We start from the raw sequence: 102,432 nt of genomic DNA on the forward strand, positions 1-102,432 counted from the left end.
GCACGGGGCAGGGGAACTCACCCAGGCTGCAGATGCTAACAGTTCAGGTTCAAGGTCTTAGTGTGGACTCAGGTGCAGTCATAGTGGGAACAGATGCAACTTGGGCAACCATCAGCCTAAAGGCAAGGGGAGGAGTGGGGCATTTTGGGAAGCAAGAGTTCCGGGCATCCTGGTGACCAGTCCTGGCCCAAGGATTGATGTATGAATTAAAGTAGAAATACCAGAAACAAAGAAAGTTGGCAGAAACTAGGAGAAGCAGTCAGAGTCTCAGCCAACTGGACTGAACTCAGCCTTGGCTCCTGGCCCAGCAGAGGATAGAAAAGAAAACCAGGAACCTGAGCTGAGGCCCAGCAGTCCGGCTGCCCACACACCATGGGGTCTGCAGCATAGTAATTAAAGAGGTACCCTGAAGGCAAAATCCATCCCAAACAAGGAAAGGGGGCTCTGGAATATTTCTGAATCTCACTCACTGATAAGGAAGAACCTCCCAAAGCACTTAACGGTGCATTTATCTGCTTCCCAATTGGCTCAAACTCTGGAGAAGGAGAGGGTCAAGGGTGGAGAGTAGGATGGACAGAACAAGCCTAAACTGGCATGAAAGGTTGGGAAGAACTAAAAATGTAATTTTTGTAGGGCTATCAAAACTGGTCCCAATAAAGAAGAATCGGGAAACATATCAAAGAAACCCATGGGATGTGTAGGAACCTCATGGAAGAGCTCTTGCTTTCTGCTGATCTATGTGACATGAAAAGTAGACCATAGGGTTAAGGGTGAAATTGTATGACAGTATCAAGGTTGTACCAATAAATTATTAAGAAAGCTAATGCCCCAAATAAGCAGAGGACATTAAAGGGAATTTTTCCGCATAAGGATATCTTAGTTACATTTAAAATAAGAAGATACAGGAAGGCATAGGTCCAACTCTTGAGATTGTTTCAGGTGGGTTTCATGGGAAGCAGACTCTGAGTCTGAGATTTGTATGCAAGAATTAATTCGAGTGTGGTTTTCGGATCACCCGGGTGGAGGGGGGAAGAAACCAGGCCTGGGTGGAGATAGAAGCTGGGCTAGGACCAAGTTACAACAAAGACCTCAGCTGATTCCATGGGGAGCTCTGGAGCTAGGATGGCTGGCTGCAAGGAGATGCCCTAAATTGGGACAAGGAAGTTGGGCTTTTAAAACTTCTCACAGACTGTCACTGGGTATGAGCTGTCCCCAGGAAGCGGGGGATGACTTTCAGCAAGGTGGCCCTCTTTGGCAATCACGGGGAGGGTGAACCCAGCTACAAAGGGCCAGGTGTCCACACTCCCAGCACCTGGGGGCGTGAGTGCTTTGGTTCTCAAGTGCAGGGCCAGGAGGCAGGGGTGTGGGTAGTGGAATCTGAGCAGTGCCCATAGCTTCCGCTACAGTCCACCTCTTGTACCACTTGGATCCACTGGCTTTGTATAAGCTCTGGGAGAAGCTAATGCAGGATTCTAATGAACCTCTCTCTCTTCCTGAGGGAAGCTTTTGAAAGGAAAGTTAGAGGGACAAACTACAGCCCCTGCCACAGCAACTGGTCTCTGGGACACAAACGGTGCTCATCCTCTCCCACAACTATCTGATCTAGATTCCCCTTCACCCTCAGCTGGCACCTCTGCTGATACTGGCAGCTTACCAGGTGGATGACCCTGAGCCCCAGGCACCCTACCCTCTCAGGCTGCTGCTGGTGCACTTGTTCCCTTTACCCTCAAAATTGAATGAAGGTGTACCAGAGACACTCAAGTGTATTACCTGGGTGCCAAACATGCTCTTCCCATGCCCTGCCTGCAGCTCCACCCCTCCTGATTTTGGGTGTAATCGTGGGCGGTGCTTCCTTTCCTTAACTGTTGCTCTCTCGGGCATAAGAAACCTATTGGCCGGGCGTGGTGGCTCACGCCTGTAATCCTAGCACTCTGAGAGGCCGAGGTGGGTGGATCACTCAAGGTCAGGAGTTAGACGCCAGCCTGAGCAAGAGTGAGACCCCCCGTCTCTACTAAAAATAGAAAGAAATGATTTGGACAGCTAAAAATCTATATAGAAAAAATTAGCCGGGCATGGTGGCTCATGCCTATAGTCCCAGCTACTCGGGAGGCTGAGGCAGGAGGATTGCTTGAGCCCAGGAGTTTGAGGTTGCTGTGAGCTAGGCTTATGCCACGGCACTCTAGCCCAGGCAACAGAGCGAGACTCTGTCTCAAATAAATAAATAAATAAATAAACCTATTAATATCATGATTGGGTGGGACACAGTTTGAAATTTAATTAGAATCTTCTTGTGCCCACTGGTGGGAATATTCTCACGCTGGGGCCAAGATCTCTAAATGCATGGAGTCCAAAGTTGTGGGCATGGAAAGCCCAAATTAAAGGGTAAATGACTGGGAGTTATGGTAAGAACCATTTCCACCCCTGGTTTGCTGGACTCATGTGTTCTACCTAAGAGATCTCACACCATGTAACAGTCATTGATTTAGAGTATATGCTACATCCTGGAGTATTGTCACCACGTGCTCACTGGTTGTCATGTCAAACCTGGCGCCTCGGGGGTGTGTTCAACAGGCTTTTCCATTGCTCCATTGCTCTAACGTGGTGTGGGATCAGTGGATTTCATGGTCGTATGCCCATGTGAAGTGCTGCATACTTTACACTTTCCTGTAAAGTGGGTCCTTTGGGCCAATGCAAAGTTATATTGGAGCTTTTGTCAATAGAATAAATACTCAGATAAGGTGCTGGCTGAAGCTCTGCAAGCAGAAAAGGCAAGCCTGTGACTGCAATAAGTGTCAAGTTCAGTCAAGATGAGTCACTGCCCTTTCCTGGATAGAAGGGATCCAGTGAGGACCACTGGGCACTAAGAGGCCAGTTGGTCTCCTCGAGGGACATACTGTTCTGCATTCATCGTCCTTGGTGAATAAGAGCCCCTGCTGTTGGGCTCACACTCAGCCTTGGTCTCTGCCACAATGGCTACTCCATTCATGTGCCTATTGTGTCCATGCTAGGGTGGCCATAACCACTGAATACATTGTTGCTATTACTATTTTGAATAATCTAGTAGCTATTAGAGCAATTAAAATTAAGAAAAAATAAAAGATTTTATTTTACTTTTATTCCATCTCTAATGCTATTCTTTAGGTAGATCTGAGTTTCTGACATATATTAATATAATTTGCCTTCTCTCTTGAAGAATTTCTTTTAACATTTCTTGCAAGGCAGGAAATTCCCCTAGTTTTTGCTTGTCTGAGAAAGTCTTTGTTTCTTTTTCACTTGGAAGGATAATTTCATTGGATACACAATCCTAGGTTAGCGTTTTTCCTCTTTCAACACTTTAAATATTTCACTCTACTTTCTTCTTGCTTATGTGGTTTCTGAAGAGAAGTCCGATGTAAATCTCACCCTTGTCTCCCTACAGGTAAGGTGTTTTCACACCTCTGGCTTCCTTCTAGAATTTCTCTTTGTCTTGATCTTCTACAGTTTGAATATGACATAACTATGTGGAGATTTTTGGGTATTAATCCTGTCGGGTGTTGCCTAAGCTTCCTGGATCTGTGGTTTGTGTCTGTCATTAATTTGGGAAAATTCTCAGCCATTATTACTTCAACTATTTCTTCCATTCCTTTTTCTTTTTTGTATTGTACCAACTTTTCTATTGATACATAATAGTTGTGCATATTTATGGGGTATGTGTGATATTTTGTTACATGTATACAATGTGTAATGATTAAGTCAGGATATTTAGTACATCCATCTCCTCAAGTGTCTATCATTTCTATGTGTCGGGAACATTTCGAGTCCTCTCTTCTAGGTATTTTGAAATATACAACACATCGTTGTTAACTATAGTCACCCTACTCTGCTGTCAAACATTAGAACTTATTCCCTCTATCTAACTGTATGTTTGCACCCATTACCTACCTCTCTTCATCCCTCCCCCACCCACCCACCCTTCCCAGCCTCTGGTATCTATGATTCTACTCTCTACCTTAATGAGATCAACTTTTTCATCTCCCACGTGAGTGAGAACTTGCAATACTTGTCTTTCCGTACCTGGCTTATTTCTCGTCACATAATGACTTTCACTTCCATCCATGTTGCTGCAAATGGCATGATTCCATTCCTTTTATGGCTGAATAGTATTCCATTGTGTATATATACCACATTCTCTTTATTCATCTGTTGATGGACACAGGTGGATTCTGCATCTGTTATTGTGAATAGTGCTGCAGTAAACATGGAGGTGCAGGTATCTCCCTTTGACAGACTGAGTTCCTTTCCTTTGAATAAACATCCAGTAGTGGAATTGCTTGATTATATGGTGATTCTATTTTTAGCTTTTTGAGAAAGCGCCATACTGTTTTCCATAGTGGCTATACTAATTTACATTGCCACCAACAATGTACAGGGGTTTCCTTTCCTCCATATTGTTACCAACATTGTTATCTTTTTGTCTTTTTAGTAATGGCCCTTCTAACTGGGGTAACATCATATCTGAGTGTGGTTGTGATTTGCATTTCTCTGATGATTAGTGATGTTGAGTATTTTTTCATATACCTGTCGGCCATTTATGTATCTTCTTTTGAGAACTGTCTGTCCATATCCTTTGCCCACTTTTTATGTTCCTTTGTCTTTTTCTTCTCCCTCTGGTCTTCCCCTCACAAATATGTTACAACTTTTGTAATTGTTCCACAGTTCTTGCACATTCTGTTCTTTTTCATTCTTTCTTCTCTTTGCATTCAGTTTTGGAAATTTCTGTTGACATATGTTCAGGCTTATTGATTCTTCCTCTGGCTACGTTCGTCTATTAATGATCCCATCAAAGGCAGTCTTCATTCTGTTGCAGTGGTTTTTATTTCTAGTATTTCCTTTTAATTCTTTCCTAGAGTTTCCATCTTTGCTTTTGTACGCATCTGTTCCTTCATGTTGTCCACTTTTTCCATTACAGCCCTCAGCATATTAATCAGTTAATTTAAATTCCTGGCCTGCTAATTCCAAAACCTCTGTCATATCTGAGTCTGGTTCTGTGCTTGGTTTGTCTCCTCAGACTGTGTTTTTGTCTGTTAATAGGCCTTATAATTTTTTGTTGAAAGCCAGACATGATGTATCAGATAAAAGTAACTGAGGGAAAGAGGCCTTTAATACGAGGGTTTATGTTTATCTGGCTTGCACTTAGGCTGTGATTACTGTTTACTGTAGCTCTGGTGTCAGAGGTTAACTTTCCTCTGGTGTCCTTGTTTTTCTCTCCCCTGTTATATTTAGGTTTTCCTAGGGTTTCCTTAAATAGAGTGCCAGGCTTGCAGTTCTCTTAGCTGCAATTACACAGGAGCCCTTGTGATGCGGTGGGAAGGTGGGGGGACGGGAGTAAGTATTCAATAGTCCCTTAATTAAATATCAGTCTTTTAGTGAGTGTGAATTGGATACTTCCCTTTTCCTTTCCCCACAGTAGAGCAGCCTGGAGTTGAGTGTATCCATTTGCCCAGGTTGACCAGGCTTTGGTAAAACCCAGTCTAATGAGCACTGGTAAAATGGTTTCCCTGGGGTCAGGCCTTGTGAAGGAGAACAGGGAGCTTTGGGAGTATTTAAAAATGGCTGTTTTTCCCTCTCTCTATTGGAAGCACAGGAGAATTTTTTTTTGATCTTCACCCTAAGAATCAGGTGAAGTTCCTGAAGGTAAAACTCAGCAAAGTGTGAGGGCATCCCCCACACACGGTCTCCTGGATTTTTTTTAACTCTCAAGCTAGTGCACACTGAGCCTTTAAAAATTTGTCAGTTAAACTAGTTTAAAGTGTTTCTACCTATGCAGGCTGTGGCCACAGGTTTCTCCTCCTGGGCTTCTGCTCCCAGTAAGCTGTGATCCCCCCATGTGCCTTGTCTATATCATTATATTGAAGTGATATTCTTGTAGACAGCATGTGGTAGGTCATATTTTTAATCCACTCTGTCAATCTCAGTCTTTTAATTGGTGTCCTTAGACCATATATATTTAATGTAAATATTGATAGGTAAGGGCTTAAATCTGCTATTTTATTTTTTTCTTTCTCTTTGTTCTCTCCATTTTTCATTTCTCTATTTTCTTTTTCCTGCTTTCATATTGGCTACATGAACACTTTTTATCATTCTTTTATTATTTCTCTATAGTGTTTTTGAGTTATTTGTATAGCTTTTTTAGTAATTACTCTAAGTGCTTCATTATATATATCTAATTTACACAGTACACTGGTGTCGTCATTTTACCAGGTCACGTGAAATATGGAAATCTTTCTTCCCTTTACATCCCTTTACATCATTTATAATATGATTGTCTTAAATATTTCTTCTACATAAATTTAGAACCAGATTAGTGTTATAATTTTTGCTTTATCCATAAAATAATTTAGAAAATTCAAAAGGAGAAGGAAAGCTTATTGTATTTACCTATATTTTTGCCTACCAAGTTATTTCTTCCTTCTTAATGTCCATAGTTCCTTCTTTTATCATTTTATTTTGGTTTAGAGAACTTCCCTTACCATTCTTTTAGGGCGGATATGCTAGTGACAAATTCTCTTAGTTTTCTTTCCTCTGAGACTGTTTTCATTTCCCCTTTTATTCTTGAAATTCACTGGATATAGGATTCTGGCCTAATATTTCTTTCCTTTTGTCACTTTTGTAAGTGTGCAATATGCTATCAAAATAAAAACTCTGCCAGGCGTGGTGGCTCAAGCCTGTAATCCTACCACTCTGGGAGGCTGAAGCTGGATTGCTTGAGCTCAGGAGTTCGAAACCAGCCTGAGTAAGAGTGAGAGCCTGTCTCTACTAAAAAGAAAAAAAATCAGCGGGCGTTGCAGTACATGCCTGTAGTCCCAGCTACTCGGGAAGCTGAGGCAGGAGGATCACTTGAGCCCAGGAGTTGGAGGTTGCTGTGAGCTATGATGATGACACTGCATTCTATTCAGGACAACAGAGTATGACTCTCTCAACAACAACAATAACAACAACAACAACAACATAAATGGACTGTGTTTCATAGGATTATGTTCCCATCATTAAGGGGGCAGAGGCATGGGTTAGATTAATATTTTGCCAAAATGCCACAAGTACTTCAGGCATTGATGTTGTGATGCCATGCCAGGCAACTCCATTTCAACCTGGGTTTCTAAGGATGTAAAATGAAAGAGAATGTATTTAGATAAAGAGGCTTTAGAGCCAGATTTCATTTTGATGTTAACAACCACACAAAATTACTTTTCCTACATAAGAACATTTTATTACTACAGTTCATGATGGCTACTTATAGGAAATGTGTCTGCCTTATTAGTTTCTTGCCTGATAGATCTATAATTCAAAGTGGTAATATAAGGTGATATATGTGATTTTAACAATAGCACTTATAATAGCAATTATTTCGCCATACCATGCACTGTCTAGGAGCTTCTACATATTCTATTATCTCCATTTTACAAAAGGAGAAACTGACGCATGGTTAAATTAAGTAATTTGTGCAAGGTCACATAACTAGTGTGTGTAAAGGAAGAGTTTGAACCTGGTCTGTCTGCTGCAGGGTCCAGGCTCAAAACCAATATTCTGAGCCGAGCGAGGTGGCTCATGCCTGTATCCTAGCACTTTGGGAGGCCGAGGCAGGAGGATCTCTTGAGACCAGAAGTTCAAGACCAGCCTGAGCTAGAGTGAGATCCCTGTCTCTACAAAAAATAGAAAAACTAAGCTGGGCATGGTGATGCATGCTTGTAGTCCCAGCTACTCAGGAGGCTGAGGAAGGAGGATCCCTTGAGCCCAGGAGTCTGAGGTTGCAGTGAGCTGTGATGATGCCACTGCACTCTAACACTACCAGCAGAGTGAGATTTGACTCAAAAAAAAAAAAAAGAAAGCAACCAAAAAAACCAACAAACAAAAAAACAACCACTACCCTAATTCTTTATTTAACTTAACCAACTTGTTAGACCCATCTAGTTCAATAAATATCCCCTTCAAAGTTCACACACTTAACCAATGGTGTTGCTGGTCTCAGAACATTTTTGGAAGTCTTCTTTTGGAGACAACCTGAAAACCTCCAGTAAATTCTTCTGAACATTCTCAAGAGGCAAATCTTTCTCCATTGAGACTGGACTTAGTTTTTTGAAATAGCTTCAAGTTGTTTGTAGTCAAATCTGATAAAGTGCCTGGAAAAGTTAGGTATTGTCATTTGTGGTTTAAAACAGTAAATGCCACCTAAATGATGAACCTAATTTCTTTTAATAGTTTGTAAACTGACTTTGAAGGCACTTCCAAAATAGAAGTACCAGAAAGGTGGTGGCTGGGAACAGCATCATTGGAATAAGTCTCTAAACACCAAAGCTACCCAGTATTTTGAAGGAACCACATTCACTTGATGTGTGCATCTGGTGATGTTATTTTCAAAGTTATATACCACACGGATGCATTATTTGCTGTAAGAGAACTGTTCTGACATTTATTAAGACATAAAAAGGGGAGAGAAAAGGCACCAAATAGAGATTCTCATGCATCAAGGGCTCAAATAGCATAGATCTTCATTAGGTGACATTAGAGAGAAATGACACAGACTTTGCCATCGCAGGTAAAAGTAACAAAGTCATCAGCTTCCTAGTGAGACAGACCTGGGTTTGAGACTCCGCACAACCATTTCCTGGCTGGTCTTGGGAAAAATGACTTCTTTAAGCCTCAGTGTCTTCATCTGTGAAATAGGAGGAATTATATTACCTTGTCAGGATGTTGTCAGAATTAGAAATAATTTATATAAAGTAATCCAACACACAGAAGGTCGATAAAGGGAAGATATTAAAAATAATAATAGGTGAAGTGAACCAAAAAAAGATAAAGCAGATAAATAAATGCATCTTTCTCACATGTAAAGTATAATAATCTCAGAAAAGCATTGCCTAAAATAAACATGCCGGCTGATCCAACATCCACCATCCAGGACTACTGGATAGGAGGTTGGGGACCCAGCAGTGGAAAAATATTTAAAAATTGTATGGCCCCTTAGCGAGGGTAGACTTGCAATTCGTACTGGCTTCCTGCTGTCTAGCTGCCTCTTCCATCATCCAGCGTTTATAAACCTGTGGCCCAGGACCAGAATCTGGCATGTACAATTACCCTGATGTGATTAATTCACATTGTATGCCTGTATCAAAACATCACATGTATCCTAGAAATATATACAACCACTAAGTGCCCATGATAATTTTTAAAAAAGAACCTGGCACGTACAGATGCGCTTGGCGGCTCCATCACAGCACCACACAAAGGGCCGGGAAGCCGGCACGTGGGGCTGAAATTCGGCCACTGCCCCTGCGTTAAGCCCAGCGCCAGGCACAGGGAGCAACTGCTCGGAGGTACCTTTTACTTGGCACATAGACACCAACTGCTTTTTTTCCCTCTTGCTTCATCTAATGTGCACAAGTCGTTGTATATATTACCTGTTGTCCTGCCATAGCAATGTGTTTTTGCTTGTTTTTATTTTTTAAGTGCGTTAGGTGGGCAAGTTCGAAAAATAAGGAATTTCATGTAAGCATCTATATTTCTGGCTTCTTTTGAAAAAACCGGATGTTCTTTCCACAGTAAGTTCACATTCCTTCCTGACAACCATCAACATTTAGCTGAAGTGGGGGGGGGGGGCCTCTGCTCACTTCAGAGGGCGACAGTGCAGGTTCTCCGCAGGCCCTCGCCACTCTGTCACCTGCTGGGACCTGACCACGAATTGGGTTTCCCAACCTGGGTGTTGCTAACACGCAGAGCAATGGGCTTTGACTTCCAGCCGGTGGCATCGATGCCTCCAGGGGGCAGCACTCGAGCGCATCTTACGAATGACAGGTGGGGGACAACATCCTTCTGGACACAGAGATTTCCCCTTACCATTGCGGGCGATTTCTCCAGAAAGCCAGAGAACCCCACCCTCAAGGCAGGCAGGCCACGCTCCATATGCCCGGCCTCCCCGGCGTGGGCAGGAGAGTGTCACCCCCCGTTCTTGCCGGAGAGAGTGGAAATACCGTTGGCAGCTTCAGAGGCTGCCAGCAAAACTCAGGCAATCTCCTGGGCTATTTCAATCCATTTCTTCTCTTTTTCTAAACAGCCAGGAGGAGGAGGCAGAGGCAGGGAGACATACTATCCCTACTGAACCACTGGCAAAAAAACAAACCCAAAAAGAATTACTCTGACATCCAAGTATCAATGCTCGGGAAGTTCACGGAATTCTCAGCCCAACTTGATAAACTCAACATTCACAGAAGCCGTGAGGGCCCCCTGATTTCTTTCCACGTCCTGCTGGGTCCCGGTTAACCCGGGTTAATGGAGTGAAGAGCTGCATACGCTATTCACGGCTACGTTGAGCCGATTACTCTAGCTTGGCCTACTTTTAACACACAGATCTCTCCAGTGGACAACGTGATGCTGTTATCTGTTTTTCTCTCCCTGGAACTTTTCTCTGGACACCGAAAACAGAAATACTAATAAAGCCACTTTTACCTGTCTCATGCAAGGACAGGATTTTCAAACTCAACACTGATGCAACCCCTCAGTCCTGACAGCGAAGGGTGGGGGAGTCTCTAAAAATATGCGGCAGCACAATTATCAAGAAGAGAGGAGATGTTGTTACCTAATAAAAATGCCATAAATATAGAATGATGAACTACCATGGGACATGAATCCATAGAAAAGGACACATTGGAATGTGGGATAGTAAAAATCACTTAAACTTTGTGTGACCTTGAAGAAAGTCACGATGATCTGTTTTTCCAGGTCCCTCAAATAGTGCATGAGACATGGCTGTTTCCTAAGTCTTACTATCTGGTGAACTGAATTTAGACACTTGCCGAGTCTTCCTTTCTTGGACAGCCTAGAGCCTCTCGAGTCCAAAGGTTGCCCGAGTTCCTTTACACTCAACATCCTTTAGGCAGTATCAGCTAATGAAACAATTAATTCCATGGAGGCATCTTGCTTGTGGCAGTGGTACAGACGTACCTCTCTCTTTGATAATTTAGAACAGTGGTGAGCAGAGGGTCAGATCACCCTGGGGCGGTGTCACAGCTGAAAATGTGGCTGTGGCACTGAGTTCTTGGATGGCTTTCTACAGCTGGTCCAGATTTTCCATGGGCTCACCTTTAAATTAAAAGAATTTCTGTACTTTCAAGAATTTGAAAACAAAGCCATGTGTGAGAATTATGAGATCCACTCATATGCCCTTGCAAGAAATAGGTTGCATTCCTTCTTTTGCACTTAAAAAAAAAGCACCTCCTTTTTTTTCCAGAACGCCATATATGTAAATGATCCCAAATTAATCTTCAGCATGTGCCCATGTTGTTCCGATTTACTAAACTTTAAAAATATGTCCACTGTTCTCTTTTCAACAGCTTTTGGAAACTTTTTCAGAAATTGAAATATATGAGCAAATTAGCAAAATGAGTACAATGATTAGCACGTACCATTCAACAAGCACTAATAGTTCAACTACTTCTACAACACACAAAAAGCATGATTATAATAGATTTTATAATGCTACATAAAGTTTCTTATTTAACTTCACTTTTAGTTAGCAAAACACAATGGAATTACATAGAGAGAAACAGACTAATACAGTTGCCAGAATAGTATTTTTACAGGTCTTTGAGTGTTTTGCTTTTAAGGTAATTACATGATATAGTAGAAAGAATAAAGAGACTTGGATTAGATAGAATTCTGGGTTTCTAATAGCTTTGTGATATAGGGAAAATTACTTAACATCTCTGATCCTTGTTTTATTTACCTATAAAATAGGGTTGGTAATGCTTATATTACAGGGCTGAAAGGATTAACTGAGGTTCTAAGTAAAACGTCTAATATGGTACCTGACATAGTATAAGGTGCTCAATAAAGGTAGCTCTCCTTATTAGTAGTTTTTTTTCAGGTGATGGTGATTTAGAATGTTTAGGTAATTTTTTAAATTTTAGAAATAGTTGATTTTCAAATTATTAAAATGAGCTGGGCAAGGTGGCATGTGCCTGTAGTTCCAGCTACTTGGGAGGCTGAGGTGGGAGGATTGCTTGAGCCCAGGAGTTGAAGACCAGCCCGGGCAACATAGCAAGACCCCATCTCAAAAATAAAAAATGGTCAAATGATTTATTTTAATGATGTATTTTTATCATCAAATTTATTTTTATCATCAAAAATATCAGTGACTACCATAAACATAAAACATATAATGATTTAAATCATAAGTATTTACTAAATTATTTCCCTTAATATCACATCACATAAGCGACTCTTAATTTGGGGGGCTAGTTTGTCTATTCTTCTTCAGCACAAACTGTTATTTGGTGGATTATCATTTGCCTGTTGTCACTGAACTCAGTAGTTGGATTTTATTTTTTAATTTTCTTCAGTAGCATTAGCCTTTCCTACCAAGCATCAAGGAATCCGTTTGTCCATTTGTTTTCTAGAATCTCTCATTAATTATAAATACTATATACTGCTAAATATTTCCTGGACTTACTTAAAAGAATACATAAATCAGTCTCTATATGATGTTTCTTGCTGTAAAAGGAGTTTATCTGGTTCAAGAACCAGGCAGTTGTATTGCATATCAAATTTCCATAGTTCAGCTGCAAAAAGTCTTATGTTCTTCCCAACCATTTTCTTGCTTAACATATGCAAGATTTAAAATGGTCAGTGGTGCAATACTTGTGTCTGTATATTTCTCTTGTAGATTATGAGAACGAGGGACTTGGAGTTTACAGAGGAGAAGGCTGACAAGGTATTTCGAACTACATCCAGAAACCTGAGGAAATTAGTGGAAAGACAGGTTTGTTATTTCTAGAAATAAGCTAAAGTACATTTTGATTTTACACCTGAGGAACTAATTAGATTAAGTATTTTTTATAAGGATTGGGATTAAGAGAAAACTGACAGTGAAGGGTTTGTCTTAGGACTTCTTCATTGGTTCATCAGTGGTTACCAGATCCCAGTTAGAAAAGGTTTCAAGTTTTACAAAACTCAAGATAACTGTCAAAGAGCTATAATAGCTTAATCATCTTGGAATAATATCTCTCAGTGAGGCTATATCATAAAGAATCAAAATCTACATTTTTCAATTAACACTAATCATAGGGTGACCAACTGTCCCAGTTTACCTGGGACTGAGCGTTTCTCTGGCTGAGGGGTTATCAGTGCTAAAATCAGGACAGTCCTAGGCAAACCAGGGCAGTTGGTCACCCTACTCAATGGCCTCATCTATCTCATTAAAGTTACTTCACGCCTCAAAAAAACTGGCTGGCTTGCCTGACTCCAGACAGTCAATGAGCTTTTATTAATTGCCTACTGTGTGCCAGGATCTGGAGATGATGTTGTTCAACTGTTAGACAAGCATCACTAATTGAAATATTTTATGGTTCTCATGCTTTGTGTCTGGTGCTGATAGCCCCACATGGATACTTTTATTTCCAGGTTTCTGTTGCTTCTGGACCTATTAGCCTGAACTCAGCAAGACAGGATGATTGGAATTAATCTTTTCAGTTAATTCTGTCCTGGTTGTGCTATTGTCATCTACATTAGATATACCAAGAAACATATAAAAACAATTGTGGGCTTGGCACAGTGGCTCACACCTGTAATCTGAACGCTTTGGGAGGCCAAGACAGGGTGATCACTTGAGCCCAGGAGTTCAAGACAGGCCTGGGCAACATAGTAAGACCCCCATCTCTAAAAAAAAAAAAAAAAATTAGCCAGGTATGGTGGCATATGCCTGTAGTTCTAGCTACTGGAGAGGCTAAGGCAGGAGGATTGCTTAAGCCCAGGAGGTCTAAACTGAAGTGAGCTATGATTATGCAACTGCACTCCAGAGGGAGACCTTGTACCACAAAAAAAATTGCGCATGAACATGAATGAAAATAGGCCAAAGATAGATGATAAACAGCTTACCTGCCTGCCTGTCTTCTCTCAAATAATAAGTTAAATGTAGTTTTTCCCCTAAGGTTGTAGTTCACTTCCACAGAGATTTATTGAATGCTTACTCTGGGCCAAACCCTGTGCTAGGTGCTGGGGCTACAAGGATGAGTGAGAAATGGTCCTGCCCTCAGGAACATTCCATTTAGGAGGGAGAGAAACATTTGTGCTAGCTGATCTCTGTTTGCCACCCTCTCCCCCAGATCTAGTCTCCACCTTTCTCTGCCCTGCTCTGTGCCCCAAGGATTGGATCTCTGTGAGCTGCATCCCTGAACTCCACGCTCCTTGGCTGCCGATCAAGTTCAGCCAACGGGATGTATCGGTTTGGCATGGCAGCTCTGGCAGTCCCTCTGCAATTGCAATTTCCTTCTCCAAGGCTCCAGCACTCACTGGGCTCTGGTATCTAACAATTGATTTCCTTAATTCTGCCCATTTCTGAAAACAGTCCCTTCACATTATAAAGTTATTTTCATAATTTTCTCTGAGTATCCTTCTGTTTCCTGTGCAGACCCCACCTGATTCAACAGAAAACAAACTATTGAAAGTAAAAAGTTGAGTGCAATAATAGAGGTATACACAAGTATTAATAGAACGGTGCAATTAATGGTGCCTAGAGAATGGAGAGAAGGAAATGCTTTTTGGGCTGAACACTGAGGGATAAGTAACAAGTAGGAGAAAGACCTGGAAGGGACAATGTAGGGCATGGAGAGAAAATAAACCATGGTGCAGTCATGCAACAAGCACAAGTGTGTGGAAGGAAGTCGTGGGAGATCGTGTAGAGAGATAGGCCAGGGTCAGGCTGTGTCAGTATGGTCAGCAACTTTGTTCATCACACACACATAAAACAATAATTTAATATGCGAACTATGAACTTAAAATCTAAAGTAAAACTTGACAACATGAATAAAGATGCTTGTTCTCAGTCCAATCATTTGAAATATTTAAGTTAACTTAGAATGATCTTTGTTTTGGCTTTTAAAAAGTATTGATGTTTCACAAATTCTGTTATATTAGTTGCTTGGGCTCCGATTTTGTAATGTGTTATTATTATTAAGCGTTATTATATCACAGCATTCCTCAAATAGTTTCTATAAATGAGTTTTAATTTGAAGAAAGAACATTCTAGGCAGTCACGGAAAGTGTCAAAAATGAGAATGACAGAAGACACATATCAGGAAAATGTGCATGGTATTCCCCCCACCCCACCCGCCGCCCGTGCAGGGCATTTACATCGTATACTTTAGAATAATAATTCCAGGGTATTGTCCTTTTATTTTCTTTCTTATTCTGTGTTTTAATGAATTTCAACGGAACCCAAATGTCCCCTAGTTTTTTTTTGCCTTCCAGGATCACACTGCCCTTTAATATTCAAGTAAGAACAATTCAAGTCCTTGCCCTGCGGATCACTGGAAGGACAGTCCCCTTGCCCAGCTGGTATTTGGCACCTCGGTGAACTGCTTCCCGGATGCTCCGGGATCAGGGTGCTGCCTTGGAATGTGCTGGCACCAAGGTACAGACCCAGGGGCCAGGAGGAAGGCCACAGTCCCCCACTCCCCCGTCCCCAGGGCGTGCTCAGCCTGACTCCCCACCACAGGGCTCGGCTCTAGCGGGAAAATAGCAGGAACCGGGAAGCGACGCACGTGGACACCCTTTCTCCGAGGGACCCTGCGGGCCACCCCGCTCCGAGGCCCCAGAGCACCGCGCACAGCTCGGGAATCCGGCTTCTCCTCAAGTCAGAGTCCTGTCTTCACCACGTTTCTCCCCCAAGTCCCCGGGCCCCCAGCTCTGAGACTCCGGTGGCCCCGCTCCAACCGCTCATCCCCGCTCAGCTTCCTCACCCGCAGCCCCGTCAGAAGAAGCCGACACCTCGGTCACCTCCCCGGGAATCCGCGTCTTCGGCTTTCTCCCTTGGGCTCACTCCAGACTAACCACTGGCCTTCGTTTTGGGCAGGCTTTTCTCAAATGAAAGAGATTTTATCAAAGATTTAGAGATGAAAAAATATATATAATAAAAAATAAAACAACACGCACACACATAAACAAAAATAAATTAACACGAAGTGTGATTGTTCCCAGAGTGTTTAGAGCAGGAATGTTCTCGGGCCTCTCTTTAGCCTTCCCCCCATTCGACCCCCCACCATGGCAAGGCCAGTTCACCTTCAGTTCCCGCCACTTTGTCGTGTTAGTAGACTATTCGTAATCATTTAAATAGGTCTTCCTAAAACCTCTTTTGTACCATTTGTGCACTTTACCCAATTGCCCCTTCATGTGTGGAAGATAACTAGGTGTAAGGAAAAAAGAAAGCACGTCTACAGTTATACCCAGTCCTCGAAGTGTCGTGTGCACCTGAGTAGTTTGTCAACTGCGCGGTGCAGAACGAGGACCCGCAGCCCCCGCACCTAGAAAACACTGGGACCCGCTGCATGGGTGCCAGCCCAAAGCACAGTGAGGTATTCTGTTTGCGGCTGTGCCTTGCCCCTGTGCCTTGCCCTGTGCCTTGGGGAGGTTGACCCCTGAGTCACCTGGGCCTGCTGGCTTCCTGGTGTCCCCCCAGAGTCCTGGCTCTGGTGCTCCCTGGGCTCCCGAATCACCATTTCCTTCCCTTGCCCTCTCATGGCTAGTAAGCCCCACCCTTAATGTTAGTCTCTTCATTTGAGCCATAGGAGATGAATTCTGTTTTATTCTGGGACCCCAACAAATGCACAGGCCAAAGTAGATGATGCAAAAATCCCCTAGGGATTATCTGATCTTGGTGATCCGGGAGCTGTTTTTTTGTTGGTTTTGTTTTTTAATGTAGACACGTAATTTTAAAAATTATTCACTTTCGCCTACTATAAGAAAGTCATATTAATTCAAAATTCTGATTAAAAAAAAAAAAAAACTTCCATGACATTCTGGCTCCCAAGCTGCCCAGTACTAACGCTTTGTCCAGGAGGGTGAGCTATCTGTCCCCGTTAACCTGAGCAAGTCTCTCGCCTCCTTTCAGATAAAAATCTGGCAATGATCAAAGAGCTTTCATTAAGGCCTCTTGATCTGCTTATAAGATATGCATATAATTTCTTTGGCCAATATAATAATCTAAGTCTGTTGTCCTCATCTTCCAAAAATCTACAGGCAGTACACAAGAAGAATTTTTTTTCCAGATATAGGTTGGTATCCCTTATCTGAAATGCTTGAAACCAGAAGTATTTTGGATTATAGATTTTTTTCAGATTTTGGAATATTTGCATAAACATAATGAGATGTCTTGGTGATGGGACCCAAGACTAAACATGAAGTTCATTTGTGTTTCATAGATACCTTTATATATGTAGTATGAAGGTAACTTTATACCATTTTTAATAATTTTGTGCATGAAACAAAGTTTGTGTGCATTGAACCATCAGAAAGCAAAGTGTCACTATCTCAGCCACCCATGTGAACAATCTAGGGTTGTTTAGCATCACCATCATTTCTGATTTTACATGGTATCAATAAGCAATTGTTTTATTACATTTATTCACACATAAGCAGTTAACAGTAAAAAATACAACATATATATCCAGCACGCGTGAAAAAGTTATATTGTAGCTGAAGGGGCCTGGGAGGGTTTTTTCCTCTTGGGGATGCAAATAAACTGTGTGTTATGTGCCTGTATTTTGACTGTGACCCATCACATGCAGTCAGATGTGGGATTTTCCACTTTGTGGTGTCCTGTTAGCACTCAAAAAGTTTTGGATTTTAGGCCAGGCATGGTGGCTCACAGCTGTAATCCTAGCACTGTGGGAGGCTGAGACAGGAGGATTGCTTAAGCTCAGGAGTTTGAGACTAGCCTGAGAGAGAGCGAGACCCTGTCTCTACTAAATATAAAAAAATTAGCTTGGTGTCGTGGTGCACACTGGTAGTCCCAGCTACTCGGGAGGCTGAGGCAGGAGGATTGCTTGAGCCCAGGAGTTTGAGGTTGTAGTGAGCTATGATGACACCACTGCACTCTACCCAGGGTGACAGAGCAAGACTCTGTCTCCAAAAATAAGGTTTTGGAAAAAAAGATTTCAGATTTTGGAGCATTTCAGATTTCAGATTTTTGTATTAGGGATGCTCAACCTGAGAAGAAAATCCAATTTGCTCAGAGTAAATTTCACAAGTCAAGTGATATGTTCTGACATTATTTATATGCTCCTGTTTGTATTTTCTTCATTAACTTGATTTGCAACTACTTAGCCGATTATGGATCAGAAGATGCAACTTAAATGATACTGTACAACTGATAGTATGATTCCTCCCTCCATCGGTCACTGGGATGGGCTACAGTTATCATCAGATGCTTACGGTATTTTACTCACCCTGTTGTCATGGAGATCAAAACCCAAATTAAAACGCATTTGCCAGAGTCATAATAATGTAGCCAGAATTTAAAGAAAAATTTGATTTTTAATTATGTATCATTCCACTTGTTTAATCTACCGATTTCTACATACTGTAGCTTGCTCAATAACAAAGCTCAGCACTCCTGAAGCTACTGACTCACATGGGCCTGTATATTGCACAGGCCCAGATGCAACACATCTGGCGGTCGGCTTGGGTTGGCCACTGGATTGAAGATAGAAGTCTGGGATGATTCCCAAATGTCTAGATCTGGTGACAGGGAGATAGGGCAGGGTGAGCTTGAGGAGAAAAAGCTGGATTAGGAGCTGTTGAACCTGGAATCCCTGCGGGTCACGCCAACAGAGAGCCAGCCAGTAGAAGGTTGGCCCTGTCTGTCTGTGGCTCTGGGTAACATCATCCAAAGAGGGTGAGAGGCAGTGAAAAGAGGCTCAAGGCTGATCCCATCTCACTTTCAAATAAAAAAATCCTGACTTCTTACCCTGCCTCCTACACGGTCTGTGCTTCTCCGCCTCTTCGCCTAACATAGCACTTCTCCCCTCCCTGCACTCCGCCGCACTGGCCTCTTTTCTGAACCTTAAACTTGCCGAGTTGGTTCCCGCCCTTGCACTTGCTCTTCTGTCTGCGAGGAACGCTCTTCCTCAGATCCTGGGAGAGGTGCAGCTCATCTTTCGGGCAGGGCCAGCTCCATGCCTGTGCCGCCTGCGTCCCTCACTCAGAGGGCTCTGTACTTGGTTTGAGGCTCTGCTGTTGCCATCTTGAAATTCTTAATAATTTTTGAACACCGGGCCTGCATTTTCAGGCCCTGCATTTGTGCTGGGCCCTGCAAATTCCGTAGGTAGTTCTGCTTTCAGGGACCATATTGGAAGTCCTCTCCTCAGGGGGGCCTCTCTTGGCCACCTACTCTAAAGACCCCGCCCCAAGTTGCTCGCTAGCACATTGCTCCCATTTAATTTTCTTTATAACAGTTTTCATTCTTTCATACATTCTCACTTACGTATTCATTTGTGTATTGTCTAGTCCCCTCTCGTTGGAGTGCAACCTGAGCACTCAGAGAGCAGAGACCACTGTGTCCTCAGCATGTGACACATCATAGGCGCCCGATACGTTTGCTGACTATTCCGAGAGCGAAAATTGTTGGAAGCAGGACGGTCACTCTGCTGGCTATAATGGAAGTTTAGAATGTATTTGATATTGATATACCTCCTGATCAATAATTAAATTTGTGTGGTGCTGATTTAAACAGATAAATTCTGGCTTCACAATGAGGTTAAGTGGAATATAATTTCCTCATATTATATTCAAACTTTGATCTTTTCCATGAAAGATTTTGAAGTCTGGATTCAACGCCTACTTTTGCTACCTATGTTATATGAGCCTAAAATAATAATTTTAGTTTAGTCTGAATTTTTTAAAGAAGTTATTGGTCTACCTTCCAACTACATTGTACTCTATGGCTCCATGAAACATTTTCATTTGTATGAACCAGTTTGACCTGCTCAGCAGCTCTAGCCCAGAGATGCCGTAGCTGCAATTTCTCATTTTACAAATCCCTTCAACTCAGTGCGCTCCAGCTATCTGGAAGCTTGGCGAGAATAAGCGAATGATAATCACAGAACTTCAGAGCTGAGAGTTACAGTGGAGATTATTTCTTTCAACACTCTCATTTTTAGATGAGGACACTGAGGTCTGAGTACACAGGGCAATGAGACGACAGTGTGGTAGGGATTTTGCTGGAACTTGATCCCTTAGATCAGTGATCTTTCTACTCTGCCATGGGACCTTTCTAGCAAGTGAGTTATCCAACTTTTTTTTTGCAAAGGGGGCCATTTTTAAGTGAGGATTTACACTCTACTTCTGAAATTTTGCTTATTATTGTAAGTCATCTCCTTTATTAAATGAATTGCTGAATGAGTGAGGATAAGGAAAGAAGGAATAAAAAAAGGAAGAGAGGAAAGGAGGTGGAAAGGAAGGAAGGGAGGGAGGGAGGAAAGAAGGAATGGAGGCAGGGAAGGAGGGAGGGAGAGAGGGAATATCTGATGAAATGAATTATTATTATAATCAACATGAATAATTTATTTAGATCTTTATGTGTTTGTGTTTCATTTTGCTTCTCATATGCACATCCTCCTCGGCTTCCCCCACCATGGGCTGGGGGAGGAGGACTGCCTCTTGCTACGGTGGAGGGACTTCCACCAGCGTAACACTCCTGGCCTCTCGCCCTTCCATTTCTCACCCTACAAAGCAGAAGTATCATTTGATTCATATTATTAGTCCGTGGATCTCAGTTATGCAGAACTCATTAGGGATTTGCTCTCTTTCCCTACCTTTCTTTTCTTTTTTTTTTTTTTTAATTTATTTTTTCTTTTTTCAAGTGAAGCAGTGGGAGTGGAGAAGGAACAAAGGAACCTGTAACTGGTTGTGATCAATTAGCTGTAAACACCACTGCGCTCGGACCAACCTTTCCCTCTCTGACCTTACTGGTGCAAGATAGCAAAACCTAACTTGTCTACAGGTCACATGCAGGACTCCTGGGTTGCACGACTGCAGGGACCATTGACATGGAGTTGGCCCCACATAGGACACAACATGAGCAGGTTCCTGGTCTGCTCCCAGCCACGTGCCCAGTGGGAACCCTAGACGTTGTCTGGCTATGCCAGTGGCAGGGTGGGGAAATCTAACTCAGAGGTGACATACTAGTGCGTCTGTTATGGCCACACATCTAAGACACTCTGTCCAAGCCTGAGCTTAGCAACAATAAACTTGACATTTTGAAGTCCATCCGTCTGACTGCTCTGTTTCTCAGCTGATACCACAGGCATCCTCTTGCCATCTTTCTTAAGATGTCCTTGCTTCTAGGTCTCCCTAATTACCAACCAGCTATCTATAATATTTTATAACCCACTTAAATCTTGAGCATAATGATGTCATAATTATGGAAGTGACCGGATTTGCATGAAGTATTGCTTATTCTTAAGAACAAAACGGCAACTGTGAAAACAGATGAAGTAATCAGAGGAAGAAACTTTTTGGAAACTTTAAGACGTTTTAAAAGCAATTAGGACTAGTTAGCAATGAAGTTCTATTCTCAGAAATTGCACTTAAAGGAGGAACATGTATTAAATAAAAAATCTGCTACTAGAGGGTGAGCCACTGGACTTCTAAAAACTGGTTCTATTTTCAATGAAATTTGGGTGTGTTGGAAATGAATGTGCAGATGGCAACCATGACTTCAAACAGACCCCAACTTGGACAGCAGCGCACTAATGAGCAAGGATGCGTGGAGTCAGAGTAGAGCTGGACGATTTGTTATGACTAACTTTTCCAGAACTCTGCTCTTCTCTTCGTGAGAAAAATACCCAAAATGCTGCTTCCTCTACTGACCAACCAGGCATCTTGCAGGATAGGACACATCTGTTTAGAGGTGTGGATTGTAGTTGCTCAAAAGCGACATTAGGCTATTTAAAATAATAATAGTTCAAGTTTTGCTTTGAGCTGGTCTGTTTTCCAACACAGCTAAGAGGTTTCCAACCAAAACAGAGAAGTCGTGGGTAATGAAGACAGCTGAAATGGGGTGTGGGCTGGACCTTTAGTGTGTGTCCTGTAATTGCTCTCTGTGCCCGACCGGCACAGAGAGACACTCGAGACTGCATGTTGCCCAGGGACAAGGACCAACTTCTAAGGGCCCAGAAAGGCAGGTGGATCAGTTCAGAATTGTCAAGGTCGGACTCACTTAGAAAAGTACTGAGCACATAATAAGTATTGATTGGCTAATCTCTCAAAGCTTTCAAACAGGGCCCAGGATGATCTCGAAACTTCAGTGACTGGAAAGACACCATCACTGTAGATTCTAGAGCTGACTTAATGACTAACAGCTCTCCAAGTTGTTTTTATTTTTTATTTACTTTTTAATTTTTTAATTTTTGGAGCAAGTGGGGAATTACAAAATAAGTTTTTACAAAATAATTTTTTACAAAATAATTCCTTACAAAATAATTTTTTCAACATAATTTTTTACAAAATAATTTCTTTACAAAATAATTGTGAAATTTTGTAATGAATATTTTGTAAATAAAATTATGTTTGCTACAATTTTCCATTTCCCCTGTGACTTTTGGGACGCCCTGTATATCTTAAATGGAAACATTTTTTTTTTTAATTTTAAGGCTTTAATGAGTCTTTTCTTTTCTTTTTTTTTATTTTGATACCAGTAACATGATAATCTATATTATTGTTTTCCCACACTAACTATATATTTTTATTAAATACCAGCTAAATATGTGGTTTTAAAAAAGACATAGTTTAAAAAAAGACTTTCATTTTTAGCCAATCTTGGCAAAGTATTTTTAAATAAACAATTACCTTTGATGTCAGTGTCATTTTTATTATTTATGTACTTAATATTATCATAAGCATTAGTTATTTGTAAATAATGTAAACTTTATCTCTGGAAAAATACTTGAAAATATTAAACTCTCTTGGAATTGCTAGGTAAGACTTAAACTGAAAATGAATCACTGGGAAATTTTAAGTGTTGATTCCTAAATAAAATAAAAATACCCTTTTCTAATTATATCTTATGATACCTTTATTGTATCTTACAACATTTAAAATATATTACTTTTTTATTTCGAAATACTAGAGGGGTAATGAGTCCTTTCAAAACACGTTTGTGTAAAATAAGGAAGCCCAAGGTCATTGTTCCTGATCATGTATACAGCCTGCCCTCTAGTGTTTCTTTCTGAAACCCTAACAAATTGTAGACCATACTCTTAATCTCAAAATGTTGGGTTAATAGGATTAGGAACTGTGTCATCAAATTAATAGAACAAGGCTAAATCCCTGACACGGATGAAAATTAAAGCAGAGAAAAGTGAAGGTTCTTCCAGAAGCTGGTGGCAACTTCTCTGGGGATATATTGCAAAGTTAGTGGTAAATACACTGTATTAAAAAGTTTAATTTGATAAGTAGGATATTAATAGAGAGGGAAGTTGAAATGATGTATGTAAAATGTGATAACTATGTAACTATTAGTACCATTGTTATTTTATTATAGTATTAGAAAGATGTTCTAAGTATTGATTAAATAATGGAGATTTTTGGTTTTTTAAAAATAGCAAATATACATAAAGCAAATAAATATCCCCTTTGGGGGAAATTAAGATCATTTCACTTATGTTATAGATTTAACTTTATTAAAGTACACAGTTGTTCTCATTTATTTAACTTTTCTTTGTAAAGTTTTAAACTTTTGTATCAGGAATATTTTAAACTAATATATATCACATTAAACTTAGAAGGAAATTTATCTGAGAAGAAAAACATGCGTACACTATATAGTGTGATGGGTTTTACAAGAAGTATGAGAAAAATGTGTGAAGCTGTTTCTGCTCTTATAAAAAAATAAGTAGTGAATCACCCTAGGTAAAAACTCACTTGAGGTCTAAGCATTTTGGAGGAAAAATAATCCCTCTAACATATTCTAATTAATTCTGTGTTTAGAGATGTTTACTGTTGGTGGGGAAATAAAATGCGGTTTGGGCTCTATGGGGCTGGGATGCACGCTCTCCGTTGCCTTGAATTTCAAGTACTTCAGATGGTGACCTTAGTTAACTGTCAAGAAGAATGTAAACTAATAGGGACTCGGGTTTGTTTGTTTGTTTTTAACTTATATTTCAAGCTTCCTTATGTCTCAGGCACATTAGCATAAGTTGTCTAAAGTCATAAAGAAAAATTGACACAAAAATGCTTTGGAGCACCATGTGTTTTCAATTGATGTTGACCGGCACTCCTAATGGAAGTCATTTGATGTGGGTTTATTTTTCCTTTGCAGTAACAGCGGGAACATGAAGCCGCCACTCTTGGTGTTTATGGTGTATCTGCTATGGTTGAAAGATTGTCACTGTGCACCTACTTGGAAGGATAAAACTGCTGTCGGTGGAAACCTGAAGAGTATGTTGGTTTCTTATCTGTGCTGTGTCCTGTTTGCGTGTTGGCATGTCCTGCTGGCATTTATAGTGAGCTGCAGTTGAGAGATAACCACATTCACTACGTTTCACCGTGAAACGTTCTCCAGGCACTTAAATCGAGTCGTCATGATGCCAAACATTTGGATAAAAATAGAAAATTCCAATCAAGTCTCTGCAAGCGTTCACATTTCCAGATGTTCGTATCGTGTAGATAAAACTTGCCAATTTTTTGACTGCATTTTTTTGTTATCATCCAGATGGTTGGTGTCATCTCAGCACAGCTTTAATGAACAGTGAAATACTTTTCTAGCATTTGGAAAATTTAAACAATTAGAGTAATCTGTGCAATTATTCTTAAGCTAGTGAAAAGATGGGTTACACATAATTTCATTGAATCTGGTTGTTCTGTGGCCATTAACTTGCAACCTGTGCTTGGTGATATATGCTTTAGGTACTTAACACTTAGGAGATAAATTAGCTAAAATAGGGCTCACTTGGGGTCTATAATTAAATCCAGAGGCAAGAGTAAGCTCCTTAGGAGGCCACATTGGCTATTGTGAAGTGAGAATGACAATGAATTTTTTATTAAAGGTGTATAAGGGCTAGCTGTGCTGGCTCACACCTGTAATCCTAGCACTATGGGAGGATGAGGCAGGAGGATCACTTCAGCCCAGGAGTTGGAGACCAGCCTGGGCAACATAGCGAGACCCCTGTCTCTATAAAAAAAATTAAAAATTAGCTGGGTGTGGTGGCGCACACCTACAGTCACAGCTACTCCAGAGGCTGAAGCGGGAGGATTGCCAGCTGGGCATTTATAATAAATTGTTTGTGAAGAAAATTTAAAATTTTCTCTAACATAAACACACTTAAGTTAAAGGAAAAAATGGATAAATGAAGACAGGGCCAGAGGAAAATGACAAGAATGAGGTTAAGTGAACTCTGACTCGTTTGGGAGCTTATGAGTGAGGAACAGAAGGGATTGTCCACGTGGCAGCCAACAGCTAATTCATTATGATCTGCTTTCAGAGTATGAGGCTATGAAAGAACAATTAAGCCTCTATTTAGGGGACATGAAAGATTGGTGAACTCATTGTTTTGTAATAGGGTCAGGTCTCAGAGAAAAAACAGCACAGAAAAAACTGTCTTTCAGGTGTTTCTGAGGATGGGGAGATAGACGTGGATGAAGAGGTGAAGAAGGCCTTGATGGGTATTAAACAGATGAAAATCATGATGGAAAAAAAAGAGGAGGAACACACCAATCTAATGAAAACCCTGAAGAAATGCAAAGCAGAAAAGCAGGTACAGCAATTAAAAATAATATCTATTCTTAAACAGATCTGGACCATAAATACTGCACTTGTTAATGCAATTGGTGAATTACTTATTTTTCCTAATAATATATTTTCTGGAGCACTGCTTTTATTAGAGGAAAAGTTTGAAGGAAACTTCAGATTTCTTCAAAGAACCACGTTCCTTGTAGAATAGGCCTTTGCAGGACTCCAGACCCAGGAATTTGGGAGATTCATCTCTGAGAAATGCTGCTTTCTCAAAAATACTTTATTCTTAATCCTTCTCTGAGTTAGGATATTGAGTCAGAAGCATTCAGGGAGTTTTTGGCTAGATTAGTGGTCTCTAAAGTTTTTGATCTGTCAACCCTATTATGAAAAAAAATTGTTAGCACTCATTCCTAACTATATGCATATTAATTTATTTATAAATTAGATACATGAATTGCTATTAATATCTCAAGACACAATAGACATTTGGGGTGAGATTCGTCGTTAGGATGGATGTAAATCCATATTTCAAATAATCTTCTAGACATTTTGAAACTTTTAACTGACCTGCCAAATCTGATTAGATTATCATCGTTCTACTTTGTCACATGGCACATAAACACCGCATGACCAACTGTCAGCTCTGCTGTTCGTATTTTGTCCAATTGAGCTTAAATTATTCATTTTTTTAATCTGCTGGGTCTTTTTTTTTTTTTGGTCAAGAATCTTTTTAAGCCTTCTGTCTATTTAGTGAAGGTTGGTTAAAACTAGATAATAAAATCCATCAGTCCACCTGAGTCCTTTTAAACAGCAATTCATTGCAATTAGCTTCAAGTGAACAGAGAGGGAGCCATGGCCAACGAATGCCACGTGCGATGTCTAACATAAGCACCTCAAGAGAGTACTAATGTAAATGAAACAATACATCAGCCTAATCCATTTTTAAAAATTCAAATAGCTTTGCTTAATAGCATTAGTGCAAACTATGTATTTTACCAATGCAGAATATATATTATATTCAAATGTCCTTGGATAGATATTAAAAATTATTCCTATGCTACAGTATAAAGTTCAGTAACTTTCTAAACTATAGACATTGCATAGCTTATAGTTTAATAACATTAACAATTAACATAACACTCAAAACAATTAAATTTTGTTAAAGGGTTATTTTCCAACATTACCCTTAAAGAGGAAATAAAAACTATCACAAAAGTAATTTGCAAAATATTTTAAATTTTAATGTTAAGAGCAAATTACTTTTTATTTATTTTTATTTTTTTAAAAAATGTTAAATTGTGGTAAAATACACATAACATAAAATTTACCATCTTGACCATTTTAAGTAGTCCATTCAGTAGTGTTAAATACATTTACAATGTCGTATGACCAATCTCCAGAATTCTTTGCATCATGCCAAAAACTGAGTCTATACAGATTAAACAATGCCCCATTGACCCTCAGCCAATTTTTTAGTTAAAAAACAAACAAGTAGAAGTTCTAATACTTCCTACTTATACCTATATATCTAAAGTTGGGGACCACCAAATTCTAGATGGCTGCCTGCATCACTTTATTTCTGCACATCGTGGCCTCTGGGAGTCCATTTTGCAACTGGTGTGTCAGCCTGTCACCAGACCGGTCGATGTTGCAGCCACACCTACCACCCGAGTGGGGCAGAGTTCCTGGCAAGGAAAGGAGATTGCCTGACCAGCAGCTGCAAGCCATCCTCCCTTTTGGCAGCAATCAAAAGATTTTGAGGAAATCTAAAATAGCTCCTCATCAGAAAAATGTGGAAGCCCCTCCAGCTGGGCTCTCCCCTGGTGGGCTTGTGAGCACGGCCATCTGGGAATTGTGACACTAGATATCACTAATAGACCCTTTACACAACACGTTATCACACGGAGTGCTTTGAACATCTGGGTAAGCTGTTACTTTCATTTTACGGCTAAGAAAACTGGAGTGTGAGATGTTAATTAACATCCTACTGCAATACTGTAAGGACTGAACCGGGAGAAAGTCAGCAGACCACGTGATTTTCTGTTTTTCTCTGTTTCCTGAGTCTCCTGGCAAGGGAAACAGGGTATGGGATTATAGAAAGAAGATTCCAGTTCAGGGCAGGTCAAGTAAACAAATTTTTGGGTCCGTTCTAGCTCTGAAGAATCCCAGAAACTAGTAGAATTTTTATTTATTCTTAAAAACCTACTTGTTGTATAAAAATTCATTGAATTATACTGTTAAGTTTAGGGCAATTAGAAAGTTAATTTTTTAAAAAAACCTGTTTTTCCCTGAGGCTCCCTCCATAAAATTACTTTAAATCTAGAATAAAGGTCAATTTAGACAAATTATGAGTTGTCAAACAGGGTGTTGGCACCATCATGTCTCCCAGTTCTGAGCTCCACCCATCCTCAGGTGACCCAGGGTCCTCACCGTCCCCTTCCTCATCCCCTCCCTGTTACCATTTAAGTGAGAACATCTGAAACCTACTCTTCCTAAAGTGGGAAGCCCTAGAGTAGCTTAGGGTGATTTGCCCCCACACCAGGTTTATATGGTACTTTTGATAAGCTGTAAACTATAGGAATAGAGCTTCAAGCATGGGCTCCGTCAGTGGGTGGAATATTTAGCAGGAAATGGAAGGAATGGAGAAGACGTTCTTAAACCAGAGACCTACTTCCTCCATGGCAACATTTTCTTTCCAGAACTCGGGACGTGTGATTTGGTAAATGGTTTTTGTTATACTTCTGCGGGATGAATGGAAGGAAGTGTGAACATACTAATTATAACAATGTGCTGAGTGCCTTGCTTGTTCATCTTCTTTAACATAAAAACCTTGAGAAGTAGGTCCTGTGATTCCTACTGGCTAATGAGGAGACTGAGGCTTAGAGAGACTAAGTAATTTGCTGAAGTGTACACAGTGACTGCAGCTTGGAATTGGGAATATTAGGGTTTTGGTTTATGAGGACAATGAGCATGATATTTAGAATTGGGACTCACTGAGAAAATCCCGGAGGCATTGTTGCCTGTCATGGTGAAATCACCATTCTTTTTTTTTTTTTTTTTTTGAGACAGAGTCTCACTCTGTTGCCCAGGCTAGAGTGAGTGCCGTGGCGTCAGCCTAGCTCACAGCAACCTCAAACTCCTGGGCTCAAGCGATCCTCCTGTCTCAGCCTCCTGAGTAGCTGGGACTACAGGCATGCACCACCATGCCCGGCTAATTTTTTCTATATATATATATTTTTTTAGCTGTCCATATAATTTCTTTCTATTTTTAGTAGAGATGGGGTCTCGCTCTTGCTCAGGCTGGTCTCGAACTCCTGAGCTCAAACGATTCGCCCACCTCGGCCTCCCAGAGTGCTGGAATTACAGGCGTGAGCCACCACGCCCGGCCACCATTCTTAAGAAGAGTAGGATTGCAAAATTGTTCTGCAAAGCTCAAGGACACACACACACACACACACACACATACACACAAACACACAATCCTGTCTGGGTCACAATGTGCATTTTGGCAGGTTAGAGCCCTGCCAGTTTTCTCACATGGTCCGCAGCAAATGCTATCTGGCTTAGCTGGAAATAGGACTTTTGTTTCTACTTTTAATTAAACTCTACAATGAGGACACCTGAAAAATCCCAGCCAGGCAGGGAAGATGAGGAAGATTGTCAGTGCCTGGGTAATTCTTTGGGCTTGATATGCCAGGAAAGGGTGATTTTTTTCTTCTTTGCCATTGGGTAAAAATGCATAATAAATTGGTCTGAAGTACATAAACTCTTCTCCTGCATGCATTTTTATTTAAAGTAGTCGCCTCTAGCTCTGAGCCTGTCTCCTTATGGACGGATCTGTTATACCCCTCATTCTCCTGAACCATATCTCTGGCACGGAAGGGGCCAGGCTTTAGAAGTCCACACTAACAGGGAGACCGGGGGCAGAGGGCAGGGGCACAAGAAGAAAGGCCTGTTGTGCCATGGTGCTGGCCTGTGGGGAACTCCAGGAGAGGGCGGAGGCCACTGCTGGGTTCCTTCCCACCCCAGCAGGACCTGGCCAAGTTCAGCAAGCACCCCAAGGCAGAATGCTCGGAACATGGACAAGAAAAATGAAGATGGTCCAAAGACGGCATCTCTGCAATTTAAATGTAACTCAATAGGAAAATTTGATTTGATATGCAAGAATTGCACTTTCTTGCAATGTTTAAGAACATATAACAATTAAAGTCAGCATAAATGAAAGAAATAAAATGTGTCAGCTTTATGAACTTTAAAGCCCAACTTCCAATCTCCCATGGACTAAACATGAAGACAGACAAGTCAACAAGCAAATCACAGTTGTTCCCCAGATAGGGGTGGTGTCTTTGTTGTGGGCTCACCCCCATCTAGTGTGACGGCTGTCACATAGCAAACACTCAATAAATACTTGTTGAAGGAATGAACAGATGGATAAGATTTGCAGTCTTGCATAGGGATCAGCCAGTGCTCTTAATCAAACAGAAAGCATTAGAGATCTGTCAGCTGCCCGCGGTCTGAAGGAGAAAGACTGAAGAAATAGTTTAGAATATGCACATTTCAAAGGGTCGAATCCATTAAGGTATGCATAGAATGATGAGATGGAAATAGGACTTTTGTTTCTACTTTTAATTAGGAGGCCCTGAAACTTATGAATGAAGTTCAAGAACATTTGGAAGAAGAAGAGAGGCTATGCCAGGTGTCTTTGGCGGATTCCTGGGATGAATGCAGGTCTTGCCTGGAAAGTAACTGCATGAGATTTTATACAACCTGCCAACCTAGTAGGTCCTCTGTGAAAAATACGGTAAGAGAAATATAGAGCTCAAGATTTCATAGTTCTTAAGGCACCTACTTCAGCTTTTTTATTAATTTGTATTAATATTTAGAATAGAGATAGGCCAATAGAATATTGGCATTTTGCATTCTAGCATCTGACACTAATGTTTATGTACCATCACCTGTGTATATGCAATTTATAAGTTACAACATCCATTCAGTGTTTATCTTTCCTTTTAATGACACTGTATGTATCTCTCTTAGAAACACCCTGACTTTCTGCCTTGTATTTGTTATTCATGAACATGCTCCCACTAGATTGTAAGCTCTTTGAGGGCAGGGGTAATATCTTATTTGTCTTCATTTGAGCATTGTAGGCATCCAATAAACATTTATTGAATTGCATTTTGAATCATAGTATTGCAATCTCTGATTTCAGTCTGCTTTAATTTTTTTATCCTGGAGGCCAAATATTTGAAGGCATTCTGTACCTCCTGAATCTCTCTTTCAGTGTGCTTGCCCTCTTATATGTAGCATGCATACGCATGTGCATACAAACGTACACACATAACCCTTTCATATCCTCTTTTGCCCTATCCATATATGTCCTGTAGGACTGGCATGCTTTCTTTTTTGTCCCCTTTGGCTATCTTCTGGGCAGAGGGAATCACAGACGGTGGTGACCTGAATAGGATGAGCTGTGCCCCATAAAAGGCTCCAATTGGCCTGGATTTCCCTCCTCTTTCATGAAGTGAGCTGGATTAAGTGAATTAAGTGGAATTTCACTCTCCATATTAGAGCAGGCACTAATTAGTGTATGCTCCTGGCTTGGCAATGCCATACTCAATTACAAAGGGAGCAACCACTAGGGTAATGAATGTGCCAAGTCAATTTACCTCCACTGTTCATTGCATCTGCTCTATTTTTAGAGCCACTGTCACTCTTTCATACACCACAATGTGGTGGAATGAGCACCAGCTGGAAGTCCGGAGATTTGGGAGCCATTCTCATCTGGGCCACTTGTGTGATCTTACGAATTTTTCTTGGGGCTTTAAAGTTTTGTTTTGGTGGATAGAGTCAAGTAAACAGAAGTTGGCAGAGGGAAAGGCAAGTAATCCACCCAGATTACTTTCTGAGAAAGACATGAGTCCTCTAAAAATCCTTGGAGAATTCTTTAAAAAGCACAGGGCAGTAATGTTCAATAGTTGATTAACAATCAACACATCTGTATCACTATCATATAAGGGCAACTATGGTCTGCCCAGACCTAGGTGCCACACAGATGAAGCAGAGCGTAGTGTGACTACGCTGGAATATCTTCTTCCACTGAGTGATTCCAGAAGTTCTACAATTACAGCTTCATTCCTTTGACTATAGCCAAGGAGGGTTTTGATCACTGCTAATATGTAACCATTCCTAAGTAACTTTTTAAGTTGTATTGGGCATCTGGTTGAATGTAGATGTGTTTCCTGTCCATAGGCTAATTTACGAGGCAGGAAAGAGAAAAGTATAAAGACACTAATGACATTCCACTAAAAATTAATTTTTTAAAAAAGAACTAAGAGGTGAAAAACAAGAGCCCTCTTCACGGTTTTTAGGCAACCTCCACGGTGCCTTAAAGGCAATGGCATGCCAACTGTCACCAGTTTGCCAACAGTATTGAAAACTTGAACTTTTTAGGCCACTGATGGGCAAACATAAACCAAGAGGAATTTCAGATCCTATTTCCTCAAAGTCAAATCCGGGTACAAGAGTGTTAATAAATTATTTTAAAATTAATCACCTTTTCCTAACATGCCCAGAATTGTTCTTGATTTGGAATGACTACTGTAAGTTGACTTTAAAATTTGCAATAAAAAATGATCCAGAAAGAAAATAAATGTTTATTTTATTTCTGTCCCCCACCCCACAGATTGAGCAGTTTTTTAGGAAGATATATCAATTTCTGTTTCCTCTCCATGAAGATGATGAAGCAGACCTCCCCGTCAGTGAAAAGTCCATTGAGGAAGATGCGCAATTGACCCAAATGGAGGACGTGTTCAGCCAGTTGACTGTGGATGTGAAAGCTCTCTTTAACAGGAGTTTTAACGTCTTTAAACAGATGCAGCAAGAATTTGACCAGGCCTTTCAATTATATTTCATGTCAGATACAGACTCAACTGAGTCTTACTTTTTTCCAGCTCTATCCAAAGAGCCAACGAAAAACGCAGATCTTGTGCAAAGTTGGGACCTTCCCAACTTCTTCCAGCTGTTTTGCAATTTCAGTATGTCTATTTATGAAAGTGTCAGTGAAACAATTAGTGAGACGCTGAATGCAATAGAAGATTTACCAAAACAAGACAAAGGCAAGTATTAAAAGATTACTTTTACTTAGATATCTGAAGTTGAGTTGTGTGCAGCTTTGGAAATGGTAGACATTTCTGAGTAATATCATAGCGTTTCTTGAAGTAACAATTTATGGATAATCAAAGTTTCAGAGCTTCTGAAAAGAAGCTTTGAAATCTGCCAAACACCATTCCTCTTCTATCGTTGTTGAAAACTCTAGTGCTGTTCTCTCTCTTTTTTTTTTTTTTTTTTTTTGAGACAGAGTCTCACTCTGTTGCCCAGGCTAGCGTGAGTGCCGTGGCGTCAGCCTAGCTCACAGCAACCTCAAACTCCTGGACTCAAGCAATCCTCCTGCCTCAGCCTCCCAAGTAGCTGGGACTACAGGCATGCGCCACCATGCCCGGCTAATTTTTTCTATATATATATTTAGCTGTCTATATAATTTCTTTCTATTTTTAGTAGAGATGGGGTCTCGCTCTTGCTCAGGCTGGTCTTGAACTCCTGAGCTCAAACGATCCGCCCACCTCAGCCTCCCAGAGTGCTAGGCTTATAGGCGTGAGCCACCGCGCCCGGCCTTGTTCTCTCTTTTGAGAGCTAATTTTCAAAGCTGAAAGAAGAAAATGCTATTAGGGTGAGAACTTGAAAAAAAAAAAAATTCCCTCCTTTATTAATATGTAGATGTCCAGCTCTATCCTGCCTGAACATCAGGGACTTTCTTTAAAATAGGTCTAGAATCCTCAACTCCCAGTTTGTGAAGAAGGTTAGTCTCACATATAAGCAGAGCAATTTAGCACCTTCACACTCTTCTCTGAATCACTATTATTCTTTAACTCATAAAGTTCATGCACGAAACCATATAAAGTTTATGCATAAATCCAAAACTACAGAAATATTACATAAGAATTACCTTCTATCAATACTAACATGCCTCATAATATTCCACATTAGCAAAACAATGCTGCTTTATGTTTTAAGGCAGGAGATATCTTCTTTGGCCTTTACAGAGTAGCTCAGACGCAACATTTCAGAAATGAGAGCTGCCAGTGTGGGCCAAGTGCATTTCCTTGGTTATTGTATTGACCACTAAGCCGAGTAAAAGGCTGCTCTCCTCTGAGATGAAAAATAAAGTGGGCTCCTTCTAGCTGACTGTTTTCCACTTATATCAGCTGTAGCTAGCAACATCTGAATCAGAGTTTCAAAACTGCCATGACATTGCATAACTATTCTCTATAGAGGAGGGGCTTACCTCATATGTTTCAGAAACTAAAGCCAGGAAACGATGCATTATATCCGTTCGGCCTCTTTGTTCCATGAACAGAGAACAGCCATCGTTATTGGAATTGTTGGGTTCTATTTTATGGACCAGTAGACTTTTCTTGTAAATCAGGTGGTTTGTCTGGTATTCCATTCTAAGGTTCCAAATTCATCAAATCTTCAGGAGAAACACCAGGCAAGTAGACTGAACCTATTTATGCTGGGGTGGTCTCAAATAATTTTTGCCTGACCTTTTAAATAGATATCAACTGTCTTGGAATAATATTCAGAATGTGTTCATTAGAGCAAAAGAGTGCCCCTCCTTCATATGGTGTAGCAACCTTACACATGTTGCTACATTCAAATGTGCACAGGACAGGTAGTGATTCAGACACATGTCAAAATCTAAATAATTTCCCAAACACTCAACTCCCTCCCACCCATCAACTAAGAATGTGGGTTTCCACCATCTGCCTCAGCTTCCTCCTCATGCACACAGCTGGGGACTGGCCCCTATTCTCAGCTGCTCATGCACACCCTGCCCCCCAGTGACAACCTAGATAGCCAAGATCCCTTATAAATGTAAATATTAAAAAATAAAAAAAACCAAGCAAACAAAGCATACACTATTATATTCTTCTTTCTCCAATATCCCTCCCCTAGCCAGGCAGAACACAGCAAGCTCAGCAGAGGAGACATTCTTTTCCCAGATGAGCAAATGTGGGCTATTTATCAAGAGTAGTCAGGCAGGGGCTGTAGGGCATTCATATGTGGTTTCCATCACTTTTCTGAACAGGTGGTTGATGAGGAATAAGCCTATTGCCCCTAGAAAATCTGCCTAATGAGTTGACATTTTGAGCTTTGCCCTTGTGGTAGACTAAATAACTACTGCCCAAAGATATCCACACCCTAATCACCAGAACCTGTGAGTTTATATTACATGGCAAAGAGAATGTAAGGTTGTAGATGGAATTAAGGTTGCTTATCCACTGACTTTAAAACAGGGAGATTATTCTGGATTATTGCAGTGGATTCAATGTAATCACAAAGGTCCTTAAAAGTGGAAGAAGGAGGCAGAAGAGAATCAACAGAGATGGCGGCAAGAGGAGTTGACCCTACTTTGCTGCCCTTGAAGGGAGACGAAGGGGCCATGAGTCAAGGAATGTAGGTGGGGTCTAGAAGCTGAGAATGGCATGGAAAAGGGTTCTCTGAAGCCTCCACAGAAAACCAGCCCTGCCAACACCTTAATTTGAAGGTGTCTTGGATTCAGAAGTCTGAAGTAGGTCTCACTTCAGACTTCTTCCCTAGAAGACTGTAAAATAATGAATTTGTGCTGTTTCACACCACTAAATTTGTAGCAATCTGTTTTTTTTTTGTTTTTGTTTTTGTTTTTGAGACAGAGTCTCACTCTGTTGCCCAGGCTAGAGTGAGTGCCGTGGCATCAGCCTAGCTCACAGCAACCTCAAACTCCTGGGCTTAACCGATCCTACTGCCTCAGCCTCCCGGGTAGCTGGGACTACAGGCATGCGCTACCATGCCCGGCTAATTTTTTCTATATATATATTTAATTGGCCAGATAATTTCTTTCTATTTTTAGTAGAGACGGGGTCTCGCTCTTGCTCAGGCTGGTCTCGAACTCCTGAGCTCAAACAATCCACCCACCTCGGCCTCCCCGAGTGCTAGGATTACAGGCGTGAGCCACCGCGCCCGGCCTGTAGCAATCTGTTAAGCAGCAGTAGGAAACTAATACACACCTCTTTTCAGTTACAGCTTCCATTTACTGAGCCAGTCCTGTGTGTCTGTCAGCCCTCATGGATGGGCCCATTGGTCATGATAGTCCTAAGAGCCAAAATTAGAAAAATAGCTAAAACTGAATAATGAACACCATTTTAAGAAGAGAGGCAATAATAAAAAGTCTGAAATATCTTGATATTTAATGTTATTTTTTATTTTATTGAGTGTGCTTTCATCTTAGTCTTCATATGGAAGAATTTCTTTCCTACCTTGGTCTTTCTAGATCTCAGTAATTGAATAGCTCTTGCAATTGTTTTTACTTGTTTTATGAATCCCTAGAAAGAACAGATGAGATCATGTTGTATTGTAGCTTGATATAGTGCTGGATGCCAGGAAATCTGTTTCTAATCCCGCCTTGGAGAGTGTTTGCTGACCTTAATTTTCCCGTAGGCGAAACAGACAAGCAAGTGGGGAGAGTGAATGATTTATCTCAATGATGGTACCAGAAGTAGCTGCCTAGAAGTGCTCTGAGGTTCTGTTGTGGCTGGACTGAGGTGATAGATTGTGCCGTGGGTGCAGGATGGGGAGCTGGTGTCATATGCACCTGGAATTTGCCATCCTGGATCTATGTACCGGGTATTAATCTAGATGCTGGGAATAAAACAATGATTATGACACAGTCCCTGACTTCTAGGAGCTCAGTCCAGAGAAAGGAAAACAGATTAATGGACAATTACATCATCATATCTTAAGTGAAATGTCAGAATGACAAAATTAAAATGGCAAGACCAAGTCCCTTCCCTCAAGAGACTCAGAGTCTAATGAGAAAGATAAGAAAGCAAACACTACATAAAACAGGGACGAATTCTACAGTGGCACTCGTCACAGGGGTCATGTGGGGCAGAGAGGAGGGTCCCAGAGGCAGCTGGGAAGAAATGACTTTCTAGTCACCAAAGGAGATGGTTGTCTTACATACCAGACGGTCTGACAGTGCTTCATTGTTTTTAAACAATGGACTTCACAATTTATCTCAAAATAAAATGTTTTATTTTTAAATATTGAGGATTTAATATAACAGAAAATTATTAGATTGTAAATTAGCAATAAATTTTTCCTAATGTCAAATGTTCCATTTGGGAACTGCCAATTTCCTTTGGGTGGACTTCTCTTTTACACTAATATTTTTATGTGTATTGTTAATTCTCCTAGAAAAAAATGGGTTCTCAAAATGTGATCTGCTTTAGCCATTTTCCTAAATCTTTGACCCACTGTTTGTAACATTATACATATTATATATATGAAGTACAATAAAAAGTAATAAAATAAATACCTATCACCCAGTTTAAGAAGCAGATATTTCCAATGTCTTTGGAACGCCAATGTACTTCCCAACTATAGCATTAAAAATTTTAAATATTGGCCGGGCGCGGTGGCTCACGCCTGTAATCCTAGCACTCTGGGAGGCCGAGGCGGGTGGATCGCTGGAGGTCAGGAGTTCGAGACCAGCCTGAGCAAGAGTGAGACCCCGTCTCTACTAAAAATAGAAAGAAATTATATGGACAACTAAAATATATATATATATATAGAAAAAATTAGCCGGGCATGGTGGCGCATGCCTGTAGTCCCAGCTACTCGGGAGGCTGAGGCAGTAGGATCGCTTAAGTCCAGGAGTTTGAGGTTGCTGTGAGCTAGGCTGACGCCATGGCACTCACTCTAGCCCGGGCAACAAAGCGAGACTCTGTCTCAAAAAAAAAAAAAAAAAAAAAAAAAAAAAAAAAAAAAAAAAAAAAAAATTTTAAATATTTGTGCTTAACAGGTAAGGTAAAAAATAAATAAATACAGATAAAAATTTTAAATAATTATTAGAGGTTTTTTAAATAGAGAGAAATCCAAAGAAAAAGTGACTCCTAATCACCTATTTACTTAACCCTATTGACATCAGACAAAATAATGATAAAAATAAGATGCACTAACTTTAAAATATTTCAAATATACAAAGGAAAAAAATAAATGAAAGCCAACTTCTCCCACCCCATCAAGTCCCTCTTGCAAAAGATAGTTACTGTTAATAATTCTCATGATTTCTTCTAATTTTATTTCTTCTAAATAAAATTACATGCATTACTATGTATGTGTGTGTGCGTGTGTGTACTAATAATACATTTCTAGTAATGAGATTCCTGGAATCAAGGGTATGTGCAATTTTTAATAGGTGTGAAATTGTCCTAGGAAGTGATTGCACCAACACACACTCCTGTGTTTGAATAGAGGAAAAAGATTTTGAAAGCACTGGTAAGAAAAAGCAGTGACATTGTCTCTACTCTATTCAAGTGCAAATTCTAAGGACACCAATGCGTATATGATGTGTTCCCGCAGGCCCTGAGCAGGGAGGCCTGATTTCAAAGATGTTACCTGCACAGGACAGAAGACTCTGTGGGGAACTTGGCCAGAATTTGTCGGGATGTTTCCAGTTTCACGAAAGATGCCAAAGATGTCAGGATTACCTATCTGAAGGTAAGTAACTACTATTTTCTCAGGATTTCAATAGTATTCTGGACAGAAGACAAAATCTCACTTTCACAAGCATTGTGGGTTCATTTGCCTTCCTTAAGTGCTTTTTCACGTGCTCATATTCATCTGGGGGTGTTCAATGTAGATTTATACATTTTCATTCATCCAAAGTATGTCATTCTTTCCCTTTCTTTAATTCTCTAATTGTTCTTGTGCAATTTTTTTATTGATTAAAGACCAAAAAAACCACTAATATGTGCAAAAGAGGTTAACAATGAGCAAATTAGGGCAACTCCTCCCTTCTCACTACAAAGGAAATCAAAAACCCACTAATGAAGGAAATCTTTCCATTGTGCAAATCAATGCTTAGCCAAGTGAGATATTTGTTTGAAAGTGGCACTTATTCTTTTTGGTTGGTGGTTTAATTATCTAATTTAATTTAAATAGGGAAAGTGGCTTCTGCTTATAAGCCCCAAGAAGGCTGTCCCTCCTAGACTTGGCCAAGAGTGGCCTTTCTCCTTCCTTCCCCGGCCGGAAATCCTCCTCCTTTTCCTCCGTCCCTCCCCTCATGCCCCTTTCCTTCTCCTGACTAAAGTTACTCCTCCCACCTCACCAGGGCCATTTGGCAGATTTTCTTACAAAATACAATAAGAGCTTTTGATTCCTATTTTTCTGCATTTTATCTTGCTAAAGCCCTAGAGGAAGGAAATTTAGAAAGTGTGGCTAATGGCTTGGAGTAGGAGGTTTCAAGACACATTTAGAAGAACACAAATTAATATCTTGACCAATTATCCTACCACACTAACTCGTGACTTGGGGCAAGTTGTTTAGGCATCTAGGCCTCAACTGAGTAATCTGTAAATAAAGGACCTGAGATAATCTTTGAGTTCTAACAAAATTATTCTATAAAGCAAGTTCAGGAAAGATCAGATTATAATTTCTTAGCTGCACAATAATAGTTCTTGTGCCCTTACATCCCTCAAAGTAAAGACCACTGGAGTAGTATTTACATCTACAGAAACAGCAAAGAGGCTGGGCGCGGTGGCTCACGCCTGTAATCCCAGCACTCTGGGAGGCCGAGGCGGGAGGATCGCTCAAGGTCAGGAGTTCGAGACCAGCCTGAGCAAGAATGAGACCCCCGTCTCTACTAAAAAATAGAAAGAAATTAACCGGACAACTAATAACATATATAGAAAAAGTTAGCCAGGCATGGTGGCACATGCCTGTAGTCCCAGCTACTCAGGAGGCTGAGGCAGTAGGATTGCTTGAGCCCAGGAGTTTGAGGTTGCTGTGAGCTAGGCTGATGCCACGGCACTCTAGCCTGGGCAACAGAGTGAGACTCTGTCTCAAAAAAAAAAAAAAAAAAAAAAAAAAAAAAAAAAAAAAAGAAACAGCAAAGAGCACAGCCCTCGGAAACTCCCAGTTGGCTCTCTTCTCAATCCTCTAACAATGAAGTATTTGCAACAAATTTACCTATGAGAAAATGGAGAATAGAACTGTTATGATCGTGAACAACATAATATAGAACACATTGGTTTGTGACGTGTCATTAGATATACCATAGTACTAATAAAGGTTACCTTTGGGTTTTAAAATTAAGGATGATTTTTTTCCTTTCTGTATTTTCCAAACTTTTTACCATAAACATACAGATGCTTCTTGACTTAGGATGGGGTTGTATCCTGATAAACCCATTATAAGTTGAAAAATCATTTAAGTCAAACCATTGTAAATCAGGGACCATTTGTACATGTATGTATATGTGATATTAAAACTTGTCAGAGATCTCTAAAACTTGTTTGATTTTTTTATATGGTATGACTTTTATTTAATCATCCTGCTCAAGAAATCTGTGCTTTACAGATTAATATTGTTTATTAATGAAATAGGTCTTTCTGTTGTGCAAATTAATGCATTGCAGATGGTTTTATTCTTTTTTTTTTTTTTTTTTTGTTGAGACAGAGTCTCACTTTGTTGCCCAGGCTAGAGTGAGTGCCGTGGCGTCAGCTTAGCTCACAGCAACCTCAGACTCCTCGGCTTAAGCGATCCTACTGCCTCAGCCTCCCGAGTAGCTGGGACTACAGGCATGCGCCACTATGCCCGGCTAATTTTTTCTATATAGATTTTTAGTTGTCCATATAATGTCTTTCCATTTTTAGTAGAGACGGGGTCTCGCTCAGGCTGGTCTCAAACTCCTGACCTTGAGCAATCCACCCGCCTCGGCCTCCCAGAGTGCTAGGATTACAGGCGTGAGCCACCGCGCCCGGCCTGCAGATGGTTTTAAACATCTAAATGCTTTGCAAATCAACAGGAGTAGGTTCCCATTCTAATTTTTTTTTGTTCAATTAAACAAAAAAAAAAAGAACTCAACAGAGCCTATTAAATTAGATCAGTATTTGTGTAGTTACTAACCCTTTTTAGAGTCAATAATACTCCTCTTTTCCTTTTGTTTAAACATTGCCAGCCTGGGCTCTTCTTTAGAATTCTCAGGTTAGCTGGGCTTGAGAGGGGGACCAGGTTATGGAAGCCACAGAACAAAGGCAAGGAATGATCTCTCCCTCTTCCACTTCATTCTCTCTCATTTTCTTCCCACCTCAGCAGTTGCTCATCTCTCCCCCTTCTTTTGAAAGCAGGGTCCATTATATAAATGGACTTGTCTACTCCTCCACATCCCTCTAGGGCCAAATTCTTTCCATGGACGCATCCACCCCACCTTAGAATGTATATTAGAGAATTTTGACATCTAGAATCTGTCATGGCAGAAAAAGGTTTGGAAAGCTTTGTGCTCTAAGTAGCTTTGATTATATAGAAACTGAACATTTGTGTTGGATTACCTAGAGCGGATGAAGGTCTTATTTCTCCTGAATTGCCAACTGGATGACAGCCTCTGTTTCATCATATGGAAGATGAGAATAATAGATCTACTTTATCCAGGTCTTTTGAGGATTAAATGTCTGAAGTATCAATGATTCTCATTATTCAAGTATTTGGTTTTTTAAAGTCACAGTTGCAAGGTTGCATACAGAAACAAATGATTTATAACAGAAAAATATATACCAACATACTGATCACTTACAAAAATAGTCCCACTCAAGCATCCCATCTATGTATCATTAACATCTATTTCCTTCTAGTCAATTAAAATATTAGATGAATAATCCCTGATTGTCACAAGATGATACAGAATAAATCAGATAATACAGTATAAATGTATCTGATAATCAGTGTGTGTCAGATAATGGATACAGTATACATCAGATAATACAATAAAAATGCAATGTAAATTGACTTTTACAAAGGTAAAAAATAAAGAATGTCCTAATGTGCTCCCCTACTGTTTAAAACTGTTATCATAAAATGCATTTTATTATAAATGCATAAAGAATGATATAATAAAAACCTGCGTGCCTACCACCCAGATTAAGAAATAAAACATTTCCAAAGCAGATGAAGCCCCCACTGTGTCCCCCTTTACATCACATCCTTTTATCCTCTCAAAAAGGAAACTGCTATTTTGATGTTAGTGCTTATTATTTCCTTGCATTTCTTTATACTCATAGCATGTACTTATATATATGTGCATATATATAATAGATACACCACATATACCATACATAGCAAATAGCAAATGTTTTACATGTTTTTAATTTTTTATTGTCAAAATATAATTTTTAAACTTAAAAATATGACTCATACAAATATAAAATGAGCACATGTCAAAAATTAGTTTACCTTATTAATGAAGGGACCACTGGGATGTTAGAGCTGGGCAAAAAAAAACATAAGGAAGACTGGAGCACTCATAGTCAAGGAGAGACAGAATGCTGCCATAAGATTACAAAATTAGACACGAAACTAGTAAATAAACTAAAGGGCAACAAAACTGTAACTTTTGCAGTTATCTTTTCTGTCAGACCAAAATAATTTACATCTCTACTGGACAAAAAACATTTGCAACTTTTCAATCCATAATTTACATCTAACTTCATAGAGTCCGGCCCTAATCAATAGTAAATATTCAGGCCAACAAAGGATCCTTTCCCTACAGAATTAAGTGATCTTTGGATGGGCCTCTTAGACAATAATTTAGCATGACATTGAAAGGACATGCAGCCATTCTTTTGCTTTCTTTAGAAGTTCTGGATAATTTTTCTTAATAATATAAATGTTATTGTGTATGTATTCTTTTGCAACTTAGTTTTTCACTCTGTAGTTTGCAAGTTTAGCCATGTGAATACATGCTCTTCTAGTTCATTAATTCACTGTTGTATGTTGGTCTGTGTAGGCATATCACAATTTATCTATCCATTCTCTAGCTTAAGTACATTTGTTTCCAAAGTTTTGCTATTACAAACAAATCTCGTATATTTTATCAAACAATAATTTTGTCTCTTCAATCAACATTTGATTTACTTTGATTGAATACTAAACACATAGGTATAATTATAATCTCATATTTTATAAATATAAGATAAAATATTTTGCAAAACATCAGAAATCCTTTTTTTATCCCACTATTTACTATATGTTTTTTGGTCCCAATTTTAAGTGGATTCATTATTTGTGGTTCTTTTCCTCTTTTCCATACTAATTCTGGTACTGGACATACACATCCAAATTCAAAATAGTAGTTTCCTTTTGAGAGGTTAAAGGGGATGCGATATGAAAAGTGTATAGTAGGGGTTTCTTCTGTTTTGGGGTTTTGTTTTTTTTTTTTTGAGACAGAGTCTCGCTCTGTTGCCCAGGCTAGAGTGCCATGGTGTCAGCCTAGCTCACAGCAACCTCAAACTCCTGGGCTCAAGCGATCCTACTGCCTCAGCCTCCCAAACAGCTGGGACTACAGGCATGCACTACCATGCTCAGCTATTTTTTTCTATATATATATTTTTTAGCTGTCCAAATCATTTCTTTCTATTTTTAGTAGAGATGGGGTCTCGCTGTTGGTCAGGCTGGTCTCGAACTCCTGACCTTGAGCGATCCTCCCGCCTCAGCCTCCCAGAGTGCTAGGATTACAGGCGTGAGCCACCACGCCTGGCCTTGGGTTGTTTTTTTAAAACACAGGTGGTAGGCACATGGGGTTTATAACAAGAAGTTCTGTCTCCAGCCCAGTTTGTTACGTAAAACCATATAATTAAAAATTAAACTAGATCTCGTTTGCAACTGATGTAGGCAATATTAGTAATTACTCCAGAACAACAGGAATAAACTAGGAGCTCCCACAGGCAAAGGGGAAAATAGAAAGTGCAGGGGCTGAGAGTTAAGCTCTTGTCGCCCTCCCCCAAGTTTCATGGACCTTTCCCTTCACCGAGTTACTTTCTTCTTGCTAGACTGTCCCGATGTACCTGCACTACACACAGAATTAGAGGAGGCCCTTCGGCTGGTCAACGTATCCAGTGAGCAGTACACCCAGATTCTCCAGATGACCCAGCAGCACGTGGAGGACACCGCCTATCTGATGGCCAGGATGAGACGGCAATTTGGCTGGGTGTCTGAACTGGCAAACCACGTCCCAGAAACCGAGGTCATCTTTAGTTCAGTAAAGGTAAAGGCTAGACCCCAGAGTAGCTCTGGAGATTACACAGGCACACCTTGACTTTTCTGTTTATTTACTTATTAATTACATCTGAATTTGAAAAGAAGTTATGAGGAGTATTCATGTGTCTGTTGTGATTGTATTCAGGCTGACTTGATTTAATGTAGTTCATGGTCTTTAGAAAACAAGAAACTCTCCAAAGAAAATAAATTTAAAACACAAAATACTTTCTAGGCCAGAGATTGCTAATTCTGCTTGCAGTTATAGGCCTATACCTGATAGAGGTAACCTTGAAGAAATCTGGCCAAACTTCTCTCTTTTTAAGGTTTTAAGAGCGAAGACTTACAGATAAAGTAATTTGAGTTCAATTTTTGATTCCGAAACTTACCAGCTAAGTAAGCTTGGAAAAGTTCCTTAGCCATTCTATGCCTCAGTTTTTCCACCTGTAAAGTGGGAATAATACTAGCTATCTTAAAATGTATGTCTATAAAGTGATAGTATAAGTTTCTTATACAAAGCAAGAGCCCTGTAAATTATAGCTCTTATTAATTTTTGACACAATAAAGCCGCTGTATTATCTTGAGAATTAGACATATTTATACATTAATCTTCACATAAAGACTTTTTAATTTCAGCATATTATGGGGGTACAAATGTTTAGGTTACATATATTGCCTTTGCCCCACCTGCATCAGAGCTTCAAGCATGTCCATCCCCCAGACGGTGTGCATTGCACCCACATAAAGGCATGTTGTCATCTTAAATTGTACCTATATCATGACTGCCACATTCAATTACTCTTTTTGTATGACGATAAACAGTGACTTTCTTTCCTGAGACGTTTCTCCCCCCACCCCACATACACACACATTACATTAATAACCAAGGGCACCAGGGTAGTGATTCCTGATGACAAAAAAGACCTGGATACAAAAATCACTGAGCAGAGCATGGAAGATGCAATATTCTGTGCAGTGTGTGATGTTGGCACCCTACCCTTTTACCAGCTCCTGCTGGGTTGGTGCTGGTGCTAACCGCTTATCCCTGCAACCTTCGCCAAAGGACTGCCCCCCTGGCACTTACACTCCACAGCTCCCTGCAGGATCAGGCTGGAATAGAGGTCATCTGAAGCCACATCCTTGCTTAATTTCTTTCTCTTCTCTAGTTTGCTTTCCTCAGCCACTTAAAAGTTTCACCCGAGAGCATCCCTTTATAAACAAACCACTTATGTCAGAATCTCAGGCTCTGCTTCCAGGGAATTGAAACTATGATATTCTATAATCCAGCATTTTGCTCTTTTTCAGACTACAAAGTTGGGGGCCATGCATGGTTTGAGAATTAAGTTTAGAAAGTCACAAGCACGTTAAAAAACAAAATCAATAAAACACACAAAAAATAGAATAGGACAGACTGGAATAGAAAATGTTAGCATGCATTGTATTTAATAAGGCATATGCATGTCATGGAACTTTCACTTCTGTTTTGTGTATGTATATGTGTGTGTGTACAGACATAATGTGTGTAAATATATGTACATACATATACACATATATAGACATATGTGTGTTTGGAGTCATGATGTCTGTTACTGTAGACCACAGGGAAAGGGTTTTGAAAGCCACTGTTCTAATCCCTGCTGACTCTCTGATTCTATTACTTCATTAGATCATATTCTAGGAGGGTAAAATAATTCAATATATTTGATCATCCTCATATGTAGACTTTTAGTTTAATGAAGAAAAATTCTTACCTTGAAGAATAAAATTTTAAGAAAAAATTTAATAGTGCTTTTAACCTTTAGAAAGCTATAGCCAATATTTAATTGTTTTTATCATTATCAGTATTTTCCATCCTATGCTTCCATTTACTTCCATTTTAGTGTCTCTGAGTAACACTAACAGATTTATCTAAAATTCTTTATGTTCATAACAAAGGCCCCTCTATATAAAAACCTGCATATGAAATAAAATTATGGTTTCCAATTACATATTTTTATAATAATCATCACTAAAGGGAACTTACTATGTGTCAAGCAGTGTTTTAAGAACTTTCTTCATATATCTGATCTTTTAATCCCCTCCAGGACCCTATGAGGTAAGTGTATTATTTTCCCAATTTTTCAGATGAGGCACAAAGGAGTTTAAACAACCTATTGAAGTTCACACAGCTAGTAAGTGGTAGAACTGGAATTCAAATTCAAGCAGCCTTTATCCAGAATCAGCAGGCCTGACCACTTTGCTAAACTACCTGTAAAAGTTATTTTTCTCGAAATAGCTTTTATTTCATCATGTAAATGAAAGTGCAAACCCATAAAAGACCAAGTACTTAAGAGAAGGCTTGTGTAAGAAATATACAAATTCTAGCAAAGGAGAACAGTTATGGCCCCTGGTTGTAGTAATAAATAGTTACACGGGTGCTTGCTTTGTAATTATTAAACTAGACACAAATGCTTTATGCAGTTATGTGTGTTATATTCACTAAAAGAGAAGGGAAAAAAGTTATGCTAGCTATTCCTTTATCAGCTAGAATTATGGAATTACCAGGTTTAATTTGGCCTCCCAATGTTTTGGCTTTAGTTTTTCTGATAAGGGAATTTATTTGAAAATATTCCCAAAATAGTTCTCTTAAGGTCACATCAAGTCATATGCTAGTTCTGTTTTATTTAAATGGCTAAAATCAAAGTACAGATATATGCACTTGAGAATTCATTGAGGGAGTAACCAACGTGCATTTCACATGATGAATTCTTGCCAGAATCACACATCCAACCATAAATTGTAAATTTCCTAGGAAAACTCAGTACAAAACTTGTGGCGTAGACAGGAGTGCTCACCAACATTCTTCCTCCTCACTCGCGTTTCCCAGCTCCCCTGCAGCTAAGTGTTGTCATGTGGCAAGTTCTGGCCAATGAAACATGAGCAAAAATGACAAGGGTATTTCTAGGCTGAGTTAGTGAAGAGCCTGTGTGTGCATCTATTCTTTGTCTCTGCTGAGGGCACAAAGAAAACCATGAGTTCATCTGCGATAGCCATGAGATTATATGCGTCTGTCAACCAGGATTCTGAGTGTCTGCTGGTATGGAGTCCTTGTGATGAACACGTAACGTGAGTGAGAAATAAATTTTTGTTTTATGAAGCCCCTGGAATATTGGGGCTAATCTGTTACCTCAGCACAACCTAGCCTATCCTGACTGATGTGGTATTAAATTAATAGTGGATGTGTACCGGGACTTGGTAAATCTTTTATTATATAATCCTTCTTCTCTAGATAGTTCCAAGTGTTCATGAAGATAATTTTTCCAAACAAGATGAAACAATGATAGACTTAAGCATCCTGCCTTTTTCTAATTTCACACTCAAGAGCCCTCCGGAAGAAAATGCTGAGAGTTCTAACTTCATTGGCTACATAGTGGCGAAAGCTCTACAACATTTTAAGGAACATTTTAAAAATTGGTAAGCAGAGTACCTGATTAGCAATGTTTTGCTGACAGTAATAGATGATTCCTAAAAGGGAAAAACAAAACTAGTTTTTTAATACCTGGAAACTATGTTCAACCTCATTCATAAAGACATGAAAACAGACAAGATAGCATTTTCTGCCTGTCAAATTTGCAAATTAAAAAATCTCCACAAAATCCTGATAGAAGTGTAATGAAATGGGAATTCTTATGTTACTGTATTGTTGGGAACATGAACTAGTTTTGCCTTTTGGAAAAGCTATTTAACTATGTATATGAAAGGCATAAAATTTCTTTTTTTTTATTTCAGCATATTATGGGGATACAAATGTTTAGGTTATGTATATTGCCCTTGCCTCCCCTTCCCGCCTGAGTCAGAGCTTCAAGCGTGTCCATCCCCCAGACGGTGCGCATCGCACTCATTATGTATGTATACACCCATCCCCTCCCCCCCACATCTGCCCAACACTAGATTAATGTTGTTCCTAAATGTGCTCTTAGGTGATGATCAGTGAAACCAATTTGATGGTGAGTACATGTGGTGCTTATTTTTCCATTCTTGGGATACTTCACTTAGAAGAATGGGTTCCAGCTCTATCCAGGAAAATACAAAAGGTGCTAGATCACCATAAAATTTCTTTTTGATATAGTAATTCCACTTCTGGAATCAATCCTAAGGAATAAATCTAAATTGATTAAAAGTTCCACCTCCAAGATCTGTATTTGCAAAATTATTTAAAATAGTAAAATATTAAAAAATAAAATTAATGGTCCAAAATAAGAGTGTGGTTAAGTAGATTATAGCTAAATACATTCAGTACATTTAAGGAACCCATTAAAAATATTTATAAAATTTAAATAATAATTTGCCAACTAATTTAACAAGAGCTTTATTATAAACCCATCTTTGAGATATTATTATCATCATTTTACAGAAAAGGAACTTGAGGCTCAGGGTCCAAGGTCAAATGAACTACTCAAGTCAGTAGCAGGTAGATCCAGAATTTGAACTTAGTTCCCCCTGACTCATAATCACCACACTGAACTGCTTCCTGTTAGGACATTTGGTCAAAAAAAACAAGATACAAAAATCTTGGTAATATGACCAATCTTAAAGAATAATTAAGTTTTAGTTCTAAGTTGTCATTCATAAAGGACCTTGTTTGTAGGTCACCATGAATGTCTAATTAAGCTACACATTACTAGATTTTCTCCCTCTCCCCTTCCCTCTGAGTTTTGAGGGCCTTTATTTCTAGTTATGTCAGTCAAACAACTGATATCTTTTTAGCATCTACTAAGTTAAGGCAAGACCCAGTACTAAGGAGGAAAAAATGAGAAATTGGACAAGATCTTGTCCCAAAAGAGCTTCCTATCCAGCAGGGGGCACAAGACAGACAGACAGACACACACAAACACACACATACACACAAACAGACACAAGATACACACGTAAGTGTAATTCAAGGCAGGATTTAGTGAATGCACAAGGGCTGGCTCTGGGAGTTCAGGGAGGGTTGTTTACTTTCTGGCGGGGAGAAATTTCTGAGCTGGATGTACTACATTCCTTTCCTTCTCTTCCCTTCTCACCCATTTTCTATCTCCTCCCATCCTTTCCTCCTCTCCCTTCCTCTTTCTCCTCCTTCCTCCCACTCTCTCTTCTCTCTTCCTTTCTTAAAAATAGATCAATTAATTAAAAACATATTTATGTAGCTATACACACACAGTGTGGAGGTGGGAGGGGAGAATGTTCAAAAAAGGGGGAAAGTGTGAGCAAACAGGGCAAGAAAGAGTAAGAGTAGAGCATCTAGGTGTCAGGGATGTTGGGAAGTCCTGTCAAACTGGTCCCCACCCATTATGGGGCCTTTGAACTTCCCTGTGTCTGGGAACCTCCCACCCTATGTGAGTTTGGGTTCTTTATTTAGTTGCAAGCAACCAAGACCAACTCAGCTAAAAGAAATGGAAGGGTACTGCTTGATTCATCAAATCAAAGGGAAGCTGGACCACCATGAGCAGGGTAGGAACCAGACAGTTCAGGAGTCTGGGAGGCGGGAACCCATGGATAGCTTCTTTGGGGCACAGTGGTCAGGGTGAAGCAGCTGCAGTTGTTTTCACTCTTCAGGTCACTCTGCTCGAGACCTGACTTGCAGGAAAGAATCTGACTGGCTGGGCTGGGTCATGTGTGTCTACCTCTAGACCACAGCAGAGGGGCATCGTGGCTGCTAGTCCTGATACACTACCTCTTTGTCTTGGTAACTGAATCATCTGATGACTTAGTTCAAATTGTACTTCTTCAGGGCTGACATGTCCTCTCTGACCCCTAGACCAGGCTGGGGCCCCCTTTCATACATGATCCTAACACCATGCAGCACTCAATTCTTCTGATTTTTGCATTTACCCGTGTGGCTCTTTGATGAATGTCCATCTCCACCACTGGACCATACACTCCAGGAAGATGGCCACCATTTGAGGCTCTTTGCTCTCCAAGTCATCCCAGGGGCCTAGGACCATGCCTGACACAGAGCATATCCTTAATATTTGTTGAATAAATAAATTAATACACACGTGTGAATGAATAGAATACAACAAGAATGACAGTAGATGAAGATGGAAAGCCAAGCTGGGAAGAAGTCAGGAGGATTTTGAATGCCAGGCTGTGGAATGAGTTCTATGGCACTGGTGAGACCCCGTAGTTTTTTAGAAATGAAACAATGTGCTAGTACTCACGTCGGTACTGACCATGCTATAAGCCAAATCAAAATATTTTCAATAAAATCGCCTCTTCACAGATGTTGGAATGATATGGGTGCAATTACAATAAGAAATGAGATATTGGATAATTAAGATATTGGATAATTGAGAGATTGAGCAAGTTATTTACCAATAAGGCACACAAAGTGATCTTTCACAAAGGCAATATTAATTTTTCTTTTTAACTTAGTTTTTAAATTCTAGAAGTAACAAAATCACAATTTCTAAAAATTTAGAAGACAAATATAATTCATAACCTCATCATTTGAACAAAACCATTTCTGTCACTTTACTATTTTCCTTATTCCTATTTTCTTAGTTTCTTAGATTGAATACCAAGAAATAAAATTACTTGTTTAAAGGTTATTAACATTTTATTGTTCTTGATATATATTTTTATATATAGCCAAATTTAATAACAGCAATGTCTGAAGTATGAGTTTCTCATATGTTAACTAGCATTTCAATTTTTAAAAAATCTTCAATAATTAAAATTTTTATAATTTTATGTTTTTTATTACTCATGAGAATAAACATTTTTCTGAGTTTGCTTACTAACTGAATTTCTTTTTGTGTGTGCATCCTATTCAATATAGTGGATACAATTTTGTCTGTGTTCTGATTAGATTAATGCATCAGGCTTCCAAACCTGACAAAGGTGAAAGAGAAAGATACTAAGGAAAACACCAGGAAAGATGGCAGAAAAGGATCACCCTGGCATTTTCAATCATGTAAACATTTGTTAGATACCCTAGCTGCAAGGTTATGTAGCTTGCTAAAACATGAACTCCAATTTTATAGTGTGAAACATTTTTAGAACCGTCTTCTGGAATTCTTATCTAGTAATCTAGTATCCTAGGTGCCTGGGGTTCCTGACTGGTTTGCAATGTGTTTTATTTCCCCATTCCAAACTTTCACAGCTGCCGGCCCTGGGATCAACGGTTACAGGCTGTAACACAATGTCTCGTACATCCTGTGTATTTAATCAGCCTTTGTTGATGAGTTTTTACCATCATCATCATCGTTAAAGGCACACATTAAAAATTTGTTGAATAAAGTTGAGTCATGAGTAACAGAAGTTTATTGGGCAAACACTGTGTGCATGTAGAGTATAGAAAAAACACTTTGTTTTCACATCAGTGGAAGGGACCGTCTTGGAGGTTCAACAAACTAGGGGACTGTGAAGATTTCTTCAAACAGCAATGTTAAGAATATCCATACATATGGCTTTTCCATTATTTTACTATATACAGTAGTAATCTTTCCAAAAGCCAAGGGCCTTTCTTCTATTATTCAGCTTGAACTTTTACTCCAAGAAAAAAAATACGCTGAGTCTATAAGTAATTTATTAGTATTTTGATTATTGCTGCTTTTTTTTTTTTTTTTTTTTAAGGTAAGAAGATCTAATGCATCCTGTATCAGGCAAGTAGAATTACCTCTTCAGCTGAGATCTGAAAATCCTGAAATACATAAGGATAATGCAACAAACATAGCTTCAGAAAAGTATGTTAGTTATGTATTATGAAGTACTGTTATTAATAATTTACTTACTTTGAATGGCAGCTTAATAGCTACTCAAATTGAGTTAAAATAAAAATTCTCTTTTAAAAAATCAAATGCACATATATATGTACTACATTTTATGGTACATTGGTGGTTCTTTGTATGTCAAATAAATATTAAATCTCCTACGTGTCTATGTTCTATCATTTCTGCAAACATATTACTTGCTAATCAATAAAAAAGTTCTTTCAGTTTGCTTTTGCATTTGAAATATAATTGACTTTTTGAAAAAAAATCTATAATTCATTCCTTTGTTTCGTAAAAACCAATAGCTTCTGCATAGTTTTATTTGGGGGTGAGTGGTAAAATGTATTGGGTTATTAAATATGAAATGTCCGATTTCCTTAAGTGCTAAGTTTGACAGTTGAAATATCTGATATTTCACTTTGGCACTTCTTGTTTTATGTTTATTGTGAAGGTACATCCTCAGTGTTTGAAACGTACATTTTGGCTTGTGATTATCTTTCAAATTTTTTTAGAGCAATTTTTGTGAAACCATGGATAAGTAAAAAATTCTTGTTATTTTCAAATATGAGTTCCATGGGGAACCAATGGAGTGCAGACAATTCAAAATATGAATAAAATGTTTGGGAAAGATGTGGCTAATGAATGCACTGTACATCCATGGTTTGAGAAATTCTGTTGTGGTGATTTTAATCTTAAAAATGAGCCTCATGGGTGACCTGAGTCCAAAGTGGATGATGATGAGCTGAAAGCTGTAGTGGAAGTGAATCCATCTCAACTTATGTGTGAATTAGCAGCAAGGTTGGACGTTACCATTCCAACAGTATTGGACCATTTGAAATAAATCAGCAAGGTAAAGAAGCTGGGGAGATGGGTACTGCCTGAATTAAATGAGCATCAGAAGAGAAATTGTCTCAAGGCTTGCCTTTCTTTGCTGTCATGGTATAAAGGTGAACCATTTCTACACCATATTGTTACATGTGATGAAAAGTGGATTCTTTTTGACAATTGCAAGTGTTCACCACAATGATTGGATAAAGATGAAGTGCCAAAACACGGTCCAAAACCAAATATTCAAAAAACCTAGTGGTGTCGGTTTGGTGGTCCAGTACTGCTATTATCCACTGCAGCTTCATGAAACCTGGTCAATCAATTACAGCAGATGTCCACTGCAACCAACTGGATGAAATGATGAGGATTCTTGCGATTAAGCAGCCGAGACTGGTCAATAGAGACAGGCCAATCCTCTTGCAAGACAACCTTTGACCACATGTCGCCCAAACAATGCTGCTCAAACTACAGAGGCTGGACTTGGAAACTCTCTGTCATCCACTGTATTCACCAACTGACTATCACTTCTTCCAGGCTTTGGACCACTTCTTGCAAGGAAAAATACTCAATTCTTAACAAGCTGTGGAAAACGTCTTTCGCTATTTCATCACCACTTGCTCTCCAGGCTTCTTCGCTGCTGGCATAAACAAGCTACTGTTAAGATGGCAACACTGTGTTGATCGTTTAGGCACATATTTTGATTAATTGTACTGCTTGTTTGAGATATAATAAATTTTTGATTTGAAATCAGACATTTCACATTTAATGACCTAATGTATGGCATTAAGTTTACCATTTTAACAATTTTTAAGTGTACAGTTTGTAGCATTAAGTACATTCACATTGTTGTACAACCATCACCACCATCCATCTCTAGAACTTTTTTCATCTTCCCAAACTGAAACTCTGCACTCATTAAACACTAACTCCCCATTTCCCCCGCCCCACTGCCCCTGGCAAACACCATTGTACTTTCTGTGTCTATGAATTTGACTACTCTAGGTACCGCATATAAGTCAAATCATACAGTACTTTTCCTTTTGTGACTGTCTTATTTCACTTAGCATAATATCTTCAAGGTTCTAATATATACCTAATTTTTCTTATCTAGTCATCCTTTCATGGACATTTGGGTTGCTTCCACCTTTTGGCTATTTTGAATAATGCTGCTTTGAACATGGGTATACGACAGTTTCTTTCTTTCCTTGTTTTTTTTTTTTTGAGAGAGGGTGTCCCTCTATTGCCCAGGCTAGAGTGCAGTGGCCTCATCTGCCTCAGCTTCCTGATTAGCTGGAGCTGCAGGCATGTGTCACCATGCCCAGCTAATTTTTCTATTTTTTGTAAAGATTGACTCTCACTGTTGCTAAGGCTGGTCTCAAACTCCTGGCTTCAATTGATCCTTCCACCTCAGCCTCCCAAAGTGCTAGGATGACAGGCGTGAGCCACGTTGCTCGGCATAGTTTCTTTTTAAAATTAGCATGACAGTGCTGTCTTTTAACAAGTCCACATATATTTTATGGAAAACATAAGATATTTTTGACACTCACTTAACTTCATAATCTGGGCTTGGTGCAACACAATAATGGGAGAGTGATTTGTCAGACTACATCACTAGGGATTACATTGAAAATATATATATAGTCTTTCAAGTTATAAAAAGAAATGTAATTAAAGAGAAGACTCTAAACCTTTAAAGAACTTTCACTGGGTCTTGACCTATTTGATAGAAAGGTTTGTCAGAGCAAGTTAGAGTTCAGAGGCAGCCAACTGAATGTAATCAACTCCAAATGAAGATAAAGTTGTTCCTAAATCATAACCAAAGTCTATAAAAAATGGGAACTATTGTTAGAATCCTGGATTCCTTGGTTTATGGTAAATCTCAAATAAATAGAGCCTATTCAACCATACATACCATATATTTGTTAGAGAAAGTGACAGAGAATAAGTTATTAAGGGAACCTGACTATTTTCTATCCAACAAGCTATCAAAAGCTTGTAAAGTGGAACGAGAAAGGGGGAATTAGGCTCAAGGCAGTTAAGTGGTAAAAAGACTACATACAGGCTGACCTGGATTTTAATCCTGGCTACTATAATTTTTAGGTGTAAAACTTTAGGCAAGATCTTCAACCTCAGCAAGCCTCAGTGTCTTCAGTATAAAGTAATAACAGTACAGTAGTGCCTCCCTTATTCTCAGTTTCACTTTGCAAGCTTTCAGTGACATGAGGTTAATTGTGGTTTAAAAACATTAAATGGAAAATTCCAAAAATACATAATTCATAGGTTTTTAGTTGCATGTCATTCTGAGTAGCTTGATGAATTCCCTGCTCCCTCCCACCTGGGAGGTGAATCCTCCCTTTTTCTGGTGTCTCCATGCCCCCTCCCCCTCCCCCTCCCCCGGCCATTAGTAACTTTGAAGCCACCTCTGTTATCAGATCAGCTGTATCCAGGACTTGTGTTCAAGGAATCCTTATTTGACTTTATAATGGCCCCACGGTGCAATAGTAGGGATGCTGGCATATTGTTATAATTGTTCTAGTTTATTACTAGTTACTGTTTTTATTTATTTATTTTTAAATAGAGACGGAGTCTCACTGTGCTCAGGCTGGTATCGAACCCCTGAGCTGCAGCTATCCTCCCGCCTCAGCCTCCTAGAAAGCTAGGACTACAGGCATGAGCCACTGCACCCGGCCTAATTATTGTTTTTGATCTCATCTACACCTAGTTTATAAATTCAACTTTATCATAGGTATGCATGTATAGGAAAAAGCTTAGTATAGACAGGGTTCAGTACTATCTACAACTTTAGGCATCCACTGGGCTCCTGGAATGTATCCCTTGCAAATAAGGGGCGATTACTGTAAACGCTTTTGTTTTATAGGGCTGCTGTGAGAATTATCTTAATCCACAACGTGTGGTTCATGATGTTACCTCCCAAACAGCGGGGTTCATTTGCTTGATGGGCATCAAGTCAATAGACACAGCAAAGTTGGTTATAGCAAAGGGGTTTTTATTACTTGGCACAAGTAAGGAGCACACCGGGGACAGTTCCCAAAGTAGTGTGTCCCCCAATAAGGGGGTTAGGCTGGTTTTATAGTCACAGGGTCATTAGGCGAAATCTGATAGGATCTTGCAATCTGACTGCAACCTGCCATGGGGTGAAGCCAGGGCTCAATCTGATTGGATTCTGAATCCTGCCATGAGGTGTTCGTTTCTTAATCTAGTCCCCACTCCTCAGTCTGAGCAGCACTTAGGTTCTGCCTATGGTTGCACGCTTGGTTCATCTGGGCATGCTCAGGTTACATGACCTTCAACCTGTGGGTCCATGGCAGCTGAAAAGCAACTCACAACTTTGTTACATAAAAGTTGAGCCAGATGGTCTGATGCAGTTATAGTGATAAGCATCAGCATCGATAAATGGTAGCAACAATCATAAAAATTATAATATTATGAAGTATCTGACTCATAGTTGAGCCAAAAAGTTAGTTTGCTGCTCTCCTTTACCTAATTTCACCAACATTTTTAGAGTTTGTTGTGTACAGAAAAGGAGGAAGTTTTTCTAGATCAGTAATCTTCAAATGTTTTTGTTCTCTCATCCTCCCTCAAAGGAAACTGAAAAAGCTGCATACGCTCTTGAGTGGGATTTTTCAATATAAATGGAAAGAATAGGAAATTTTTATATCCCATGCAACGTAAATATCAGCATTTAAAAAACATTTATCCCTCTTTAAACTGTGCTTAATGAAATCTAAATATCATAGCAATTAGATACCCAGCATCACCCATTTAAACAAATATACAAACAAGTTTTTAACAGTGAGAAATTTTATTTCATTCCACTTTCTCTGTAAACTCTTATTTTCAATCTGTGTTCCTTAGAGAATTTTATTCTAATGTAATATACTTGTATGCTTAAACGTCTTTGTGTTAAGGTGGGAACTCACAGCGAGGACTAAGAAAGAATTCTCAACAGAAAGATTAGGATAGAAAGAAGTAAGAAGTTTATCTTACTTTCCTGTAACACAGGCACAGCACAAAAGAAAGAAAAGAAGTGCCGCCCCGAGGATAAGGGGTTTGGGGTTTTTATTGGGATAAAGAAGAAGAAAAAAAGAATAGTTATTGCTGCCAGCTGATACAAGAAGGCAGCTGGGAAGTGGCTGCGTTTGTTTTTTCTGTTTTTTCCCTCTTCTGTGATCCTGGCTTATCACTCTCCTTGGAATGTGGTCTGGCATGAACTGGGGGTCCCTGCTCCTTCTATCTGTTCAGTTCTTCTCAAGTGCTGTAAAAAACAAACTCTTGGAGACCACAAGTTAAGCCACAGGTGGTTAATCTTAAAGACAATGAGTTAAGCTACAGGTGGTTTATCAAACAAAGGGGCAGTTGTGCAAGGTGAGTTTTTTCTTCAAAGGGGCAATTATGTGCTGTGAGTTTACTCCTCTTTCTTTCCGTTAGTTCATTAGCAATACTGTCCTTTCACTTTTGTTGATCAATAAAATTAAACATTTTTAAATTTTAAAAATTAAAAATTTCCAGTGACACCAAATTCTAGGTATCAAATATTCAATCTGGATTGAGTGATCATTGTAATTCTTTGTACATAATTGATCAAAATGACAAATATATTACAAATTCCTATGACAATTAAACATAGAGAATTTAAAAAGTAAAATTTTTAACAGAAATATATCTGTTAATGAGATGCAAGAGCTTTTTATTCCCTGGTAAATTCATGTATCCATTAATAATTATTATTCCTTCCTAGAATGAGACAGGATTCAGTATCAATACCATCCCTATTTTTTGTTTTATAGACACAAGCACTGCAGAACCTGCTGGCATAAAAGCACTTGCTGATTGGAATGCTCTTTCCCCAGATCTTCTCCTGCTGGTTTCTTTCCAGTGTTCAGGTCTCAGCTCAAGTGTGATCTCCTGAATGGGGTCTTGCCTGGTGATCAGATCAAAAGTATTCCCTACCCAATCACTCTCTAGCCCTTTACCTGCTTAATTCACGATCATAGCACTTGCCACTATCTGCAGTTATCTTGTTTGGGTACTTTTGTATTATGTGTCTCTGCTATAATATCAGTTCTATGAAGACAGGGACCTTGTCTGTCTCGCTCCTTTACACGTAGAAGGCACTGTGATAGAAGCGTGTGTTGAAGGAAAGAATGATGTTTGTCTGGGATAACCAACATTTATGGAGCAGCCATTTTGAAAGGAACCATTCTCTCCCTATTATTATCAAGCGAAGATAGTCCAAGGAAGGCAATGGAGGCGGAATCTCCATGTGAGCGGCGGTGCCTACTCCTGCATCTTGAGATGTGAGTCAGCTGATATTTGGCTGGAACAAATAACCCAGGCTCAAAATAACACAAGGATGTACAATTATCATGCATCAATAAATTTCATTTCTTAAACAACACAAGGAAAATAAACACAGAGCTAATGTGCGTCTGGATAATCTGGGATATTTTTAGCCTGGGATCTTGCTGGTGATGGAAGATGTGTAGGGACACTTTTGAGTTGGTGTGGGGTAGCGGAGAACAGTTGCATTTGTTTGGCTTTGTGCAGGCAGGCTGGACCCCTGCAACATGCAGGACAATCCAGCCCAAAGAACAGTCCCACCCAAAACGCTGAGAGCACCTATGTGGTCAGTTAACAGTTGATGCAAAAGACTGCTTGCTTACGACACACGAATTAGCACATTTTAAACTCATTATCAAATAGTTCCTCCTCATCAGTGTTTACATTAGAAACAGTTCAGTAAAATTGAAAACTGTGGTGAGTTCACTGGAGAAAGTGCTGGCGGTCATTAATCAAGTAAAAAAAGCTGCGTTATTCCACCTGCTCCACCTGCCGGCCTTCAGTGAGGGCGGGAGAAAATGGAAATGCAAACCACCTGTTAGCACATCCCCTCGGGGGTGGGAACCATCTCCAACAGGGCTGTTAAGACTGCACGAGTCTGTGCGGACTGTCCCAGCTCTGGGGGGTTAGAGAATGGCGCCGTTGGCCCGAAACTTTCCACCTAGAGCGGCCTTTCTCGGCCAATGCACCGAGACAAGCTTTGGGATTTCTTTCTAGGCTGGAGGTTAGCCGTTACGACGCGCTCAAACCGGCGCGGCGCCAGCCGAGGCCGCCGGTCGCAGCCGGCCGGAAGGGGCGGAGCGCGGGAGGCGGCGGGAAAGGGCGCCCGGAAGGGGCCCGGCCTCCGCGCCCTCCCGCTGCGCCGCCTTCGGTCTCCGCCGCCAGCCGTGCACCGTTCCAGCTGCCGGCCGCGCGCCGTCCCTGCAGTGCCCGCCATGCCCGCCGCCGGCTCCGAGCTCCTGTGCCCGCCGTCGCCGCCCCCCGCGCAGAAGCGAGTCGCCGAGCCGCGGCCGCCCCACGGGGAGCTGCAGTACCTGGGGCAGGTCGAGCACATTCTCCGCTACGGCTCCAGGAAGGACGACCGTACGGGCACCGGCACCCTGTCGGTGTTCGGCATGCAGGCGCGCTACAGCCTGAGAGGTGACCCGGGGCGGGACGCGGCAGGGGGCGCGCCTCAGGGGGCTCCGAACTGCGGCGGGGAGAGCGCTCGGGAGCTGCGGTGCACGTTTAGCCCTAACCTTAGGCCTACGAGGGAGGGCAAGCATCCTCACCCCCACTTTCCGGACGCCGAAACTGAGGCTCGGGTTAGAGGCATGATTTGCATAGAGTCACACAGGTAGGAGCGACAACCGGGAGGTGAACCGGGTCCTAATGACTCCCAATCACCCAGGTAGGCTGTCTCCTGCAAAGCGGGCATGATCCAGTGCAGTTGCCCTGTAGTAAACAGTGGGAGAGAGTTGCCTGGGCTTGACCAAGCGCTTGTCTAGAAGCCCGGGCCTTTGCCCCTCCTCTTCCCTTCTCATGTTGGCCGTTCTGCTTTGCAAAGTTTTCAAAAATTGGAGCGAAAATGCTGTGGGCGGAGCAGCGGTGGCGGGAGAAAGGAGAGAACTGAGAGGCTCGGGAGGAACTTGTGTTTCCTGACGGTTTCCCACTTCCCAGTCTCCACGAAGCAGCTTTTCCTCCTAAACCATGAAAAGAGAACGTGAGAGTTCGACTAGAAATTTTTGTTTTTAGACAGGGTCTGGCTCTGTCTCCCAGGCTGGAGTGCAGTGGCGTCGTCATAGCTCACTGTAACCTTAAACTCTGCTTACGTGATCCTGCTGCCTGAGCCTCCTGAGTAGCTGGGACTACAGGCATGCATCACCACTCCCCGCTAAACTTTTAACTTTTTATAGAGATAGGGTCTTGCTGTGTTGCCCAGGCTGTTATCCAACTCCTGGCCTCAGGTGATGTTCCCGCCTCTGCCTACCAAAATGCTAGGATTGTAGGCTTGAGCCACCACACTTGGCCTCAAGTAGAAATTGAAGTTCTGATTCCTCCCTTCTTGTTTGCCTTTAAAACTGAATGGCCCCAGGGAAGCAGTGTCTCCTGTAGGTTGTTAGCCCTTACGCTTTCGGGGGACTGAGGGGTGGGGCTGGGCACAGGAATTTAGGCAGCTGATTGCCCTTGCCTGAAGTCAGACCATCCTCTCATCCTGGATCAAGCGCCTGCTGTGAGGGAGGGACTCCTCACACAGGTGTGGCCAGGGGCTGACATTGCTCCCTTTGGGTAAATGGAGAGCATCCTTGACACAGGTGTGAAGAGTGGTTCTGAGTGGGGAAACCCACTATCGGTGAAGTCACCATATTCAGGGGCAAACCCTCCACCCCCTCCCCGTTCTAGAGACTGAAAAACACACCAGCTGCTGTGGCTGCTCCACCTTGGACAGCTTGGGGAGTTTTGTCTGAGCAGAGGGGTCCACTTTCTTGAGCTCTAACCCCAGAGGCCTCTGAGTAGCAGACTTAAATTTTAACACATCCCCTCTGTTTAGACGTTGGGCAAGTTACTTTACTTCTCAGATAGCTTCCCTATATGTTAAAAATGGAAATAATGCTCAGTGGGCAATACTGATAAAAGCAGGTGCTTGAAAAATCTCTCCCTGTTACATGAATATCACTAAACAAGCGATAATGTGGACTGAACAGGTACCACATTTGAAGATAAGTATTTACACTTTTGTTGCCCTATAGCTTGATGCCTTTCCTTTTGTCCCTTAAGCTGTGCAAGCTTCTATATTGCCTCTGGTGCCTGTAAAGTGGACATTATAATGGCCCCTCAGGGAGGGTGGTTTGGAGGATAAAATAGAAGCATGAAGATCATGTGTTTAAACAGTTGCTATTTTGGCATATTAAAAGAACAGATTAATTTGCTTCGCAAATTTTAAAAAATATTCTTTAGTTTCGGCCAGTGTGATACCTACTATCCCCTGGTCCTGAGCAAGTTTTCTCTGGCAGGATCATCATGGAATTAGTCATGAGAGCCTTCGGGCTCTGTCCTGGGGCACATTTCAGGCGCTGTCTTCACACCTTTGTGACAGGATTCGGGCTAACTGGGTAGTGGTGGCAGCTCTTCCTTTTTTCACTCGGGTATCTTTGCCCTGTCCACAGGAAGTGTGGACTTCCTGTGTCCAGTGGTCACCAGGGCTCAGGAGGCTGGTCCCAGCCCAAATTGGGTCACTGACTTGGCTTGCAGCTTGGAGCTCCACCCTGACTCCAGGCACCCACCTAGGAGTGGTAGTTTTCCAGCCGCTCCTGTGGTCACTCCAGGGCCTTATGTCTGGGGACAGTTTTCTTCCACAGAGAAAGTTGGATGGCCTGGTCTATGTTCCTGTCTTTAAACTATATGGCAAACTGTTTTTCAGGTGAATTTCCTCTGCTGACAACCAAACGTGTGTTCTGGAAGGGTGTTTTGGAGGAGTTGCTGTGGTTTATCAAGGTAAAGAAGTTGCTGCTGTTGGAAGGCGACAGTCTGGTCCCAACACAATAGCTACTGAGACCCTTTTAGAAGTAGATCATGTCGCCCTTCAGCCCGTAGTGGCTCCCATTTCACTCAGTAGGAGCCAACACCCATATGAGACCCCTTTTCCGGCTCTGGCCTTAGCTGCTGCTCTGAGCCCCTCCTGGCTTCCTGGCCAACCTTCTCCCCCAACATGTAGCTTGATTTCCTGATCTTGCTGGCGAGACTTCCTCGATGTCCTGATCTAAGTCTGTGGTTCTCCCCTCACTTCCTTGGCTTTTCTCCCTAGAGAAACATTATCATCTGATGGGTAATGTCAGCCCTTCCCCTCCACCATTAGAAGGGGTCAGGAAACAACAAATAAGTAAGTTAACTGTGCTGTAAGCTCCATGGGGGCAGAGAATTTCTTTCTGTTGTTCACTATTGTATCCCCAGGGCCTAGAACAGCCCACCTCTTAGTAGGACTCAACATATATTGATCATTGGACATAGATACCAACTGTTTTCTCATGTTCATACAAACTAGAAGGGTTTCTTCAGTAACAAGATGTGCCTCTTCCAAAGGGCTAAGTAGGTACCTCGGGCAAGAGCTAGAGTGCGGTGATTACCGGCATCTGTCATGTCCAGAATTAACGATGTCTGTCCAATCCTGGTGAGACAGGCTCGGTTCTGGGCCATCCTGGAAGTTGTGACCCCTTCTGTAGAGTACTTGGTGTTTGGATAGTCTTGGGCCAAACCAGACCCAAGACTTCTATTCTCTCTTAGAAAGGGATGAGGTTTGGATCCAGTCCAGTCTGCCTTAATCTCTATTTGTGGGGTGTTTTGTTTAGTGGTGGCCTATCTCAACTGATAGTGAGCCTCTGGTTCAAAGTGCAGCATCAGAAATCTCAGAAGAGGACATTCTTAAACTAGTTAGAGCCCAGTTTGAATGGATAGAAAGGGGACGCTTTTGAAGCAATATGTGAAAAGTTGAGAAATGACTTGTTGGGAGTAAAAAAATTGACTCAGTAGAAAGCAGAGAAGCAAGATGCCAGAAATAAAATGCATTCACTAGTTTTAACTTAAAGCTTGAATGTGGGATTCTAAGAAGTCCTTACCAGGAATGTCAGATTCACCTCTGTAGGTAGAGTTATTCCACGGGTGACTTGATCCAATACAGGAGTCAGAGGTGCCTGCCCTGCAGCCAGGGATCGGTGGGCAAGAGAGAAGGGAGGGCCGCTAGCTCGTGTCTCCTCACAGTAATTGTGTGGTGAGTACTAATGTGCTCTTTTATAGATAGATAGGCCAGGGTGGGTAGGGAGTGGGTCAGAGGAGAAGGTAGGTAGAAGGGCCAGGCACCCAGCCCAGGTGGATGTGGCAGAAAGCCTTGCTCGTGCTGGTTACAGCACATCATACCCAGAGGCACCAAAGGCAGATGAGGCCTGTCCTTGACCTGGATAGAGGTTACAATGTTAGGGGCCAAATCTGATGGGACGAAATGTAAGAGAAGTAAACATAAGGCTTTGTACTTGGCAAATAAACCAAAACAAAACAGAACAAATTAACTATAATATTAAGTATATGGATTGGGAGTAAACACAACTTTGCAGTGGCAAATATGGGATATGAATGAATTAGGGTCCAAATTTAATTCAGTGTGACTTATAGATTTACCAGAAAAACTAATACTGATTAGTCTGATCATTAGAAATATCCTACATGCCAAGTATAAAATACCATGAATGATTGCATATGAGGCAATAAATTCATTTTGGGGTATCACACTTAGACACAGAACTCAGTTAAACACAAAACTGTCAGATGAGGTGGGCATACGGAAAGGACTTGGAGGTGTTTAGTCTAGAAAGTTTAGTTGAGGGGAATAGAAGAAAAGATTTGAGAGGTGGTTCCAAAGAAAGGATCAGACTGTCCAATAAGCCCTTCAGAGTTTGGGCTGGGACCAGCCTACTTAAAGACAGCATGGGCCCCACGTGGTGGCCTGCCTGTCACATCACCACGGCTGCTCAGAATTCCCTCCATGCTCTATTCAACCCATCTCTTCCAGGGATCCACAAACGCTAAAGAACTGTCTTCCAAGGGAGTGAAAATCTGGGACGCCAATGGATCCCGAGGCTTTCTGGATGGCCTGGGATTCTCCACCAGAGGGGAAGGGGACTTGGGCCCAGTTTATGGCTTCCAGTGGAGGCATTTTGGGGCAGAATACAAAGATATGGATTCAGGTAAGGAGACAGCGATGCCTCCCATTTCCTGAGTGCCCTTCCTAGCATGAGTCTGCTCCGTCATTTCAGATAAAGTCTGAGGGATAAGTCAGCGCCATGGGTGCTGATGTTTAACTTGAATGTTGTGAGAGGCTGTGCCAGCTAAGATGGAGGAGCCACAACTCAACCCTAATTTTTAGGGTTAGGGTCGTGTCACACTCTTGGTGATTAGCATATATTGGGTCCTTGCTTGGCACTTTCCTTACCTGTGTCATTGGCAGGTAGCTGCATGGTTGTGGTGCGTGTCGGGGAGTAGGGTAGGAAGGAAGCCCATCGGTGGGACAAGATGCCCCAATTGCCTTGTGGCAGCTTCGCTCTCCCCTTTGGAGGCCAAGCCGCCAGCACACTCTAGGTGGCGCTGGTGTGATAGCACCGTGCCTAGGTCGCCCTCCCTTTCTGCTGGGGTGGAAGAAGGATGAAACATCTCACTTCTACCTTCCTGTATCACTATCGGTAATGCCACTTGCTGAGTGTCACGGAGCCCAGCCCCTGTCCTGTCCTTAGGAGAAGCAAATACCCACCTTGGGGTGTGTGTGCGCGTGCTCAGGAAAAAACAATTTACTGGCTGGGCAGGAACCAGCAACCTGGGGAGTATGCATCTCATCTAAAGGGGACAGTCACATCTCGCCTCCATCCAGCCAGAGGGATTTGGGCCCCATATTAGAAGTTTTCAATAAAAGCCTAAAATCTGCATTTTGTGTGCAATCATGAGATCTTTTAACTATAGGAAGTTTTAGTGAGTGTGGAATTTCCATAAGGGCTGCCGGTTCAGGGGATGGATAGCGGTGATGGTTGCACAACACTGGGAATGTACTTAATGCCACTGGATTGCATGCTTAAGAATGGCTAAAACGGTAAATTTAATGGTATGTATACTTCATCAAAATGAAAAAAGTTTACGTGGGCCAAACAATTCCTGCAGGCAAGTATTCTGTAGGTGTTAGTCTGTCCCCGTGTCTTAGGGCATCCTTAGGATATGAGGCTGCTCCCCTGGCTTAATGGTGCCTTAACTCCTGCCTGGTGTTCGATTATTTCTTGTTGCTTAAGGGCCCTAATAAAATTATGGCCTTAGTTTGCAGTTGTATAAATGCTCAGCTGTTGGATTTCAGTAGGGGAGTTTGTCATTTTTATTTTGAAATAATAACAGATTTGCAGGGAATTGCAAAAGAAAAAAAAAAAAAAACTGTACAGAGAAGTCCCCTGTACCCTTAACCCAGTTTTTCCCCAAAGGTATTATCCTGGGTGACATCTTGCATAAATTGACATTGGTGTAATCCACAAAGTCGTCAGATTTTGCTAGCTTTACATCCTGTTGTGTGTGTGTTTGGAATTTTAGCGTATGTGTAGGTTCATGTAACTACCACCACAATCAAGATACAGAACTATTCCATCACAGTTCATCTTTTTAAAGGCTTTGATACTATGTCTTTTGGAACTGTGACTGTGAGAGGACTTTCCTCCAAAAAAAGTTTGAGAACTGCTGAACCAGAACATAGTCTGACACCAATAAGTAAAAGTTTAACCAGAGGAGATTACACACTAAAGCTCTGCACTGCAGTTACCAAATCATTTCTCAGTTACCAAATCAGTTCTAGCTCAGAAGGCAGGCAAGAAATTAAAGTCCAGAAACCAGAAATGGGAGAAAAGTACAAGGTGGTGTAATCATTACAGAGGTTTCCTGAAGTTTGTAAGTCAGTGGCATGTTTAGCTGCCAAAGTGTGGTGTCATTTTAGATGGGAGTGTTGGAAGCACACTGCATGGGGCACAGAAGGGAATCCCCTGTTAGTCGGAATGTGTGTGGAATGCTATAATCTACTTAGGATCCAGTACTCTTGTGAGACAAGGATAAGGCAGATTTGTGCAGTGAAAGTGTGACAAGAATGGTTGATGGGCTTAGAGACTGGAGGAACTAAGATTGTCCAGATTGGAAAGAGTTAGCAATGGGGGGAGGGTGGGAGGAGGTAGCCCATGACAGACACACTTAATGGCTCTTACGTAGAAGAGAAAATAGACGTGGTTATGGCTCCAAAGGATGGACCCAGGAGCTCAGACAGTGCCGTGAGATCTGGGGAATTTGCAGAAGGCACTGGCTGTCTTGCAGCCACCGTCAAGGGAGGATGCTGGGTGAACGGCTGTAATAGATGACCCCTGAGGCCATCTCATGAGGTGCTGTGATGAATATGTGTACATGTCCTCTTTTTTGACAATTCTACAGATTATTCAGGTCAAGGAGTTGACCAACTGCAAAAAGTGATTGATACCATCAAAACCAACCCCGACGACAGAAGAATCATCATGTGTGCTTGGAATCCAAAAGGTTGGAAGGACCTAGTCATCTTCATTCTAACCGTACTGTTGGCACAGAGGGATTGTGCAGAGTCCCCAGAGGGAGGCAGGACCGTGGGCACTGTTAGTTTTGGGACCTTATGCAAGTCACACTTTGCCCTGTTTTCAACTTTAGATCCCGGGGTTGGGCCCAGATGATCTTAACTGGTGTATTTATACTCACTCTTACTCCAAAGAGGGCTTTAAATTGCCTATAAAACTACAGATAAGATTTTAACATTTTAAATTAAATTGGAGCAGGTGAAGTTTTAGGTCACTGCAACCTTGCCAATTATGAACATTTTTAGTAATTATGTTGTAAAATTCAACTCTACCAGGGTGTTAAGTACCCAGAGTGGAATGTTTGTATCTATAATAGAGACTTTTAGTACAGGAGGGCGTGTCTGAAACGCCAGTTTCCTGTGGCCCCTGCAAATGAAATGATTCTTGCTGTATTTGTAGTTTGGTGCCACAAAGGTGGCACAAATCCTTCATTTTGGCTCAGATGGGAGAGTATTGTTCCAGCTGTAAACGTAGCTCTGCAGAAATCTCGTGCTTACGGACAATCTCCAGAGGTGTGGGCCGTGAGTGTCCCTACAGCCCAGTGGCTCTCTCATGGTCTCAGCGATGGCTTCTGCTTCCCTCCTGGTTTACTTTAAATGTGTTCTCTGAAACCACCGCCTCTCCTTATTCTCCCTTCTGCTGGTTCCTCAGATCTTCCTCTGATGGCGCTGCCTCCGTGTCACGCGCTCTGCCAGTTCTATGTGGTGAACGGTGAGCTGTCCTGCCAGCTGTACCAGCGGTCGGGAGACATGGGCCTGGGCGTGCCGTTCAACATCGCCAGCTACGCCCTGCTCACGTACATGATCGCACACATCACCGGTCTAAAGGTGGGCTGCTCTCGGGAGGGACGGCTGGCACCAGCCTAAGGCCCTTAGCTCTTCGGTTCTTGAACGTGGGAAAATGAGTTACAGAGAGTTCAGTCTCTGATTGGTTTTAAAATTTGATATATGTGAATGAGACATGAACCAGCTTACTTTGTACCTTCCTGTCCTAGTGGTCTGTGTACACTAACAGGTCCACATAGGTTGTTTGTAATATTAACTTATGAATTGACGTCTCAAAAGCTACACTGGTTAAATTGTTTTTTTGTAAAGCCCTAGGGTGTCTGCATACCCTATATAATGTGTCTTTAAATGATGTGTTTTGAAGGAATTGAAACTAAAACATTGACTGTTTTGTGCTCTTCCATGGCATTTTAGCCAGGTGACTTTGTACATACTTTGGGAGATGCACATGTTTACCTGAATCACATTGAGCCGCTGAAGATTCAGGTAAGAATTATATGTTACTTTGGGGTTTGGTATTCTCTTGATAAAGGTTGATTTGTGGAACCTCTGCAACAGGCATCTGCTCAATGTTTCTAAGCTAAAGACAACTATGCTCCGACTGCGGGACTTCGGTTTAGGGAGGGTGGTGGGCAGGTGGGCGGGGACAAGGCAGACACCTGACCTGCCTCTGCTGTCCCAGGCATGTCTCACGCCAGGTGCTGTAAGGTACTAAGCATTAGAGCCAGAGAGGAGCCACATTTGAGCTAGGGGATTTGGGACCATCCCAGAGGTGGCATTTTAACTCGTATTTTCACTTGAAGGAGAATTAAAATGCAAATGATTTCCCTTAATTTGATGCCAAATATGGTATTTAGTTCTGAACTTTGAAAAGTCTGTTCAAGTCCCTGAGTTATAGCAGCCACCAAATGATGATTTGAAATGGCAATAAAAACGTGTGTGTCTGCTTTGTGAGCCCCAGGGAAAAAAATTTAGAACCAAATCCACTTAGCCTCTTCCAGATTAGATGTGGATTTTTTTTGTTAGACAGAGTCTCACTCTGTTGCCTGGGCTAGAGTGCCGTGGCGTCAGCCTAGCTCACAGCAACCTCAAACTCCTGGGCTCAAGAAATCCTTCTGCCTCAGCCTCCCGAGTAGCTGGGACTACAGGCATGCGCCACCATGCCCAGCTAATTTTTTCTATATATTTTTAGTTGTCCAGATAACTTTCTATTTTTTTAATTTTTATTTTATTTTTTTATAAGGTTGGTACCAATTCTTTCTACTTTTTTAGTAGAGATGGGGTCTTGCTCTTTTGCTCAGGCTAGTCTCGAACTCCTGAGCTCAAACGATCCGCCCACCTCGGCCTCTCAGAGTGCTAGGATTATAGGCGTGAGCCACCATGCCCAGCCTAGATGTGGGTTTTGAAAGTTACTCCTTTGCAGGAGCTTGGCTGCTATTGAGTCAAGGGTGACTTCAGGTGCTTCTCTCTGGCTGTCTGCTCCAGTCATTTTGGACACGATAATGGGAGGTTGTGACATGTGTCCACATCTTAATTGCCACTGTTCATCTCAGGAATCCTTTTCTGTAAATTGTCAACACGTATCAACTTTCCTTCCCCTGTCTGCCAGGGACAGTTGGGATAGGGATCGTGGAACTCAAGTGACCTTAGTGAGTGCTGAGTTACAGATAAAAAAGGAAAAGCCTGTGCTCCCATCTTTAATAAATTTACCAAGAGTGATTATAAACGTGTACTTACACCTGATGAGCCACCAGGCTCCTGATGCTGTGTAATGTCATAAAAACCTTCACTCTTGAGAACCAGAGGGGTTGTGGTGTTACATACCAGGGACAAGATATTTACAGAATTACACCCCTGTAAGATTATACTTCGTTGATCAAATACTGTGTTATTTGTTTCATGAAGGGACACGAGGAACAGAATTAGAGGTTGTACAAATAAGGGAAAATAATGGTCCTATTTTGTTTTTAGCTTCAGCGAGAACCAAGACCTTTCCCGAAGCTCAAAATCCTTCGAAAAGTTGAGACAATTGATGATTTCAAAGCTGAAGACTTTAAGATTGAAGATTATAATCCGCATCCAACTATTAAAATGGAAATGGCTCTTTAGAGTGCTGGCAAAGGAGTGTGAAGAACATTATCGGTCTTTCAGGTTTGCACGGGATGCCCAGGTGAAAGTTCTTTCTGCTCTAAAGGAAAAGGAACTCGGTCAAAAATCTTTTGGTTATTAACCTATCAGTTATTAACTTTTAAGGCTGTTAGTATTGGCAAATGTAAATGAGCTGTTTCTTTCAGTAACAAAAAGTCTTGGGTTTGGTAAACTCACTGAAGACATATGAAAATGTCGAGATGATGAAGGAGAATGAACCTATATGTGCTCTTAACAAAAATGTACATACATTTTAATCCCAAGTCTTCCGAAGATTGGAGAATTTCAAGAATTCTACAAGCTGTTCTTTTAAATCTGAGTGAGCTCAATAACACCCTCAATCACAGGTAGTGGGAAAGTTAAATTTATTTTATATATTGTTACAATAAAGAAGTGTTCTGCATTTGTCCATGTTTTTTCATTCTGTATTGCCATTTATCTGCTCAGTTCCTGCCTAAAATAGATTTAACTGAATGCTTCTAAGTAAACATATGGTGTATTTCTGGTTTGGATATATTTTAGAAATGCTGACTATACTACATTTTGCCCTGTTTTCCTATGACTCATCTCATTTCTAGCTGCATTTTATCACTAAAATATAATGACCATTAAGGACAATTTTTACAGGATTATAAAAAAGTCTATGAAATAACATTTTGCCCTTTTTAGCATCAGTATGGTGTGAATTCTCTAATATGCTTAGACTGAACAAGAAAAGGATGCTAAACCGCTTCAATGTTAATCAGTGAAATCTTTTTCCCTTTGTTACATACCAGATAGCCCATGGTGCTGCAGAACTATTTTTATTGTGCTAATTTATGACAGGTATTAAATAGAATAAGGAATTGTCCCAACAAATTATGTAACATGTTGCTTATTTTCAAAGTACAGTTTAATGTCTGGGTATCAGCACTTGACAGTAATTTTGCAAGAACATCTTCCTGGACTTTGGGCTGGTTAAATCTAAATTTGTTTAAGGATTAAACAGAAGATGTATTGATTTCTATTGATTTGCTAAAAGAATCAAGTAATAGTGATTATTGAGCTGAGTCCTGAGGTTTAATATGGCTTTCAGCTAAACTTGATTGGTAGGATATTTTTTTTCTTCTATTTTCTTAAAACTACACCCAAGCCTTTTCACTTAAAGAAAAAAGATGTTAGCACTGAACACTTAATTTTTCTGAGCAGCAAGGAGTTTCTTCCAAACGTCACCATCTGGATACTGGTGTTTCCTTACAGATTCCTCCTTCATCTCTGTTGAATAGCCAGCATCCTATCAAAGACAAAAAATTACTACGTGCTAATAACCACCTGGGACAAAACCATGTATTTATGTATTTCTGCTGCTCCAAGAGATGCTTTTAAATCTAAGCCAGAGGTAACTGTATTAATATTTTAAAAGCAAGTTTTCAGATTGTTTGAAACGGGGCAGAGGGGGCATATTTATTGGCTACTTGCCAGGATTAGTTATCTAAACTCATCAAACTTCCTTTGATAATAGGGCAACCTTTGTTGGTGAAAATGAGCTCTGATCTCTTGAACATGATCAGGGTAGTGGCCCCAGTAACACGACTGTAGTCAAACCTGACTACAGGTTCACTGACTTGCCAGATAGTGCCAGGGTTTGGCGGGGGGTGGTTCTGCACAAGGAGTGCAGGTTTTAAGGTCTCAGCTCATGAGGGAAGGCTTGCATTAGAGAAGCCTTGTCAGAAGCAATGTGACCTCCACGCCCTGACTTTTAGGCCTTAGAATTTTGATACTGACTAACCAAAGAGCCATCTGTTTCTGAACTCTTAAGGAGTGAAACAAAGCTCTGTGCTCCATAGTGTGGTTCATGAGAATGGGCACAACAGTGGCTGGCAGTGTCGCCTCTGCAGGGCCCCCTCAGGCCAGTCTCACCGTTGGAGGCATGTAGGAAGCCTGCCGGATCTTCACAGGATACTTGAAATGTTCATGCAGGTGGTCGACGTACTCACACATCCTAGGAGGAAGGAATCAGATTGGGGCAATAATGCCTGAATTTAGGTCATTCCTGTGGTGCTGTTAAGGCAGAAGGCGGGGGTGCCACATGAGAAATGGACTTGGTCAAGTCTTGGCTGTGCTACCATGCGTGTGTGTTTCTGGCCAGATCCCTGACCCGGCCTCCGGTGCTCATCTGTGAACTACAGCAACATGGGGTGGGGGCTTAGATTAGATGAATCATGAAATCCCTTTTAACTCTGAAGGTTTTGTGATGCCCTTTAAAAGCATCAATTCGGACTCCACAAATATCTGGGATTATTTGGGTGCCTTCGGCTAAAAGTTAGATAAATAGCTTGAAATCACCAGATGAGGTTCCTTCCAGCTATACAAATGATTTAGATGAAGAGCACAAATTTTAGAATTGGATCAAGCTGTGTTCAACTTCTATGTCAGCCACTTAAAGTTTTGAGGCCTGGGGCAAGTGACCTAACTGCTGCCTGACTTCAGCCACTTTTTAACGACCAGCTGTGAGAGGCAGACTGGGTGCTCGGCACTTGGGACACATGAAGGAATGGCAGGACAGACCCTCCTGGTTTCAGTGGACACAGGCACTAAGGCATCGACTGTGATATTGTTCTGTAATCTGCCAAAGAACAGGTGGGGATGAAGACCCAGCCTGGGAGAGGACAGCTGGGCCTTCAAAGATGAACAGGGAACCGGCAGAGAAGGGCAAAGCAGAGAGCTGAGCACCAGGCACCAGCACACGCTCGGTGTCATGGTGCGCTAAGGCACAGTGGTGACCCTCTGTCCCATCCCTTAGGAATTACAGGACTTCTCAAGGTTGGTGGAAGCTCCCTTTAGTCCTGAGGGCAAGAACTGAAATGAGAGGGTGGTAAAAGCAGGATAACCTAGGATTGGCCATTTTCTTCATTATAGAATCAGATTATCAATTGGAAGGGAAAAAAATAATCTAGACCCGACCTTTTCCAGATGAACGGTGAGATCATGTAACCAGAGGCAGCTTCAGGACTGAGCAGGCCCAGGTTTCCTTCTTTCAATCTAATTTTTTTTTTTTATAGTATAAAATAGTTCAGGCATAGTAACAGGCAGCACCTATCTGCTCACACCCAGCTGAAGAAAGAAACCGTTACAATGAAACCCTCTGTGTACCATGACGGTCCCATTTCTCTCTCACAGTCCTGAATTTGCTGTTTCCCTTTCCCATGCATATTTTCCTGCCTTCCCTGCACACTTGTATGATCTTTCTGCACTACAGTTAATCCCAGGAGATGGGAACAGCAAAATAAGCAAAGCCACATGCGTGCAGATGAATAGAAGGAGACTGTCCTCATGTGAAGGCCCCCTGGCCACGAGGAGAAGATGAAACTAGAAGATGCGGCCAGACCATGGACTACTCCAGTGTCAGGAAGAGGAGACTGGACAGAAGAGGAGAACAGACATGATGAAAAAGGAGCTGATGGAGGGAGAGTTGTTGCAAGCCTCACCTTCGATGTGCTTACAAAACAAAGTCAGCCACCAGGAACCTACCCTTCTAGAAGGAAAAATGACTATTTGCTGGGGTGCCTCTGTTGTCACTGCCCCGCATGGAGAAGTGGAAACTAAACCAACTTGACCTGTGCGTTATGGGACATGCCAATAGATAGAGTTCTTAGTGTTTCTGGTCACGAAAGCAGAATTCTGAAAGGGTCCCTCAGTCTAGGCCAGATCTATGGAAGCAGAGAGTACCAATGCCACATTACTGACCTGTTTTCAAGGCTTGCAGAGACGGATATGTAGTCAAACATGATCAAGTGCTGGACCAGTTCACAGAGGCCAACTCCACCAGCGTGGGGGCAAACAGGAACTAAAAGGAAGGCGTTTCTATTTAATGCCAAGAGTAGGGCAAAGACAGGAAGGGGTGAAAGAACCTTCCCGTTTTTCTTATTACCCACAGGTGATTAAATCATTTGTTAATATTTAGGGTGAAAAATCATCAAGTATTCCCTGATTAAGGCCAAATGAGAGTTAGAAAGAAAATCAAAATGGCACACTGCAGACTCGTGTGAATTGCAAAGACCATGGAGGGAGCCCCAGGCACCCGCCCGATGGGCGGAGAAAGGGAGGTCCGGTCTGCGGCCTCTGCGTCGCCCTTACTTCCAAACTTTTTGGCCATCAGTAATACTGAGAGGTTTTCATTGACACTTCCCAGTCTGCAGCTGTCAATCTGGAGGAACTGCAGGGCGTTCGCCTGTAGGAGTTGCTTAAATATCACTCTATTGTGGCACTAGAAATGGAATTAAAAATAACACAAACAGAATCGTCAGCTTTGGCCTTCAGGCTGTCTAACGCTGGCGATGCAGCAGTTCCACACCGCCCATGACTCAGCAGGGGCCCTTGAGGAGCTCAGCCTGCGTCTCTCCTTCGTTCTCACTGGGCATGGGGGGGGGGCCCTGTGCTCACCTTCCTACAAATCCGCTAATGCCACACTGCGAGTCAGGTAAAGTCACACCAGCTGGCCATTTATTAAGGAATAACTGTCACATCCATAGGCAAGAGGGAGATGAAGTGGAGCATCAGGATGGAATACGGTGACAGTGATAAGCAGGTGGCTGTCAGATGACAGAACAGAACCATGGCACCGTAGTGCTGCTCCTTTTGCGGGGAAAACAATCTGTCCCTCACGCTGCTCTGCTCGTGGGCTGACTGCAGCAGGTTTTGGCAGCTCTTGCTAAGCTTAGTTTGTAAGCACAAAAAGTGAACACAATCATGTTTATTCCATTTGAAAGCTGGCTTTCTTACAACCATCTTCTGCCCTCGTGATAGCAACTTTAAATTGCTGCCTTGTCAATTTTGATTAGATACTTTGAAAAAGATCCATGACCTTAGTCATATGAACTGGAAAAGAAGCCACAAACTTTTGACTGTAGCTGACTCCAGACTCTAATGAAGTGCTGTGAAATGACCCATTTTCTAAGATGACGAAAACTTCCCAACTCAGGTGAGGAAGCCTAATGTATGACTGTGTCCTCAGTCTGTGGTCAGCGTGTACTGACCCCGAGGAGGTATCACTTACCTGCTCTCCTGTGGCCACGCCAATTCCTAACGGGACCAATGCCTACAAAATAGAAGGCAGCCTGGCGTTATCTTCCTAAGTTTTGAACTACGACTCCTAACGTTTAAAAATATTTATAGCTGAAGAAGAAAACGTCCCTGCTGTTGAGCCATGTGAAGTTTCAAGACTGGCAGAAGGACGTCAAGGAAGACGTGTGTGTACGCGGGAGGGCCGTGTGTATCCACAGAGAAAGGCAAGCGCTGCTCAGACACCGCCACCAGCCCCGTCCTGGGCATGGCTCTGCGGATCTGCAGTGTCCTGGCCTGTGCTCTGTCTGGGTCCCTCCCAACGTGAGTGGTCCTCCCCTGCCCAGGCCACCTTCCTGTGGGCCACCACTCCCTTTATTCCCTCGTCTCCCTGATAAACCTCCTTTAGTGGCTATTCTAGAACCCCTTCCTTTGTCAATTCTAAAACCCTCTCCCTTCCAGCTCAGTGGGTGGCTTTAGATCCTACTCTGCAGGTTTGGCTGAGATTGAGGCCCGCCTGGAGAGCGCCTCACCTGGTGAGGGCTGGACTCTCCACCTGGACACAGCTCTGCTGCTCTCTGTCCTCTCACCTGGCCCTGAAAGCCACCTCACTCACTAGCACCTGGTCTAGCCACCCTCCTCCAGCCTCTACTGGGACTGACTGTGTAGTTACTCTCCTCAGACATCTTTTTGGGCAAGTCACACACGTGCCACCCAGAGCCTCAACCTCCTCATCTGCAGGTTTCGGCTGGAGCAGATGGTCTCCAAGGTACCTTCTCACACTCATATTTTATGCTTCCTGAAATTTCTCATTTAAGTACCCTGGGTGCTTTATCTCAGAGGAGAGAGGGAGAAGAGGAGGAGGGGGAGGTGGAGGAAGGGCCATTTGACTTATTCATTCCACCATTTTAAAGCTTATAGGTTTCTGGCACTGACTAGGTACAAACTTTGTTCTTCCTGATATTTCCTGAATCTGCTCCGTTCGAGCTGCTCTCTCCCTCCATCTGGCCCAGATGACTGGAAAAGCTTCCTGGCTCCCACCCGCCTTGGTTTCCTCCTTCCTGTTCCTATGATCAAATCTTCTGAAATCCCAGCCGTCGCCATGCCAGTCCCTCACGTGAGCACCTGCAGTGGCTCACTCTGTTCGGGTGCACGCTCTGAGCGCAGGGACCCCACACTCCGGCCCCCGTGCCAGCCTTTCCGACACCTTGGCGTGCACCTGCATTCCCTCGGGCATCTCCACCGGCCCTGCTTGGCTCTGCTGTCTCTGCAGGGGCTTCCCTTCCTCAGATGCCTGCTGGGGGGATGGCCTCCCCCATGTAAGCAAAGCCTAGGAGGGTTAAAGCTTTCAAGGAGACTCTCCAGGTGGACAGAGGTCCAGTCTAGTTGGGGGCCTGCTGGCATTCAGCAGGGTAGCCACCCTGCAAGGACCCCAAGGAGAAAAGGCAAGTGGCACTCAAGGTAGAAAGTCTTGTCCACCCATCAGAAGGGTTGGGTTCTGTCTAAACAGAGAAGGCTGTGGGCGCTCGTGGTTCCTGTCACCTCCATCACTTGTGGCTCAGCTTTCCTCCGGCGTCAGCTCTGGGCTCCCACCATGGGGCCAACCTGTCCCAGCCCACACTGTGTTCCCCCCCATGGGCTTTTTCCCACCACGTTCGCCACTTGGTGCCTGGCGCAAGAGCCCGCCCGTATCTCAGCTTCTCCCCCTGGCGAGGCTGTGAAGTGGGAGAGGAGGGCGTTGTGGTAGAGTGTCTGACATAGGGTAGATCATGTGCTGATTTGCGACAGAAACAGAGAACTGGCCTCTGAGGCCCGGACCTCACACCCAGTAGGACCCTTGAGTTTATGCAGGTGTCTCTCCTAGAACCTGGGACTAAGACTCTGCCATCAGAGGTAAGTTTTTAAGATCAACACACAATAGGCCGGGCGTGGTGGCTCACGCCTGTAATCCTAGCATTCTGGGAGGCCGAGGTGGGAGGATTGCTCGAGGTCAGGAGTTCGAGACCAGCCTGAGCAAGAGCGAGACCCCGCCTCTACTAAAAATAGAAAGAAATTAGCTGGACAACTAAAAATATATAGAAAAAATTAGCCGGGCATGGTGGCGCATGCCTGTAGTCCCAGCTACTCGGGAGGCTGAGGCAGTAGGATCACTTGAGCTCAGGAGTTTGAGGTTGCTGTGAGCTAGGCTGACGCCACAACACTCTAGCCTGGGCAACAGAGTGAGACTCTGTATCAAAAAACAAAACAAAACAAAACAAAAAAAAACCACACAACAGAGGCAAGTACAGTTATGCAAAGGTACCTCAGGAAAAAAATGTTCCCAGGCAGGCAGGGCTTGACCATAAGCCAGATGAACAGAGTCATGCGTCGTTAGGGGATTTTGTTGTACAGACATCACAGTGCACTCACACAAACCCAGACGGCGCAGTCTGCCGCACACCTGCGCTGCACACGTACGGGGTGTTACAGTGTGAATACTGTGGGCTACTGTAACACATGGTAAGTATTTGTGTATCTAAACATATTTAAACATAGAAAAGGTAACGCATTGCACTGTGACATTACAACAGCTATGACATCACTAGGAGATAGGAATTTTCCAGCTCCATTATAATCTTACGGGACACCGTTGTATAACTCAGTCCTTCCCTGACTGAAAGTTGTTACGCAGCACGTGACCGTCCTAACCCAGTTGTGTAGAGGAAAAGCGTTACTAGATGACAATATAAAGGGTGCTTCAGAGGCAAACGTCGGCCAGGCCTGTGCCCACGGGGGAAGGATGAGGCTTTACGACTCAACACGTCTGGGGCCAGAAACAGAGCTTAAAGATGGACGTTTTGGGCCATCACAGTCTGATGCCGTCGCATATTCAAATCCCATAACCAATCCCTGCCCTGACTTCTCACTCGTCCAGCAGCCTCTGACTTTCTGCGGCTTCTCATGCAGCTTGCTCTGGTCAGAGGATAAAAAATCCAGAAGTGATAGTTCTCTTTATAAATTAACCAACTGGCATTCTGGCCTTGTGGATGAGTGCCGTAAACCGGAGTAATGGGAGTCTGCCCCCGGGATGCTGAATGTTTCTCAGATGTTCTGACATATCAGGTTCTTTTTAAACCAGGGGGAGAGAGACGGCCCTGATTACAGTGGCGCTGTCTCCAGGGCTCTTGGGAAAACAGGCTGCCTGCCTCGGGGAGGCCTGACCTTGACATTAGTTAAGGAAACTTTTTCTTCTGAGTCATCCAGAGAAATCTACATTCTTCATTTCATTCTGGGTAAATGAAGTACTTTAGTATCAGTCACGTGATTTCTATAGTTATTATACAAAGTATGGGAACTGTGTCTATTAACCTTCAAACTGCTGGTAGCCTTTCAATTTTTGGCAACTTACTGTCTCTAAAACAAACAGAAATAAGAGGATGTATAAGCTGAAGTGGATAGAAGAATGCCAGGTCTGTAACTCCCACACTTGTCACACATTACAATTTTTTTTTTTTTTTTTTGACAGAGTCTTGCTTTGTCGCCCAGTGTCTAATGCAGTGGCATCACTGTAGCTCACAGCAACCTCAAACTCCTGAGCTCAAGCGATCCTCCTGTCTCAGCCTCCCAGAATGCTAGGATTACAGGTGTGAGCCACCCACATATTATAATTATCGCAGCTAGCTCATCAGGAAATGTAAAAAGGAATAAGCAAAGACATTTTAGGATCTGTCACCAACACCTGGGAAAACTAAACAAAAAAAGGCCGCAGTTTTTCTACCTTGGAAATGGCAGCATGCCCCAGAATGTCATCGGGGGAGGTTGGCTCCTCAATCCACAATGGCTTGAACTCGGCCAGCTTGGACATCCACTCCACCGCCTCGGGCACATCCCAGCGTTGGTTGGCATCCATCATCTGCAAGGAGAGGATGCCATCTTCATGGTGAGGTGTGAGGCTCCCAGGGAAAAGGTGCTGTCACTCAGTGCCACCCACCGCTGAGTAAGGCTCCCCTGACATTTCCTCTGCTGAGGCCCCACAGGCAGCGTGAACAAAAGGAGACAAAGAGCAATCTGGGGCTTCAGCTATGGATACTGTCTTTGGAGGAGATGAGAATTGTTTGCAGAGCTGCCGGGATGTGCAGAAGTGCCCTGGACACCCGAGAAGTGCTCGCTGGCCCTGGGGCTCTGACCCATCTGCCCAAACACATGTGTTTTGCAGTGTTGGTTCTGTGTGTAGGAACTGTTTTTTATCACATGCTGAATCATTATGCACAGTCAACCCTAAGTTTGTTTAACAGTCATTTATTGACCATTGACCACTATGTGTCTGGTACAATAAGTTACCCAAACTCTACCATTAACAAAGCACCTCCTCCACTGGGTACCTTATGAATTTTGCTCCATTTGATATTTATAATAACTCCATGAGGCAGTTCATATTAACCCATTTTACAAATGAGAAAACTGACTGCAGAGAAGTTAAGTAACTTGTTCAAGAACAACAAGTCAACAGTGAGTTCGAGTCCAGTCTTCTCTTGTCCCGGGCTCTGGCTCTCTGGGTGCTGCTACCCCTCCTAGAAGCCAGGTTCTGGCTGTGCTGGCTTAAGAGACAGCCCCTCCACCCCCGACCTTATCGCACTTGGATCAGACAGACACAGACTCGAAATCTCCACAGAATGTGCTAGGTGGTAAGAGCTCCCTCACGTGATGCTATGAGAGCCAGAGGACAGTATATTCAGGATAAGTTTTTATCGTAAATTTGGATGAGGATGACCTCATAAAACAAAAGCAGCATTAATTCATGTACAAATAATGGAACTTCTGATCCTAGGTCAAGGACCTCAAACTTCTATTTTAATTTATGAAAACAAGCCCATAGAACTTCATAAAAACATCTTGTGACTTTCTTTTATGAAAATATTTTACACATAATAAAAACTATTTTGTAAAAATACAAAGTCAGGAAAGACTGATCGTCACGTGTCTCTCAGCCAGAGTCCCACGTGTCTTCAGCAGTGGCTCCCTGACCTGAGCTGGGAGGGAGAAGAAATAATGATTGACACACCAGGGCCCCAATGGGAGGCCAGTTCGCTCAGGTGCACCCGAGTTAGCAAGAAGGACTGATTCCTAATCCTAGTCTTATTTAACTACTTTTGCAGAATTAAAAAATTTAAAACTATTAGTACCCTCAGTTTTTTTTAAGAGTTCACCTGCTGCAAGAGCATAGAGCCATACTTCCTCTGACAATAAGTTTTAAAAATCCCAATGTTCTGTAACCCATGCTTCAAAGGAGTTGTATTTTGGGCTGGGACAGAGGCTTCTGGAATATTTCTCAGTGGTGTGGGAGGATATTTACCAAAGTTTTCTCTGGTCCAATCATGTCCCTGATGAGTCGGCATCTCCGCATGTCGTCCTGCACGTCAGCACCAACCTTCACTTTAAACCTGTGAAACATGTTTGTTTTGGTGGTTTAGCTCCGTCTCCTGCCTTGGCAGACACCTGGATTTTCTGCACAAGTGGCCATCTCTAATTCACAGACCACGTGTCCTAGTGACCTTTTGCTCTTTTTCTCAATCTTCAGACAAGTCACTTGAAAATCAACCTGTGAACTTTCTCTCTTTCCTCAGTGGCCGGGCGGTGACTCTCAACCACCTGCCGACTTGCAGGAACTGGAGAGAGTGGTGAGATTAAAACAATTCACCGAGTTTTTGCCGAGCCACAAAAAGGAAGTACAGAAAAGCCACAGTCAGAATTGAAGGAGAGCCTGGGGCTGATAAGGGTGCCAAGTGAGCCACCCCCGACAGCCTGGTTGACAAAGTGCCTACATTTGCATGGCCCTTTACACGGGGGCTGTATGAGAGAAAGGCCACAGGAATGGTCCGTTTCCCACGGTGCAGGGGCTTGAGGCTGCGGCAGGAAAGTGACTTGGTCACACAGCTAAGGAGCAGCAGGGTGCAGCTTGAGCCTCTGTGACACCACCTCTGGCCACTTGCAGGGAGCTCTTTAGTCTGTTTTGATGTCCAGCTATTCTCTTGGGACGTGGGCCCAGGCTTCCTGTGCTGGGAGGCCCTGGAAGTCTCTCCACAGCCTTTTCAGACTCACCAGATACGGTGCTCCAGCCTCCCCTGGGTATGCAGAGGGAGGGCAGGAAGCCAGCACTTTCTGAGCATCTGCTCTGAATCCTGCCTGTGCTGGTCCCTTGTCAGATATGGCAACTTTGAGGAGAACCATGAGTTAATATTATGTCTATTCATGGAGAGAAAATGAGGTTCAGAGAGGTTTGGCAATTTGCCCATGATCACACAGCGAGTGCTTGCAGGGGATGAGGGGAAAAGGCAAGATTTGATTCCAGTTCTATGAGATGCCAAAGCCTCTTTCCACTACTTCAGGCCGCCTCCTTCAAGTGCTCACTCTCAGCCAGGCACGGTGGCCACACCTGTAATCCTAGCACTTTGGGAGGCCAAGGAGGGAGGATCACTTGAGCCCAGGAGTTTGAGGCTGCAGTGAGCTATGATGATGCCACTGCACTTAGCCTAGGAGACAGAGCAAGACCCTGTCTCAAAAAAAAAAAAATTCTCACTCTTCAATCCTTTATTTAGCTGAGTCGTTGTTAAGAATTTGGTGCCTCTCAAACTTGAACGTACATATAAATAACACAGGGATCTTGTTAAAATGCAGATTCCCAGGCAGCAGGTCTGGGGAGAAGCCTGAGACTGCACTTCTGACACACACCCAGGTGATGCTGGCTTTCTTGCTCCATAGACCACCCTGAGTGGCAGGAGGCTTGGTGACCACACTGGCTGCAAGTCTGGTAGGAAGCCTGGTGATGTATCGCAGGCAACATGCCATCTTGAACTGCTCTGCTGGACTCGTGGTGACTGACTCAAGAGAGAAGATGGTCCTTCGTGTCCTGCACTGCGGCAGGATTTGGGGTCACTGACAATTGTGGCTCATTCAGAGGAAGATCCTAGGACGCCGGGGTCTCCAACCACACCCGAGAGACTGAGGGCAGATGGTCAGGCTGGGGCGAGGGAGGAGCAGCCTGGCTCTTGGTCACTCCATGGAGAAGAGCTGGGACCAGTGGCTGGAAGTTACATGGAAGCCAAGCATTCCCCAAATTAAAGACCTAACACTTGGAGCCCTCAAACAACGGAAAGTGCTCCACAAAGCTAAGCTCGCTGCCCCTGCAGATGTTCAAGCAGAAGCTGAATCAAGGCTTGGTACTGACAGTCAATGGTGGATTTCTATTCCAGATGGGTGCCTGAAACCTCCAAGGTCTCCTTCCACTCTGTTGCGTCGGAATTCTAACTAGGACTCCCACCTGGTCTGTAGAGAGAGAGCTGGCCTAGGTGGAAAAGTCTCTTAGGCGCCCCATGTGCCAGGCTGCTTCCAGCCTCATCAGTGCCTTTTGCCCCCTGCCTCCCATCCACTGAGTCTCTCATGCTGCTAACAGGGAAGGCCAAGGCCACTATCACACGGGTGACTTACCTGGTCCAGCCATCCTTCAGCGCCTCCTTGCAGAGCTGCGGGGAGAGGAGCACAGACAACATCACACACGAGACAGCTCCCCAGGGTCTGACCATGATGTCAGCCGTTTTTTGATCAGAGTTTCACAACCATTATGGTCGGAGCATAAACCAGAGAAACAACTACATGCTGTTGAAATTAACAGCAGAAACAGCTTGGCCAACAGAGCGTAACTTTTTCTACTTATAGGGTGACTTTGTTTCCTCATCTCTATGGGAACCATTTCTGTAATCGTCACAACATTCCTGGAAGGGGAATGAGCATTAATATCCCTTTTTTTAAAGCTAGAATATTCTGTGGTTCCTGGAGAACCACAGAATGGATGTAAGAGTAACAAGCAGAAGCCAGCCTTTCTCTGCCCTCCCCCTCCCTCTCTCTCCTTCTCCTGTCTCTCCTCTCTTTCTCTCTCCCCTCTCCTGCTTTCTGAGCTCCAGGCGAGTACAGCATGACGAGGAAGAGATCAACCGTGTGCTGACTGCAGGCCCTATGCCCGCCAGGGTGCTCTGAGCATCACACAACTTACAGTGTTTATCTGAATCCTCAAAACTACCCCAGGAGATAGGAATTACTTCCCCATTTCACAGTGAGGAAACTGAGGCTCGGCACGGTTAAGTGACTTGCACAATGTTACGCAGCTGGCTCTGCCTGGGAGTCAAATCCTAGGCTGTCACCTTCCAGAGCCCAAGGTGGGACTAAGTCACAGAGTTCCCGTGTCCACTGGGTGAACAGCTTCGCTTTTGCTCATGCAGAAGCACTTTCAGAATCAGGCCTTGGACCCAAACTGATTAGAAAGGCTAACACGAAAACATTAAAGCCTGTGTGACACAGGAAGAAATATATATTTGGTCTCTGCCTCGCCCCCATTTCCCGGCACACAGCTCCTAAAACCCTTGGCATCTCCTGAGTGATGAGTGTCTTTTGTACGAGAATGAGACGACCCTCCTGAAGGCCCCTCGGTAGCTTCAAGATGGGGGCTGGTCACCAGAAAGACCAAGCCATGACTGCACACTGCAGGTTGGCAATTTTAGCCCCATCCCCAGACCTCGGCTTGGGAGGGGACAGGGGGTGAGGGTTGAGCTGACCACCATTGGCCATGATTTAATCAGCCGTGCCTGCGTCATGAAGCACCCATGACAACCCAAGGCTTCAGAGCTGGTGAACCCACGGAGGGTGCTGGGAGGGCGGCGTACCTGGAGGGGACAGGAAAGCTCCGCACCCCTCCCCATGCATCGCCCTACATCTATTCCATTTGGCTGTTCCTAAGTTGTATCCCTTATAACAAATGGGTAAACACACGTGAAGTGCTTCCCTAAGGTCTGTGAGCTACGCTAACAAATGACTGAACGCCAAGGAGGGGGTGTGGGAATCTCCAGTCTACAGCCGCTTGGTCAGGAGCACAGGTCCCAACCTTGCGATTGGTGCCCGACAGCGAGCAGTCCTGGGGGACTGAGCCCCTAACCTGTGGGGTCTGATGGTAGCTCCAGGTAGTGTCAGAATTGAGTAAAATAGGACACCCAGGTGGTGTCTATAGAAAATTGAAGAATTAGCTGTGTGGGAAGAAACCGCACGTATCTGGTGTCAGCAGTGAAGTACTGAGAGTAGAGCCCTAGTGTGAGTACAGAAGGGAAAACTCCGCATTCAGCCTGTCCACAAAACCAGGTCCAAATGCCCACCTGCTTCAACGTGTCATCTGAGTAGCCCAGCCAGGCACACGACGTGGTGTAGGCAGGGTAGCCGCGTGTCAGCATGTGCTCCTCTGTGAAAACACAACACTCATCGGCAGTTTGCACTTTCCAGCGACCTTTGGGATTAGCACTGCCTGCAGCTAAGCTGCTGCCGTGGAGAAGCCGGCTCTTCTCCTAACATCCTTCACATGCACTCAGCCACCAGCCCAGCCCCTGACCACGCTCACAGTCATGGAAATTCTGACGTCGTCAAACCTGGGTGACTAGGACACCCTCTCGACTGTCCCACTCCCCTAGGGCCCTCCTGGATCCTACAGCGTAACCCCTCAAGCCAAACTTCCTGCAGCAGTGGCTGAAGCAAACTCTGCAGTGAGAGGTCACACCCAGGACGCTTCGTCCCCAACCTGAATGTCTGTCTGAGGGCCCGGCTGCCCGGCACAGGGCACCGGGGACAACAATGTGCACCCCCAAGGACAGGGACACTCAAACGTGGACAACGTTAGCAAAACAAGGAAGAACATTTCCTCACAACCCACCTCTTTCTTTTTTACCAACTTGACCTTTCTGCAGTATTTCTGGAAAAGATAAAAAGCATCACTCACCCTTTCAGATGACAAAGCGCGCCATTACTGTGTGCGCACAGCAGCACGGACCAGGAAGCTCCCAGTTCCGTCGCGACAACTCACCGTAGGCATCCTCCTCAGTCAGGACGTCGGTGATGTACCTGAAATCTATGCAGGATACCAGCGTCCTGGGGTCCTGGCGGTGCGACAGGAGGGGAAAGGCCTGAGTCGATGCAGAGGCTGATTATGTTTCTGAGAAGCTGCTTCCCCTGATGCACGGGGCTCACCCCTCCCTGGAAGGGCCACTGGGACTGTGCTAAGCTGTCTGATTCTGCCATTCCTCAGGGCAAGTCCTCCCTCGTGCTCTGACCCCTCACAGCCCCAGCCTGTCCTACTACCATGGCTGCCCGAAGGAGGACCTGGCACCAGGCCGACACTCAGAGCGAGTTAAACGAGTAGGCAGGAACGCCTGTGTCCCTCTGCACAGCTGCTCCGCCCCTCAGGGCTGGCTGGCTACGAGGGCACAGGGCAGGACTGGCGCAGCTGCTGCGCGGGGAAGAGGCTGCTCTCTGCGCCAGGCCGCCCAGGGCAGCCCTGGGCCCACCGCTCACTGGCAGCACGGCCTGGGGCCACTTCCTCTCCTGCCAAAGGGGGATAATGGGCTTCCTTGACAGGGATGGAGCGGATGACCCGGGAGTGCACCAGCCCAGCTGGCTGACATCTCCGCTGGGACTGGAGATAAGACCTCTCCCCCGACAACAGAACAGTTGGCTAGAAAATAACTGGTAGCTCCATTCCCACTGATATCTTATGCTGACCAGGAATACGCTACTATAGCTGTCAAAAGTCTTTTTTTTTTTTTTTTTTGAGGCAGGGTCTTGCTCTGTTGCCTGGGCTGGAGTACAGTGATGTCATCGCAGCTCACTGCAACCTCAACCTCAAACTCCTGGGTTCAAGTGATCCTCTTGGCTCAGCCTCCCTAGAAGCTGGGGCTATAGGTGTGTGCCACAATTTCTGGGTAATTTTTCTATTGTTTTGTAGAGACAGGCTCTCACTACGTTGTTCGGGCTGGTCTCGAACTCTTGGGCTCAAGTGAAACTCCTGCCTCGGCTCCCCCAAAGTGCTGGGGTTACAGGCGTGAGCCACTGTGCCCAGCCTGTCAAAAGTCTTAAAAGCTCTTTCAATCTTGACATTCTGCTTCTTTTAAGACTGCTGGCATTGAAACGGGGAACAGGATCCCCAAAACAGGAAGTCCACAGGTGGGATCCCTGGCACCTTTTTGGTGGCCCTCAGATCATTCCCTTTTGGTGGCCACCTCCTGCACCTCTGTGAACAGCTGATCTTGAGCCTGGACAGCGGGTCAAGAGGTCCACATCTTTCTCCTTCAGATGGCCCCCAGGCCACCCTCAGCCACATCAGAGAGACGATGTGACTTCACTGTCTTCACTGTCCTCCAGGGGAGGAGCGAGGTCTACTGGCCCAACAGTCTTCAAGGCCAAGGTGTTCTTTGCTTTTGCTTAATTTTGCCGCCAATTAATAACAAGGGCCTTCATTTGTGGACCACCAGGGTTTTGGCGACCATCCAAGGCACCACGCTGAGGCAGCTGAAGCTCAGAGTGGGTAAGTCACATGCTCAAGGTCACTCAGCTACTTAGTCTTGAAGCCCAGATTCAAGCCAGCTCTGCCCGGGTCTGAAGCTCACTACCCTTTAACTTGCTCTGAGATTTTTCCTCCTCAGCAGCCAGGTGCTGTCCCTGCTATAAATAGGCCAAGGGGAAAGAAAGCAGCCAAGTGCGTATCTTTAGAACTCAGTGTTAAGCTCTTTCCCTGCTGGAACCGTCTGGCAGGGACTGTAACCGTGTGAGCGTGCTTTTGGAGTCAGCGTGACCCGATGGTATCTTAATAGTAACACCTTGCTTTCCAGAGTTTATGAAGCACTTTTCTCATTTGGCCTTTAATTCTAGGAGGTTCTTAGAGAAGCTATGACGATTCTCTTTTCATAGTTAGGAATTTGCATCACGTGTTACAGATGGGGCGGGTGTCCCACCGCACCACCTGCCTGAGCACAGCCATCTGTTCTGTCTAATATCAGAAAAGCAATATTGTATTTTACTGGGTTTTTTTTTTTTGGTTTATTATCACTACAGTGATCAATAGACAATCCTGAAGATATTTACTGATTATCAAAAGGCAGGTAACCCCCAAAATCCATTTCATTTACAGAAACAGTTGCGATATTAAAGATTCTACTTACCATGTCCACAAGCAACTTCCAGAGAGGCTTGAATAAAAAAAAAAAAAAAAAAAAAAGATTTGTAAAATGTGTGTGTGAAGAACCCATTTTTCTCCTAACAGTAAATGAGCTAGTGACAAACTCTGGGTGTCAGACGTCTGGCCCGAGCACCCACCCTTGCTCTCAGGCTGCCTGTGCCTTCCACTGTCCCTCCTCTTTCTCCCGCGCCTGTAATTTCCTAACTACTGCCAGTATCTTCCCGGGGAGAAAAAGTCAAAGCAATTCTTTGCATTTCCTTTTGGGGGCCTGGCGTGTGTTTGTCCAACGGCTGGTTACAGAGAAAGTCAGTGCCTGCTGCTCCCCCGGCCACAGGGGTGGCTGTGAGATGAGTCACCTTTCCCTCCTGCTTGGCCCACAGGTCCCACACGGCATTGAGAACGGCCGCCGTCGCCAGGTGCACCACGCCTTTCTCTGGACCAATCTGGTTGGGAAGCAAAACGCAACAGCACTTAGAAATGGAAAAGATAGTTAGGTCTTCTAGCCAGGGACACGTGTCAAGAATTAAAAGGCAGCAACAGAAACTGACCTAAAGGTTAGGGTTTTTAAAAACCAGTTTCTAATCTACAGAAGAGTAGCAAAACTAGCAGGAAAAACTCCTGTCTTTTCCTCTATTTACATGTATATGTAAATATGTACACACACACACACACGCACTTTTTTCTGAACCATTTGAAAGTAAAGTTGCGATATCATGCTCTTTTAACCCCAAATGCTTCAGTGTCTAGTTCCTAAAAATGAGGACATCCTCTTACATATCCGTAGTACAATGATGGCATTCAGGGAATATAACACTGACAGAGCACGACTATGTAAAAGACAGTCCATAATCAAATGTTGCCAATTTTCCCAATAATATACTTTATTTTACCCTAATCTATATCCCATCCAGGATCCCGTATTGCATTGAATTGTCATGTCTCTTTAGTCTTTTTACCTAGAACAATCTTTCTTCTTCTTTTTTTAATGTAATTGACATTTCAAAAGAGTACAGGCAGCTGACTGTACAGCATCCTTCAATATGGGTTGGTCTGGACTTCCTTCACGATTAGATTCAGGTTATGCACTTTTTGGCATAAATACTACTTAAGTGATCATGTCGTTTTATTAATATTATTAGGGTTATCAACTTTTACCACTTGGGTAAGTTAGTGTCCATTTGCTGTCTCCACTGTGAGGTTACCATTTCCTTTTCTAAGTGAAGAAGTGACCACTGCCCCAAAATTTGAGCATCCATTGATGACTCCTGTCTCAATTAATTATGGCTGCGCTGGCTGCAATATGGTGATTTTCTAATATTATCATTCCCCTTATATTTATTAGTTTGTATTCTACTGTAATGATGAGCTTTCCCTTCTATTTATTATCTGAATGTACTTGTGGATTCTTATTTTATTCAATAGGTTTATAAGCCATTACTATCATATTTATTTTGATGCTTGAATTGTTCCAGATTCAGCTAGTAGGAACTTCTTCAAGGTGACACCTCTCAAGGCCAGTTTAACTTGCTTTGCAGAAAGTCAAAAATGAAATCTAAGGCAATATGGAAAGTGCATTCGCCTGTGCCCTTCTCTGTGCATGGACGGGAGGCCAAGCAGAGTTAGGGAACGATAAACGTGGTAAGACAAAGGCAAAGTCCAGGTTATTAGCGTTATCTTACTGTGTTAGAATCTTTTCTCTAGAACCTCACGTTTTCATGCCTTGAACTGACAGTTCAAATGCCAACCTACACACATAACAGGTGCTGTGGGCATCCATCTTTTTAACTTTGCTCTTATGTTTCTCTCCCTAACAACCTCCCCCCACATCTCCAGTGCTACTCACATTATCTCTCCAAACAAGGCTGTCCATTCAGTATTATCCACTAGACCACGTTTTCCAATTTAGGGAGTGAGAGATGAGGTCCTTACGAGCAGAGAGAGCTCTCAGGATCCAAATACATCAGACTGAAGTCTTACAGATGGGAGTTGATCAGCTTAAAACACTGATGATCTAAATGGCTCAAGCTCTCATTTATCTGAATAAAATGTTTTACTTCAAAATTTTCTTAAACCTTAGTAATACTACTTATAAAAGCATTTTATAAAATAGGTCCCTTACCCATCTGAGCTGCCCATCACTTGTGAGCTGCCTGTAGAAGCCTCTGAAGTCACCAACAATGTCCCTGAGGTCCTTGTTAAGCACATGATGGGCGAGGGCATTCACAGCACAGACAACTATTAAAAAAAGATTTACTTCTTGTTTATGTTTGAATATGACGTCAATAAATTTAGACATGAAAACACCACAAACTAATGTGAACATTTTATGAAAAAAATTTAAATGTAAAAGGTATATGCTTTTTAAAACTGCTCCAAATATGTCTTTTGTGGTTGTCACAACAAATATCACACAAGTAGCATAGCTAATAATCCATATACCGAGCTAAATTTCCTGAGTAGAGGAAACATATTTTGATTAGTTGTCACTGAACAACAACCATTGATCTGCAAGTTTAAATAATGTTCCCAAATTATCTTCCTGTTGACTTTGTAAAGTGTTTGGACAATCAGATCAAAAGCCAACTCATGGTAGTTCACTGCTCCTAAGAAATAAGAAAACTTTGACTTTTCTTTTAAGAGACAGTCTTGCTCTGTCACCCAGACTGGAGCACGATCATAGCTCACTGCAACCTCAAACTCCTGGGCTCAAGTGATCCTCCTGCTTCAGCCTCTCAAAGCACTGGAATTACAGGCATGAGCCACCATACCCAGCCTTGATTTATGGACTTAAAAAAAGAAAAGGAGAAAAGAAATGCCTTTACATTAGTGAAAAATATAGAAAATGCCATGAATTAACAACATTAACACACTATTAAAGATTAAATGAGGCTGGTGTGGTGGCTCATGCCTATAATCCTAGCATGTTGGGAGGCCAAGGCTAGAAGACTGCTTGAAGTCAGGAGTTTGAGACCAGCCTGAGCAAGAGCGAGATCCGTCTCTATGAAAAACAGAAAAATTAGCCAGGTATGGTGGCGCATACCTGTAGTCCCAGCTACTTGGGAGGCTGAGGCAGGAGGATCGCCTGGGCCCAGGAGTGTGAGGGTGTAGTGAGCTATGATGATGCCACTGCACTCTATCCCTGGCCACAGAGTGAGACCCTATCTCAAAAAAAAAAAAAAAATTAAATTAAATGAATTTACAATTAGCATAATACTTAAATATAAAATGTTAAAGTCCATGAAAACTCTTTTCACAAACATTAAATTTCTTACTATTGATTTACCTGTGATATACTACATTTTTCATAAGTAGTTGGAAGGTTAAACTTAATTTGGGTCAGCATTACCATCAATTATTTCATTTTTGGTGCTTTACTTTAAAAGGCTTTATTGTATTATTTAAGATGAAGAATAAGTAGCAAATAGTATGAGAAAGACCCTTCGATCCTTTGCCCAAACTAGAAAACATCTAGTCTATGTGTATATGACCAAAATAATTAGATCAAGTCACTGACTTAGCTTCAAAGCAAATAATTTATTATAAAACGTTTTGATAAACTTGTTTGGTGTTGCCATTCCTTCAATAGTAAAATTTTTAGGTCATTTAATAGGATAGTTGTAGAGGTGTAATCAGATCCTATGGGAAAGACATTTTGAAAGTAGAACCACATGCTACTAGGGCAGGTCTGGCCTCTGTATGAGATAACTCTCAGATTGTGGACTTGCTATTGGATGCAGCATTTAGGGCTAAACCAGCCATTCCGGGTTCTCTAGGGCTTTTGTTAATGGGATATGCCATCATTTCATTCATTCATTCATTCCCTAGAATTTTGAGGAGAAGAATCCTCTTCACTCCTTGATGATCAAGCTCTTGGATTAAAGAAAACCTGCAGAGTAAGTCAGTGACTCATAAGAGTATATTATTCTCTACATCAAACCTTGGTCTCTTGGATTCGATTGTTGATATAAATCCCTGACTGAAGCACACCTCTTGTTTGCATGACAGTAACAAGTACATTTAACAAAAGCTAAGGATGATCTCATCTTTTTTTTATTTTTTGTTTATTTATTAATTTTTTTTTGAGAGAAAGTCTCACTCTCTTGCCTGGGCTAGAGTGCCGTGGCGTCAGCCTAGCTCCCAGCAACCTCAAACTCCTGGGCTCAAGCGATCCTCCTCCCTCAGCCTCCCGAGCAGCTGGGACTACAGGCATGTGCCACCATGCCCGGCTAATTTTTCTATATATATTTTTAGCTATCCATATAATTTCTTTCTATTTTTAGTAGAGACGGGGTCTCGCTCTTGCTCACGCTGGCCTCGAACTCCTGATCTCGAGCAATCCTCCCGCCTGGGCCTCCCAGAGTGCTAGGATTACAGGCATGAGCCACCTCACCCAGGGCAATCTATACATTTTCTATACATTTAAAAAAACAACCTTCTCTCTCTCACACACACACACACACACACACACACACGAGCACTCTCTCCATAGCAGGGAAGACAGCACTATTTTTCTCTTCTTTTTTTGGATCATAAAAGAATGATTAGGTAAGTAAGCTAATAAAGGCCATAGGAGAACCAGGACGAGCTAATGGAATTTTTCATCTTTAGCATGAGTGCCAAGGAACACATTTAGTGAGACTGCAGTGAGTCACCTGAAATATGTAGCAAGGTTAAAATTAAAATGGGTCCCGTCATGTTGTGGTCTGAAAAAGGCAGAAGCCAACATCATTAGCACATAAGAGCCATTTATTAAAGTGATGAAGAGATGGATATTGATTTGCCCCTGCCGGAGTTGTCCACCAGGACAGCTGGGTGGGGCTGGGAGAGGAGAAGGAGGGTCAGTAAAGGCCCCAAGTCCTGAGCTCAGCTACCATCCCAGAAGAGCTTCTTCTCTGTCTCCCTGCTCAGGGTCCTTCTATGTGTGCTCAAGTCAGCAAAGTTCAAAGTCGTGGCTGTTAACAGATAGTGGTTCCAATGGCCTATCCCGTAATATATTTTGTAAGTTCCCTGAGTTTTATGCCACCTCTGAGGGCCATACTGTAGGGTTTGCAGTACGGAGAAAGGCAGCAGCTTCATAAAGTACTCAACTTACAACCAGGGGACAATTAAAGTCACAGAATAGGCTGAGACACAGCTCACAAATCTATCTTGGTCGGCGGTTACTACTTTGGGGAAAACTTTAACAGTAAATTATTGACTTAATGGGGGGGAGGGCAGGAGGGACTGCATCTGGTCTCCTCCATCTGCCTGATAAATTTCTATTTATTCTTCGAGACTCACCTCAAAGCACTACCACTGCTCTGAAACCTTCTCCGAGATTCCTGGACAGAGTGAAGAAATCCCTTTTCTCTGTGTACCTTGTACATATTTTTTAAAAACAGTAATTCTCACACTGCACTACGATCATTTCTTTTATGTCTGTTTCCCCATTAAGCTTGCATGCTCCTTGTACGGGGGATTCTGTCTTCTCTATCTCTCTCCCTCAGCAGAGCACCTGAGACGCAGGAGCACTCTAGAGAAGTCTGTGAAGGACTGACTTGCTGCACGACTGACCATCAGCCCTGAGAAGAGCTGAACAGCGGCCACCGTGGCGGTATCCAGTGAAAGTTCAAGAAAGGTTCCCTTGTCATTCACACACACACTCACACTTCTTTTGGGCAAGACTTTTATTCTACAACTAGCAAGAGGGCAAATATCCATGGGAGAGGTCTGTCTCTCATCATCAGCAAAATTAGAGAATCTGTTTCCCTCCTTCCCAGACCCTTACTCTTCAATCTATCATCATTTGGCTTGGGCCCCTAATGATTCTTTAAAATTGATCTGGCAAAGGTCACCTTTATGGACTTCTGGAAGTCTGAACCATGTGCATGTAGTATGTATTCAAAAAAAGTTGCATTTAAAAGTTCTGCAGAGGCCGGGCGCGGTGGCTCACGCCTGTAATCCTAGCACTCTGGGAGGCCGAGGTGGGCGGATCGTTTGAGCTCAGGAGTTCGAGACCAGCCTGAGCAAGAGCGAGACCCCATCTCTACTAAAAATAGAAAGAAATTATATGGACAGCCAAAAATATATATATAGAAAAAATTAGACGGGCATGGTGGTGCATGCCTGTAGTCCCAGCTACTCGGGAGGCTGAGACAGGAGGATCCCTTGAGCTCAGGAGTTTGAGGTTGCTGTGAGCTAGGCTGACGCCACGGCACTCACTCTAGCCTGGGCAACAGAGTGAGACTCTGTCTCAAAAAAAAAAAAAAAAAAGTTCTGCAGAGAAAGTGCTTCAGGCAGTGGGGAGGTTCTGCTGTGACTTGCTAAGTAGCTGTCTGGGCTTCAGTTTCCTTATCTCTAAAAAATGAGGGAGCCCAAGAGCACCACTGAGATCTCACCCAGCTCTGAGAAAGGTTACATCATATTCAGTCTCTTCAGTTTAAGAAAATAGGAAAAAGAAAAAAGAACGACTTATACATGGCTCAGCGTGTATCCTAAAGAGTCTGCTCTTCCCCAGACGAGACCTCTGAGACGGGGCAGGGCCAAAGGCCTTTTCTGCCATGAAAATAAGTGAAGATGAAACCAACTCCAAACGTTGAAATATTTTGAAAAGCGAGTAGACTGTGCACACCACACTAAGCTCGCTACATAAGCTCACATCTCCTCCCTCTCATCACCCTGGGTTACTCAGCTATTTCAGGTTGTAAACGCTCTACAGTGGCCAAGGACTAAAAGCAGGTGAACAACATCCTCCTAGTTATCATCCGACACAGAGAAATGGACAGAGATCCAAGGATTTTCTAGCACCAGTCTATAGATGACAGTAGGGAGAAAGGCCAAACTCTCTGCCACTTTCTAATTTCTCCTAGCAAAATAAACACCAAACCACGAAACACCGTTTTTACTCACTTTGAGCAGTGTACAGAGAAAAAATCAAGGTCAGAACTGAACTCTAAGTGAAAATTAAGCATTCTGGAACCATAAAGGAATCGTCAACTCACCAACTTCAGTGCCTTTTCCCAGCGTGAAGGTAATTCCATACCCCTTGAGTCCATCTTCCGCATCCGTCTCTATGACGACATAGGCAGCCGAGTAGTCAGGGTCCGTGTGCTGCAGGAGAGATGCCCCCAACCCAAGCAACGCGAACATGAGAAACCCTGAGATACCATGAGAATGATATCACATGAGGATAGACAGTGCCTCAGGGGCTATGCAAGAACAGTTCCAACTGATGGAACCACTGATGTACCCCAAAGAACACAGGAGCTCTGAATGGACAAAAGGATGCCCTCCTGAAGGATCCAAATTATTTCCACAGGTGCAATTAGGTCAAAAATTGGGGCTTGATTTTAAATCCAGGAGTTTTTGCTCTCAGCTATCTCTGTCAGTTCTTTGAACAGAGTTACATTTACAAGTCACTCCACTTGAACAAGCCAAAGTTTCAGGAAGCTCTTACATAAAATTGGACTGATTTCCCTTGCAGCAATTTACAGTAGAGTTGAAAATACAATGGCATAGGCTCAGAGGACACCATTGGGGAAAAATGAAGAAGTAAAGCTCCAAGACCAATTAACCCATTTTTTTTTGTTTTGTTCTATGTTATTCTAACACATTAACTGCCACGTGAGTTGTATTTAACTCATGCTAGTTTTGAGCCCGGGGTCTCATGAAGCATATGTAACTCACACGTCTCTCTACCTTGGGAGCATGTAAGTCACGCACAGAAAACAATAAAAAAATAACAAATTTTTCATTAAATTAGAATGGATCGTTTTATTTTCAAAGTTTTGATTCTTTTTTCGTAATAAAACACCGTGGCCCCAAGGAAAAAAAAATTTTTTCTAGCGTGGCAGTCAATGTGTTTGTTAACTTTCTACTGTCAAACAGTATTTTGATAACAAGTGTTTACTGATCAACTGTTATGAAACTCAATGCCACTTATTGATACGGGAGATACAGAAGTTTTTTAAAAAAAACAAGTCTGTCTCCAGAGATTTATCATACAGTGGGGAGAAAAAGCTAACTCACAGAACCAGGTGAGAACAAGCTAAGAGTACAAGGTTGTGTGCTGAAGTGTGGGTGCTTGTAAGGAGCGCAGACGGTCAAGGTGGAGGGAGAGCAAAGAGGAAGCAGAACTTGAGGGAATTCCTGAGGGGGCAAAGAGGCAGATGAAAGCACCCAGGGAAGGGATAACAATACGAAATCCAGAGGCCTTTGTGAGACAGAGAAACAAAAGGCCTGTGAAGGCACAAGATTGGATAGGTAGCGTGGGGACAGTTAACAGAGATCCCAGAAAACCAGGTAGAAGATCTGCTTGCTTTTTTTTTTTTTGAGACAGAGTCTTGCTCTGTTGCCAGGGCTAGAGTGCCGTGGCGTCAGCCTAGCTCACAGCAACCTCCAACTCCTGGGCTCAAGCAATCCAACTGCCTCAGCATCCTGAGTAGCTGGGACTATGGGCACATGCCACCACATCCAGCTAATTTTTTTCTAGTTTTAGTTGCCTGGCTATTTTTTTTTTCTTTTTTCAGTAGAGACAGGGGTCTCGCTCTTGCTCAGGCTGGTCTTGAACTCCTGGCCTCAAGTGATCCTCCCACCTCAGCCTCCCAAACTGCTAGGATTACAGGTGTGAGCCACCTTGCCCAGCTTCCCAGGCAGAAGATCTGAATGTGTTAATAAGGGATGTAGGATGTAACTATTGAAGAATTTTGCATAAAGCTATGGCAAACAATTTATTACTGTTACTACTATTAAAAATTATTTATTGTGCCAGGCATACTATTCTAAGAGCTTTACCATGGTTTAATTTAATCCTCACAATAATATTATAAAGTAGGTGCTATCATCCCTATCCTAGAAAGGAGGAAATGGAATTTTAAAAGGTCTAGTAACTTGTTCAAGGTCGTATCACAGTTAAGTTATGGAGGCAGAATTCAAATCCCTGTATTTGAGGGTAGGTGGGGGAGAGGGAGGTGACCATGATGGACAAGAGTCTGGTGTCAGAGTCCAGTGGTGGGAATTTGGTGTCGGCATTGCTGAGCACCAACGAGGTATCAGAGATGGTGCAGCTTGCTGCGGGGGTGCAGACACGCCCGCCATGAGGCAGTTACAGTTGAGAAGACATGGCTACAACAACTCTATATAAGGCAGAACATGCTGAGTCCCTGGGAGATGCAGACTAAGAAAGACAGGCCGAGAGCACTGGCTGAATGCACGTGAAACTGGAGAAGGCTTCAGGATGAAGTCAGCAGCTGAGCTGGTAGGTCAAGGAGGGGGAGCTTTTGGCAGTGGGAAGGGGGCACAAAGGACCTGGGAGGGAAGAACATCTTAGGTGAGGTGGCAGTGCAGTGCAGGTAGCAGAAGGGAAAAGCAAGGGAAGGACTGGAGTGTGTTGAGGGTTGGTGACCAGTGGGTATGGCCCAGCCACTGGGGGAGCTGAGATGAGGCTGACAAGGAAACTCCAAGAACTAAAGAGCTATCGGAAGTTTCTGGGTTACAAGGAGAGGAAGCAATGCAAAAAGGACACCTTTCACTGAAGGTCATGTGGGTGAGAAGGACGAGATGAGCCCAAAGTGACTTGAAGCTGTTGAGTCCCTGTGACTGGCAGAATGATCCCAGAAGGGTGAGGAGGGAGAGAGCGGCAGCCTGTGGAAGATGACGAGTTCCAGTCTGCACAGCCCATGTTTAGCACGAAGGTGAGAAGCCCAACAAGAAGGGTCCGGGTGGCAGCCGGACTTGAGGTGAGACGGCAGATCTGCATGAGATCTGGGGGTCTCTGGCATAAAGGCAGGCACCTGAAGCCAAGAACAAGGAAAGGGCCCTTAACAGGAGTGTGCCAGGAGACAAGAGAGACACTGAGGCCTGAGCCTTAGAGAGGGAAGAAGGGGTCAGTGTCAGAAGGAGCGGTAAGAAAGGCAGGACGCTGGTCCGGACAAATGGCAGGAAGAGGAGGTGGCAGACAGCATAAATGTAGCTGAGGCTGAAGGACACTGGAAGCAGAAATAACAAGGACAATTCCAAGAGAAGGAAGGAAACAGAAGCTGATTTCAGACTAAGGAGGAAGCAGATGGAAAGGATGGCAGCAACAGGCAGGGACCAGTGATTTCGAGTTGGGAAGGAGGGGCAGACACAGAAGGCAGCTAGAGAGGTGTTAGGGGCAAGTACAGACTGTTCCAAAATGGGAAGCCCTGTCTGTGTGGGATGGAGAAGGAACCATGGGAAAAGGGGAGGCTGTAGATGAAAACGCTGGAGCGGGGGATGAGAATGCGAGCCTCTGGAGTCAAGAAGGGGAAGGAGGACACAGGAGAAGAGATTATCCTTGCAGCAGGACATGACAGTGAATAAAGGAAAGGATGAGGGTGCATTTGTCTTCTGTCTTCTCAGTGATGCACTGGACAACATCTTCCATCTGCTGAGGGTACAGGACTGGGGGATGGAGGGGAAAGAGGGGTCTCGAAGAGCCACCCCAGGGAGCTCATAGACAATGAGAAAAGAAGAGGAAACGTATAGCTGGGAGGTGGCCAGAGTCCCCTGGAGCTGGGCTGTGAGCTCACAGCCCTGCAGCTCTCTGGAAGCTTGGTGAGTGCCTGGACAAGTGAGCAACTAGTAAATACCCACAGGCCTGAGCGCTCCACTTTTCTAACAAAGTGACTAAGAAACCATAGCAGGAACCTTTAGGAGGTTTTGAGGATAATTTCAGGGCTCCTTCATGAAAATATCCTGCTTCTGATCAGGGAGGCAAACTCTGCTGCTAAGTGCCAAACACAGTCCAGTATGTCATGAGGGTGCATGAAGCCATCACCACGGAGAACTGCAAAGTAGCACACTCTATCAAGAAGGCAACTTGAGAGCCAGTACATGACATGCATCCTATCTCCTGAAGATAAATGCTTAACTATTTATGAGCTTGCAATACAGGTATCAGACAATCTCCCCTCACCCAGAGGTCATATACCACTCAGGGCCATAGACAAATTCCATTTCTTAAATTATTCCACAGTCAACCAGGCTGTCTTAACACTTTACAGACTCAAAGTCAAGTCTAGGCCAGAGTTCCTTCTGTTTCAATCTCCTCATCTGTAAATAGTAATTATAGACAATTCTTATTGAGGGTCTTCTCTGTGTCAGGCTCCTTATAGGCATTTCACTTTCACGTATGCAGTGAAGATTATTATACCCATTGTACAGATGAGAAAACCTAGGCTTGGAGAGCGTGGCTTACCCACAGCTGCTCAGGCTCAGCAGGGGCATCCGCAGTTGCATTAGATCAGGTGTTTGGAATTTACAAGCCAGTAAAATTTCAAACACTTGGAGTTCCACGAAGGATTGCCCACTGGGTATTTTTTTTAAAGTCATTTACCATAACATTCTATAAGAAAGGACACAAAAGGATTTTAAAAAGCAGGAAGAGGACTATGGGGGGGCGGTGGGGGAAGCAGGAAGAACTTAATCTCAGAAAAAAGGACATTCTTTTGCCTTTAATAACTTTGCTTATTTAGCACATTTTAATGAGAGGCCTTTCTTTATAAAACATTTTGGATCCACAAAGAGCATAGATAATGTAATGAACACCACTTTGCCATCCACTCAGCTTGGGAATTAAAACACTGCGGTGTGAATTAGAGTCCTTGGGGACCCCTCCCTGACCCCATTCCCCTCTCCGCCCTACAGGACCACTTTCCTAACATTGATGTTTCCCACTAGGGGCCAGAGGGGAACCCCCCTTAAGACCCTGCACAGAACTCTCCTACTGTATTTGGATGGAGGGGTGGGAGGAGGCGGGAGAGGGTCTTTCCAAAGTTCTCAGGGAGCAAAAAAGCTCTTCAGCAATTAGGTAGGAATCAAAGTCCCAGAGTCAGAGTTACTTATTACATCTCTTAAGACTAACTGACATTTGCATAACTCTTTACAGTGACAAATCCTTTCCATGTTTGCAGGTAATTTTACGTGGGCGCCGTCTCACGTGACCCAGAGTTACCATGTGCTTGGTGTATCAGCCCCACTGTGACCCCCGGAGAGGTTTGCGTCTTCTCTGAGTCCCACAGCAAGCTGTGGCGAAGGCAGGATCACCACTCAAAACGCCCAGCCCGGGGCTTCCTGGTTTCCATCACTGCGAACCCACCAAGTCCTCCGTACGGAAGCAGCCAGCGCTGTGTTCTAGGGTTTCATTGGTGGGGACCCAACAAAACCATTTTGCTGCTGTTGCATATATTCTACCATTTCCAGCAAAATGTGAATCATAAATGTAAAACCAGGACATTCTAAACGCCGACAAAGAAAAAAAAACAGAAAGAAGAAAACCCAGGAGGGCGAGAGTTTCTGGATACTTACACCGTCTATCTTACCCCACGCCCGCCTCCCACTTCACGGAAACGCGATTTCCAAAATTGGGAACCTCCCCGGGCCCCGCGGGCCCCCGCGCCTAAGCGGCCCGGGCCGTCGGTCGGCGCTTACCATGGCGTCCGAGCCGTGGCCCCCCAGCGACGTGGGGAAGCGCACGTCGCGGACCGAGAGGCGGGAGACCCTGCCGTGCGCCATGCCCGCGCAGTGGGCTCGCGTCCGGGTCCGGGTCGGGTCCCCAGGGCGCGGCGGGGGCGGCCGAGCGCTGATTGGCCGCGGGGCGGGCGCTGCCGCTCTTGGGACCTTAGCCCTGCGGGGGCGCCAGGCCTCTCCGGCTCCTCCTTACACGCCCAACTTTCCCGCCCTGTGCCCCCGGCACTGGCTGGCGCTGCCCCCTGGCGGGTTCGCTCAGGGTCACCGCGGACCCTGGCCGAGGAGGCGGCCTCGCGCCTGGATTGGAGACCTGCCCCGGAGCGGAGCGGCGCCCTGGAGGAAGCAGCAGGGACTGGCGGAGTGTGTTCGCCAAGACGCAGAGTCCGGCCAGTGGCTCAACTCCTGACCTGAGTCCTCTGGTCGCCGCCGGCGCACCCCGGAGAGCAGTGGGCTAGACAATCCTAGGTCTCTGTAAGTGCCCTCCGCCTCAGTTTGCCACCCGATGAATTAAGAAGCAGGTCATCAGTACACCCCTATTTTTTGCAGAGTGCTTTAAATACCTTACCTCTTATCCGCCCAACCCTGCCCCCGAGGGCCCTTGCTCTTTTAAAGGGGTAGCCAGGTACTCGGTCCAGCCGATTGTGGTCCTGTGAGAATCCGAGCCCCGGGTTGCTGTATCTTCTCATTTTCCGGAAGTCTGAAATCCAAATGTCAATATGAAATATCCTGATTTCTATTTTTTTTTAATTTTTTGAAAGAAGAGCACTGTTGCCGGGGCTAGCTCACAGCAACCTCAAACTCCTGGGCTCAAGCAATCCTCCTGCCTCAGCCTCCCAAGTAGCTGGGATTGCAAGCATGCACCACCACGCCTCGCTAATTTTTTTTTCTATTTTTAGTTGCTCCACTTTTTTTCTATTTTTAGTAGACACGGGGTCTTGCTGTCTCGAACTCCTGACCTCAAGCGATCCCCACACCTCGGTTGAAATATCCTGATTTCTAAACATTAGCATTTAACTTAATTTCTTTTTCCCAAAACACTGGGCAGGTGAAACAAAACAGTTCTGCGGCCCCCCAAGGCTTGGTGGCTGCCTGCTTGTCCTGATTGGATTTTGTCTCTCAATATAATAGACATTCACCTGGGGAATTAACCCTTTAATTGTCATCAGTTATATGTGCCTGAGAGTCTGGAAGTTTCTGAGATCAAGTTTTAATCAATCACTGATGGAAAGAACCTAAAGGTCCTCTCAAAGTAAGTAATTTGGGTAGCACAGTAGAGAGTACAGGTATATTATTTATCCAAACCTCCTAACAACTCTGTGAGGTAAGCAGGGATGATCTATTCCATTTTACAGCTAAAGAAAAGATACAGGCTGGGCACGGTGGCTTACGCCTATAATCCTAGTACTCTGGGAGGCCGAGGTGGAAGGATTGCTTGAGCTCAGGAGTTCGAGAACAGCCTGAGCAAGAGTGAGACTTTGTCTCTACCAAAAACATAAAAAAAAAAAAAAAAAAAAATTAGCTGGGTGTCATGGTATACACCTGTAGTCCCAGCTACTCAGGAGGCTGAGGCAGAAGGATCGCTTGAGCCCAGGAGTTAGAGGTTGCTGTGAGCTAGGCTGACACACCACGACACTCTACTCAGGGCAACATAGTGAGACTGTCTCAAAAAAAAAAAAAAAAAAAGAAGGTGGGAGTATGAGGTAATTAAGCCATGAGGGCAGAGTTGTTATGAATGAGATTAATTACCTTATAAAAAGGGCTGGAAAGAACAGCATTCATCCCCTTTTTCCCTTCCATTCCTTCCTCCATCTGAGGACACAGTGTTCAAGGCACCACCATCTTGGAAGCAGAGATCCTGGTCCTCACCAGACATTGAACCTGTACCTTGATCTTGGACTTCCCAGCCCCCAGAACTATGAGGAAATAAATTTCTGTTCTTTATAAATTACTCAATCTGTGATATTTTGTTATAACAGCACAAATGGATTGAGACAAATGGACAAAGATATACCATGCTAACACTAGCCAAAAGTAAGCAGAAGTAGCTATATTTATTTCAGACAGCAGACTTCAAAGCAAAGAAAGGTTATCAAGGACAAAGAGGGGCATAATAATAAAGGGGTTAATTCTCCAAGAAGACACAGGATCCTTAATGTATATATGCCTAACAACAGAGCATCAAAATAAATAGACAAAAACTTGTATAACTACAAGGAAAAATAGATGAGTCCACTATTATAGTTGGAGACTTCAATATACCTATATCAGAAATAGGCAAATCTAATATCACCATCAATCAACTGGCTATATAATCAACATCTACAGATGACTTTATCCAACAACAGCAGAATACACATTCTTTCAAGCTCACACGGAACATTCCCAAGGACAGACCACATTTTGGACTATAAAACACACCTTAACAAATTTAAAAGAATAGAAATCATATGATGTCTGCTCTCAGATTACAATGGAATTGACCTAGAAATGAAAAGATAACTAGAAAGTCCCAAAATACATGGAGATTAAACAATATACTTCCACTTCTAAATAACACATGGGTCAAAGAGGAAATCAAGAGAAATTAAAATTAAAAGAAATTTTTTTAGAGACAGGGTCTTTCTGTCACCTAGGCTGGAATGCAGTGGCATGATCATAGCTCACGGTAGCCTCAAATTTCTGGGTTCAAGCAATACTCTTGCCTCAGTCTCTCCAGTAGCTAAGACTACAGGTGTGTGCTACTGTGCTCAACTGATTTTTCTTATTTTTTGTAAAGACAAGGTCTTGCTATTTTGCCCAGGCTGGTGTCAAACTCCTGGCCTCAAGCAATCCTCCTGCTTTGGCCTCCCAAAGTACTGGGATTATAGGCATGAGCCACTGTACCCAGTCTAAAAATATTCTTAAGTAAATGAAAACACAACCTATCAGTTTTGTGGGATGCAGTGAAAGCAGTGCTTAGAGGGAAATTTATAACATTGAATGCATATTTTAGACAAGAAGAAAGACCCAAAATCAATCATCTAAGCTTCAACCTTAGCAAACTAGAAAAAGGAAATCAAATTGAACCAAAGTAAGCTGAAGAAAAGAAATAAAAATTAGAGAAGAAATCTATGAAATTGAAAACAGGAAATCAATAGAGAAAAATCAATGAAAACAAAAGTTGATTCTTAGAAAAGATTAATAAAATCAATAAACCTCTAACCAGACTAAAAAGAGAGAACACTAATTACTAATATCAGAGGTGAAAGAGTAAACATCACTACAGATACAATGCATGTGAAAAGTATAACAGAATACCATGAACAACTCTGTGCCCACAAATTTGGTAATCTAGATAAAATGGACCAATTTGTTGAAAGATACAATCTTCCAAAACTCACACAAGAAACAGACAATCTAAATAGGCCTATATCTATTAAAGAAAGTGACTCAATAATTAAGAACATTCCAAACAGGAAGCATCAAACCCAGATGATTTCACTGATAAAGTCTACCAAACATTTAATGAAGAAATTACACCAATTCCCTACAATCTCTTTCAGAAGATAGAAACAGCTACCAGCAGACTTCAAGGTGAAAGATTAATGTTTTCCCCCTAAGACTGGGGACAAGGAAAGGATGTCTGCTTTCACCACTTCTATTCAACGTAATACTGCAGGTCCTAGCTGGTTTAATATGGCAAGAAAAGAAATAAAAGGCAGATTGAAAAGGAAGAAGTAAACCTGTTTATTCTTAGATGACATGACTGATAATCTTTGTAGAAAATTGTCTTTGGGGAATTTACAAAAAAAGCTACTAGAACTAATATGGAGTTTGCAGGATACAAAGTCAACTTAAAATCAACTATATTTGATATGCTAGTAATTGAAATTAGAAAACAATACCTCTTACAATTGTACCAAAAATATGAAATACTTAGGATAAATTTAATGAAAAATATGTAAGATCTATGTACCGAAAACCATAAAGCATTGCTGAGGACAATTAAAGAAGACCTAAATAAATGTAGAGAAATTTTATATTCTTGGATTGGAAGATTCAATATTGTTAAAATATCAGTTTTTCTCAAATTGACTATAGATTCAATGTAATCTCATGTGAATCCCCAGCAGGAATTTTTGAAGAAATTGACAAGTTGATTCTAAAATAAATGTGGAAATTTGAATAGCCAAAACAATCTTGAAAAGGAACAATGCTGAAGAACTTAAACTACCTGATTTCAAGACTTACTATAAAG

At 42.6% G+C, this 102,432-nt stretch overlaps 3 protein-coding genes across 8 annotated transcripts; 2 read left to right on the top strand and 1 right to left on the bottom strand.

Moving 5' to 3' along the window:
• The first annotated feature begins 9,689 nt into the window (after positions 1-9,689).
• CLUL1 (clusterin like 1) lies at positions 9,690-51,561 on the top strand. Of its 3 annotated transcripts, none has more exons than XM_069468202.1 (9): positions 9,690-9,828; positions 24,125-24,243; positions 25,411-25,559; positions 30,171-30,338; positions 32,223-32,655; positions 38,000-38,137; positions 43,462-43,676; positions 46,935-47,119; positions 51,266-51,561. In XM_069468202.1, the coding sequence occupies exons 1-9, from the start codon at positions 9,755-9,757 to the stop codon at positions 51,267-51,269; spliced, it is 1,485 nt and encodes a 494-aa protein (XP_069324303.1). In that variant the 5' UTR covers positions 9,690-9,754; the 3' UTR covers positions 51,270-51,561. The 3 variants fall into 3 exon arrangements, with proteins under 3 accessions (XP_069324303.1, XP_069324304.1, XP_069324305.1); XM_069468203.1 differs by lacking the exon at positions 9,690-9,828 and adding an exon at positions 23,157-23,223; XM_069468204.1 differs by lacking the exon at positions 9,690-9,828 and adding an exon at positions 23,157-23,216.
• A 6,911-nt stretch (positions 51,562-58,472) lies between these two features.
• Positions 58,473-69,297, top strand: TYMS (thymidylate synthetase). Of its 3 annotated transcripts, XM_069468535.1 has the most exons (7): positions 58,473-58,731; positions 60,992-61,065; positions 63,131-63,305; positions 65,560-65,661; positions 66,384-66,559; positions 66,932-67,003; positions 68,489-69,297. In XM_069468535.1, exons 1-7 carry the CDS (start codon positions 58,527-58,529, stop codon positions 68,624-68,626), a joined length of 942 nt encoding a protein of 313 aa, XP_069324636.1. In that variant the 5' UTR covers positions 58,473-58,526; the 3' UTR covers positions 68,627-69,297. The 3 variants fall into 3 exon arrangements, with proteins under 3 accessions (XP_069324636.1, XP_069324637.1, XP_069324638.1); XM_069468536.1 differs by lacking the exon at positions 65,560-65,661 and having other exon boundaries at positions 68,489-68,626; XM_069468537.1 differs by lacking the exons at positions 60,992-61,065; positions 63,131-63,305 and having other exon boundaries at positions 68,489-68,626.
• A 539-nt stretch (positions 69,298-69,836) lies between these two features.
• Positions 69,837-98,240, bottom strand: ENOSF1 (enolase superfamily member 1). 2 transcript variants are annotated; one of them, XM_069468533.1, is made up of 16 exons: positions 98,157-98,240; positions 92,708-92,816; positions 87,847-87,962; positions 86,084-86,170; positions 85,711-85,737; positions 83,580-83,652; positions 83,430-83,468; positions 82,882-82,964; positions 81,170-81,204; positions 79,038-79,125; positions 77,463-77,597; positions 73,701-73,742; positions 72,782-72,911; positions 72,392-72,491; positions 70,565-70,646; positions 69,837-69,938 (listed from the first exon to the last, which is right to left on the bottom strand). In XM_069468533.1, the coding sequence occupies exons 1-16, from the start codon at positions 98,238-98,240 to the stop codon at positions 69,837-69,839; spliced, it is 1,332 nt and encodes a 443-aa protein (XP_069324634.1). The 2 variants fall into 2 exon arrangements, with proteins under 2 accessions (XP_069324634.1, XP_069324635.1); XM_069468534.1 differs by lacking the exon at positions 73,701-73,742.
• Positions 98,241-102,432: the final 4,192 nt, after the last annotated feature.

This window comes from Eulemur rufifrons, chromosome 5 (assembly GCF_041146395.1).
Source record: "Eulemur rufifrons isolate Redbay chromosome 5, OSU_ERuf_1, whole genome shotgun sequence".
NCBI classification, from domain to species: Eukaryota; Metazoa; Chordata; class Mammalia; order Primates; family Lemuridae; genus Eulemur; species Eulemur rufifrons.

What these genes read in the sequence shown, in the direction of transcription:
- ENOSF1 (XM_069468533.1), bottom strand. Translation starts at nt 98,240, where the DNA reads ATGGCGCACGGCAGGGTCTCCCGCCTCTCGGTCCGCGACGTGCGCTTC. An exon ending in AGTTGGTAAAAAAGAAAGAG is followed by an intron (nt 82,965 to 83,429) that starts GTGGGTTGTGAG and finishes GTGTTTTCACAG; the next exon opens with AGGAGCACATGCTGACACGC. An exon ending in CTTCCTACATGCCTCCAACG is followed by an intron (nt 69,939 to 70,564) that starts GTGAGACTGGCC and finishes TGTCTTTGATAG; the next exon opens with GATGCTGGCTATTCAACAGA.
- TYMS (XM_069468535.1), top strand. Translation starts at nt 58,527, where the DNA reads ATGCCCGCCGCCGGCTCCGAGCTCCTGTGCCCGCCGTCGCCGCCCCCC. An exon ending in AGTTGCTGTGGTTTATCAAG is followed by an intron (nt 61,066 to 63,130) that starts GTAAAGAAGTTG and finishes CATCTCTTCCAG; the next exon opens with GGATCCACAAACGCTAAAGA. An exon ending in TTGAGCCGCTGAAGATTCAG is followed by an intron (nt 67,004 to 68,488) that starts GTAAGAATTATA and finishes TTTTGTTTTTAG; the next exon opens with CTTCAGCGAGAACCAAGACC.
- CLUL1 (XM_069468202.1), top strand. Translation starts at nt 9,755, where the DNA reads ATGGGCTTTGACTTCCAGCCGGTGGCATCGATGCCTCCAGGGGGCAGC. An exon ending in GCGCATCTTACGAATGACAG is followed by an intron (nt 9,829 to 24,124) that starts GTGGGGGACAAC and finishes TTTCCTTTGCAG; the next exon opens with TAACAGCGGGAACATGAAGC. An exon ending in TGTCGGTGGAAACCTGAAGA is followed by an intron (nt 24,244 to 25,410) that starts GTATGTTGGTTT and finishes ACTGTCTTTCAG; the next exon opens with GTGTTTCTGAGGATGGGGAG.